Below are 105,654 nucleotides of genomic sequence, written 5' to 3'. Positions count from 1 at the left end.
GACTGTAGACATTGGTCTGCTGCAGTAGAAGATAAGTAGGAAGAAAGAGCTGAGTGAACCTATGGTTGCTACCAGACGACTCCTGATTTGGGATGGCAGTATATTGGCGAATCTAAGACTGTTTGTTTATGGGTATCAGAATTGTTGCTCCTGCACGGAGAACCCCCCCTGTGCCGCTTCCATCCTTCCTTCCTTCCTTCCTTTCTCTCTCTCTCTCTCTCTGTCAACGATCTCTTGGCTAAGATCAGAGGACGATGCAGCCAGTATCTCTCGCTCACTCACTGGGGAGGAGGGGGGCCATTTGAACAATGCTGGCAAAGAGATTTTTTGCGTTGGTCCCTTCTCCCTGCCAAAGAGGTGGAAGCGAGATGTGAGTTGCAGCTGGAAATACCGAAGTGGGAACGGAACGTTCTGAGGGGGTTACGGGCAAAGGAGGACTTCTTCAAGTGGAAAGAGAGGAAGCTCAGGGAGAAGGAGGAGGTTGAGGGAATCTAATCCCCAGGCAGCTCCTGGGTTTTCAAAGCTGCTTATTCATTCTCTCTCTGGTGTCAGGAAAGGTAAGGCATCATTATTATTATTATTATTTCCAGTGTGATGTTAAGCTAGACCTCCTAAGGTTCCCTGGAATGGGATGCAAATTCATTTTAATTTGCGTCTTTTCCACTGTAAGCATCTTCTCTGTTGTGCAAAAGAATGTAGCAGCAGTTAATTCCTAAGAAGAGGCTAGGATCTGTCATCATCGTAGAACTAGACACCTTGGCTGGGGAACATAGTTGCTCATAGGACGGGCAGAGGTGCTCACCACACCCGTGATGGACATTCACTCCATGCCTCCTTTGTACATATATAGGTTTTTCGCTGGATTTCCCCCCCCCAAGTTTCCTTATATGAAAGCTGAGAGAACCCCTGCAGAATAGCCCGACGGTGTATTTCATTCCCACATCCTGCAATGTTTGTCTGACCAGAGCAGTCTCCTTTTTAATTGTCTCCCCCACCAAAAAAGAGACACGGAAAAGCAGGACGGTGGCCGAATTCTCCCTAGACTGGAATGCGCAAGTTGACTCTAGGCCCCTCCTAGACGGAAGTGGGACAAGGGAGGCCCTGCAAAGTTTCAGTGGGACATGTGGGGCCTGGTTGTTTTCACCTCGGCATTTCGTGGTTCCTGTCTATGCGCTTAGCTTGTTCTTGTCGATGGGGGAGAAGTGCTGCTCAGCCAGAGGTGGGCTCCCCTGACCAAGCCTGAAAAGCTGCACAAGGCATAATTATTCCTCATAACTTTGGCAGATTAGAGGCGGGATGATGGTGGGAAATATTCTCACAGTCTGCAACTTGGACCTCTCTCTGGAGGGCTGGTCTTTCAGCACACATCCAAGGCTGCAGTTCCTTTCCTGATCCAGCAACACATCTTATGGCACCTTCCCTGATGTGGGCTGAATGGGGTGAGAGCTTTTGCCCATCGCACGTGGAGGGCAGCAAGCCCACGAGAGCGGCGTTCCTGAACAACCACTTTCCAAAGTTGTTCTGCAGCCAGGCTGGACTTCATAACACTGCAAATTAAGTAGTTGGATTTCAATAACGCTTGGAAACACACCCTTCCTTCCAGGGAGGCGGGGGGAAAGATACTGTTTGTTGGGTGACTTTGTCCTAGCTCACTGTTAAAGACGTGCACCGAAGGAGAGCCCGTCCAGATCCCTGCCTTTCCAGCCACGTTTGTGAATGCCCCTGGGGGAACAGAGAGTCCTCTGGGCAGGGCCAACCCTGGAACGATAGGTTTAAAGTCCCAGTCGACAAAACTCACGAAGGGCTCCTTTGTGAAATAAGCAGAGGCGAAGCACCAGACCTGGAAACCGCCAGGTAACTTGGGAGCAGATGAGGAGAAGGGGCAGGGGATCTGAATCGGGGAGAAAAGGTGCCAGGAGCATAGCTCTTAAGGGGACGTTGGCACCCTTCTGCTGCTTTTTGGAAAGGGCCGGATGGGTTGTTCGCCTCCAAGGACGGTATTTTGGGACAATCGCGAGGAAACAGAGGCTTAAGGACAGAGAGCTGTAAACCTCTGTGGTAGTTATGAGAAGGGGTTGGAAAGCCAAAAACGCTTCAAGGCTGAGCGTAGAATGTGCTGCCCTAAAACTGGTGGCTTAAACAAAGACCGTGTCCTCCGTTGGCACGTCACGCGGAACCTCCTCCTCCCCCAAATCCCCCAAGCAGTCCAGCGGCTGGGCTTGGGGCGCAAACCGGAGCCAGCCGAGTCGGATGGTGGCCGAGCCCTTTCCACAAGCGCAAGTCCAAACCAGCCTAGTTTGGTATCAAGAAACGGCGAGCCAGAATGTGACCCTTACCTACCCTAGGAAACCAGGAGAGCTAAGATCTACTTCTGCCTCGGGCAGGCCACTGTAGCCGGGCCAGGCTTCAGCCAATGTCCGCTAGGTTATGCCGGTGGCGCTGGGTCTCCTCGGAGTGTCTCGATATTCGTCTTGGACGTCAGTTAGAATGAATGGCAGCGTAGTTCTATGATTGCAGCTGGCATTGTGTATCCAGCGTGCATGAAAACATTGCAACAGAATCTCTTGGCTTAAAAGAAGAAGCCCCTACTCGATGTATCCACAGAGAGACTGTCATATATTTTGCTCCCTTGTTTTTGCAAAGTTACTAGATGTGCCAACTTTGCTACAGTTATTAGAATGATCACTCTCCAATCCTGCAGCCTGGGAAACGTTGTAATACATTCCCGCGCATAGTCTGCAAAGGCTTCTGGAAGCTACTGAAAAAGAAAAATGTTTGCAGTTTTGTCGGTCAGGAAAACACTAGCATTTTAAGATAGCCGCAACATCCCTTACATGAATTTTCACAAGACCAGAAAGAGAGCACGCCCAGACTGCAAGTGGAAGGCTCGTCTCAGTCCTTATTAGACAGAAAAACTCTGACCTAACCCCTAATTAGGTTATTTTCTTCCGGCCTTACAGAAGGAAACGGTGTGGAAGAAGCCCCACCCGCTGAACATGGAAGGGGCTCTGATAGCCCGGGACAGAGTTGGAGTCCAAGATTTTGTCCTCCTCGACGCTCACACGAGTGAATCTGCTTTCTTGGACAACCTACGGAAACGATACCGGGAGAACCTCATTTACGTAATTAAAAATTAAGCCACCGGTCCATTTGGAACAGTGCTGCCATTTGTAATGGGAAAGAGGGTGGTAATATAATATTAGATCAGAAGTGCTAAACTGAATCGAATGGGCTGTCTCTTAAGGGTAAAGGAGACTTTAGAGCCAGAACCCAAATTCTGCAAGGAGGGCGAGGAGGTAGGAGGCCACTGTCCTCCCCAGGATGGACGGCCTGTGCATCCAACAAGAGCCGCTTTGTTCTTTCCGTCGGAGCCCTGGGGTAGGAAGTGAGGGTGGCAGAGATGGGCACCTTTGTCCCGGAGCAACAAGTGAGGCCGGCATCCTCAAACCTCTGCCCTCCCTTCCTTGCTGCCGCTCACCATCTCTCAGTATCACCCCCCTGAGCGGTGGCCTCACTCTTCCTGGTCCTGAGGGACATCCCTTGGTAGTCCTCGCCCCTCCAGATAGGTCCTCGGGAGTGAGGAGTACCAAGATGGGTTTGGGTTTGATGTTGAGAATGCCACCTCTTCTGTTTTGATGATCTCACGGCCCCCGAATCAGAAACAGTGATCTGGTAGCCGGCCCTTTAGGTTGGCTGGCAATAAGAATTCTTCTTGCCTTTTCCTTTCAGACCTACATCGGCACTCTTTTGGTGTCTGTGAATCCGTACAAAGAGTTGGACATCTATACGGTTAAGCAGATGGAGCAATACAAAGGCGTAAACTTCTTTGAGCTGCCCCCACACATGTGAGCACACACGCAGCGCTGTTCCCTGCTGGCTGGCCTTCCATGTATCCAGATGGGACCCTCAACTCACATCCATCCATCCATCCAAACTTAAGGGGATTTAAAGTACAACCCCCGCAAAAAATAATTATACACAGGAGATGGTCCCAATGCTGGCTGGGGATTAAGGGTGTTGAAGCCCCACCTGGAAAATACTCTGTTGGGTAAGGCAGATTTTATATAATCCAGGGAAGTTGTCACCGGGTCCCTTCTTGCATCTTCTCCAGTTACGCCATTGCTGACAACGCCTACCGTGTCATGTGCACCGAATATAATAACCACTTCATCTTGATCTCTGGAGAAAGTGGAGCCGGGAAGACTGAGGCCTCCAAGAAGATCCTTCAGTTCTTTGCAGTGACCTGCCCTACCACAGAGCAGCTGCAGATTGTCCGGGATCGCTTGCTTCTCTCCAATCCTGTCCTGGAGGTACTAGAAGAAACGGGCGGCTTTCACGCTGGGGCCCTTCAGAGCTGGCAGCGGGCGGCTCTTCCAAAATCCCATGGAAGTGGTGGATTAAAACAAGGGTGGTGTCTAGCATGGACCTTTTGTAATACTGGTCCTAACCAGGGTCCATTCAGCTGAGCAGATATGTTGTCTGTTAGTGTAGGTTCAGTTTGTCTTATTAATTTTTTCCTATTGATCTGAGCAGGTCTTCAATAACCTCTGATCTGTGATTTGAGTATCTTCTGTATCTTGCTCCCAAATTATTTTCTCTTCTGCAAGTGGTGGAGAGATGCTTTGATTTCTGGAATGGCAAACTTTGTTTTTACCATGAGATGTGGGGCTGGCTGGCTTCAAAAATGGGTTGGACCAATGCATGGAAGTCCTGGAGACCTATTAGTCTCGGGGGGGGGGGGCTGCCACTGCAGGCCATCTGCAGGGAGACACGTGGGGCTTCCTTGGGCAGTTGGTTGGCCAGTGGGACAACAGGCTGCTGGACTAGATGGGCCAGGGTCTAGTCCAGCAGAACATGGCTTATGTTCTTACATTTTTATGTAGTTTTCCTTTTTAAAATCTTCACTAAATAATGCTGTTTTTAATGAAAGAAAAAGAAATAAGAGAAAAAACAAAACCAAGTGTTTCCTACAAAAGGAGTCACAGGCGGTAACAGAGACACATAAAGTACGTGGCATTAAATGATCAGCAGGATTACTGGAATGGGCAATAGGCATCTGTGAGAGGAAAGAAAGCCCAGCCCACTGAATTCCCCAAATGTGTTTGCCCGACAGGCTTTTGGAAATGCAAAAACTTTACGGAATGACAATTCAAGCAGGTTTGGAAAGTACATGGACATCCAGTTTGATTTTAAGGTAAAACAAATATCTTGTATAATCTTTAAGGTGGAACAAATCTCTTGCGTTTTTTAAAGTGTAACTCTTTAATCTGGAATAATGAAACGGAGCCACTTCGTAGAATCTTCTGTTTATTTTTATACTGTAGGTTGTGTTTTTTTTCTTTTTGTCAGAGAAAGAGGGTGATAGGCCAGGCTGAGACTGAGAAGAGCAGTCAGGGTCGCCCAGCAGTGGGAAATGCATCTCTTTCCGTCAGTCCCAGTCTGACAGTCGAAGCTCTGGATTTCGGTTTTAGGTGTTTCCTCACATGACAACATCTCACCAGAATCTTGAGAAATGGTGTTTCCCAGCCTTGGTGTCTGACCCTGAATAGCTAGATGCACAGTGTGTCCTGTGCGCAAGGAGCGACTTGGGTGTGTAATGTGCCTGCTTGCTTTGCCTTGCTTGCTCTTGCAAGGTGTGTCTGCCTGTTTGTCTTTGCCGTTTTCAGGGAGCTCCCGTTGGTGGGCACATCCTGAGCTATCTGATTGAGAAATCCCGCGTGGTTCACCAAAACCCCGGGGAGCGCAACTTCCACATCTTCTACCAGCTGCTGGAGGGCGGAGAGGAGGACCTGCTTCAAGGGCTGGGCCTGGAACGCAGCCCTCAGAAGTACACGTATCTCGTGCAGGTTGGGTGGTGCAGCTCCCACGTCCCTCCTTTGGCACAGTTCTGTTCCACAGACAGTAATCTCCGGGTGTCACATGCACTTTTAAATTAAAACTTGAAGTCACACTGTTTTCTGATTTTGAATTGGCCCCAGACCTTGTCCTTTAGTTGGGCCATGTCTTTTTCTCTTTGTGGCCAAAGTGCAACAGACCTTGCTGACTTGTCTCTTACATCTCTCAGTGGATTGGATTCTTGGCCTTCAAAGGACCACTCCAACCTTTGAGGGTTCTGCAAGATCTTGGAACATGATCTGAGCAGAGCGCTCAGGTGAGGCAGCGTCTTGCCGCTGAACCTCCATCGCTAGGGAATGTGAGCTGTGACCTCGCATCTTCCATGGCACTTGCAAAAAACATCTGGCGATAATGATGGAAAGCAGGATGCCAGTCTCAGTGGGTGTTTGTTTGATCCAGCCTCATCCTAAGGGTTCTGTATTAATGACATATGAATTTAATCTCTCGTCCAAAGAGCTTCAGAAACTCTTGTCATCCTTCCCCATTCTGATGTCCTCCATATGTGTGGGAGGATGCAACCCCATCATCCTTCACCAGCATAGGAGTGACAGAAGTTGTATTCAGGCTGTGGATGATAGGCTGGTGAGGTCCATCCTTGCCCTTCTTTGATCACTGTTCATTGCACTTCGTGGCAGAATGGGAATTTAGACCCAGCCCTCCTTCCTCAAAGGCCTGGAGTCCACCTCCAGCATCACCCTGACAAAGCTCCCATCCTGTTTCTGTCTCCCACAATAGGGGGGCTGTGCCAAAGTATCTTCCATTAATGACCAAAGCGATTGGAGAACAGTCCAGAAGGCCTTCATCGTCATTGACTTTGCAGCAAGAGATATTGAGGTACAAACCTTATGAGGGAGGCAGAGAAGAAAGGAGAGTTGGGTTGAGTGGAAGTTGGTCCCTGCTTGACTGCGTAGAAATGAGTAAACTCTTGCTTGTGAGAAATAAGCAACTGTATTCCACTGCATTGGAAAAACACCTGATTTGCATACTGCCGGAGGTATCTTCTGTGATGGCTCTAGGTCTGGAAACCTACAGAGGTCTCTCAGGAGCCTTTAACGGTCTTCCAGTACAGCGCATGCCCTTGAGAAAAGAACCCCAGTCTTCTCTAATATTTATGGCTGGGAATAAATGACTAAAGCTGAGATCCCATAGATGCTTATTTGGAGAACTGAATTCAGCAATTTACTTGTTCTGAATAAACTACAAGGTCTAAATGAGAAGGAGATGTTAGAACCGTTGTCTCTTCATTTCACACATGAAATGTCTGGGATAAAACATGCCAGTTTCTAGTCCTTAATGGCTGTAGATAAGTTTAGTGCAGTGAATGAACTCTTGTTCCTGTTCCAGAAAGTAAGTTTTGGAAAGGCACGATGTTTCCTTGTCCAGACGGACTAGCGTTGCTGATACAGGATATTTATGGGGTGTATAATTTGTACAAGTTGAGATAATTCCTACAGTAGCCTCTAAAGAGGCAGCTGATTAAAACAACCCTTTTACGGTAGTGATTACAGTGAATTATACTTGATTTTACAACATCCTTTCTTTATTCTCAGAATCTCTTAGGGATAATTGCAAGTGTCTTGCATCTGGGCAACATTCAGTTTGAAGAAGACAGCAATGGCCATGCCATCATCACCAATGGCACTCAAATCAAGTGGATCTCCAAGGTGCCAGCTGGGGGTGTCAGTGAATTAATTTTGATGAAGCCAGCCCAGGGTGCAAAGTGAATGGTATTATTAAGACATTGTCCTCTACCATCCTGGCCACTTGCATATAGCATTGACTGGGAAAAGTTTTGCCATAATCAGATTCTACTACAATTCCACGCAGCCTGAACTACTTCCACATACTTTGGTGTAGATGCACCATTGTAGGAGTAGTTTTGAGCATGTAGTACTAGCCTAATCACATATGGAAGTTTCCCCTCTCTGCCAGACGTTTTGAACTATCGCACCAATAAGAGGTTGAGCATATATCTCTAGTGTTGCCTGCTGTCATGGGCCTGACGGTTTCTTTTGCATCCTCTTTCTAGCTTTTGGGCGTCCATCTATCCATTCTTCAAGAATCTCTAACCCACAGGAAAATTGAGGCCCGGTCTGAAGAGGTACCACTCAGTCGCCCTGCTCCTTGGCAGTAATGTAATATGGTGCATCTGCCACCATGTGTAGACACCATGATTCTTTCCTCCCTAAAGGTTTTAAGCCCATTGGATGTAGACCTGGCATTTTATGCCCGGGACGCAGTAGCAAAAGCAATATATGGACGGATGTTTACTTGGCTGGTCAACAAGATCAACAGTTCTCTAGCAAACAAGGTTGGTCCCTTGTTGCCTTTTATAATAATTGCTTGTATTAACAGTGCATCCTTTCAACTCCCATGCAGTGGAGAAGGTAGACTGGCCTCCTTCACTGGGGCTGCTCGGTCGCTGCACGCATCCTGTCCGATTTGTGCTCAGGTGTTCCAAGGATCTTCCCGGCATGACCCACATTGTCTGTGCTTTGTTTGGTAGGACCTCAGCAGGAAAACAGTGATTGGGCTACTTGATATTTATGGCTTTGAAGTCTTTGAGACGAACAGGTACATCTCCACGCTTGAGCAAATCCCATTTCAAAATGGTTTACCTGTTAAAAAATAAGATAAACGTGATCTATCTGGCTGATCGCGGCTTTGTTTTCCCCCTTGAATAAAAATGAATGAGAAGGCAGTGTTCAGAACATTTAAATTGGATGTTTTGAGAATGAAGTCTAAGCGTGCTCAGAGTAGCACTTCATTTTCCGCATGTGAGCCAAAATCTTTGCCCCCAACATGCTAGTTTTCCAAGAACACGGAATTTGGAGGAGGAAGAGGAGTGGGAGGAGGCGGTGGTTGTACAACTTCCCTTCTTTCACTTGGGGTGGTTAAAATGGTTTCATCCAGAAACACTTCTAGGACATTACTGTTTTAAAATGACTTTCTGCTGTTTGTTTGCTTGTTTTTGCAAGTTTTGAACAGTTCTGTATCAACTATTGCAATGAGAAGCTCCACCAGCTGCTGATCGAGATGACCTTGAAGGCAGAGCAAGAGGAATATGAGCTGGAAGGCATTGAGGTAATTCTTGCTCTGCTTCCCTTCTTCTCCTTAGCCCCCCTCCCCGCAAGCAAGACCTTAGCTGGGCTTGGCAGCCAAGAGCAGAAGAGAAGCGCAGAGGAGCCGGGAAAGGAAGAGGTTAAGTGTAAGCTGCAGTTGGCAAAGCCTTCCTGGAGACTACCTGGGTGGCGGGCTCCTGTTTCTCTCTTGACAGAAACGTAGGAAAGAAAACGCTCTTGTAAGAGTCAAGAGATGCTCCAGGGTCTGGAGACTGACAGTGGACTTTTGTAGAGCAGAAATGGTTGGAGGGAAGCTTTCTTCCACATGATGCCTACATTTACACATTTTATCCACCATTGATTCTGGTCAAACAGGTTTTATGGCATGTTTAAAGGAATACAAAATCCTGCTGAATTTTACCAGGCCAGAGATCCTTCTTTGAAACACTGCTGTGAATAAAGTGTATTCTGAGCCCAACCCATGGAAAAGTATGCCTTTTCCCAAACACTTTTAAGGCTTCTTCCCAGACTTGGTCTAAATTCTGTCTCCAGAGGCTAGTGAAGATGGGCTTTCTGATTTAACTAGAATTTTACTTGCCCAAATATGCCCTTGCTGTGCCTTGACAGACCATCCTCCTATGTTTTGCTTCTAATTGTAGTGGGAACCAGTCCCATATTTTAATAACAAGATCATATGTGACCTTGTGGAGGAGAAACACAAAGGCATCATTTCCATACTGGTAAGAAAACATTGATTTTTGAGTATGTCTACCCATGGCAAATGTAAGCTAGTCTCAACCAAATATAATGGGTGAGGGCTGCCATCCAAAGGAATTTTGGGGACTGAAATGTTTTAAAACAGCTAGGGAATTCTATCAAAGAGTTATTCACGTTCTCACAGAACTACAGTTCTCAGTAGCAGAGAAGAGAAAACGGAGCACAGGGTGACTTCACAGGACCTGGGCCTGAGTTCCTTTGAGGAATGAGGAATGCTTTGAAATAATTTTTCTTTGAAAGCTGATGTTTGAAGATGCTCCCAGTGTCAACCTTTCTTGATCAGGAGTCCTCCAGATGTGCTGGCTGGCTGTTTGTTGTGAATGTAGACCCAACACATCTGGTTTAGATTCAAGAACCAGTCCCATTGGCTGTGCCCCATGCATAACCATAAACCAGGATTTTTAAGCATGATTCACTGAACAAGCTATAATGGCCTGGTTCACACATAGCTTAAATCAAAGCCAAATCACGTTATTTATTGCTCATGTGCTAGAGCCGGTGATGGTCTTTTGTCTTCCTTTTTTTAAGGATGAAGAATGCTTGCGACCCGGTGAAGCAACTGACTTGAGTTTCTTGGAAAAGCTGGAGGAAAAAGTAGGAGATCACGCCCATTTTGTGACGTAAGCACCGTACCCTTTACGCTAGAGGAGATGGAATTGTTTTGCAAGTCGTTCAGCTTGGGCCCTCTTGGAGCAGACCGTAGTTCAGAGCAGTTCCCCCAGCCCCGTAATTGTGGCTTCTGGATTTGGTCCTGACCAAGTTGTGAATGGAATCATCTCTGAATCTGAGAAATTTTCTTTGTGTTGTTTCCTCTCTGCAGTCGAAAGCTTGCAGACCAGAAAACACGGAAGTCCATTGACTGGGTGGACTTCCGCTTGCTTCACTACGCTGGTGAAGTGACTTATTGCACAGTAGGTAAGAAAGGGGGGAACTGGCTTGGAAGTGACTAAGTCTAGGCTGGTCGATGGAGCTCATGCCACCCAGCCATCTCCCTCCTTGCTTTAAGCTCACAAGAACGATTTCTGCTTCAGAAAAAAAGCAGGGAGGCATCAGGCGGATGGCGAGCTCCTCGTTCCTAGATTTCAAGATCAGGAACTTCTTTGTTTGGAAACCAACCTATCTTGGCCACAGTTCTCTTCCAACTCCCAATGAACACGATGTTTTGGATATTCTGTTTGTGGCGATCTCACTTCATAGCCTTTTGGGCCCCAGTTACAACTCCCAGCTTCCCATTGCGTCCTTCAATTTAACACATCTCAGACAGATTGAATTATAGCCCCTCATTCCCACAAGCGCACTCCCCATTGGTTGTGCAGTGTAGCTGGCACCAGGTTGGAGAAGGCTGGAGAAGCCTCTCTCTCTCTCTCTCTCTCCTCAAAACAAATCAAAAACCTATTGGCAAGGGGGAATAGCACTGATGGCACTGTAGTCCCAGGATTTTCGTTGTTTAGACCAACAGTTGCTTCCTAGGGTCATCCTTGCTTCATGTACAAGGAGTTTTTCTCTCCCACTTCCCGAATTTTATTAGCATTGCTTTAATTTTATTTCCTGCTGTCTTTAGGATTTTTGGAGAAAAATAATGATCTGCTTTACCGGAACCTCAAAGAGGTAAAAACGTGGTATTAATTGAGGTGGGCTTCTGTCTTGCCTTGTAGTTAAGGACTGAAAATAGAATAGGAAAGGCCCACGTAAAGGAAGAGTTGGGGAATTATTAGAGTGGGTGGCCAGCCTTTAGAAATTGAGAGGTTTGAGTAAATTTAAAAATGGAATGGCATGGGTGTTATGAATTCTGTGACCTGATGCTTTAACCTCTTTCAAGGTGCTGTGCAATTCCAAAAATGGTATCTTGAGAGAATGTTTCCGCCCATCAGAGTTGCACAACCGGAGGAGGCCCGAGACGGTGAGTGGTCTCCTCTGCTTATGAGCTGAGCTCTTGAAATATCTTGCCCCACTCCCAGGAGCCGAGCTATACAGTACATTGGCATTTTATAGAAAGCTGGGAAACGTCTTTTAATGAAGGAGAGTTTTCTTCAGCTGGAAATTGTATTCCTTGCTCACGATTTGCAATCTGGGACAGTGTGCCTGTGGAAACAGGGCTCACTGCAGTCTTTAGCACACTGTGCAGAGCGCACACACACACGCTGATTTTCACACACAGCTGTTGCCACGCATGAGCTTTGCAAAACTTTCCCATTGGTGCTACACAAGGGATGGTTTTCTGGGAGAAGACTGGCTTGGGATGAGGATTTAACTCTTTCTGAGACAATAATCAGGGTTGGGAAGAAGCACCCCACTGGGGCAATTGAGGACCCCTTTTCAGACTTAATTGCTTTGGGGTAAGCTTGTACCTGCAGAGCAGGCATCCCATCCCTTTCATGCTTGTAACTGTAGTCTCCTGGTGTGCGCAGGTTGCAACTCAATTCAAGACAAGCCTGTCCAGTTTGATAGACATCCTGATGTCCAAGGAGCCATCCTACATCCGGTGCATTAAACCAAATGCTGACAAAGAACCTGGTAAGGAGTCCTCTGGGCTCGAAATGGAGGGTGCACAACTTTCCGTATGTGTTTCGTTTATTTGTCCCTGGCCCCAAAGGCATTTTGGAGGCAACCTCTGCAATCCTTAAAATCTAGGCTTCCTTAAAAATGACAGCTAACGTTTCTCATCCCCCTGGAGAAATTAGAACTCATGGCAGTTAAAACCTATGCAAGTGGCGGTGAGGCCAGGGGCTTCCTGTCTCGGGCAACAGGGAGGAGAAGTCCTCGGGTGGTCATGGACGCTGACATTGATGCACCTCTGTGCTCTCGTGCAGCCAAACCTGTGCGTGTGTTTGGGCACTAGAATGTAGATCCCAGGAAGCCTGTGCGTTTTACTTGAGGGGCGGGGGAAGAAAAGGAGGAGGTATGGGATGGAGAATTTTGCTAGTGTTAGTGCCCTGAACGGGATACACTTCTGTCGTGCAGACAAATTCGATGACTCCTTGATAAGGCACCAGGTGAAATACTTGGGGCTAATGGAGCACCTACGGGTGAGGCGAGCAGGCTTTGCTTACCGTCGGAAGTATGAGGACTTCCTGCAAAGGTGAGATTCCAGCTCCCCTCCAGCCATTGCTGTTGCTTCCATAGTAACTGAGAACATGAGAGAGAAGGCCATCTAGTCTTCCCCCAGTCCTAAAACATTTGGGTGGAGATTGGAGGGTCTGGGATAATTCATTTATTAACGTGTTAGATCTTGGGAAGACATAGGTCACCTATTGAGCAGTGCTGTTGTACAGCACATCCCTCCGCCGTGGAGCTTATGGATAGGAATTGGATTTAGCACCCTATAAACCAGCTTTCCCATCATCATGAATCCTGGAGAGACACCAGGAGCGAGAAGGCGGAGGTTAGCTCATGCTTTGCGCCGGACAGAAATGATTGTGGTCCTCCATGGTCACTTCCGCTGTGTGAAATCCATTTATTCCGCCCTGTTTCTCTTGATTTGTTTTAGATACAAGTTGCTCTGCCCTGATACCTGGCCCCAGTGGCGAGGTCCCGCTGCCAAGGGAGTGGAGAGGCTCATCCATCACGTCGGCTATAAGCCCGAAGAGTACAAAATGGGAAGGTAAAGGACGGCGGCTGCCGGCGTTTGTGACTGATTCACGCAGCCCCTCTCAAAAACTAACCATTAAAATGTAGCTGTCGACTTTTCTCTCATTTAGGACCAAACTGTTCATTCGTTTCCCAAGAACCCTTTTTGCCACTGAAGATGCCTTCGAATATAGAAAACACCTCCTAAGTATGTACTTGGGCTGCTTCGGATCACGCCAGCCCAGAAACATCATTTTCTACCTGAACATTTTGACAGGTCCTTTCTCTGCAAGTCGCTTCTGAGAATGCAGTGGAAATTGTGGAATTTGTTTGGCTTGTAGGTCCCTTTTTCTTAGAATTGCTAGAAGCAGATGGATTTGGCAGCTCCCTCTTTATAGTAATCTGAGGACCCTGGATTACCTTCTCATAAACATGACTTCTTGGTCCTAACATGATAAAGCTGCACAATATCCCTGTAGGCCCACTTAGTCCAGCATTATCTTCCTTCCCAACTTTGGCCAAACAGATGTCTCCAGGTTTTGGCATTGCAAGCAAAAACCCAGGTCTACTTATGAGTAATCTTTGGGGTGATAAGCTTGGCATCTGTAGGATGGCCTTTTTTGCATTAAGAAGGTCCTACGTTCACTAAAGACACCAGGTACCATTGATGAGAAAGATATCTAAGGGCCACTTCCAGTGACAGTAGGAAATAATAATACTGTTGATGAATCAAGATTCTTGACTCAGTTTCAAAAAGTATCTAGGCTAGAAGGTCCCAGGTTCTGTTCTTGGAATTTGCAGTTAAAAGTGATGTCAGGTGGCACAGTTGGCAAAGAAAATGATCTGTCAGTTGGTCAGAGCCTGTATAAGTCTGGCTTAGAAGAGCCTTCTTGTCACACCAGAGGTCTCCAAAGGCTCCCCAAAGAAATGGAAGTGGTTGCAAGAGGCTTTGCAACCTGCGAGGGCTAAATTATCAGGGCAGTATGCTTGTTTGTCTTTTAGTTTCCAGAATACAAGCCAAATACAGAGGTTGCCTCGGGAAGCGAGAATTCCAGAAGATGAAAGAAGCTGGTAAGGAACCGTTGGTTGGAACCAAAAACAGTCTTGACCAAAGAACTGCAGAAGTGCTAAGATGCAATGCTTCCTCTTCCTCTTCCTCTTCCTCTTCCTCTTCCTTTCGCATTCAACTCATTTTACCAAAGGGCAGGCTTCTTTGCTGTTTATCCCCCAACCCCACCCCATGTGCTCTTTGTCTGCAAATAAGGAGACAGTCCTGGGTCCGCTGGGTCATCGGAGGGATCCTTTCTTTCTGTCTTGCAGCCATCAAGCTAGAGGCTGCCTGGAGGGGGGTCCTGGCACGCAGACTGGCCAAGAAGAGAATGTGGGCGGTGCAGACGATCCACAAGTAGGTCCCCTGCCGCTGCCGCCGCCGCCACTCTCCTCCTGGGACCACCCCTCCCTTTCCGTTGCCTCTCAGCTCTGGGAGGAAATAAGAGAAGTCCCTGTTCTCTTGGTTACTCCCGGTCTTGCGTGGATGTGTATAGACGCGCACACCCACACGTACACGCTCGGGAAGGTTCCTGGAGATCATAGAAATACGGTCATGAATGTTGCCTTTTTCCCTTCTGAAGGTACTTAAAAGGCTTTATTCACCGGAAACAGCCCCTGAACACTGAGAACGTGGACTTCGTGAGGTTTGTGCAGTACGCCTACCTCATGAAACTCAGGGATCACGTTCCAAAGACCGTCTTGGACAAAAGCTGGCTTAAGCCTCCAGAGATCATGGAACAAGTGAGAACTGCCTTGGGGGAAGCCTCCGTGTTCAGGGGCAGCCTGCCGCAGAACACACAGGGAACAGGCCTCTGGGCTTCCTGTGGGAACAGGCTGTGGGTTCTCTGCATGCTGCTGGTGGGCACTGTGGGGATGCTGGATCTCCCCAGCTCTTCCAGTGCTAGCTGAGGGAGAGTCAGATGAGAAGTAACTGATTGGAGCTCTTTCCACATCTCTTGTCCACCTTCTCCCCTTCTACCGCACAGACCTCTGATCTTCTGAAGAAGATCTGCACAAGGAATCTGGTCCGGAAGTACTGCCGTGGCATCACTGCAGAGAAGAAGGCCCAGGTAACAGGACAGGGCTCTGAGCATCTTCAGATGCAGAAGCCTGGAACTTCAACCTGATCTGGGGGTGCTCCTGATGTCCTGAAGGGTATCAAGGAGGGCATAATTTCTTATTTTACTCCAAAACAGATGGAGCAAAAAGCAGTTGCCAGTGCCATCTTTTCCGGGAAGAAGGTTGGCTATGCTGAAAGCCTGAATGAACCCTTTGTGGACAGCAGGCTAAGTGAGTAACTGAGCGATGGTAGGTGCTACAAGAGCTCGGCTTGAGTCAAGTGAAAAGTTCTCTCTTTCTGAGTATCGGGTTATAATTCGGGGAGAATTTCACGGAAGTATAGAATTGTGGAGTTGGAAGGGATCCCAAGGATCATCTGGTCCTGCAGGAAAAGTAAGTACTTGTTAACCAGCTCACTTTAAAGCTGATCTGTAGCTTTCAAAAACTTGCATACTGATCTTGAATGGTATGTCTTATGTTATAAGCCACTTTGGAAGAATCGTTAAATGAAATAATGAAGTGAAAAAATGTTTCTGGTGTGCCAGAGGCTTCTTAGAAGAGCTCAGAAGAGGCCACTGCTTTCTGCCCCGTTCATTCCTAGGTGAGAGTGACCTGTGCCCCAAAGTCCTGCAGATGATCCGCCACGAGAAGGTGCAGGTAAGGCAGATGATGCGTCCCGCAGGTAAGGGGGAGCAGCGCTCCGAATGGCGGCTTTCTCATCACCTCTGACGCTGCAGAACAAGCACGACTGCAGTTCCCAAGCTCTCGGTCAGACTCCCCAGCTAAAGCCCCTCTTGTGCTGCTTTCCAGTATGTCACCCCAGTGGTGAAGTATGACCGGAACGGCTTCAAGCCCCGAGAGCGGCTGCTTGTTCTGACCCGTGTGGCGGCTTACGTGGTGGAGACAGCAAAGATCAAGCAAAAGATTGAGTATGCAACGCTCAGAGGTAACCTTTGGAATCACACCTCCTCGGCAGATGGATTTGTACGGGCCTTGTCCTGGAAACCTGCTTTCTAGTCTCCTGGCGGCAAAGCTTTCTGGCACACAAACGATTGGAGGGAGAATTTCGAACTCGGCCTTTACTGTGCCGTCACGCAGGCTGCCGCCGGTCTAGAAGAGCTGGTGCAGAAACGAGCATTTTTCACCAAATGAATTAGGAAATTTGCCCTAGGTAGAGAGGACCCTCATACATATCCAGAAGGGAACAAGGGCGAGGAAGCCAGGTGTTTTTCCGTACAGAGAAAAAGGAATGGCCAACTGCAAAAAACTATCCTAGGTTGCAGAAAGAGATTACCGGGGGAAGGGGCTGGAAAGGGAAGACTTGGGAGCAGGAAGGGGCTTCAGTATGTTGGGAGGAGGTGGAAACCAGAGAAGCTGCGAGGGGGTCTATGGTGGGAAAGTAATGTATAGCTCCATCTCTGCAACGTCACCAAAGGCATGTCAGAAAAGAATCGGGGCAGGGATCCCGAAGCCCCGGAACGTATTAGCTGGGTTTAATAGACTTTTTTTTAAAAAGAAACAGTTGAAACTTGGTCCTGCTGCAGCCACATTTCCATGAAATTTACACTGTGGGACAGAAGAAATGCAGCTTCCTGTGAGTCACGTGGTTCTACCTTCTTTCTGCAAGGCATTTCCACCAGCAGTCTCAGCGACGGTATCTTAGTCCTTCATGTTCCAGAAGACAACAAACAAGAAAAGGTAACAGAAGTTTTCTGGGATTACCTATGTACCTAGGTACACGCTCGCTTGCTCGCTCGCTCTCTTTGTAAAATCAACTATCTTAAACAGGGAAATTTGGAGAGAAGCAATCAAGAAATGTGTTCCCCACTCACACTGAGCATCAAAGAACTTCTAACAGAGTAGTTGCATAAATTTAAAAGTGTTAGTCAGTTAAATCTGCATAAAAGTATCCAGGTATAAAAACAAGAGTCGAGAGAGGATATTAAGGCCGCTTGATCTTACTGGACTTTTCAGGTGTAACCGAGGCAGTAGATTCAGAAAACAAATGAATAAAGCTCCAGTAATACGGTGGTTTCTAGGCAACTTGAAGTTCAGATTCTATAGTAAGTTATTAATTCTTTGCAATTACTAATTAGAAGGCATACCAGGAGTTTCCAAGTTGCTGTTAGAAGCCCAGTGTCTGGAGGTAAAGGAGCCCCAGTGCTGCCTCCTCCAGGCTGTGCTCAAAAAGGGGCATCTTGATTTGCGAGCAGCCTGCCCTGTTCCTTTTACGTCCCCTTCCTCCATCTCACCCTCCTGCTTCAGGACTTGATTGGAAATAACCAGTCCTCCTCCGATCTTGCTTCCAGGGAGATGCTATTCTGCGGTGTGAGCATGTTTTTGAGACCGTCACCAAGCTCTGCATGTTGGCCAATAAGCAGGACATGGTCGCTGTGGTCCAGGGAAGGTAATTTCCCAGTCTTTGGCTGTCTTCGCTTCTGCAGAGGGAGATGGTCTTGTGGGGCTTTCTTTTTTAATACCATCTGAATACTTACCCGCCAAAGAAACTGCAACTAATTTAAGGCTTCAGTTTCACATTGCGCAGCAATTAAAATCCGGGCGACTGCTCTTAAGTCCTTAAACCTTCTGAATGTTTGTTTTCTCACCCAGACCTGTTCTGACTCTTGGTCACAGCGGTGCGGGTCTCCTGCTGAAAGATCCCTTTGTCCATTGCCTGGTGCTGCAGGCTGAACCCCTGGGCCTCCTTCGGCAGCGGGGCTCCACGACTAAGCACTGGTCCTTGGCAGAGGCAGCTAAGGCAACTAGCCTCTGGAGCACTGGTATAATTTCTGTAGTTTTTCTCTGTTTTATAATAGCCTCCAGTTTCAGATCAGTCCAGGGAAAGAAGGAACCATGGTTTTCACCACCGGGCAGGAGCCTCAGATCTACAAAGCCAAGAATGGACAACTGACAGTGGTAAGTCCTGGAGCGTACAACATCCAGGCTGCTTTGCTGCATCCGGCCACGTCTGAATATTGTTTCCCGCACTGGCCAATCTGTTTTTCCTCAAAACCGAAGGAGATTCTATTGAGGCAGTCTACCTCTGTTAATTCATTTAGCTAATTTAATTTTTTCAAAAAGAAAACGTCTTTTAACAGCTACCATCTCCTCATGCGGGTGTTCTTTTGCCGTAGAAGCTTTCTGGCTGGCTTCAGGTCCTAAATATGCAGGGAAGCTGTCTAGAAATGACTCTTTTATGTTTAAACCCCAAAGGTATCCACCAAAATAAAGTCCTGATGGGGAAAACCCAAGATCGAGCGCTGTTACTTTGTCTGCTTGAAAAGAAAGTCACTGAAATCACCACCTCCATGGAGAATTGCTGCGGTCTTTGCAAACCTACTCAAATTTTGATGCCATAGGACGGTTGGAGTCAAGGTCATTTGCATCTTTTTTAAAAGCAACATCGTGAACGAACAAAATGCAAACGGTTCACCTATTAATCCTAGACCCCATAATATCCTCAATGAACACCCCAATAACTGATGCATAGAGCAAGGCTGTGTTTTCGTGATAACTTGCTTCAAAATCCCAGCGGGCAATAATTTAACCATGAACTGCACTGAACAGCCCCAAGCCTTTGTTTTAAAATGAAGAACTTCAGAAAAGGGTCCCAGTCATGAGTTCTAAGCAGGACTGGAAGAGAAGCAGTAAGGCAAGCTGTGAAACTCCACCAAATTCTCTGCAAAGTGAACAGGGGCTAGTGAGCATCATCCCCATTTTTGAAGTGCGAACTGAAGTTCTTACTTCTTGGACAAGCTCTGAAGCATGGGAAGAAGGTACTTCTGTTCCCGGAGTTACGACCCCATGTTACTCTCTGTATTAGCAACCTGTGATGTATTTATGAAAAATTAAAAAGATGAAAGGAAAATTATCTTCTGCTGGCCTGGCCTCTCCTCTCTGTGTTTGCTAGCCACCTCCAGAGGCACTTTGTAAAAAGCCAGCCCAGTGTTTAAAAAAGGTTCACGCCATACTCCTGGTTTTCCAGTGGTGTTCTAGGGTGCTCCGAGGGCTGAGTGGGGGTTCACCTCCTTGGGGGGAAATGCATGGCAAGTTTGATCCTTGGAGAGGGACCGTGCCATTCCCAGAACAGGCCTGCGCGTGCAACCTCGGAAACAGAGGCTTCTTGGCAGCCGAGTCCGTGTCCAGAGTAACGCTGAAATCAAGAGGAAGCGGCTTCTAGCCTCCACGAGCTAGTGGCAATGCCGTGTGTCCTCCCCCACCACTAATCCCGTTTCACACCTTTGTAGTTCCTCTTCTGAGGAGACTCGTATCCACACTGATTCCTCAGTTAAGCATAGCTGGGTATCTGCTAGTGATTCAATAGCATGTGTGAACCAGCCTGATGTTGGAGCTGGCTGCTGGTACTTACTTCTGTCAAAGAAATTAAGGATCTGCTTGAGTCTGCCATTCATTGCTCTTGTGATGGTGCATTTACTTCCTGCTAGAACTGTGATTAAACTCTCCGTCTTCTTTCAAAAAAGTACTGGCAAAAGACAGTAAGTGAGGACACCAAGAGAAGCTGGAAATGGGAAACATGTCTAATTTATTTTCCATATTTAAAATCTGTGTCAAATGCATACCAGCTACATAAACAGAAGAAAGAAAGAAAAGGTCAGTGGGAAGGAGGCGGTAACGCTGCCCAGACAAGACACCCACACGGCTGGAGCAGGGCCCCTTCAAGATGGCCATGAACAGGCCAGGCTTGACTTTAAGCCGCAGGTAGCGTTGGAGCAGGTGGGCCTGGGAGGGGTTGGCGCTTGTTCTTCAACCTGTCTGCGGTTCACGAGACTTTCCGCCGCCTTGCAGCCAGAAAGCCAAGGCACTGCCGAGTTGGGGCAACCTTTTTCTTTGGCCAAAATCGTTTTGCGACTTGCCTCCCAGGAATGCACGAGGACAGTCTCGAAACAAGAGGCAGGCACGCGTGTCCGTTCTTGCACTTCACTGGGGGGCTGGTCAAGAGGAGTTAAAAATGAGCCTAATGCGAAAGCCTCCCCAGCAGGTTAAAGAAATGGAAGTTTGCAGCTGCTCTTTCTTGGGGTTGGGCTCCTGGTCATTCCCCCCAACATTTCCATCCTGGTCCCCTTTCCTCCCTGACCGTTTCAGGGCTCAGCAGCAAGGCGGCTCCCTTCCTTTTAAGCTATTCAGCCTGGGCCAAGAGCCCCTCCCTCTCTCGAAGAGCATTTCGAAGCAGCCAGAAAGAGGAAGCCAGTGGCGCCCCACCCCTTCCTCTGGGCCTGGCTCCGCAGCTTTCTGAGACGGCAGCCAAAACGCAGGAGGCAGCCAAGTTAGTGGAAGAGCCCACGAGGTTTGGGTGGGCAACATGAGAACTGCATCCCTGCCCAGGTCACAGGGTGGCGTTTGCTGAGAAAGAGCAGCAAGGCGAACGGGGGCTTCCCAGGAGTGGCCCACTAGTTTTCCCTTGTGCTAAGTCCCCAAAGCGTTCCTCCTCGTCTCTGAAACACTGATTTTAGTACTATGATAAAAAAGGGTATATATTGTATAGCTGTTACTGTCCGACATAAGAGACATTAACCGTGTATTAATGATTTTCTTAAGGTTTTTGAGACGCAAAACTCAGAACCAAATGGAATTGTAATAGATTAAGGTTGCCAAATTACTGAACACGTTTCCCTATCAGGCCACTGAGGATCAGAGTTCAAGTGCAACTTTGGAAAATAAATATCTCAGGGAGGGTGCAATAGGCGGAAAAGGATCCACCCAACTACCAACACGATACCGTTTTGGCTTGCAGCTTCTCTCAACAGTTGCTTTTTGGCTACTCTGGTTTATCCCGCTAAACTCTGAAACGCACGGAATAAAACCAAACACCCTTTTTCCTAAATGGAAATGGGAATAAGCTAATCTGGACTTTGGTCTGCAGCCTGTGAACACTTTGCAGAACATCTTAACTCACTGATTTCCACCACCAGTCACAACTTGATCTTTGGGCATCTTGCTACTTACACTCCAAATGACACATAAGATTTCTGCTAGGAAAGAAATGATAGGAGAGATACTGCAGAAGTAGATTAAAGAAAGGAGGAAAAAGGGCCTTCTCATCCCAACCGATGCATCAAGATTGATTCTGTAGATTCCTACAACCCAAGCACCTTCTCATCTGCACAGGGCCTTCGTGGGGAGATGGACTACGGGGTCCCTAGGTGGGAGGCCGGGAATGGCATATTGTATTGAACCCCTGCAGTTCCTAGGCACCGTTCCCAAACCAAGGCACCTTAGGGCCTCTTCTGAACTACAAGGGACAAAGAGAAGATGCCTATGGAGTCTCACTACCTGTTCATAATCACCCCAGGGCCTCAGAACTTTAGAGAACCACCTATCTGCAAAACAGCTTCTAAATTACCCGGTACAGCTCGAGCGAGCATGCTGGTCCCAGAATGTGTGCCTCGAATGGAGACCTAATCAGATGCGGACACCACAAAAGGGTAATTGCTTGCAAGGGGAAGGCTCTGGTCTTGGATCAGAAGATAGGACTCGTGAACGGGGAGGTGGGGAAGGAGAAAGAAAGGCCACATGGTGGCCTTTGCAGCATCTACATTTCTCTGGACACTGAAGCAAAGATGAGAACAGCACCCTTGGGGAAAAAAGAGAAGCAAGCTTGGTGGGTTCACTGAATGTTCTGGCCTGGTCCTACAGCTATTTTCCTCCTACAACACAAGATGTAACACGTCACCTGGCAGGCACCTTTCCCATCCCCTCCCTTGGTGGCAAAGAGGATCTGCCACAGCTTTCATCCCCACGAATGAAGCAGCAGCCCCTCCGAACTTCTGAGAGGAGAAATCTCCCCTGCCTGAACGACTGGACTCAGCTGAGAGGGTAAACCCAAGCAGAGGTTGCACATTTACCAAAAGAGGTGTTTTCTCTAAGCTCAAAACAGGAATTCAGAAGTGCTGGAAAGTCAAGACCTTGACCCCAAATGGTCACTGGCAGCCTTGGTCTCAGTGGACAACCTATTAGAGTACAATTTGCTACATTGTTAAATACCAAAAATACTCTAATTAAGTATAAAATGAGAGTTCTGTGGAATATCCAATGCCTGGTAACAAGCCAGACCCTGGTGGAAATAGAAGGAGATGGGGCGCATCTGTGGCACCCGCTCACTGGTGCAGGTGAGTGCGATCATCGGGGCGCTTGATATGGATCCGGCGGACCCTCTCAATGCGCTCTCGCTCCTCATCCTCATCCAGGTGGTGGGAGCGGCCTGCTGCCCCTCCGGTAGCCTCCAGCAGTGCGTTATCCGGGCCCCGGCCATCCTGGGCTTCGTAAAGCAGGATGTTCAAGGTTTCCTCGTAGATTCGGGCTTCTGGGAATTCAACCTGGAGATGCCAAACGCAGGGCCATTAGAAAGAGTCCCTGGCGACTGTTTCCGAGCAGGGGAGCCGAAACGTCAGCCCAAGGGAAAGCCACTCACTTTGGTCTGCTTCTTCTCAGTAGCGTACACAATCGAGGTGCAGCACACTTCCGCGATCTTGCGGCCCTGCCCGTAAAACGACCAGCAGCAGATCTCGTCCCCGAGGACGTCTTTGATGAAAAGGACTCTCCCGTTGAAGCGCAGAGAGAGCTTGTCGAACAGCTCAATGTTTTTCAGCATGTTGTCATCGGAATTGCTGGGAGGGATGGTGCGGAGGCTTTTAGTTAGGCAGCCGCCCCTCTGGCCCTCTCACTCCCCTGCCTTCTGCCTAACGGGGCAACTGCCCCCTTCCCCACTCTCAAAACTCTCCACTTCTTGGTACAGAAGGCAAAATACTTTACCTGGTATAGGAATATTTGTTGTTGCTTCTGTTATATAGCAATTTAACCGCTGGCTGCAGAAAAACACAGAAATGGAGAGATGCCTTTCAGTTCAACAGGTCAAGCAAGCAGAGCCCAAAGACAAGGGAGCAAACCAGCTGGAGACCTGCTGGTTGAGAGAGGGCTGCCCTGAGAGAGAGCAAAGGTGGGCCACTGTGAAGATCTGGCGGGGCTAGTGGAAGGTGAGGAATACCTTGGGGGGCAGCTCCTCTCCCAGCCCCAGCCCCACCCCCAGCCCCAAGCTGAGACGGAGTCACTAAGAACGACTGGAGAACACGCAGCTTTGGAGCCCACCTTAACACAGGGCCTGCTTACCTTGTTAGAAGTGGCTATAAGTTTCTGTTCTTCCTTGGAGGAAGTGATAATGGGCACTTTGCAGAAAGGCTCATAGACATCTTTGTTCTGTGGAAAGAAGGGAAGGCGCTGAAAGGATCGGGGTGGAAACAAGCCATCGCTTACAGCTGACAAGCTCCCCTCTCTTGCTAAGCTCGGGAATCCTGGCAGATTGCGGAGCTTTCAGAGGCCTTCCCTGAGAAGCACCAAAGGCATTTCCGCACGTGAGTCCACCCCACAAGGCTGCACTTCCTCCTGCCTTTCTCCACCCGAAGGCCTTCCAGGTGTGAACTTTATCAACCCCCCCCTCGCTCAGAATGGTCCATGGGAGGTAGCAGGAGCGGGGAAGGCGGCTCCAGAGCACGCACAGCAGATTTACCTGGAGGGCAGCCTGGCACTCGTCCACCAGGCCCTGGACCAGGTAGTACTTGGCCTCGGCCAGCAGCTCCTCAATCTCCCGCCGGCTCTCCGGAAGGGGCACAGCACCGTCGCGGAGGTAGTTTAAGATGGTTCCAAAATGCTTGCCGCACCGATCTATCAAAATCCAGCCTAGGGATGGGCACAAGGGCAGCCGAGATGGGAAGGAATGCACAAAGAGGCAGAGCTAACCCTAACCCTAACCCTGGCTTAGTGGGCACCATGGTTTAGCTTTTCTGATGTCCTCCCACAGCTTCGTCATGTGGCCGGGCAGCCTAACAACCAGCCAGCTCTGAAGCAGCCAGCATCTTGCACAACAGGGAGCAGGGCCCAAGTTTCCATGACCTCAACCGAAGGCCGGTCTGTGGGCAGAGACACAAGAATGTACTGCAGGGGAGGGGGGAAGAAAAGCTTGTGGAGGGAGGACTCTGGTCTTTGACAAATAAGGGCAACTCCAGCTAAAGAATGCAGGGGCTGTCTTAAATTAACCAACTTACAGCAAAAATCTGACCATGCAATCCGTGAATCTCATTCGGTTGGCTTCAGATGGAACCAGAAGTCAATCTTTTGAGTCAATCTACAGTTCCTTTATGATATTTGAACACGATCGTTTTCCTTAGCTTAAAATCCTCAGATGTGAACGGTTGAAAAATCTGTGGAACTGTGATTCTTTGTCCCAGTTCCCCCCACCAATTTTCAAATGTTTATAGCAAACCGGGCATTTTCCCTCACCACCAGATTGCATACATGTATGATGCATAGTGATGTCATCATACACATATGATGACACACCCTACTGGCTGGCTTACAACAAGGGCCATGTAACACCGTTGCTCTGTGAGCGGCATTGGGTTCCAGTTTGCTTCCGGGTCCAATTCAAGGTGTTAGTAATCACCTTTAAAGCCCTACATGGCATGGGACCAGGTTACCTAAGGGACCGCCTGTTCCCCATGACTTCAACCCGTCCCACCTGATCACATAAGGAGGGCGTGCTTCGGACCCCCTTGGTAAAAGAGCTCTGATTAGTGGGGTCCAGAAGGTGCCCTTCTCTGCTGTAGCCCCCGCCCTTTCTTGCCCCTGGAGGTGGGATTGGCCCTTTCACTCCTGGCCTTCTGGAGAGATCTAAAGACCTGGCTCTGCCACTTGGCCTGGAGTGAGGAGGGAAGACATCAAGTGTGGGGATGGCTAGCTCCTTAGAGGCCTGTCATCTGCAGCTCTGGTAACCATCAGCCTCTTGGACTTTTTCTTTTCTTTTGGTAATGCTTTGTATAGTTTTCATATTTTATGTAATTTTGGATATAATTATTGTTTTAGCGGATTTTGTAAGCCACCCAGAGTCCCCCATTGGGGAGATGGGAGGAGATAAATCTAATAAACAAGCAAAGAAACAAACAAAGCACAGGACGAACACCAGTGCAATGTTCATCCTGTTCCTCATTGCTGCCAGTGAGTGGGAAGCCCACCAAGCCGCCAGCTGTGCCACTCAAGAGACAGGCTCTAGTTTGCAAAAAGAAGCAGCCGCGCTGTCTCTAAGCAGGCCCTCAAAATCACATCGATCGTATGTCAAAAAACTCAGGACCCCCTTTGGAAGGTCTTCCTTCTGGCCAACTGCTATCCAGGCAAAGTTGCTGGGGCTGGCCACAAGAGCCAGGCAGGAAGCTTTTCCTGAAAGAGTTCTCGGGATATGCCAGGTGTCCATGGCAGACCTTCCTGCTGGAAACCCCATGGTGTGAACTGCCTCCCCACCAAACGACTGTGTCTCGGCACACAAAACTCAACGCGGCAAGAAAACGGGCAGAAAAGGTATCACGGGATTGGCTCGCACGCTTCTGTCTCTGGTGGGGCTCCTCCTGGAGAGCCCAGGGCGCACAGAAGGATGACCTACACGGAACAGCGCGGATGCTCAAAGCGATTCTGAAGCCGGGAAAGACCGTTTGGAGGGCCGCCAGAAGGCCACTCGATCCCAAAGCGTCTCTGCCCTGCAGAGGGGACTCTGGGACCCGTGTTTCTCCCCGCCGGAGCGTTACCTTCGCTGTCCGTGAGGACCTCCATCCGGCCGCTGAACATGGCCTTCAGCATGGTGTCCTGCTTGGTCAGCGTCTGCATCGTGGTGTAGTACAGAGCCCCGCCGATGTTCAGCTTCACATACTTGGAGCTCGGACTGCCGCTTTTGAAGGAGGTGGTGCGAGTTGTGGCTGCTGGCACTGCGGTGCTCACCACTGTCTCTCCGGACATCTCTTCCTGGAAGAGCAGGGCCCCTTCCGTGAGGACGCACCGTGTTCCGGAGGGCGCCCGCCCCGCGTCCCGCCAGCGCATCCAGGACGCCCGGGAGCCCCGAGGCCGCCGCCCTCCTCCCGCTCGGCAGGCGGCCGGGAGAGGCCCGGGCGCGGGGGCCCCGCCGGTCCCGGAGTCCCCCGTTCCAGGGGCGGCTTCCGCACCGCGCGCCTGGCGCCCAAGGCCTCGCGGAAGGCCCGCCGCCGGCCGAGGGGCGTCCAGCGGCCCCCGCAGCCGCCTCCCGCCCCAGCCGCCAAAGGCGCCTCTGTGCCGGGCCAGGCGGGCTCGATTCCTTCCCGAGCGAAGCGGAGGGGCCCGGAGGACGGGAGCGTCGGCCCGGCGAAGCCTCAGCTCTGCGGGCGCCGGAGCCGGGCCGGGCCGGGCCCATCGCCCTCCGGCTCGCTCGGCCGCCGCGCCCTCTCCCACGACACGGGAGCGCCCGCCCGGAGTCTGCCGGGAGCGCCCCGGCCCGAACGGACGCCCGGCGCCGGCGCAGACCCGCCCCCGTCCTCCGGTCCCTCGGCCTCCGCGCGACGCTCCCCGGGCCGGGCCTCGCTCCGGCCGGGCGGAAACTGCCGGGGCCGCCGCGGCCCCGCGCGAGCGCCCACCCCGCCCCTCCGCGGGGCCGAGCAGGCGCCCCCCGCGCCCCGGCTTTGACCGGCCGCTTCCCGCGGGGGGGAGAACTCCGAAGGGGAGGGGAAGGGGCGTCAAGGAGCCGGGACGCCCGGGGCCCCCACGTGAGGGCGCGGCGCCTCCCCCCGCCGGGCGCCCCCTCCTCACCATGAACAGCCCCGCGCGAGGCTCCCTCCTCCCCTCGGCGAGACGGTCCTGCGGGGCGGGGCAAGGAGCGGCGGGCGCAGCGCGCGGGTCGGGGCCCCTCCCCGTCCGCCCGCCCGCCCGCCTCCACAGGGCGGAACCTTGGTCTAGCGGGCCTGGTTTCCGGGCGGGCCGCGGCCCTAGAGCGCTTCCGCTCCAACGGCCGGAAGCGGCTCTGTCGGCTCGGCTCTATGGTCCTTGGAGTTCCGCGGGTGCGCGGCTAGGCTCGGCGGGGGCACGCCGAGGGATGGGGGGGCGAGCCGTCGAGGGCGACGACCCGTAGCAGCCACGCAGCGCGGCCGGAGCCCCCTCGCCCTTCCCTGAGGTCGGCCGCCAACGCGCGCCCTGCAAGGTAGGACAGGGAGTCGCGTGGGCGGGCGGGGCTGAGGGGCCGCTGTCCTGCCTCGGCGCCCCGGAGGCCTCGGCTCGCTCTGGCCGCCACCTTGCTCCCCCGGGCCCCCGCCGGCCGGCGGACCGCGGCAGAATTTCTCCGGGGCTCCCCCAGGCCGGCTGGCGGGTGAATTCGCGGCCCCTGCGCGGGGGCGGGGCGGGGGCGCCGCCAGAGGCCCCGGCTCGGGGGCCGCTCAGACTCCGGAGGACCGGTGGGGTCTCCCCCGCCCGCCTGACGTCGGCTTCTCTCTTCCCCTCCGCCGCCCCCTTTGCAGCCTGGCGCGGAGGAGAGCAGCGCCGGGAAGCCGTTGAGAGGCGGATCCGAAGCCGCCCGGATGAGCCCCGCGAGGGCGAGGAGAAGCTGCGGTCCAGGGCGAGCCTGAGCCATGTTCGTCTACGGGTGATCCCCGGGCGCTCTGCAGAAGACACCCCGTGGGGTGAGCCCGGCGCCGGCGTCTTCCGTCGGGCGTTTCCGAGCAGGTCGCCTCCCCCCCGCCCCCGCGTCAGCGGAGCGGCGAAGGTGGCTGGTCTGCGTCCTTAAGCCAGTTCCATCTCTCAGGCCGCTGCCCACCCGCTCGGAGCGCCTCACCGGACGCGGCGATGTGGTCGCCACGTCTCTGCGGGATAAGTTGCGCGGATTGGGGGTGGGCTGGAGTTTGCAGACGAAAAGGGCCGCTTGTGCCTTGTCAGGAGCAGAACAGGCCGGCTTGTGCCAACCGGCTCAAGCGGGGGACGTTCCGATTCCTTTCTCGAAGCCGCGGGCAAAGGTCTCGGCGCTCCTGCTTCAGCCCTCCCCTTCCTTGACTTTTGTCCGCAGAGGCCAAGATGTTCAGCGCAGCCCAGTCATCCAAGGCCGAGTTCCTGGACAAGGCCCGGCAGGCCCGGGAGGAGCGCCGGGAGCTGAAGGAGCGTGAGCACGCTGCCGTGCAGATCCAAGCCCTCGTCCGAAGGTTTCTGTGCCGCTGCCAGCTGCAGCGGGAAATCAGGTGCGTGCAGCTGTGGGTACAATGGATGGGCTGGAACTCTTTGCCCACGGCTGGTATCTGGGCCAGAGGGAGGGGTGCGCACGGAAGAATTGTCCCTTGCCGTCCGTGAGATCCTCCAGTCCCAGAACGAGAAGCCGGGGAGGTAGTCTGAGCCGAGAGGGAGCGCCTGAGCCCCCACGCAGCTTCCTGGGTTTCCGTATCCAAATTCAGTGCCTGGCCTGCTGCACTGCGGGCGCCTCTTGCTGGGACTTCCGTGTTTCTTCTCCTCCCCTGCCCAGAAACGAAGTGGATACCTTCTTTGAGACAAGCGGTCCCGCCAAGAAGACGGCCCTTCCGCTGTTTAGAATCTCCCAAAAGCTGCTCTTTGTTTTCAGACTCCCTCAGGACAAAGAGGTACAGCGCCTCTGCCGCGGAGACTGGCTCTTCTCGGTATTTACAGGGGGGGGGGCATCTGTGGGGGGTCGGTCCCTTGGTCTCCCAGGCCTGGAACAGAGGGGCCTCTCGCTGTTGCACTTGGGCAAGGGAGGGAAGCAGCAGCATCAGAAGCGTTCCATGGGTTTAAGCGCCTGAGGCGTCTCCAGACATAGGGACACTCTCCTTCGCCTCAGTCACTGGGGCCAGTGGGATGTCAGAGAGTCCAGGAGGCAGAGAATGCCTGACCTGAAGTGGCTTTTCCCAACTTAAACCCGGGTTGCCCCTGAATTCCCAGCATCTGCTCAAAGAGAGATCTGCTGCCTCCAGTTTGAAGAAGCATTCAGTTCCTGTGCTCTAATGAGCGATTGGAGAAAGCAACTGACACAAAGCAGATCTGCTGTCTTTAGAGGGCGGCCTGGGTTCCTGGCTTTCCAGTCAGAGGCATCTTCGGATCAGCATCCGCAGAAGTTTAACTTCTGGGGAATCCGAATTAATTGTGGGTGCTGGCAGTTTGGTAGAGGCTGTTGTCATCCCATCTGGGACCCATTTCTTGCTCTTTTTCTCTCTGCAGAGGTTTGAAAAGTTGTGCCGCTGCATCCTCAGCAGCATGGATGCTGAGAACGACCCTAAGGTACTTAGGTTCGCTTTTCTTGAGACGAGAGCGAAACCGCGAGAGCGTTTGGCTGCTTATTTTGCCAAAAGATAAGCGAGGAATTATTTCAGTGGCGTAACCCACAGATACAGCCTTTCCTGAGACCTACTTGTGGGTATTCTGAGGCGTTTCTTTGTCTCACCCTAGTAGCAGCAGCTTCGCAAATGAGAAAGTTCCTCTGAATTACAGGACTGCAACATTTTGCACTCTGACCTCTCAATCCGGTGAAAGGAGGGAGGCTTTTCCCCGCTGGCCAAATCACTCTTGTGGCCCTTTCGTTCTGCAGGCGTGGTACGTGTCTCTTGCGCTCTCGAAGGAGCTCACCCTCTTATGGATCCAGCAAGTTAAGGACGTGCTGTGGGTTTGCTGTGAATTCCTGAAGCTGCTCAAGGTATGGACTGATCCCATTTCCGTGGTGCAGTTTTTTAGGGGGGGGTTGTTTTTGTTTTTGCTGCTCTGTAGCTTTGCAGTATGCCTCCTTTTCAACTTTCTGGTGGTTCATTCTTCCAGCCAGACATCTTGCAAGATTCAAAACTGGTAAATTTACACCTCACAATGCTGGTGACTTTTACGGACACCTCCACGTGGAAAATCCTGCAGGGAAAAGGTGCGTTGGCAGAGTTCTGCCTTTAGATGCTTCTTCATTTGCCAAAAAAATCCCGGGCATTTCTTCTTGTCTAATGGTTTTGTCATGTTGGCACTGCCAGGGGTGATTTCCTGCAGAGAGTGGCTGTTTGGCATCTTTTCCTTATATAAATTATGCAGCATTTGAGCCACAAATCTTTTCTCTGAGCGTGATGGTTAAGCTAAGGCCTTTTTGCTTATGCTTGGTGCTTTCATATCGATGGCTCACTTTGCATAATGTTTGACCTTTGATGGGCTGAATTCTCTTAAAAGATATTTTTAAAAACATTTAGCCTAATCATCTCTCTTAAAATGTTCATCAAAATACAAGTCCTAGAGGAAAAAATCCAAGTAGACCCCAACAATCAGTTTGTTCTAGCTGCTGCAGCTGAGTCCCCCACAGCTTTTTCAGTCCTTGCCCTTTGAGGCCACAATCCAAAATGCACTTAATGGGGAATGATGTGGGGGAATGATGCGAGGCCATGTTGCCCTGCCATGAAGGGAATAGTTGATAGCTGAGTCCTTCTGTGGGGCCTTTTGCAGGAGAAGCCCTGCGCCATGCCATGAGTCACATCTGTGCAAATATCATGGGACATCTCAACCAGAAAGGATTTTACTCTGTGCTCCAGGTTTGTTGGTTGTCATTGCTGTAAGTTGCTGCATTTGAATCTGCTCCCTGGAAAAAGATGGAAATAGATGAGAAAACTATCTGCCCATTTCTGTCGGTAGCACCTAGCTGTGATTTATTCATTCTTTCAGTCATTCTTTCAGTCATTCATTCATTTAGAAAGCCGCACAACCCCCAAATGACTCTGGGAGGCGTCAATAACTAAAAAAAAAAGCGGGGGGGGAAACAAATAAAGAAGAAAAGAACTTGTGCGTTTCCTTACACAAAGCCTGCTGGGGCTTACCAAACCCCAGGCCTAGGAGTGCAGCCATGTTTTTAAAGACCGGTGGAGCCCTTGCAGGGTAAGAATCCTACAAATCTCCATATGGCTCCTTTTGGAGCAGGTCTGTTCTTAGCTCCTCGCCTCTGGCAAGCTGCCTCAGAGGCCAGCAGACTGTCTTGCCCCTTTCACACTTGTTTGATCCATGAGAGATGTATGTCTTGTGTACATCGTTAACACCATCTCTTTTGAGACCTGTTGGCAAGACTGGCCAGTGCTGTTATTATCAAAGCATGCTTTGCCCTGGGCTCCTGGAAGCAGCTGTCCCCAGCATGGGCATGCATGTCCCTGATCCTGGGGCAATCTCTCAGGGCAGCACCATCCCTTTAGGAAAGATGCCATTGTGCCCCCTCCCCTCCCCTCCCCCACCCCCTTGGTGCATCTTCTTGACTCTTAAACGGGCTTCCAACATCTTTTTCAGATTTTGCTGACAAATGGTTTGGCAAGATCTCAACCTTCCTTTTCCAAAGGCACCTTAACAGCGGCCTTTTCTCTTGCGCTGCGGTAAGACTAATCGTTGAAGCTACAACTCTGGTTCAGGAAGCCTTTAAGGAGACCCGTTGTAGCGCTCTGAGGTTCCCAAAATCCTTCCATTATTTTTCTCTCCCCAGCCCGGTGGTTGCAGCTCAGTTTTCTGACAATCTGTTGCGATCCTTCTTGATCCACATCATGTCCGTGCCAGCGATCACGACCCATCTTGCAACACTTACACCAGAGGTAGGCAGTTCCTGTCGAGGCAGGAAAAGGGGAGGCAATCTGTTTGAAGCGTCCTCTTTCTAGTATTCCACAAAGCTTTTGGTTGTCTTGCATCCTCAACAGAGCGACCCGGGTTCATGTGCTTTATTCCAGCAGGGGCTGGAATATGATTGGTGTGGGGGGGGTTCAGTTGTTCAAGCCATCTCCTTTTTGCTGTATGGATAATCAGGGTGTTAACATTACCTCTGTTAATCAAGGCTGGGTGTTTTTCAGGAGGCGCTAAGAATGGGGGTTGGGAGAAAAGGGGTTAGTTGCTTGGACACTGCTGCAGAGAAAACCTGGTACTCTCCTTACTGTAAGCCAATTTGTCACTGAATTCAAGGACGTGGTTGTTTTCCTTTCCTGGCCGGAGCAAAACAAACATTGTGGACTTTAATTCTAAAAGAACTGGGGAGCGAAGCTTGCTCAGTAAATCTCCTGTGAGGCTCCTCGGGTGAAAGTCTGCCTTCTTTTCAGCGCCTGGCAGTGATGGAATCCCATGACCTCCTGCGCAGGTTCATGTTGTTCTTGAGCCGGGAAGAACAATGTCGAGATGTCTGCGTGTGTCTGGAAGGAAGCCATACGCTCTGCCTTCTGGGTAAGATCCAGGAACAAGCGACCCGGATGGCAGACTTCAGAATTTGCACAGTGCCCCACAGAGTAGGGAGAGGGTTTGGGAGCAAGGGGACTCTAGGAATTCCAGAAAGGGAGACCAGGCTGCCCTCAAAAGAGAGCTTTCTCTCCCCTCCTAAAATCCAAGCAGCAGCTGTGTACAAATACCCCTTCGCAGCCATAACGTGCGCCATATTTGTGATACTCAGTCACTGCCTTCTGCACAAACGACATCCGTGCAGTTGGGTTAAAACGAATGGAAGACTCTCCCTTCTCCCAGTTCAGTCGTTGCAGGTCCCTGAATTTGGGGATCTAGGGGCCAGGGATGGTAATTGGGGCAGAGCTCTGTCCTCCCCCATTGCCCCATATCTGATTTGAAGGCTGCCACTATTTTCCAGGCAACCTTGTCTACTTGGGGTCACTGAACGACAAGGTGCTGCAGGAAGAGACGGCACACTTCGTGAGCGTCCTCACCCAAATGCTCTGCTACTGCCAAAAGTACGTCTCGCAAAAAAAGTCCAACCTGACCCATTGGCACCCCGTCCTTGGTTGGTTCTCCCAGACAGTGGATTATGGGTAAGCACCACTAACGTGACCTGGGAGGGGGGACCACACCTTGTTCCTTGCATGCAGGAAGTCGTGGCTTCCATGCTGAAGATCTCCAGAGAATCTCGGGAACAAGCTAAATAACGCTCCAGCCGGAGAACCGTTGTTCAGACTCCTGATTCTTGTCAGTCTTCAGCGCTCCTCTGTATTGCTTGAGATGCAGACCGGCATTCTTCCCCCTGTGAGAAAGAGAAGAAAGTTGCTTGTTGTCTCTCAGCAACCATGGGAGGCCAGCGTAGCCGAGGTGGCCTTTCTGCTATGGCCGCATTTTGACCTGAGATCCCTCAGTGCTGTTGAGGGCCGGCTGTGGTTCAAGGACCTTAAAAGCGCTTTTCTGGTGTTGGGTTTTCCTCTGGAGCCATTAATATATCCTTGGGGTTGTAGGTTTTCTGTCATTTGAAATACGTTCGCTGGTACGTTGTGTCTTCACATCCCACCCTGTTTTGTGAATCTGAAAGGTGTAGGAGGTGCTCGGCTTGCCCCGCTTGATTTCCAGCCACAAGTGTTCCCTCGCTCCTCCTTGCCTCTCTCCTTCCAGCTTGAATGAGTCGATGCCCTTGCTCACCAAGCAGCTTCAGCACCTCTGGGGCGCTCACATGATCCGGATCCTCTTCAGCGACGTCCTCAGCAAAAAGCTGCTGGAGAGCCAAGAAGCTGCTCGCCTGCCCCCGCCAGCAACCTCCCCGCAGAACAGCTTGCCTGTAAAGAGTAAGTAGTGACGTAGCCCCCCCAGCACTCCCCTGTGGCGTAGTGACGCAGTCTGATGTAAAGGGAACCCCGTGTGGAGGTTCCCCTGACCCAGTGATTCTCAACCTCGGCGACCTTAAGACGTGTGGACTTCAACTCCCAGAATTCCCCAGCCATCATTCTGGAATTCTGGGAATTGAAGTCCACACATCTTAAAGTCACCGAGGTTGAGGAACACTGCCCTGACCCCCTTCCTCTTTGCGGGGTCCCAGCCTTTCTCAGGTGACGGGCCAGCTCTCTTCTTGGGTTGGGGCAAGCTACGGATCTGTAAGCAGCAGCTGGTCAGATTCACTCTTGGGGAAGCTTCGTTGCCTCTGGCCTTTGGGAAAGAGGCTGCCGCCCGGAGCATCTTCCCTCAAGCTCTTCCCAGGATCTGTTCCACCTTTGCCGCATCTCTGTCCCCCGCCAGGTCTCTTCAGGCGCGCCTTCCAGAAATCAGCCTCAGTTCGCAACATCCTGAAGCCCATCGGTGGCAAGAGGGTGGATTCGGCAGAGGTGCAGAAGGTGTGCAGCATCTGCGTCTTGTACCAGATGACGCTAACAACCCTAACGCAGATTCGGTTGCAGATCCTCACAGGTTGGTTTTGGGTGTTCGCCTGGGGAGGGTTTTAGGTGCCCGGAAGGCTGTCTGGTGAAGCAAAACTGATCGAAGCTGCCACCCCTGTTAAGACTGCCCTGGCATTGCTGTGGCCGTGTGCGTGGACAGCTCGTGCCTTTGTGATTTATTGAAGCAGGAAGGTGGCTCTTCCAAAAATTAGGGCATGTTTGAATAATCACTTTTCTACCCAGCTACCAGACGCTGGGCAGAACGAGAGGGCCAGATGACCCGGAGGAAAGCTCTTCCCTCCTTTCTTGCTCTTTGCTCTTCTCCCTTCCTAGGCCTCACTTACCTGGACGATCTTCTGCCTAAGCTCTGGGCACTCATCTGTGAGCTGGGCCCCCAGGGCGGGCTAAAAGTCTTCCTTGAGTGCTTGAATAACAACACTGAGGAATCCAAGCGGCTGCTGGCAATGCTGATGCTCTTCTGTGATTGCTCACGTCATCTGATCACGTAGGTGGTTGGAGAAGAAGGGTGGTGAGCATTCTCTGGGTTCCAGGAGCTGCTCAGAAGCTGGGGTTCTGCAGCCAGACTTAGAGGGCCTCCCTTTTTCAGCCAGCTTTGAAAGCTGTGGCCTGCTGGCAGAGAGAGAGAGAGAGAGAGAGAGAGAGATACCAGGGAGTGACAGGCTGGGGCGGCCATTTTCTTTGGCCCTGATGGTCTTCCCTTCTGGCAACTGATATCCCACCAGGTGTTGAAGGAAAGCATGTAGGGTATTGAGGAACTGAGGCCTAGCCTCCCCCCTCCCCCAATGCAAATAAAAAGGAAAACTTTTTCTCCCCCCACCCACCCCAGAATACTCGACGACATTGAAGTCTACGAAGAGCAGATCTCCTTCAAGCTGGAAGAGCTGGTGACTATCTCCTCTTTCCTGAACTCCTTTGTCTTTAAGATGATCTGGGATGGGATTTTGGGTAAGTCCCTTCAGGGCTTGAGGGGCAGCTGCCCTCTTCCCCCTCCTCTCTTTACTTGGTGTTGACGGTGGAGGCATCGCGCTTTGAGGAGAGGGAGGGGGAGTCTTCTCAGAGGCTGCCTTTCTCTCGGATGCAGAGAACGCCAAGGGAGAAACCCTGGAGCTTTTCCATTCGGTTCACAGCTGGCTGATGGTCCTCTACGAAAGAGACTGCCGGCGGCGTTTTGCTCCAGAAGACCACTGGCTACGCAAGTAAGAGCCATCCTCTTTCCTCCTTCGCTCATCTGGTGGTGCTTAAGCCAAGGTGGCCTGGTGCTTTCTGAAGGCCACACGCGTCTCTGAGCCTCCTGCTGATATTTCTGTGTGTTGTGTGCATGCCTGTGTCTCTGTGTGTGTTGTGTTGTTTAGGGACCTCAAGCCCAGCTTGCTCTTCCAGGAGCTCGACAAAGATCGGAAACGCGCCCAGCTGGTCCTGCAGTACATTCCCCATGTCGTCCCCCACAAAAATGTGAGTGGAAACTGAGCCTGGGGCAGGGGGTCGAGCGGTGAGAAGCTGCAGGAGGTGGCAGGCCAGGGGTGACTGGGCGGGAAGTGCTCTGGCCTTGAAGCAGGCGTGGCCACCCTCCATCCCAGAGGGCTAGCCTCAAATTTAACGGATTGCGAGGCAAAAAGCCTAAAGCCCCACACCAGCTCCACCCCAGCCTTGCGATGGCTTTGCGTGTTATTTCAACTTGGCAAACCCAGCAGGGCTAAACTGCATTCTTTTCCACGAAATGTAGCGGGTTCTTCTCTTCCGGAATATGGTAACCAAAGAAAAAGAGCAGCTGGGACTGGTAGAGACCAGCTCTGCATCACCTCATGTCACCCACATCACGATCCGCCGGTCACGCATGCTGGAGGTGAGAGGGGCTGGTGGGCGCATCTCTAGCGCTTCAGAGCTGGAGCTTCCCCTTCCTCCCCTGATCCCAGTGACCATCTCGACTCCCCCAGGATGGGTACGAGCAGCTGCGCCAGCTCTCTCAGAACGCCATGAAGGGCGTCATCCGGGTGAAGTTTGTGAACGACCTGGGCATGGATGAAGCTGGCATTGACCAGGACGGCGTCTTCAAAGAGTTCTTGGAGGAAATCATCAAGAAGGTCTTTGACCCAGCGCTCAACCTCTTCAAGGTACCAATTCCGTAGGCCAGAATTTGGCGGAGACCTGGGGGGGCCCTGGGTTCAGTTTCTCATCTCCTGCTCTGTTTTGGCACAGACCACCAGTGGGGATGAGAGGCTGTATCCGTCCCCAACTTCTTACATCCACGAGAACTACCTGCAGCTCTTTGAGTTTGTCGGGAAGATGCTTGGAAAAGCGGTTTATGAGGTAGGACAGGTTTCACACCACGCTGGATCGCTGCTGTAGCGCTATTAACATCAACCAGATAGGGGAGGATGGGGCTGGTGCAAGGAGCAGGATGCCCCTTCCATGGGCACCCAGATTGCCTGGGGGGCAGATGCTGGCCACTGTGCGGTTCTCCCTAAACCCTTCCTTTCTCCCAACTCCTAGGGAATCGTGGTGGATGTTCCGTTTGCATCTTTCTTCCTGAGCCAGTTGCTCGGGCACCATCACAGCATCTTTTACAGCTCGGTGGATGAACTTCCCTCGCTGGATTCAGAGTTCTATAAGAATCTGACCTCCATCAAGGTTCAGTCCCAATTCTTTTGGCTTAGCTTACCTGGTGCAGCTTCTGCTGGAGTGGGAGAGGCTGCAGAGGGCAGGTTTTACCTAGCGAAGCCCCTTGTCCCTCATCACGTATGACAGGAGCACAGCGAGTGCCACGCAGGGGGTATTCAGCTGGGCTTAGGGTTTGTGTAAGCAGCAGAATTGGTCTTTCTCTGGGGCTGGGTTTCTGGATGTTTGAGCCTAAAACAGCCTGCATGTCAGGGAAGTTCTGGTGGACCATTTTCTGCTATTCTTTAGCTGCTTTCTCTTCCTTTCACAGCGCTATGAAGGAGATACCAGTGACTTGGGCCTAACCCTCTCTTACGATGAAGATGTGATGGGCCAGGTAGGGACGGCTCCCTGCTTTTCAAAGGTTAAAGGCTACTTTCTCGTCCCCCACCCCCGCTTTTCTGCAGTAAGAGCTAACTTCTTTCCTTCTTTTTCCTCCGCTCCAATTTTTGCTCTCCTAGCTTGTGTGCCACGAACTTGTTCCAGGAGGAAAGACTATCCCTGTTACCAATGAAAACAAGTAAGTCTGATTTTGCTGGCCCCAAAGCCCAGCATGTTCTGGTCACTCGCTTGGCTGCAGAATGTGTCTGGACATGTGATTTTAATTCATCACAGACATGCTGGAAGTATACCCCATGTGGCGAAGTGGCATTCAGAGTAAAAAAAAGGATTAGAAAACTAGCATTTGCATAACCCATCACATCAAGAGGGTAGAGTTTGAAAACGGGAGCTTTTTACGGCTAACAGTGAAAACCTAACCCAAGTCTTCTTTGTAACCTGGAATGAAACACAGCACAAATAAACTAAAATTCCCAGTGAGATGGATTTTCTGGGTTTTGTCCCACCTGAGGATTTCAGCCCAGGGACAATTTGCTTTAACCTTCATCCCCAAAGACTTGATCTCATTGCTCCATACTGCAAATTGCTTTGGAAGTGGTCCTTGGCTTCGGAAGTGGCCTACTGGGGAGATGGGATCTGAGGCTGAAGATATCTTTTATATCAGCGTTTCTCAACCTTGGCCGCTTGAAGATATGTGGACTCCAACTCCCGGAATTCCTCAGTCAGCATGGCTGGCTGGGGAATTCTGGGAGTTGAAGTCCACATCTTCAAGCGGCCAAGGTAGAGAAACACTGTTTTATATCTCAGCAATCAGCTTTCTGCCAGTTTTGCCCAATGAATCTTTCTAAGGTAGCCCTTGTTTTTTTCCCATGGGGTCTTCTGGTTCTGCTTCCTCTCTCTGCTCAGGATCAGCTACATCCACCTGATGGCCCACTTCCGCATGCACACCCAGATCAAGAGCCAGACGGCTGCCTTCATCAGCGGATTCCGATCCATAATCAAACCCGAGTGGATCCGCGTCTTCTCTGCACCCGAGCTGCAGCGATTGATATCTGGCGACAATGCCGAGATCGACCTCGAGGACTTGAAGTAAGGCGGGGGCCAGGGTGGGTCTGCAGTGAAAGCATTGACTCCTGGTCCATTGTGGTCCCTTGTGTTTCCAGAGGTCTTTGCAGGCCAACACTGTAGGAGTACTCTTAAGCTTGTTTGAAGTGAGGATTAAGAGCATAAAGGCTAATGGCTTTGCAAAATGAAGTTTGGGAGAAGGCTGAGAGATTTGAAAATCTGGGAGACTCACGGGTACAAAGAGATCCGGTCATGCTATAAAGCATTTGGGAAAATAAGGCCACACAAGAGAACAGTTTAAGGGGGCGCCTTCTTTTCTTAAGGGGGGCATGAAAGAGTTAAGAAGTTCCATGTTTGGGGCGGGAAAAGGCCTGTCTGCCTGATTTTCTTAGCCTGAAAGCATCGTCTTCTGAGGCAGGCCAAGATCAGCATGAGGACCATATTGGGAAGCCATTGGGTCGTGTCCAGTCCCAGCAGGGGACCTGGGGAGGAGGGTTTTAAAAGGCGTCTCTGACACTTTCAAGAAGGAACAGAAAGGAAGGGACTGAGGGTCTTCTGATGACCTGGCAACAACTGCCGTATTTGGGTTCTCTCTCTATTGTCTTCTAGGAAACACACCGTCTATTATGGGGGGTTTCACGGCAGCCACAGGGTCATCATTTGGCTGTGGGACATCCTTGCCAATGATTTCAGCCCCGAGGAAAGAGCCATGTTTCTCAAGGTGAATGCAGCCTCATTGCATGGGTGTGTGCCTGGGTGCCCATGTGCACTGAGCAGGAAGAATTCAGATCCTGGGTGCCGTGTTTTAATAAAGGCCGAGGGAACTGCGCAAAGAGCTGCAATCTTACCCCCGGTGGGGACTCTGTGGGGCAACCCCCCCCCAACTACAGTGCTGCATCCCAGATCCAGATGCAGCCACAGGCCCTTTGGCAAAGCCCCTTCGGCCTCAGGGTGGTGGCTGGGCGCTTCCCTCTGCCCCTTGTCTTCTATTTCCCGTCTTCATTTCTCTCTCACCTCTCAGTTCGTTACCAGTTGCTCCCGGCCACCCCTCCTGGGCTTTGTCTACCTCAAGCCTCCCTTCTCCATCCGGTGCGTGGAAGTGTCGGACGACCAGGTGTGTGGCTTGTGGTGGGGCAGGGACGCTGCCTCCCGGGCCGGTGCTCTGGTTCGTAGCAAAAATGCAACAACCTGGTGTTGCATGGGAGCACACCCAGAGCACCTGGCCAGCCTTGGGCCTGTGGGAGGACACGCCGCTGGCAGGCCTGGAATCTCGTAGAGGAAACAGGTGCAGGAGCGGTGGGGAAGCCTGGCTGGCATGCCATGTTGCAGTCTGCTTGTGGGATTTGGGCTCAGAAGGGCCCACAGTCCCACCAACTTTGACTGGGGACATCGCTCCGCTCTCTCAGGACACGGGGGACACCCTCGGCAGCGTTCTGCGGGGATTCTTCACCATCCGGAAGAAGGAGCCAGGGGGACGCCTGCCCACGTCCTCCACCTGCTTCAATCTCCTGAAGCTGCCCAACTATAGCAAGAAGAGTGTCCTGCGGGAGAAGCTGCGCTATGCCATCAGCATGAACACGGGCTTTGAGCTGTCGTAGCCCAGGGCCTTCGGAGGGCTGGCAGGAGAGAAGGGCCCGGGGCCAGCTGGCCAGACAGGCAGCGCCCTCCTGGAGCCTCGGCGAACAAGGCGGGCCTGGAGCCGTTGGAATTCCAGTGCTGTGCCCAGGTAGAAAAAGGGCACCTTTCGGCACTGCTTAACTCCTCTGAGACCGCAGCTGGCCTGCCATTAAAGTAGCATTGCGTGCAAACCTTGTGAAGTTACCCATTGCGGGATGGGGGGTCACTGGAGGTTGTGCCGCGTGGAGGGCTGGGCAGGACTCCCTTGTTTTAAGAGCCACGCAGACCGCTGCAGAGGGGGTGAGCCACCTCTGTCCAGTTCCTGTCATCTTGGTCTCTTCCTTCGTATTGCTCCTCCCCTGTCCTGGCCCAACTTTGCAACCTGGCCTGAGCAGGTTCTCTTCCAGCACGCTGTTGTAAGACGCCACGTGGGGGCGAGTTGTGTCTGCTGCGTCTGCTTTGGAAAAGCACAAGGCCCAGGCTACTCAGAGGAAATGAGAGACTTTGGTTGGACTTGTTTCGACAACCAGAACGCCTTTTCCTCACTGATGCCATAAAGCAACACAACACTGGTTTTACCTCTTGACCCGAGAGAGAGGGAGTCCTTGTTTAGCCCAGTTTTGTTATATTAAACTGCTGGCCAAACTAGTTTTTGTTTTTTGTTTTTAAATCGGGGCAATGCGTGCTTTTCCGCAAATGCCCCAGGGTCCTCTCTACAGGAGGAACAGGTAACTTTTTCAGCTTGCAGAGGTTTCTCCTTTTGCAGGCAGACTCCACCTTTCTAGTTGTGGGACTGGAATCCACCAGTCATCTGTCGGTGACCCATGACATGCTGGGGCCAGGACACAGGGCAGGGCGTCTCTTAACGTGAACCAAGAGAGACTGCTTGGGTGCTCTCCTTTGGGCGCACGTAGGATTCCCAGAACGAATACAGGATCCCTTTGACAATCCTCCATGTTGAAAGGACTGGAACAGGAGCTCAGGAGCACTTTGGTTGACAGGGTGTTGGTGGTCAGCAGCATCCCTCTTCTTCTTCAAGCCCCAAGAACCAGCATGCCTGCAGACGTGCAGGTGACCCTCCTGTGTAGAGCAGGGCAGTCCCGTGTCAGTTCTCTCAGGGACTCTTATGCTGAAGTTTAGCTCGGCTGCTTGTTCAAGGAAACACTTGAGTACTAGTTGCAGATGGGTCTAGACTGAAGGTTGTATTTGCACCAACTGTCTCAGCTGCTCCAGTGCAAGTTGTTCTGTCCTCTTCTTGCGATCTCCCAAACCCCAAGGAATGACTCTGGAGAATGTGGGGCCTTCAGAGGTCTGTGGAATCTGGGTGCACTTCGACTGGTCTTCTCTGGAAGAGTTGCGCGTGTGCGGGCATGCTAGATGGAGTGCTCTGAACAAACACAACAGACTGATTAAGAAAGGCTGCCTGGCACTGCTATTTTTCTACCCATTACAATAAATTGGATGAATTAGTCCACAGGAGAGCATCTCCCACTCCTGTCCGAGCTATATTAACAGTAGCTTTCCACAGGGGTCTCTGCTCAGGACATCCAGGGCCTAAATAGGGTCCACTTGAGAAGTTTCCTGGGTCCCAAGTAGCTGCAGTGTTTGTGTGAATCTGCTTATTTTAGGAATATGCATTACAAATCTTGAGCGTGTCACTCTTTTGCACAAATGTGAAATATGAAGGAAGAGCTAGTTTGTAACAAACTAAACAGCACAAGATACTTTGAGAAAGTTACTTTTATTAAGCCCAATATTAATGCTTTATAATTTAAGAATATTGCTACTACTCTGAAATGCCCCCCAACCCCATTATGAGCTGTTGCGCTGTGGCAGCTGCTGCAGGCCTTCCAGAGAATTGCTCCAAATTGCCCTTGTGCCTTTTGGAGAAGGTCGTGCAGCCTCCCCACCTCCCAGTGCCCTCCAGCCACTGGCTTGCAATCCTGGGAGTTGCCGGCCCCGCCATGTCTGGCAGCGGGCTGCATGATGGTTTCACAGCCTTCAGCGTGTCAGCTGTGGCACTGCAGTACACAGACCCCACACTGGCTGTGTTCTCGCTCTGGTAGTGAGAGTTGGCTTCGCCTGGCGTTCCTTAAGTAGGAGCCTCAGAACCAGTTGGTTTTATTCTCTCCCCAGCACTGTCTTGCATGTGTTTTCGGAGATAGGAGGAGAAACTTTTGCCATAGCAGATTAATAAATTATTTTGCCCTTCTATACTTAATATTTTTTAGTTACGCCACATTCTTCATGCTGGAAATTCAGGAATACAGGAAATAAAGTTGAAAATCTGGTTGACTGTGGTCACTTTTGTTTCTTTTTAAAAATGTATGACTGGGAGAAAACAGAAGCCGCGTGTTTGTGACAGAGCTTACCGCAGGCTGGATCCTGGACCGTTTGCTGAGAGCGCCTGTCTCCCAAATGCTGCACTTTTCAAGATGATTGGCAGCATAGGATGTATTGACGGACTTGGCTGAGGGAAGAAACCCAGATCCACTCTAGTTTTAATCAAAGGAAACGGGCAAGCAGCACTATGCTAACCGGAGCCAGTGGGCCTGAACTAAGCTTTCTGCCAACAATCCCTTCCACGTTCCAAGAGGCAACGAAACACTCTTCTGGCATCGCAGTTGCTCTGAATTCCTGTACGCAAGCCAGGCTCCAACGAGGCGGCCAGGGGTCTCGATCTCTCTGAGCTTTTGGTGGTTTTTCAGGTAGGGATCTGATCATTTCAAATTGCCTGCATTTTATAGTTAATCTTATCCACTGCTCGCTAGCTCAAAAGTTGTACATTCCACATCTTGCATTGCTGAACTTAGTCTTGGGGCTCCATCCTCATGTAGATTTTCTCCTCCTTCCCTTCCTCCTTGGCAGCAAAACGGGCCAAGACAAACAGATAGTCGCTTAGCCTGGATGCGGGAGAGAAAAGAGTGTCACCCTGCATCTGTGGACTGCAGGACCGGAGAGAGATCCCCAGCCAGAGCTGGCAGTCACATCTAGGCATAGGAGAGAGAATTGCCAGGCCTGATCTTTACGATCACCTTGCCAAGGTCAGCAGAAAGGGCCCATGGGTGTACAGGTTCAGGAGTTATCGCTTCTGTCCAAATAACTCCCTTAAAGCGGCTGGGAATTTGAACACAGCGCTAGAGTAAAGGAGCAAAACATTTTGAGGCCAAGTATCCCATTCCAGCCTCTCTCTGGTGAGGTCAGTATGAGATGATCTGATTTCGCAACACTTTGTACGCCTCTCCATGGGAAGCTTCTGGCAAAGTTCCACCGTCTGCACCGCATATGGCTGCAAGCTAAATTGACCTTCCCTGCTCTTAGACCGCAGCTATGATTGGCTACATTTGTCTTACCTGTTTAAACACACAAATCCAAGTTACCTGTTTAAGTACTTGGCCACGTTTGCATCCACTTCTCCTATTTTTACCAAAGGAACGACACTACAATGGCATAAGGAGACAAAGGCTCAAACATTATGATATACAAGGCAATTGAAGTTTTCACAGAAGAAAACTTTGCCTACTGGCCACCCAGAGCAGGAATCCTTGCTGCAACAACTCTGTGCCCGCCCTACCTCAAACCTAAGTGCCTAATTTACGTGTTTTGCTTGTACAGAGGCCATTTAGGTGACAACTTCCCGTGACTCCCCCAGGACTGTATTAACAACTCCAAATCCACAAATCTAGCCAGGGGCTCTTGCGGCGCCTTTCAGATTCTTCCCACGCATGGGAAGAGTTACTCCAAAGCCCACCTCCGGGTTCTCGCTAACAGAAGAGCAGGCCAGCCCCTTACCGCCTCTCAGCTCTGCGACACACGGCTCGGGAGAGATGGAGCGCAGCGCTGCTTTTCCCACCAGACTGAAATGACACAAGCACAAGACATGCAAAGTCTGCCTTCTATCAGCCCAGTCCCAAATCGTTCGGCACAGGGGTTTAGCGGCTCACGGACAGAGAAGAGCCCTCCGGCTGCCCCTCCTTTTTTTCCGTGAATGCAAAGGATGCAAAGGCGTGAAATTGCGATCACGGGCAGGGAAAAACTCTTACGGGTTTCTAGAGGACTTCCATTCAACTAATGTAACCCTTTGGTATTTTTCCTCTGGAAGAAAGATGGAAGCTTCAAGAGCAATGTGCCACGAGGAGAATGAGGCCGAGAGAGAAAGGATTTATTAAAGCCTTTCGAGCGTCCCCGCCCTGAACAGCAGCATGGACGGGGGCTGCCAACTACTAAAGGAAGACCAGATAAATGAATGAAAAAAGGAAGTTCAGTGGGGAGGCACTAAGTCCAGCGGTTATATCCCAGCTCCAGGATTAAAGGCACCCAACATGAAAACACATGTAAAGAACCTACTGGTAAAATGAAGGAGGTGAGCGGTGGAAGCTGATCTGAGTATCTGTCTATCCAGGTTTCCAGCTCCAGCACGGGCTTCTCACTGAATGATGTGCGCTCTGAAGGGGAGAAAGAGGAGGCCAGTCACGCAAGATGGGCATGGAGGAAGGCGGTTTCCTGTTCCAGGCCACCGGCTGAAGGCAGAATAACGCTCTTGGCAAAGCCTCGAGCGCCTTGGAGCATGCCCAGAACATTTTCCCACTGAAGAGCCCTGATTTATCTTCTATGCACGACCCCAAGGTGCCAAATCAGAAACCAGTCTGGCCTCACTCGGGCCCTGCATGCCTGGCCTTGAATTCCAAAGAAAAAAAGAGGGCTGGCAATGCAATCGATGAACTATTCCACCAGAGAGGTTTTCTGGCTTTCAACTCTCAGCAGAAACCAATGGTAAGGCAACGCATTTGAAAGGCGCATTCCTTATAAACCTTCAGCTTCTTAAGGATGTCCTAATTACTTATGTGAGACTCCCTGGCTGAAGAGATGGGTGTTGCCACATTAGAGCCGGCATCCTGCAGCATACACTGGACCTACAGAGCGGAAATCAAAACAACATGTTTGGGGGCAAGAAAGGTAGTGCAGCTGGAAGGCAGCCAGCCCCGTGTCTGAATCTGCTTGTGTGCCTCCCAGAATAAGAGGAGCAACAGCTTGGCCCAAATAGCATCGATGACTTTTGAGGGGCTATGCAACCAACCAGAGCAGAGCCAATTTGTTTCTCACCTTGTGAAGTTCTTCCACAAACGTGTGGCCACTTTCTCTGCCAAACTCAGCACTTAAGCTGCAGCAAAAGAGAACAGACTCAGTCTCCAGATTAAGGCAGCTGTGACCTCCCCCACCTCTGGTAACACGCAACAACTTTAAGCCAGTCTGAAATCTGTGGAACCGCCACACTTTTTCTACATCTCTATAGAGCAGGCATGTTGTGAGAAGCCACCGTTGCATTTGTATGCTACGACTGCTTTGCAAGATCCACATTTCTAATTCAAAGCTAAACACTGCTGCCTTTTCCCTGGCTAAAGTCGCTGACAGGCAGCCATCAGGAACACTTGCTGGAATAGAAGGTGGCATCTCCTAGAACTGCTTCCTTCTGTATCTGAAATGTTTTGGCGACAAAGACGCAAAACGAACCATCTCGCAATTACCCTACAGCCGAGCTCAGTTCATCCAGCGTTCCCAAAGCATCGAAGATCTGGTCGTCCTTGGCCCTCCTCTCTCCGGTGAACGTGCTGGAAAACCCTTCAAATCCCACAAAAGACAAACGGTGAGAAAACGAGGAATCGGCCCACAAACTAAGGGCCGAAAGGTTACGGCCGGCAGGCCTCCGCTGGACAATCGCTGACTTCTACCTGGATTCGGGAACAGAGTCCGCCAATTACGGGCGCCTTGCAGTTGGGCAATGGTTAAGGGGAAATGCAGCTTTTACCGACGGAACAGTTTTACAGCTGATGAAATGCTTCGTCTGGTCAGAAGAACGTAAACCGCGAGACCTCTCTGTGGCAGCGGGGTATTGCACGTAAGCCCGCAGCAAGCCGGGCGAAGGGGATCGCGCTCGTCTAAAAAGCAGCCCGGGCGTTTTCCGCCCGCTCCCGCCGCGCCCCCCGGCCCCAGGAAGAGCGGCGCCAGCGGCTACCTTTGTCCCCCGTCTTGGTGTAGATCTTCGGGGCTCGGGCGGCTTTCCCGGGCTCGGAATCCGGGCTGCGGAAGAGGGAGGGGCGGGATGAAGGCGACGCAGCCCGCGCGGCCCGGGCAGGATCCCTTCCGCCGCCCCCCAGCCCACCGCAGCAACGGCGGGGACGCACGCTGCAACGGCTGCAGCCCCGCCACGGAGCCCCCGCGGCCTGTCCTCACCCGGGCGGGTCGCGGCCCGGCTCCCCGCCGACGGCCCGGCTCCCCGCCCCGCAGCGGGCGGTCGCCACCCGCCCCAGCAGGCCGCGCCAGCCCGCGCCAGCCATGTCCGGGGCGCGAGGGCGAAGTGGGCTCCGCCGCCGACCCGGTTTGTCCCTTCCCGGCGGCCGTCGCAGCCGCCGCCGGCTCCTGATTGGGCGCGGCGCCGCGGGAGGGCTCCTGCTGGGAGTGGCCAATCGGGGCAAGGGGGCCGGCGCTCACGTCGTCCGATTGGGCGGGGGCGGAGCGCCGGACACGCCCCTTCGGAAGACTGGCCTCACCTGGGACGGCGGCGGAGACAGGTGCGGGGCTCTCCGCCGGCCCAGCATCCCTTGCGCGGCCAGGGGCGCGGGAAAGGCCTCCCGGGCGGAGGGGTAGACTGCCGCGGCCCGAGGGGGTCGCGGGGCTGCGAGGGGGCCAGGTAGGCCGCCTCGTGGGCCGGCTGGGAGGGCTGAGAGCGGCCGGGGGGGCGCCTCGGCGGCGGCTGGCTGGCCAGCGCCTCTCCGGACGGACGTTTCTCTCTGCAGGGAGGAAATGCTGAGGCGGAGTTTGGTGGTTTCTGCCCCGGGCAAGGTGATCCTGCACGGCGAGCATGCCGTGGTGCACGGAAAGGTAGGCCTTCGCCCGCCTTGAGGGCCCCCAGCCGCCGGCCGGCTCGTGGCCTGCGCCCCTTGGGCTTCCCGGTGGGCAGAAACGGCGCTGCTCCGGCAGCCGGGCGGGAGCGGCGGCTTCGTGCGCTTTAAAAGGCTGCTTCAGTGAGCGGGTTGATCAGTTGCCCGGAAGCGTCAGCCGCTTCGGCTCTGGCCTGATTTTAATCCTGGGGTTTGATAAGTATCAGCAATTCCTTGTGAGCTGCGGTGCGTTCCTATCAAGGGCATATACAGGTTGCTATTTTTTAATAGGCTCAGTGTGCCCCCGTGCTAATTTTGAAGATTTTGTAAATCAGTTGTGTGGGAAAATGTTAACTGGGTAATCATTTGTAGCCGTGCTTTCTTAGTTTCAGATGAGCCTGAAATAATACCATAATATATTTAATAAGATAAGCAGAACATTTTTAAATATGTCCTTAATTTTATACTATAACCCTTGCCCACTAAAACATGGAACTGTTTTTTTTTCTTTTGCTCTCTGACGTTTTTAAAAAGATGTTTGCCTCTGCTGATGTGGTCCTAATTGTGAGAGGAATAGTTTGGGCATAATTTTTAAATTACAATGCAATCGGTAAGGATTTAACTTCCTGCTACGTTCCTCTGATGCTTCTGGGATGCAGGTAGCTCTGGCAACTGCTCTGAACTTGAGAACTTTCCTTCGGATGACTCCGCGACATGATGGGAAAATCTCACTGCAGTTGCCTAATCTTGGGAGCAGATTCAACTGGGAAGCTGCTGACCTCCAGCCCCTGCTAGCAGCATTTTCAGGTAGGCATGTTATGCAGAGTGCAGCTATAATCACAGTTCATGCCAAAAATACACACCAGCGTTAGAGAGATTTAAAGAATGCAATGTCCTTATCTTGTTCTCCAAAGAAATCCAGCCAGAAAGTATAAAATATCTGGTTGTTTATTGAGAAAGATAAAAACTACATAAAATACAAGTTTCTTGCAAAACATAGAAAAAATCACTTCTTCTCATATATGTGGCATCCAGGACTTATCCACTACACAAGTTTAACAAAGTCTCTAGCCAAAAACTCTCAGAGAAGAGGTACACTACTTGGTTATTAGTTACTACTACATAACCCATAAAACTGATTACATGATGGCTAAAATTCTACTGAGCAGTGAGACATGTAATCCTCACACTTTATTAACACTATGCACCACCCCTTGAGTAACTAGCATGTTGTTGTTGTTGTTGTTTAGTCGTTAAGTCGTGTCCAACTCTTCGTGACCCCATGAACCATATTGCGCCAGGCCTTCCGGTCCTTCACTGCCTCCCTGAGTTTGCTCAGTTTCATGCTCATTGCTTCAATGATGTTATCTAACCATCTCATCCTCTCCCGTCCTCTTCTCCTTTTGCCTTCAATCTTTCCCAGCATCAGGGTCTTCTCCAAAGAGATAACTAGCATACAAACGCCAATAGGTGGCGGTGAATGGCAGTATACGTGCACACTAACAAAATAACTGCAGCTGGCCTAACTTTTTAGCCACAACAATATGTTTGAAGATAGCGAGGTGCATTTCTTCCCATGAGAAAATCCTAACAAGGCACAGAGTGCCTTTGTGGAATTCCACTTTCCTGCCCTTTACCCTGATCCGCAGGGAGCCTCAGCTACTGGGGAAGTGGATGTGTTTCCAATCTAGCAGTTATTGGTGCATCGACAAAAGCAGCAATAGCCAGTCTGTCGTCCTCATCTCTTGCTGCCCTGGGTCTGTGATGTTGCCCTCACTTTGAGAGGGCTCCCAAAATCAGATTTATCTTAAAGTCTTTGTTTTGTGGCCCCAAGGAACATCGAACAGGGTTAGGTGTTTCAGTTTCTCCAGGGCATGATAACTGCCTGAGAGTTTCTTGACTGTTTCATGGGAGCATCTGATAGTCTGTTATATTGCAGGCAGGCCATGTGCATTCAAAATTGTATCAGTCGAATTTTGCCCCAAGGAAAACTGATTGGTGACTTGTTACTGACGTTACATCGATGCATCTGAAATAATTAGAAAGGGTTGTCCAAATGTATTGAAGGAAGGTCTCTTGCCTCTTTTTCTAGGAATAGGAAATGATGTCTCCTGCTGTTTGTTTTCTCCTCAGTTGAGCTGCCTGATGCTCAGCCACCCAGCACTGAGCAAGTGGAGAAGCTGAAAGAGTTTGCAGGGGATGATAACGGACATGAAGCAGTCCACCATGTGGCTACTGCAGCCTTTCTTTATTTGTACTTAAATGTTGCATCTAAATGTGGGTAAGACAGTGAATCTCACCTTTGCTACGTGGCTTTTTCGCTCCTGACAGTTGGGATTGCCAAGTCTGTCTTCCCAACCTCCGCATGATGAAGTTGGAGGCATTGATTCAGGGTGTGGAGCTAGCCTGCCCTACTCTGTGAATTTCAGGAGGGTTTGGTAAATGTGCAGATGACTGTTAACATGGACCCTAAAGCATGTGCATTACAAATAATAGAGAAAGCATGGGGTACAGCAAAGGAAGAGTGACTGAAAGACAGCAGAGGAAGAGTAAATGTTTTTATTATCATTACATGAATTTAAAATCAAGCTAGTGGGATTAAGGGATTATTTGCAGAAAATTATGACTCCTTCATGATTGGTGAAATAAAATCAGAGTGCAGGCTGTATCTGTTTTAAAAAATCAGGAAACTAGGAGTGAGCAATACTTATTACTTGTTTCTAAGGCACACTTCTGGAAAAACCAAAGGAGAAGATAAGCAAAGAAAAGCCAGTTTTGTGGCCTTACTTTTTCTGTAAGCCAGTTGTGACAGATCATGAAGGCGGAGACTGTTTAATTCTGCTCAGTCTGAGGAAAGTAATTGGTGAAATTGTGAAACTGAATTTTTGCAATGTTCTCATCTTTCAGGTTTCTGCCAACTGTTGACATCTTGGTGTGGTCTGAGCTGCCCACTGGCGCTGGGTTAGGCTCCAGCGCAGCGTACTCTGTCTGCCTGGCAGGGGCGTTGCTTTCTGGATGCGGAGCCATCAGTTTTCCTCTGCAGGAGGGCCAAGTTGTAGCTAGGTAGGAGTTAGGAAAGAGCGTAGTTGGGAAATAGGGCGCCAGGTGGTTTGTTTCCACCTGTCCAAGTAGAACCGGGGATGTGTTTTGGCAGCAAGGGGAGGAACGGAGGTGGCCTTTTGTCATCTTAAAGCCCTGCCTTGGGCTCTTGTTGCACAAGGAGAGGATTGTAGTTCTGGGGTTGTATGCAGAAAATCCCAGGTGGGCCAGAAGCAGCAGGTCAAAGGAGGACCCTGGAGGGCTGCTGAAAGTGTGTGGTGACAGGCTGATCCCGACTGAGGCCACTTCTGCTCTTCCAGGTGGACTGAGGAGGAGCTGGACACGATCAACAGGCTGGCTTTCCGAGGAGAGCAAGTGATCCATGGGAATCCTTCTGGGGTGGACAACGCTGTGAGCACATGGGGTGGGTGTTCTCTTCTTTTGCATTTCTGAACTGGCTCAGGCGCAGCGAGGGGACTGTGTCCCCTCTCTTAGGTGCTGGACAGAGCTGCCTATGGGAACGACACTAAATGTTCCTTATGATTCCAAGAAAAGATTTCGACTACTGTAAATCCCAGGGCCTCCCTTTCTTTGGTTTATGACAAAGGAGTAAATAGCCAGATGTCTCCCTGTTGCTAGTTCCTGTGAATTTGAGTTATTTTGCAGAATATAGGAAGATAAAATGTCCCAGGAAACAGTTCTTTTTTTCCTTCTTCCCCAAATGTTTAGGTGGAGCCTTACGGTATTTTTCAGGAAAAATCTCCTCATTAAAAAGGTAAGGTTCATTTCAGCATTAATGTTTAGATAGTTTTAAAGAGAATTGGTTGATTTAATAAAGTCATTCTTTAAAGAATGAGTTGTATTGTTTAGCATGACCGTGTGTGAAAATATTTCGTTTGAGAAAAAATACTTTTCTCCAGGGTTTTGATTTACAGAATGATCAATGGGTTAAAATGTTTTGATTTTAAAAAAATGAATAGCCTTGATAGGCTGATTAATTTATTTAAGCAGAAGAGAAAAGTCTTGCTTTTGAAGAACAGCGTTACCAGCCTTCCAGTGATCTCACTCTGTGTCTGAGGCATCATGTCATGAAGGTTGCCTTTTGCAAGCAGGCAGAACGTAAGGGAGTTTGCATGCTGAAAATTGCCAGAGTGGGTTTGGCAACGGCTCCCACCCCGTACCTTCTGCTGGCATGGCCTAATCGGACTTCATTAAAATCTTTCGCAGGGTGTGAAATTGCTCTATTAGCAGCTAATGTTAGACACCAGTTATTCTTGTTGGCAGTTATTAGAAAACAAAGTTATTTTGGCTTGCAAAATGTGGGCCTTGGTTGGGTCGTTAAAAGACCACTTGCGACACGGTAAGCTAATTCTAACGAAAACATGCCTCTAATTGATGATTAAGCTTAGCAGGCGAAGGTCCCTTACTGGCACGACACTGCGGCTGTCTAGCATTCGCAGGAACAGAAGTGAAGGGCATGAGATGCTTCAATCCTTCTATGCGGGGGGGAACAATGGGCTTGTAATTTCACCTACTTGGAGTGGAGATGCTTGTAGAAAACTACAAGAGGGAAATTCTCGCCCCTCTCCCAGGCTGCAAACTTCTGGTTCCTTTGGGGGGAAATAAAAACAATATCTTCCTCCTGTAGCTATGCCCGGTGGGTCTGCATTCTTGGTTATTGGGATAGCAACTCCCAGACTGTTGACTTGATTTTTAAGAGTCTGTTTCTCCCCAGTGTGCCTACCCTGCGGATTTTACTGACCAACACTAAAGTTCCACGGAGCACCAAGATCTTGGTTGCGAGGGTTAAAGACAGGCTCCTGAAGGTATGTATTCTCACTCCTCTTCCAAGGAATTGTGACTGCCTGGGATTTATAGTTGATGACATGCCAAAATATTTTAACGTATAGAGAGGATGATTTGGGGAGAGTCTGCATAAGAAACACAGCTGTGTCAGGAAGCAGGAGGTGGCTGCCTCAGACCCCGCTGCTTCAGGGTGTTTTGGCAGAATGGCCAAGAGTTCTTTAAGCAGCACTCCCAGGGTCTCTGTCCCCTGACTGTTCGGCATCATTTTAGCAGAATATTCTTTGCAGCTCTGTGCTCAAATACACCATTCAAGCATGTTCCTTTTCTGTTTCTCATTTCCTGCTGACGTTTAATAGAAGCAGGTGGTTTTTAAAAAGTAAAGCCTATAACCATTCCAAGTTAGGCTGGATGCTAAGAAGACTCTTTTTTGATTTTTTACGTCTTTCCTTTTTTTCTTTTTGCTCTTCCTCTCCACCCCCACCGGCCACCATTTTCCCTCCTGCAGTTTCCTACTATAATGGAGCCAGTGCTCACTTCAATAGACGCAATTTCTCGGGAATGCGAAGGTATTCTTGAGGCAATGGCTCACGATCCATCACAGGAACACTACTCCATGCTGGAGGTAAGCCCTTATCTCGATTCCTTCCTTTGCTCTCATACCATGAGGACTAGGACCCTGCTCTTAAAGCAGAAAAACAAGCTAGGTTTTTTTCCACACTCAATTCTGCCTGAAGCGTGTTCCATCTGTACCTGCGATTCTTCTGTTAAACCTCAGCCCAAATTTGGAAGATCAGCAGCTTTTCCTTGCACTCCGTATGCTGCCTCCCGCCCAGATGGCCTCTTTGGAGGCCCTGATGCTCTGAGGCACGGAAGTTGCAGAGCTGTGCTCCCCCTTCCCTCTCCCGACAGCGACAGCGTCTCTGCCTTTCCAACAGGAGCTGGTGGACATCAACCAGCATCTTCTGAACGGGATCGGAGTCGGCCACCCTCTGCTGGACCGCGTCTGCCAGGTCGCTTCCTCCCACGGGCTCCATAGCAAACTGACAGGTGCGGGGGGAGGCGGCTGCGCCATCACTCTACTACCACCAGGTGAGGCATCCTCGTCTAGCCTTTCCCTTCGCTCGCACCGGTTTTGTTCCTGCTCTTGAGTTCTCTGCCGGCTGTGAGCAGGTTGAGCGTCATAGCCAAATGCTGAGCAAAAGAGCCAGTTGGCCCACAAAGGTCGCTCAGGACGAGTAACAGTAAAACCAGTTAGATAAGTACGCTGCTGTAGCTTTCCCTGAACCACAGCCCTCCACGTGTGTTGCAATGCAGCTGCTGGGGACGTACTGGCTTTCAGCTGTACACACGTACTTTCAGCTGCTTACCCCATCCATAACATGGGCGTGCTTTAGGGGGTAAACAGTTGGTGTTTTGATGAATCAGTAAATGTCACACTTAAGGTAAATGAAACCATTCTGAAATCCTACTTAAATTCTGCTGAAGTTGCTCGTTGAAAGTGCCTGTCTGGATGGCCATGCTTGCCATCTGTGCGTGATCCAAGACCGGCATTTGTGGTTTGCGCACGTCCCCGTCCTCCTCTGCCTGTGCATGTGGCTCTTTTTTAAGCGTTCCAATTCCTTTTGCTGCAGTTTTGAGTGCAAGTAATTCTAAATTGCTTTGGGCTCTGACTGGGGGCGGGTGGCTCTGTACCCAACCGTGATATTTTGAGAGTCTAACTCGGAAGTGACCTCTCTTGGCAGACACTGCTCCTTCGGTGGTGGAAGGTGCCATCCGAGACCTTGGCAGCTGTGGGTTTGAGTGCTGGGAGACGGATATTGGGGCGCTCGGAATAAGCGCACACTCCCTGCCCTCCCTGAAAACAGAAGTGCAGAAGGTTTTGAAGGGGAGCTAATGGTGGCAGTGAAGACTGACTCCCCCGCCTGGGAACTGCCCTAACTTGGAGTGGACCCCCCAGGCATCTTCCGAGGCAGCCTGGCGGTACTCTGTCGGTTTGGGATGGGTGCATGCTCAGCGGGACTGGGGGCTGCTGAAGTACAAGGGGGCCGAGGGGCTGGTAGCTGCAGTCTTCCTAACCGCTCCCCTGCCATTGCCTTGGCTGCACCTGATAACAGAGTGGTCTTTGGCCATGCTAATGTGAGCTAAGACCTGTTGCCCACTGCCGGGTCACAGACTCTAAGAAAGCCAGGCAGGAGGGGGAATCCCTCCCCCACCTGTCACGCCCCACCTCCCCAAATCATTCCTTGGTGATTTTCTCACAATGCTACTGGACAGTAAAGCTCCCCTTAACCTCCCCACCAATGCTTTTTCCTTTGCTGTCTGCAGTGATTCAGAAGCTCCCCACCCAACCCCAAAAAAACCTGTCCAGTTGCGCTCTGCTGCTGAACAGGAACAAGGCCTGGCAAGTTTGCTCTGGGAGATCAAGTTGTTAACTGTCTCTCTTCTGACTTGTCCCTATTTTTTAATGCTTCCTGGGGAATATTCCAACACGAGCATTACTGCAACTGCACGGGGGGGGGGGGGGGGCAGGCTCCCTTGTTAATGAAAGCTAAGTGGCTTGAAATGGAATGACAAATGGGACCTGCTGAATACCCTCGAAGAAAGCGCGTTTCTGCCGGGGCTCAAGTTTGTTTTGTTGCATTTGGCCAGTTAATCAACTCAAGCTTTCTGTTGCCGGTGGATAGCCTGCTGAGTCAAAAGCTTGCAGGTTGAGGGGATGCACTTTATGGGGTTCTGAATAAAGGCTGGGTATTAAAGGTGCCTCTTCTGATTGTGGCTGGCAGCTTTTGTTTAAGGACTTCCCTCGGTCCTTGGCTGGGCGTTTTCCCAGCAGCCACCGGGCAGGCCCTGCTGGAGCCAGTGGGGTGCTTGGCCTGGATCTGGTATTTCGCTGCGTGGTTTGAGCAAGGTTTTTCGGCAGCCTCGGACACTTTGCTGAACACCAGAGGGCATCAGAAACCCACTTACGGAGAAGCCCTCACAAAGCTATTAGAGGTGCAGCGTTTCTGGCAGCCGGAAGGCTCTCTTAATCTTGCAAACGTGGGAAAGGACGTCTCCTCTCCGTGGCCCAGATCACCATCTCCTGAGAGAGAGACCGGCTTGCTGGGGGCCAGCCCCATCGCTCCCCTTGGAACGTCTGCGCTGCTGGGGCCGGTTCTGTGCCGGCCTGGGAAGATGGCGGAGCAGGGGAGGCCGGGTGTGCTGTCCCCTCCTTGTAAGTGGCGGAGCAGGCCAGTTGAGGGGGCGATTTCTTTGAGCATAGAGACCCCCTCGTATCGGCAAAGGGGGAGGGAAGCCTGTTGCCTGCAGAGGCCTCAAAACCGTTCTGGGAATTCTTGCAGCAGCGGCTGCCACACTTATTCCTCTTCACACATTCCTCTTCATCCTGATTATTCTTAAATTTCGTCCTTTGCCAGAATCCCAGCAGGGCATGAAGGTAGGCCAGAGACCCTTATCGACCCCCAGCCAAGAGAGTGGCCCCTGCCCCAAGGAACATCCAGTCTGAATCACCAGGTCTACAGTCCCCCCAGTACTCCTTGGCTGAGGTTTAGTGCCCCCCCGGGCCAGTAACAGCAAGCGGCTTGAGGCGGCCTCCTGACCTTCCTGCTGCTCGGGCAGCCCCGGTGCTTTACGTGGGGAGATGACTAGGGCAGAGAGGAGGGGCACCTGCTTGGCAGATGGAAGTCCTGGGATTTCCCCTGGAGGCTGCTGGGCAAAGTGCTCACGGTTAAGATGATCTCTCTCCAGGTTGTGGGCAGGGTCCCGGAGTTGACCGGGAAACTTGTGGAGGTCGGACCCCCCCTTCCCTCTCCTCCGCCTCCACTGGCCTCCTGGTGGGCCTGGGTAAATGCGGCCTGTGAGCATTGAGAATCCTGGTTTAGCTCTTGCTTCTTCATCCTAAATTAGTTTAACGCTTAGCATGTTGCAGGAACGACAGCACTGTGGCTTGTTCAACAAACGGTAGTTAAAAGAAACCATGGCTTGGTAGGATGTACAAACTCAGCCACATTGGAGCAGGAATTTAAAATGGGTTGTGTTGTTCTGCTGGACAGTGCAATCCCACCCAAGGCGAAAAGGGAAATCTTGCATCACACGCCCTCTTTCTGGCCCTGATTTGAGAAATGGGGATAATTGCACGTGGAGCAACTGTGTACGGATTGTGGGGCTGAGAATTGCAAAAGACGGCAGAAGCTGCTGCTCGGTAGCGGAACGAAAAAAATCATTAGTGAGGGAAACAATTAAGACCTATACAGAAGAATTGAATTTAATAGACCCTTGGCGCATGATGTATCCAACTAAAAGAGAATATACATTCTACTCAAGTGTACACCAGAGCTTCTTTTTAGGCTTGATTATTTTTTAATATCAGGCACTTGCCTCTTGCCCACAGCCCGCTTCTGCCCTCAAAGGAGATGCCTGTCCAGCTCATCCCCCATTTGGCCTTCGCATCCAGACCTCTCCTGTCAGATGTGTGTTACGGGTTGCTGAAGGATTGGGCTGGTAATTTGGCTAATTTTTCTCAAGCTTCATTTTTCACCTGGTGAGCATTGCACAGAGAAGACTGATCATTCTCCCCGCTGCCTCTTAATGACCGGAGCAGCCCAGGAAGGCGGAAGAGAAACGAGCTCGCGATGCCACAGCAGAGATCCTGCCTCACCTCGGGAAGCAAAAACGATGCAGCAGCCAGGCTGGGTGGGAGGATTTGGCAGTCCCTGGCAGAGATCAATTGCACACGGGCGCAGGAATGCGAGCCGGCTAGACGGAGCCAGGATGACCATCTGCTCCAGAAAGCTGTTCAATTTTAGAAGAGGGACCGAACTGAGTCCGGGTGCATGGTGGCGTTTGGCCTCCTGAGGCACGAGAGTCCAGGGTTCCAGAAAAATACAGGCTGGTGGCCTCTGGGGGTCCTGGTTATCTAGGTCAAATGTTGGACTTTGTCTGCATCCTGGCTTGATTACGGCTTTAGGCAAAACGTCCTGAAAAATAGAGCTATACCTGAGCAGATTAGCCCCAAAGGCTGAAAATCCTCAACTCTTGGTAAGTGTCACTGAAATCGGTGGTTCTCCTGAATCAGGCTGCAGAGAGTTCGCCTGCCAGCGGCGTTCCCGGCCTGTTTGTGAGCTCGCTGTCGCTCCTGTGAATGGTGACTATGACGAGGCAATTCAGCAACGTGAAAGAGAAACTAAACGGTTGCCATTGATCATGAGGCTACTTACACCCTTTCAGATTATTTGCTTAGCTATTTTAAAAATGCATGACCTGCCTTTCGGTTTAAATCTAGTTTGCAGCAACTTGCCAGTAAAAGCATCAAAATCATAAAAACAGTTGAGCACATAGCATTGAATAATTGAGCAATAGGCTAGTAATTAGAGCTTACTAAAATCAGCCTAACCCCTTATTAACAGCCAGTAAAATTGTTTTAACATAACCCCTGAAACCATGCTCCACAGCCAAAAGCCCCACTCTGTCTGAAAGGTGGGGAGCAATCTGCCCCCTCCCCTGCACAAGCTTGCCTTTGGCCACGCTCGCTGGAAGTGATGGGAGGGCAGCCCGGAACGTCTGCTGGACCCCCGTCTGAGCCGTTTTCTCCTTCCTGGGTGGGATTCAGCCCACCCCTCTCTACCAGCAGCCCGGCTTGGGGCCCTCCCCCATCTCGGCTTGGGCGCCCTTTCTGCCCTGGGCCCACGGCAGCGCCCCCTCTGCCCCGTTAACCTTGGCGGGGACTCCTCTGCCTTCCCGTGGAATGGCAGGTGCGGGAGAGATGGGCTGCGAGGCGCAGATGGTTTTTTTCATAATCATCGTCAACAGCGGCTGCTTTCCGCTCTGATGGATAGATTCTAGGGAGACAATGGCGTTACGCGAGATAAGAGGAGAGAGAAGGGTCAGGGATAGAAGCAGGGAGCTGAAAGAATGGGACTCCCTGGGCTGTTTGGGGTGGGGAGGGAGACCTCATCCTCATCCTCCCCCCACCACCACCCCCCTGGCCTTGAAGAGTTAGCAGTCCAAGTAGAGTGGATCTGAGGGAGGGTGACAGAGATTGTGTGGCTCAAAGCCCCCTCCCCAAACGTTGCAGCGCTGATGTCGCTTTGCACTCCACTTTCTTAATCCTGAAGAAAACTGACCCCATCAGTGAGAAACTGTGTCTGGGTTGACACTTTGTGGCAAGCCATAATTGCCTGAGTTTGTACACACACTAAGCCATGATTTACAAGCCGCAGCGGCTGGTTCCCTGTACGCACTAAGCCAAAACCAAGCTACTTAGGGCTTAGCTTTGAGAATCGGTCAGATTTTCCATCATGGAGCGAGACGGAAATGGGCCACCCCCAGTGCTCGGGAAGCCATCAGCCTCAGCACGTCCCCTTTCAAGGCCGAGCCGCTTCTGGAGCCCTCCAAGTGGGTCAGATCAGCCTGTTCCCAGGGTGGAAGGACTTGCAACTCTTAAGGGTGTTAAATTCTGGTCAGAGCCAGGTTGATGAAGATCAGATCTAGAACAGCGTGCCCTCCAAAGCGGTGGGGCACGGTCCTAGAGCAAGCCTTGCTGTTTCCTTCCTGGAAGTATCAGAGAAGGTCCTTCATCCTACTTCAAGAAGTTATCCGCTTCCATGGTCTCCCTGATCAGACCATTGCACATCTTGAGGAAACGCCATGTTGCCCACGCTGCCACTTTCTGCGTACATGTGTCTTGACGGCTCTCTCGAGACTGCCCCTCAGGAGCCACTGGTTCTGGGGAAGCCCACCCTTGGCTCCAGAGCCACCAAGGGTATCTCAAAGCTCTCCGCGGGGAGGAGGCCACGTTGCTCACATGTTGTCCATCAGGGTCCTGCCAACCTGTCCGGAATTAGCTGTACTGCACTGGGGCCTAGGAAGAGCAGACGTGGGTGTCATTAGCCAGCATGGCTGACCGTTGAAGGTGTCGAAATCTCCGCTGTGGGCCAGGTGAATTTCTGCATCTTCTTGACTTGACAAGAAGGCCGCTTCAGACAGACCCTCACCCCTCATTTGGGAGGCAAGATAGTGCAGACGGGCCCTTGGCTTCCTTCACCAAGCCAGGGAAGGGGACCAGTGGCAGCCTGTTACTCTGATGGATTTAAGGCATGAATCCTCCCCCCGCCCCCCCCCCATGGTGCAGTGAAGGTTTTGAAAGTTAAGTATTACTGTCGGCTTTGTTGTTGCCGAACTACGACAGACAAATTGAGAACTAGTTGTCAAAATGTCAGTGCACAACAAATCAACATTCAAAATGAGTCTCGGTGCAATGTGGTGTATAATTAAAAAAAAATCCTTTTTAGAAATTTCGGCAAGCATTGGCTTGGCTTTATATTTGTCTGTGTGATTAATAAAGGCAGCTAATTTTCAGACTTTAAAAACAGCTAGAAAATAGCTCCTAATTACATATTAGGCTCCGAACAGCCCCCGCTGTGCTCGGCTGGTATTGGTGGGCCAGGAATTTTGGCAGGGGCTTAATTACATTCTGAGAGCTTCATCTAATTTTAGTTAAATGTAATGTAATCAGCAGCAGATGTCTTGAAATAAAATATGAATTATGAATATGAAGAAATTTCTTTAAATAATTTTTTAAAAAATAATTTGCCATTGAGTTTTCCCTAAAGCAGCGCAGAACTCGGTAGGAACAGGCTGGAGCCTCGGGGAACTGGGATTGAATTGCTGGGTGGTGGGGAGCCGAGGCGGGGGCTGTGGAGGAGGCACGGGAGCGCAGGCCAGCAGGCACCCCAGACAGATGTTTTCAGGTGGGGGCATCCAGCGGAGGTTAAATGTCGTTGTGCCGCTGGGTCGGCTGGGTCAGATTTCCCTCCGCAAAACGCGGTTGCTGAGTTAGCATTCTGTGACATCCATCCTCAGCTTTATTGAGTTTTCCAGGCAATTTGGGGGCCCTGCTGCTCCTGAGGGACCAGCTCTTCCTCCTCCTCCTCCAACACCCTGAGATCAGCTTAAATCACAGCTTATATTGCATTTTTGTGCTGACGCTGCCGGGATTGTGTTTGCATCCCTGTTTTTTGCTGTCTCGGAAACCCAATGCGGTAAGTGGAGTTTGGAAAGGAGAGGCGTTGCGCTGTCCAGGGTCAAACAATAATGTTAAGGCGTCACTTTAAAAAAGAGAGAGAGAAGCAATCTATTTGTAAATGTGTTTGGGGGTCCTTTGGGTTTGTATAACGATGAGAGATTCCCCAAAAAGCATCATACATGAGAATAAGTGAATGGTGCACGCCCAGCCCGTTTTCATGTTGGTACAACTGCCCCGTGAGGGTGGCGAGGGAACTTCCAGGGTGAGCCAGCCTTGGGACCCAGGCTTCCCGCTGTGCAAAGGGCCCTCTTTGCAGCTCATCCTGCCCGTCCTTCCCAGAAGGCCTCGTGGGCATCTGGATCTCCTGGGAGTCGCGAGCAAGAGCAGGCCAAGGCCTCCAGCTGATGATGCGCCGCCGCTTTTCAATCTGGTTTCGCCTGGGCTCCCCCTTCCCCGCCTGGGTTAGCAGCCCTGGCTATTCAATTCATCAAGGGAGTGACAGCTAAAATTCATTTGAAGATGAAGAAAGTGCAGGCTAATCCTTTCTGGGAGACATTGATAGACTAGCGGCCGGGGAAGAATTGCACAGCAGTAATGAAATTAGGCTAAAACTACTGGTGGATAGCAGATAATTGCCCTTGTCTGTCATCAGGAATAACATCTCCCCAAATCCAACACAATGATGAGGGAAGTTGAAGAAATTGTATTTATTTATTTTGTTCCCTTTCCGCCTCCTCCATGAAGGCAGGAACTCGCTCCCCCGCCCTTTGCGGATGCAACAGGATTAGCAGTGCGCTCCTCTCAGTTTTCGGCTGCATGCGGATCTTTCGCTGTCACGTTGCTGATCCCGTCAAAAAGGAGGAATTGGGATGGATGTTAATCAAGTGCTTTGCAAGGTGAATCGAGGAGGGGAGACGCTTATGACCCCGAATGGCTGGAGGAAGGGGCTGTCGCTGCAGGGGAAGCAGATGGCCCTGGCTTCAAGCTCCGGTTTTGTGGTTGGGGGTAATGGGCTGGGAGACCTGAGGTCTCCTGCTAGGGAAAGGAAGCGGCGCTGTTCCTACACGTGTGCAAGTATCCTTCAGCCGTGATCTGGACTAGGGCAGGTGATCTAGCAGCGAAAGCGACCCAGCAGTTCTCTGGACCGAAGAGCACCCAAGGTCCCTTCTGCAAGGAAGGGGAGTGTCTGCAAGGAAGGGGAGTGTCTGCCACGGCATCCTGGGGCTGGCTCTGAAGCTACCCAGGCCCAGATTTACGCCTCTCCAAAGGGCCCCTCTGGAGCCCCGAGTGCTTGCTCAGGACCGTAAATTCCCCCGTAGTCACCGAGGGTCTCCGGCAGCCGCGGCTGTGACTCCCGGGCGTGCGGAGCCGCCTTTTGAGCTGACCAACAGCCGTTTGCTCTGTGATTTATCGCAAGAGGGAGACAGCCTGGTGAGGGAGTGTGCTGGCCAGCCGCAGAAATGGTTTATGTGTCCCGGCCAGCGTGCGTAATTTACTGTGGACAGTGGAAGAATATTTCACTTCCTGTCGTGCCGATGAAGATTACTTGTGTTTGAAATCGCCCGAGTACACAGTCGATTCCACTTAAACGGTTACACTCGGCTGAGCTCAGATAATGCCCCTCTCGTGCCTGGCTCTCGTGCACATCAGGCGAGGCAGCGGGGCGAGCCAAGGAGCTGTCCTCCGGCCTTCGGTGCCCTCCTCCGACCCTCTTGCGAGAACCGGCATGTAGCCGCAGCTCTGCAGTCACAACAGGAGGCAGCCTGACTGAGTCCCGTGTCAGCTGAACGCCAGAGGATGACTGGAGAGAACCTCCAGTTTCAGAGACAGTATGTCTGCATTCCAGGGGAAAGTCCATACCTTCTTTTGTGGGGGTTCACCCTGCTCTGAAGCACCTTGATAGAGCTTTCCTCTGATACGTAAAGGGCCCTGAAAAGCAGGAGCAGGGAGGACTCCGTCTGGATAGAGTCAGACGCAGGAGCCGAATCATAGCCAGAGAGCCCTAAACGGATGGGCACAGCGTAACTCAAAAGCAGCTCCTCCTCTGGATACCGTTCCTGTTTCTATCCATTTCACGTGAACGGGATGAGCAACATGTCGGTTTATTTTTTATACTTCATCCTTCAGCGTCCCGCACAGTTTCATTGCCCAGCTCACTGTAGATGGCGTAGCCACGTTGAAAATCAGAGTCATTTTTCTACCCTCTTGCTTTCCCCACGTGTAACAGGGTAGATTCCTAGGCCCTGGGGCCCCCCACCTCCTTGGCTTTGTACAGCCAGCCTGCAGGGAGGCTCTGGGTCCCTGTTTGCCCACCTTGGAACCCGCCAGGCAGGGCGGGGAGTGAGGCTGGCTCTGCTCTTCAAGCCGTTGGACCCCGAGAGGTCAAAGGGCACAAGAGGCCGAGGGAGGGTGGGCTGGACGGAGAGCCGCACGGCTCCTGCTGCTCCCTCCGCGCGTCTTCCCCGAAGAGCCTCTGAAAGCTCTCGGAACGGCTGGTGCATTAGCAGCTCTGCTGGGCGCCCGGCGTCCTGCGACAACGTGCCTTAATAACCAGCTGGTCTTTCAGCTCTGAAAGCTCCCTCCGGCTGCCATAATGATCAAGCCCCACTCGTAGGTTTCAGTGAGAGCAGCACTGAAAAGCGGTTTATTCCAGGAGACGGGGCCGGTCGTTCTGGCTTAAGCTTAGCCTCCCCTGGCTGTAAAGGTTTCTGGATAATCCGTGGCAGGCCCATTCCTTGCGCAGAGGTCTGCTCTGCCCGCCATCTTGTTCTCTGCGCTCTCATCCAGAGGTCGGTGAAGAGTTCGGTTGCCGCGTAAGTTCTGGAAAGGGGAACTGGGTGACTCTCGGTCAGGGAGGGCCGTGGCTGGTTTAAGCCGTCTGGTTCCCTCATCTCGGAATCTGGGGACGAGGCAGAGCCACGCTGGGAGCGCAGCGGCCGCTCCTGCTGGCCCCGGTGGCCGCCGTGCCGCCGGGAGCCTCGAGGGAGGCAGGGAGGGGCGGCCCGGCTGCTGCGTGCTCTCAGAGATAAAGCTGGGTCTGTATCTGGGCCTGTCACGTTGCTTTTCGAGACAAATGACAAGGCAGGCGCCGCCACCGTGGAGCGTGTCCTTCCAAAGCCAGCAGATTGGATTTTTCATAAGCGAGTTTATTTTTTGCTGCACAAAGCCAAGCAGAGCAGATTAGCCAGCAGGTGCTTCCTAAAGTTCCCTGAGTTGGCTTGCCAGGAGGCTTGGCATGTCCCCAGCAGGTCCTGAGCTGTGCCAGCTTGGCTGGGGCCCGGCTCCAGCCCCCTGGGCTCCTGGCCGGGAACTCCCCTCTCTTGTGACGTCTGCAGGAGCATCTTCCCTCTGAAACGGGAGCTTAAAGAAGGCCTGAGAGGGCACGGTGCCCTTGGCCCGCGTTCTCTTTGAGGGAGAGTGCCAACGGGCTCAGCATCGATAGATGCGCCCAGCCCGGGGGCGTGCGAATGCAGGGATGGGGCTGCTCTTGCAGCTGGCAGATGCGACTTCCGTGCAGCAGCAGAGCCCCCTCCCCAGGGCCGCCGAATGGCGGAGGACCTTCCACTGGACCTGCGTCTGGTTTGAACTCTGGCCAGCCGGTTTGAAAAACCCAGAAACGGGACGGAAGAGCTGTGGCCCCCTTCCCCGGTCTCCGGCGTTCAAAGTACTCTCTTGACCTGGAAGGTCCCTCTTGGCTACTGGGGGCTAGTGGCCGTGGACAGACCGGTCCTCTGTGGCAGGAGCAGCAGCCCATTCCCGTTTTAGGTTGCCTCTCCAATCACAGACCCGATTGCTTCGTCCCCAGCTTCTGAATGTGCAGGTCCGTTGGGTCTGACCATGGAGGCTCCATCTAGCTCTTTGGAGCAGGACCGGGGAAGGTTCCCCAGGAGGATGGGGGTAGAAAAAGAGCAACTTCACCACCTGCTTGGAAATCACTGGAAAGCCCACGCAGCCTCCTTCCCTTGCTAGGCTGTTTCCCGGCTCCGTGGCTCTTCCCGCAGCCTTTCCTTGACATCCATCCGTGATTTTTATGGCAGCTGATTATATAATGGAAAACTCCTGTTAACACTCCACCAAATGGCAAACACGAGTGAACATTATAAAGTAGCTGACAACCGCGCAGAGGAGGTGTGAAATATAATGCCCCTAATGTTGCAATTAGACAAGAACAACTCTTTTCTGTCTCTTTCATCCGATGCCTTTTTTAATTAGCAGTAATAATAACATCCAGACACAAAAGTGGAGGGAAGCTGCCTGGGGCCGGGGCGGGGGGCGCACGATAAACGGGAAGCAGCCTCGAGGCCGGCCGTGAAAGACCCCGGGCTGCTCCGGGGCCTTTCAGGACAGAGAAGACAGGGACAGGCAATGCCACCGCTGTCTTTGCGGGGGACGAACAGGGAAGGAGAATGCGCCGCAGCCGGGAGGTGAGCGGCTCTTCTCAGAAAGATGAAGCGTTCCTTGAACAAGCTGTTCTTTTTTTAAAAAAATAACATCCTGTTGCTGAAGAGCAAATTGACGCAGAAGAGGGAAAGGGCCAGCCTGCTTCCAACCCTGGTCTTCCCACAGAGAAGAGGAGCCCTTTCTCAGCGGGATGCTGGAGTGCTGGGGCAGGGCCTGGCCGGAGGCTTCTCTGGGCCCAGCTGCCCCATCTCTGCGAGGGAACGTGCGGCTGCTCTGCCTTGGCGGGTCGCACCAAGAGTCCCCGAGAGCTCAGGGGCAGGAGGGAGCTGCGTGCGTGGGCACAGTTGGCATCTTGGGGTGAGGGCAAGGGCCGGTGTTTCAAGGGTGCAGCGTCCTGGATGCCGAAGGAGCTGGAAAGGAGCGAGGAGATGGCCGGGTGCCTTTCTGGCCGGCCCGCTGCCTGCCTGTCTGCCTTCTGATGCCCACTGAGCCACAGACCTCACTCAGGGGTGTTGTCGTGGCCAGGCAAGCTTTCTGCCCCCAAATTCCCCAGTTGGCATTTTTGGGGACCAGGGAAGGACGGAGCTGTTCAGGATTTCAGGTGAGGGTATCCAAGGAACCCCCTCCAGATCGCCTCTGTAGGCGTCTGCTTCTGCACACGGTCCCGCTCCATCGATCCACCTGGCAGCAGGATTGGTGCAAACCCCTTGTTTTTATCCCAGCAGCCACTTTGCAGTAATCATGTTTTCTGAGGTGGAAAGAAGCACTTAAGTAAAATTAATACCTCCATTAATATTGATGCCTACCACTGGGATCCTGATGCCTTGCTAGGATATTAAGAGCAAATTATTCTGACAGAAGGTGGTTTATAGAGACTGTGCTTCTGCTTTCAACAAGGGTTGCCGAGGCTGGAGCTTCCCAGCTGCATTTCATGCCTGGGGAGGCTTTTCAAACTGCATCCGGGCACCGTGGAGCCGCTTTGGCTGAAGAAGGCGCTCTGGCTTTCTGTCCAGGGAGGGTCCAGAGGGCGAATGGAGGCCTCAGAGGGGCCAGAGGGAGGGAACAGCACATCACCATCCACACAGCGAAAAAGCCAATTGCTCCTTGAAGAAGATTCCTTCTCTTCTTTCCCCCCAACCCAACCCAACCCCCTGCCGTCAGAAAAGCATGGGTGCGTGGAGCTGGGGAGATTTCTGCCACCAGGAGATGTTTCCAAACTTGGGGCCCTCAAGAGGAACTCCTCTGCCCCAGGCTCCCCGTCGTACCCCAGATCTCGGCACCTGAGGACCTTCACAAGAGAGCAAGTCCTCGTTCGGGGAGACCTTGGGGGCTAAGGATGGGAAGCTGGATCTAAACCAGGGCCAGATTCCAGGTGTGAACAGGTCCCGAGGGCCGCATTTCGTGGGGTCCAACTCGCATGGGCATCCCTGGCGTTGGATCTCAGAGCGGCCCAGGAGGAAGAGGCAGCAGTTTGAAAGAGTGAACAGAACCCAAGACCCTTGAAGATACAAGTCAACAGCCAAAGGAGTTGCTGCACACAGAGATCCTTGGATTTACTCTCTCCAGTTAGGCATCTGGCGGCTTATTACATGCTTACAGGGAGGACAAAAACAAAATAATTAAAACTCAGGCAAAGGCAATGAAATCATTCAAAGCAAGAGCAACTTAGTCATATGCTACTTAAATAGATAAGTGGGACTTAAGATTTTTTTTGGATAAAAGAGGATGATCAATTAAATGAATATCAGCTGGAAATGGATTCTAAAAATAAGCCTTAAGTAGATGCGTATAAAAATGCCAGACGGAAAGGAGGAGAAAAAAATGGAATGGTTAATGAGGAGAAGAGACACGGAATAGTGCAAAGAGGGAAGGAGCGTGTGGGAAACAAGGGTGGAAGAGAAGAGGGAGTTACAACGAGGGCTACCCTAAGTGTAAGTCACCCAAAACTGAGCATGAAATGGACCAGGGAGTCCAAGGTTCATCTTTGCCTGCAAACTTAAAAATTGAATGTCACTCTCCCCCGAGGCGGTTTCATTAGGAGGTGCACTTGAAGAACAAAAACGGCCCCCTCCTTTTCTCAGTGTTATTGGTATTCAGTTACATCAGCAATTGACAGATCTTAAAGCTCTTCCATCAGCAAGATTGTGAGGTCTGGGAGACAGTATTTAAAACAAAGGCAAGGTTTGAAAGAACTCTCCCAAAGATGGATGTTCTTAATTTAAAAAAAAAAAAAAAAGTATCAGTGGACTTTTTCCACAAAAAAAAATGAGAGCAGGAACACGTGTTTGAATTCTCACTTAGTTTGCTGCTTGATATCAAGGATGTGCATGTTTGGGGCAGGGGGTACGTCAAGAAGAACGTCTCAGCGATTCCAGGCCAGCCAAGAGAACTGTGCTGTCTCCTCTTCGCCTTTCCTGACGCTTATGGCCTGGGCTTCAGGGCAGGATTCGCCAACCTGGTATCTGTCAGCCATTTCGGCGAGGCTTGGCTGCTTGGGGACAGTGGAAGTGGGAGTCCAGCGTGTTGCAAGAGGGGGCTACGTTGTGTCCTTGCAGTAGGAACCCCTTTTCCTTCTGCAAATCTGACAAGGAGACAACCCAGTAGGCTCACTTGGCTGCTGTTCCTGGAGCTTCTTTCAAAGCCCACCTCCGGTTTGGAGCACCAGGAGTTAATGAGTGTCTCTGCACCTTCCTGAATTATTTAGTGCTCTGTTTTGATGTGCTTTCCTGCTAATTAGCCTTTATTAATGAAAGGTGACCTCCTCCCATTTGGGGTCACCTGCCTCTTGTGCCACAATCTGTCATTTGCTCGCTCGGCTTCATGCCACAGAGAGTGCCAGGTGTGTGTGCGCTGAGCGGGCAGTCAGGACAGAGACTGGGCTGTGGAGGGGAACCATCTTTGCACCCACCCATGACCAACACTTGGTCTCCCCCTCTCCTTTTAAGTGCATCATCTGGTTTGAAAACAGATACCCCAAAATATTGACCATTTTCTAAGTGTTTCTGTGGAACCGTTGACTCAGCTGGATTTCTCAGAGCTAGAAAAGGTGCCGCCCAAAGCCAACGAACTGTGAAGAAAGGGGATAACAGTGTGGCACACACACACCTTTACTTTGCATGGCACCCTGGAGAAAACAGTGCAAATTTCCCTCTTTTTCTCCTAAAGAGAAAAATTAGGGATTATCCGATGCGTCTGGACTCCTTCCCGCTCTGTACAGGTACACTGTGGAACTCCCTGCCGCCCAGATACTGTGACGGTCACTGTTTGGAGCAGACGCAGGAAGACAGGAATGGCGGGCCCGGCAGCCTCAATGGCTGCATATTCCTTCTCCATCCTCGTCGCTGGACGGGCAAGGATGGGAAAGGCTGGCAGTGGCTGTGACGGGCCGTACAGGGAAGCAGGACCCCCAAGGCCTCTGACCTGCTCGAGGGCGGACCTTTGGGGGGAGCGTTGCCTGTCAACCCCCAGCAAGTCATGATGTCAGCATGAAAGCGAAGAAGCTGTCGACCTGTGCATCTGCTCTTGACAAGGGGCAGCGGCCTGCGGCACTCACAGGCCACTCTTCCTGCACGTGTTGCAGGATGGACCTGACCTTGGGAACTGGGCTGCACCAGGCTGGCCTTGAGGCCGAGCTTCTGGAGGACGTGGAGGGTCTGCCCAAGCTTGCCTTTTTGCATGTGGGAATGGAGTTGTTTCCCTGCTTCTCGCCCGTGTCAGTGTGGTACAGTGGTTAGAGCAGCTTCCTTGACACCCCCCCCCCCCGAGAATTCTGTGCCGTGTGCCAAGGGCGGGCTGGAGGTGCTCCCGGGCAAAGTTCTGCTGCCTGACTGTGAGGCTTGGTTGCAAATCACGGCACAGACACCCTCTCCTTCTTGCCAGACCTCAGCTGGGCTTCCCTCCTCCTGGATTAGGGCCATGTGCCTTGAATTGCAATTGCAGTAAATAAATCCTATTAAGGAGGACTTTTTCCTCTGCCGTGCACACTCATTACCATGTGCCAGAACCCCTGGCTCCTGGGATCTCGACTCTAATGAGGCCAGGATGTATGTGTAGCCGGAAAATTAATGCTTATGCAAGTTAATTTGTTTTTATTAACTACATCACATGAGCAGCGGGGCTGCCTCGAAGGAAGGGAAGATGCCACTGGGCGCACCTTTTCTTAGAGGGGAGACTGGCAGGGGGTCCTCAGCAGGGGCTCTGGGGTTGACTGCCAGCCGCCCAGTCCTGGGTTCCCCTTTTGCTTGGTTCCCTGAGCTGGCAGTCGGCGTCTTCTGTCCTTTGCCCCTTCTTCCGTGAGCGGAGGAGCCTGGCTGCATCTCTGCCCCCCATGGCCTGCCCGGGTGCTGCCCAGGCTGAGGGTGGCCTGCTTGGTGTGGGGTTTGGGTCCCTGTGGCAGGAGTGAACATCGGGGTCTTGTGAAGTTGATGGCGGGCTGGTAGGAAGCTCCCTCTGGTTTTCTCGCCAGACGGGCTGTTCCGTAGCTTGCCTGTCCGGGAAGGTGCGGCTGTGGCAAGCGAGTGGAGAAGCGAGAGGGCGGTTGAGGGCCTCACCCGGGCTTCCCCGAGGGCGGAAGACTAGCAGAAGTTACTGCGCTGCTTTTGAAAGTATGTCCCAGAAAACAGAGTGTGAAATGGAAAAGTTAGCCAGTATAAGGACATCAGAAGTTCATCTTTGTGTGCAAAATTAAAAGAAAACATTTCAAATTCAGTTTCAGTACTCTGGGTTCGACTCAGGGCGAGCGGACTTTCACCTGAGGCGGGTTCTGGGCTGGGGGGGACACTGACGGCACGGTGCCATTGCAGCGGGGGGGGGTTGCTGGCTTCTCCTCCAAGTGAGTCTTGAACACGGGTCTGAAAATGTAGGCGTGTGACAAGGGGCGCTGCCCTCTCTACCTGCGAGGTGGCCTCTTTTTCCCAGCTTCCCAGTAAAGCGGTGCCATTTCAGGCTATCGGCGTGGCATCCCCAATCCAACCTGCTTCGATTTGCCCGAGTCAGTCTGTGTTTGGCCCTGGTTGAATTCCCTCCGCCGAAGGGCAGCTAGAGGTGGGCTTTCATCTTCCAAGCCAGGACTTTCCAGGAAGGTTGCAAGAGGCGGTGTGGAAGATTCTGCTCCGTCAGCAGAGGATCTACCGCTGCGGGTGCTAAACCTGGTGCCATCCTTCGTTTAAATCAATTGAGGTGCCTGATAGCAGACTGTACGTGAAGGGTCTTCCTTGATAGATTCATCTTCTGTTGCAGTAATAGTTCGTAAATGGGAGGGCCCAACTGTATTGCTATGAAGCACCAAACTGGGCACGACCGGTTGTGGGGTGGGAGACTGGGAGATTTTGGGCTGGGGGGGACACAGCCAGCCTCGGCCTCTGCTTGCAGAGGCAAACCATCCTCCAGGGTGGCCGGTTTGGACCAAGTGCTGCTTTCTGATCAGCCTCCTGTTTTTCGCATTTGGACCCACCCGGCACGCCACTACTTCGGAGCAAGTGCGGCAGGGCGGGGGGCTGCCGATACTGGCCCAGCCTCCATTTCAGGGTCTGGCCCCAGTGTCCGCCTGACCTGCCGGAGCTCCCACCACAGTGCTCCTTGTTACCATGGCTGGCCAGACTGCCCAAGGAGCCCCTCTCGGCTTCTCTTCTCCGGGAGGCGGAAGGCGACATCTGCACCGGCCCAGCGTGGTCCCACCCCCCGCCCAAATGCCCACTTGCCTCTCCTCTGAGCGGGCTGAGCTGCCAAATTAATTCTGCTCTCAGTCTCGCTCACCTGTGATTTCATTAAGGGAGAGGCGAAAAGGGGGAGAAACAATTCCAAGAAGATAATTAAAAAAAAACTCCAATTAGCAATTACCCACTGAACCGTGGCCTTGATCCTGCTGCTGTGGCACCCCTTCCACCCTGAAAAGCCCAGGCCGGTCCACGTGGGGGGAGGCTGGGAAGTTGTCGAGGTCACCCGAGAGGAGGGGAAGGCAGGTGCAACGCCCGTCCTCCCAGGGGTCAGCAGGGACGGACGTTGCATCAGCCGCCATGTCGGGCCATCCGTTCCGTGTGATTAAATGGCCTTTTATTAGAGGAGGGTGGTGCAGACACCTGTTGCCGGGGAATAATTGCAGCCTCGCCTCTGCTCTCCCACCCCTGGACATCTGGCGGGAGAGATATGGGAAGCCGATTCGTGCTGCACAAGAGTTTCTCACAGCCGGAAAGTTTGCGCGGTCTTCCTCCTCTGTTCCTGATGGGCAGGCAAGCGCCCCGCTGACCTTTTGTGGCCATTTCTGCCCGACGGGCCAAGGATGGTCCCCCCAAGACCCAGCAAATATGCAGGGGAGGAACCAAGCAGAAGAGACGCAAGGAGGAGGCTAACACCAGCCGGGCCAACGTTCTCCAAAAGTAGAAGAGCTGCAATAGGAAAAGCTCAGCCAGGATGGACGGATGGATGGCTCTTTCGGGGTCTCGGATCCCACCAGCCCCCCCCAATAATTCATGGAAGAAGTCCCCAATTGCAGACCCTCCGTTCTGAGGCTAACGGCCGGGAGTCGACAGGGATACTGCCTCGGTCTGACCCGTCGCGGTGCACCTTTTGGGCCACGGGCAACGTGCCACGCTGGTGGGGAGCCGTGGAAGTTGTGGCCGAGCAACAGCTGAAGAGCCAGGGGTTCCCCGCTGGCCGATCCGAAACCCTTTCCATGTCCCCGTCCCACCAGTGTTGAACAGCGTTGCAGCCCTTCGCTAACTCCAAGAAAGGAAAAGCGGAGGAGAAGAAGGGGCGAAAAAGATATTTTTGTCCTTGCCAACTTCAGCTTTGCTTTGGCTCTCCCCCCCCCCCCCCTTACTTGCATTGTTCTTCTCCTCCACCAAGGGAGACTCCACATCCTCCTCTCTCTTCTTTTTCCTGCTGAAAAGGCTAAATGATATACTGACACCTTAATTACACCCCATTGTCACAATGTAGCTTGGAAATTGCATTACTGATATGAGAAGAAAGGGCTGTGGCGTGTGCGTGTCAGAGCGTTTGATTCACGGTGGCAGGTGGGGAGTGACACAAATAGGAGCTTAGAGGAGTCACACCCTGCTTTGTCGACAAAAAGAGAGGAGGAGGAGGGTGGAAAAGAAGCAGCCGCTTGTTTGCCCGGGTCTGCGGGCTGTAAAGGATGGCGCAGGCCTGGAGATGCCCTTGTCTGCAGGCGATGCCATCCAGCGGGCGAACGTAGCTCACAGAGCAGATTTATTTCTCTTCTTACCTGCCTTATGTGATGGTCAACAGTAGGTAAGGTAGTCCCATTCTCAGGCTTTCAATCCAAAAGATATGACATAAAAGGAAGAAGCGGTGGGAAGGAAAGAGGAAAACTCAAGCACCAGTTCTTAAAGTTGCTCAGCTGTTGTTGCAAGGACCACGCAAAACCAGTTTGGTGGAGCCGGTCTTTCAGCAGCGTGTCAGACGGCCTTCCAGCTCATCTCCTCGTAGCTGGTGGGGAGAGTTTTGAGGGAGGAAATGGATGGACTTGGGACCTAGTTACTAGTAGCTGCGCTCGGTACATTCTGCTTTGGCGCAGGTTGCTCTTGGCTGAGTGCTGTGTCTGAACGCCCATCATTGTGGTTTCTGAATCGTAGCTTAGCGTGAGCAGCGAACCTCACTGACTAGGATTTATCAAACAGAAAATGGTATATCGTGTCAGCGTATGACCTGACACAATTCTGATCTCAGAAAATATTTCTAAACGCATTTTAAAAATGCCGCTTGTGAGGGGGAAAAACGTCCGAAAATAAATATTTAAATGAGAACGCTTAGGCAGGTTTTTCTAAAAAGAGGAACCCACGAATTAATTGGCAAAGGGGACGCGGTGGAGCCGCACACACGTGCCCTATGGACAGCCAGGAAGGCACTGAAAGCAGATTTTAAGACTCGCAGGTTTTAACTCGCGCATTGTGTTCCTCAAGTGAATACAGCTCTGCGAAGATGAGGGTGGGTGTGCACAACTGCGCGTCCGAAATAACCTCGTCGCGGCCTGGGCTCAGCGGCCTCCTCCTGTCACAACTCTCAGGGGGCTTCGCGTCTTCCGCACTGCAGGTTCGCAGGGACGATCGGCGGGCTGAGGGGACCCCGCGGGTGGGAGGGAGAACCGGACGCGCTCCCCGTGCAGGCTGCGGCAGGATTGGAGACGCGCGGAGGCCGGGGGCGGTTTGGGCTTACGGGCACGGGACGTTTGCTCTCCGGAGTGCGGAGACAATGGGGGTGATGGGGGCACCGCAGGAGAGGTTTCTCAAAGAGCCGGATCTGAAACGTTGACAGCAGCCTCCCTTGGCCAGGTACCGAGTGGCCGGCGGGCTGGCCCCGGGCGAGCGGGCAGAGAGATGACTACAGTACTGCGTTACGCTCGGGCGTCCCCCACAATGAACGGCAATGAAAGGGTTGTCGACAGAATGGCCAGTTATCATATAGGATAGTTCAGATGGCCCACTAACAAAGTATTTCCAACCAGAATTGGTGGTTTAATGGGTCCCCTTCAGCATGCGCGATGGTGTCCACCGCTTCCTGTCCTCATGGGTCTGTTTTAAACCCGGCTCTGGGGGAAGAGCGTGTTGAGGGGGGTCTCCTACTCCTTCCTGGTGGGCTCCTTGACTGCCCTCCGAATCTGAGAAAGGGACAGAGCCTTTGGAGGTGCCCGAAGTCAGGCGTCTTGGCTGAAAAGTGTCCCTTGAAGGTTAATTGGCTGTTAACATTTCATTGATTCGGGGCCTGGCCCCGGCCCTGGCCCCGGCTCTGGCTGCAGCTGCTTTTGGGGGGGGCTCCAAAGAGGAGCCAGTGCAGAGGATGGAGTGGGGGTCACAGCATGCCCCCCCCGGGTCAGAGCTGGGCTAGACTCTCCATTAGCCCTTTTCAAAACCCAGTGCTCAGCAATGCGCAGCTAGGAATGCAGTCGCATAACACTTCGCCTTCAGGGTGTGCCTCAACCGGGAAAATTCCCATCCAGGTTTGTGTCCTCTGCCAAGCCCTCTCCGTTTGTAATTCAGGGACCTTGTCAGCGCATGAGCTCCGGGTCGCTCGCTGGCTGTCCCAGCGCTTTGCTCTGCGAGGGACCCCTTGGCAGTCAACGTCGCGGAGATGCACCCCGTCATTCCCTCCCTGAAGTTCTCCTACTCTGTTTGGCCAGCCGCGCGAAACACTTGTTTGCGCAGCACGGCCTTGGTAACCGATCTTCCGGCTTCCCCTAAAAAGACACCAGGGGTTAATAAGAAGGTGCCTCCGAGGGGGGTCAGCCTGTTCCATTTCAGGAAAATCTTTCAGGAAGAATTTCTCAAGCACCAAGATGGATGGCATTTTTACGGCGCGCGCAGATCTCTGCCCCAAAGGACTTGCAATCTGCAACTCAGTGCTCAAAAAAGGGGAGGAAAAAATAGAAGCAAAGGTAATATTTTGGGAAAGATCACGGAGGTGGTGTGTGGAGGACGAACGCTGAGGATTTCCTCTTTCAGCTATGTTTGGAACTCCGTTCCTGAGTGTTCAACTTTCTTTGAAACAACAACAGCACGAAGCTTCAAACCAAGTCTTTATTATGATCAAAGACCAGCATACACAAAGCTTCAGTTTTGTGACCAGTGGGGGTGGCAGCTTCCCCAGTAATACTTCTCCATCCCCCCCCCCCCATGGGGTTTAATTCCTCCACCATCGAATTGCTTCTGCAGCTTTGGAAGCAGGTGGTTTTTGCAAAAGCAGCTGCTGGAACGTGGGACAGACACCAGTCCCACCACCCAGAATGGACGCGAATTGACAGCAGTATTAAGACCACTCTGGAGTTGTTGGAGCACAATTCCTTCCCCCCATCAAGCCCCCCAATGCTATGTTGTTCCCTCCAGAGAACATTTGCTACCAGAAATGCATTTACTGAACCCTGGGAGAGGAGGCTGCCGCCCTTGCGACCTCGTGCCATTTCCACGTTGCACCTTTCTAAGAGGCAGCATTTGCTTAATGGAAAATGGTTTGCAGGGGGGTCTCCCTCCCCTTCTCTCTGGCTCCCCCCCCCCACTCAAGAAAGAAGCCGCCCCGTTTCCGCCACTCGAGGAGGAGCAAAATGCGTTTCGGCACCAAGAGCCAATTCCCACCATCAGCGGCCCCGTCCGCTGGGAGAGTCCCTCGTGGCCTCTTGACGGGCAGGAGCCGTGCAAGCCATTTTGAGGGCCCCGGCGTGGGGCGGTGATGTGTGCAAAGGACCCTGTTCCCACAGGGGGACGGATCAGGAGCGCACAGTGGCAGGGCCGCCGCAGGCGTGGTCAGAAAAGTCGGCAGCCGTGACGGTGCAATTGAAGCTCCCCTGTTTTCTCTGCTGCTGGCAAGGGGGGCTCAGTGTGACCGTGGAGGGGAGATCCCTCCTCCCTTTCCCTCTCTGGGGAAGCCTTTCCGGTCCCCTGAGCTGCCTGTCGTTGCACTGGGCCACCGCGTGGTCGGGTTTGGGGTTAATGTGAGCCCAGCCAATGATGGTTTATTTGAGCAAACCTAGTTAAGCAAGCACGAAGGATGAGCTCAGTCCGAAGCCTCCAGTCCAGTTCAGCTGCTAACCCAGGCGCTGCTGAAGGGGCATTGGGTGCCGCAGGGCTCCCCTGTGGGTGCTCCAGCTCACACGCACAAACACGCCCCCCCCACGCTGCCCAAGGCGGCTGGCCCAGCGGCGGGACGGAGGAAGAGGCCGAGGCACCCTCAGGCCACACCAGAAGCTGCGGATCTGCTGCTCGCAGAACTCTTTTACTGAGGCAGCCCTGCCAAGGATTTTGAGGGGAAAGCCAGAGCCGCTTGGGGCAGCGAGAAAGGGTCCGGGAGGGGTGGGAAGGAGAGGCTGGCACTGCCGAGGCTGGCGAGGCTGGCGCTTCCGCCTGGGCAAGATCCGCCTCTGACTGGAAGGAAGCAGGAAAGGTGGCGGCTCTTGCTGAGGCTGCGCAGCTTGGAGACCTTTTCTCCGTTCCCAGTAAATCTTTCTCGGGGCATTTATTGTAATGGATCAAGCGTGAGAACCCCATGCATCATGTCTGCCGCTGGGTGCGTCAGGTGGGGCAGGCACAGTCCATTACCCTGACAACCGGCGGCATTTAGCGCAGGCCGCGCTCTGAGGAGGAAACGCCGAAGCCCTGCCTGGCCCTGGCGGCCACTGAGCCGGGCCTGGCGGGGCCGGGGCCAGAGCCAGAGGGACGCTTCCCACTGGCAGGAGGCGAATGCCCGCGTGAGGCCGTGGTGGCTTGAGTTGAACCCCTCAGGGCCGAAGCAGGTCTCCTGGCCCCAAGAGGTTGCCCGGTGCAGCCCCGAAGCCCGGCTTGGCAGGCCAGCCTCTCTGGTTCAGCCTCCGGCAAAGAGTGGCATAGTCAGAAAGCCCGGGGAGCCGGGCTGCTAGAGCAGGCTGCCTTTCCTCGCCCTGGGCACCTTCGGCCGGGTGGCGGTGGGGACTTCCACCCACCCAGCTGGCGTGGCTGGAGGGCAGCAGTTGGAAGGAACCGCCTTCCCTCATTCTGGAGGATCCAGGCTGGGAAGACCAGAATGGAGGATCACACCTGGGGCAAGGACAGGAAAGCCCCCATGGGACCGTCCCAGAAGGAACCTCCTCCTCGCGTTGGGAAGGGGTGGCTCAGAGGCCAAGAAGGCATCAGTGCCCTAGGAGTCTTGAGCCCAGTTCTTAGAGGGCCTGGCGGACAGTGGTTGGGTTGGGGAGGTCAGCTGACCAGATGCCAGGCTGGCTGGGCCAACCGCTCCATTTCTGGACTGCTTCCAGCGTGTGGGAAAGGGCAGCGTGGCGTGAGGACGTACCAACACCCTGGACCTCTGGCTGCTATTTTTGCTCAGTCCTTTTCTCAGCTTCCTACCAGCTTTGTGGGTACAACTTCCCTGGTGGCGCTGTTCCCGGAGGGGCCTTGGGCAGCCCCAGAGCCACAGCAACGGGTGCCGCTCTTTGCCCTCTGGAGAAGTGGCCGGGCAGAAGTTGGAGGCCTGGAAAAGAAGGAACCAGGCTTTGAAACGCATCCTAGAAAAGAGATTTGTTCTGTAGAAACCAATCCCATCAAGCAACTATGGTAATGATTTAGTTAACAAAGCAGTTAAGGACAGAATAGCTTTAAGCAAAGCCAACAGCCCTTTCATGTGCTAATCGCTCGGCAAAATAACCTTTGTGATCAGAGAAGAGCAACAGCGAAAGGAGCAACATTCGCTGCCTGCTGAAGACCTGGGCAGAACCAGGAGCCGGCTTCTCAGCTTCTCGGCTTCTCGCTGTCATTAGAGGAACAGCATCTGCTTATTCATGGAGCCCCCTCCCTCCCTCCCTCCCTCCCGCACAGATGGGGCTGGCCAAGGAGGAGGGCAGCGGGCATGGGAGGCATTTTCTGGAAAGCCAGCCGCTCTGAAACGCTTCCCTTGGGGGAGGGCCCTTTGGAGGCACCTCGAGACCACCGGCCACACTGGCCCACGGAGGACGGAGCAGGGGCCTTCTTCCGAGACTCCTCCCTGGCTCCAGCTTCTGGGGCAACGCAGGGAGTTTCCTCTGGGTGACCTCTGGTCTTGGACGTCCTGCTGAAAGGGTGGCTGCTTTGTGGGCGTTGGAGCCTTTGGGGCTGGGCACTCGGAGCCAGCAAGACAGGGCAGTGCCAGGGTCCTGCGCTTCACCTTTTCTTGGTCTTTGCTTCTTGCTGCCTCCCACCCCCTGGACCTTGGGCCCCGCAGCCTGAGGCAGCCTGGCCACTAAGATCCAGAGGTCCCTCAGGAGGCCCCCCTCCCCTTGGGGCATCCAGGAGGAAGCCCCTCTCTCTGGGCTTGTGGAGAGGCTCCCTTCGAAGAGATCTGGCACCAGAGGCCTGCCTGCCCCCCACCCTGTTCCCCCAGGGAGAAAAGTCATGGGGGAGGGATGGGGGAGAGGAGGAGGCACTGCTTGTGTGCAGAGGCGGGATGCTTGCTTGCCCACCAAATGTGGGGAAGGCCTTCCGGAGATAGTGTCATAAATCACGACGACACCTTCTCTTTGCAGGACTGGGGACGGTTGACAGTGGCCATTCATCTGAGTGTCACTGGCAGTAAACTAGGCAGGGGGGCCCAAGCACAAATAAGCCACGGGCAGGGAGGGGGGCCTTTGCAACATCTTGGCCCAAAAATCTTGTCCCTGCTTCTCCATGGAAGCGACACGCGATCCTCTCTGGCAGGCTGCAGGCCGAAGGTCTCTCCCGGAGGGCAGGCAGCCCATAATAAACCAGAGGGAGAGGGCCACAGCCCTTCTCTTGCAGCAGCAAGGGCAAGAGACGCCCCGTGCGAAACAAGGGGGCACTGAGGGGAGAGCTCTCTTTGAATGGGGGGTGCTACTTAATTGTTGGCTAACAGACAAGGGGCTCAGCTGAAGGCCCTCTGGAACAAGGTGGAGAACTGTTCGGTGGCCCTGGCAGAGGAGTTTCTTTAGTGGCTGGAGGCGGCTGGTGGCTACGAACTAGGAGTTGGACAGGAATCACGTGGAGCTGCAACCAGCCGCCCTTGTTTTGGGCCTTTTGTTTGATTGTGGTGGTTCTTTGTGGTTTTTCCTGCTTTGAAAAGCAAGCGTGAGCCCGTTCAACATTTATGTCCCGCTAAGTGGATGTTGCACAATGGTGGGCTCCTAAATTGCGCCAAGCCATAATACGGTTCGCTTGGTTTTAACTGAGCCACGCATGTAAACTCAGCCGTTTTGGCTTATGAACTGTGGTTCATGGCTTAGAGTGTGGTTTGAAGCCGGTCCCTTGTGGCTGATTCAGCAAACCATGATGGAGCAAACCCTGAGTCAAAGGAGGAGACCCTTGAGAGGAGCTCTTGTGTGTTTCGCGCTGAATGTTGCACTAATACGGACGTTTGCACACAGAGCGAATGGAAGCTTCCGTCATCTCCATCTGCAAATCGCCCCTGGAAATGGAGCGGAGGTTGTGCGATTCCGCTCACCAGCTGCCCGCCTGGGCCAGGCTTGCATCCAGAAGCCCGGCGCAAGCGTGGATGGACCCGGGGGTTCCCTCGAGGCTGGAAAATCTGGTCGGAAAGGGTGAGAGTGAGTCATCAGGGAAGGGTGCAGGATCCCTCTGGTGAAAGTTAAATAATTGACGCTGGGGATATTGAAATGCCCAAGAAGAAGGGAGTGCAATCAGCAGCAATCACAAGCCCCCCCCCCCCCGCCCCAGCAATCCGTGTTGCAAGAAGCGGTGCCGTTTGGAAGACGAGCCGGAGAAGCACTTACGGTGGAAGAAACCAGTGGGATGAGCGAGCGGGAGCCCGTCTCCATAAATAAGAGGCCAGGAGTTTCACTCGACTCAGCAGAAGCTGCGGATTTGGAGAGCGGGCAATGATTGAAACGTAACAATCATTACATGACCAAATCGTTTCTGAGGAAATTAATTCCTTTGGAGGGCTGTTCGATGGTGAAAGCGGAGAGGAGGCGTGGGGCCAGCCTTGCTTACAGAGAGGTCAGCTGCTCATTCTGGGGATTGAGGAGCCTCTCCAGAAGCCACCAGGCTATCTGGGTGATCGATTTACCTGTTTTCTGAATCTCTGCGATCCTGGGAATCCTAGCCAGCCTCAGCATGCTGTGCAAATGCAGCCATTTAAGCCCCCGGTGGCTTGGCCTGGCAGGTTAAGCCAACCCAACCAGGGTTCTGTCGGTGACAGGAAGAAGGGGGAGCCCCACAGCTGCTGCAGAGGTCCTGAAGTGCAGTATGGGGGTCAGTTGAAACTTTTCCGGCTGAAATTACAGCCGTGAACTTCTGAGAGCCCAGAGTCATGGGGAGGGTGGTAAAGAAGACGTAGGTGATGGATGTTGGAGGCCCCCGTTCAAACAGCTACTTCACACAACCTACAGCTACTCGGTTTTGGCTCACTCAGATGAAAAGTAACGAGACCTGGAGTTTCAGGAAAATTGGCAGATTCAGGACAGCAGAACCATGGAGAGCTCCTAAGGAGCTCTTTGCCTGCAACAAAGCTCTGGATCCAAGGAGCATTGTAGCCATGTCTGCCAGAAACAAGCCCTTTTCCATCCTAGTTGGGAGCTGAGACTAGTCTGAAGTTTGCCTGGCATGAACGGGAAAGTTCTCAGTGGGGTCAAGCGAGGAAGTGAAATTGGCAGGAAGCCGTGTGGAAGGTTTATAAAGTAAGTGGATGCTGTAGCATTGCTGTGTGCAGATGCGCACGTGCTGCCACCAAGTTTCTGTCAACCGTGCAAGTTTCTGGTAAGGAGAGCCGTCCCGACCTTTTAACTCTGCATGGAGTTAAACACTCTGCATCAAACACTTAAGCTTGTCTCACACAGCTCCCCAAAAGAAATCCTTAATTTGTGACAACTCTGGCTTTGCTCTCTCATCTGTATTCAGTTGCTCTTTCATTGGCATGAATAATCCATATGTTCCTGATTTCTCTGGGAAATTTTGGGAGCTATCAATGCCAAAGGTTTATCCAGATAGTGTTTCTAGGGTGCTGGCATGTTTTTGGCAAGAGAGGGAGAAGCTGGACTCGTCTCAACAGGCTCCCGTTGGACGTTGCTTCTAGTAATCCACTTCCTTTAATACTTTAAGAAAAGCCTTTGTGCTAAAGGAGAAGAGGCCAAAGCATGGTGAAAAAGCTTCTATCTGGTGGTGGATGCCAGCTGGTCATTTTCTTAGCAACAGGTGCCCAGTTCTGCCTGACCAAAGTGGGCCTTCTCAGCCACATTCCAAAATGAGCTGGAGTGTGCAGGAAGAGTTAACGGTCACCCCCTCCACCCCATTGGGGGAAGTATGGAGGCAAGCCAGCTGTCTGGAAATCCCACCGTGTTGGTTGCAATCCTGTTCTCCAACAGCTGGCGCAAAGAATCAGGTAGTTCTCCCAGGGCTGCCATCCTCCTAGCAGTGTTGGGAACGCCAGCCCCTTTCTCTTCTGGTCTTGACTGTCAGGTTCAGTCAGCACGAGGCTTCAGGGAAGCACGGGGCTGCAGGGAAGCTCGCAGCCAGACCACGCGGAATCCACCGGCGGCAGCTAGCGGGGAAAAGAGGAACCGGAAGCGCCGCTAATTAACGGGCCACCTGCGCCCAGCCAAACAGGAAAACCGCAGCGGAAGTTTTTAACTATAAACTGATAACGGCGCGAGCCAGCAAGGAACGGGGCCGCAGGCAGCGAAACAAGATCGCAACGCAGCACCGTACCCGCGGGCTTGCACGTAGCGGGGAGGAACCAACCCAGCCGGAGGGGGACTGGAGATCAAGGACAATGGACTCTGACCGATCCTGCCATCAGGAACAATCAAGGGGGATTATTGGGGGGCCAATAATCCGCAGCTGCAACGTGATCGCGGGGCGGGAAAAAGCGCGGGAAGGGGGGAATATAACAAGTGATGCAATTGTACCAAGCCAGTCCTGGCTTTGCTTGTGACTACTACGTTACGCATGAGTAAACCTTCTTTGTGAACCACACGTGTCACGAGAGTTTCTCTGTCGAACGGGGCAAACCTCACATAAAGCCAGGACTCACCGTTAGCGCTACCCGGTACCACCGAGGAGCGTTTCTTTTCTCAATACAGGCATGACCAGCGACGAGGAATCCGGGGGTCAGCTGGAGCGCGAGGAACCCAGGCTCGAGGAGGGGCGGTCAGAGCCACCCGGGAGCGACGGAGCAGCGACCAGGGCCGGGCGCCCTCCATCCGAGCGGTGGTCGATGGGCGTGAACCAAGGGCCAGACGGTTCAGGTGTCACGATGACCCGAGGTTCCGGGTTCCGGAACCGCGAGTGGAGTGAGAAGTTCGCCCGACTAGAGGAGAGAGTCGAGCGGCGCCTAGACGCCATGGAAGCGATGCTCCAGACCCTGCTACAGAGAGTGGGACCACCGACGGTGAGCGATGGGGCGAGCAACAGGGGTGGCGGTCCGGCACCCCCGCCGGCACCACCCACGGCGCCCCGGTCGGAGGACCAACGGGCGGCAGACGCCCTGAGACTTCGAGGTATCACGGGGAAGTTCTCAGGGGACCCCGAACAGCTGCCGCACTTTCTGACGCACGTCAGGGTTCATGCAGAGGGGTGGTCACCTATTCACTAGAGACGAGGACAGAGTATCCTACGTGGCCGAGCTGCTAGATGGCCAAGCAGCTAGCTGGGTGATCGGACTGTACGATGCCAACGCGGCGGAGCTACGGAGTTTCCCGGACTTCATGCAGGCGCTCCGGGACAGATTCGAGGACACATTGAGCGCCAAGCGGGCGGAGGACGACATCCTGCAGTTCAGACAGCGGGGCAAATCAGTATCGGAGTATGCCCTGGAGTTCCGGAGATTGGCAGAGAAGCTCACGGACTGGCCGGAGTCCCTGAAGGTGAAGTATTTTAAGAGGGGCCTCAACCCAGAGATCCTGGAGCGGGCACTGGGACGGGACGACCCGCCCACAGTGAAGGATTGGATCTGGCTGGCCGGAACGGCGGAATCGGCATGGCGGCAGATCCAACAGAGCGCGAGACGACGGGACCAGACGAGGGACCAGCCGAGGGAGAGAACCCCCGAGGAGAGGCAGAGCAGTCGGCGGCAGTCCACCAGGGGACGAGAGGCGACCAGAGCCCAAACCTGTGCTTCCGGTGCGGAGGCAGAGGCCACCGAGCGGCGCAGTGCCCGACGGAGCGGGAAGGAGCCCCACCACGGCCCGAAGTCAAGCCCCCGCGTGCGACCGGGAAAAGGACCGGCGACCGACCGCGGAAGGGGGCAGTGGCGGCGGTGACCGAGAAAGGACGCAGGGGGTGGTCGACCCCGGAGACGGCGTCCTCCGGAGAGGACTCGGAGCCGGCGGGAAATGAGGCGCGCTCGCACTGAACGGCGTCCCAGTGCGAGCAGGGGAGTCGAGACGCGCGGACCCAATAGGAGATGAGGACTGCCCACCGTTCCGGGTGAGAATACACATCCGGGGGGTGAGATCCGGAGGGGAGGCACAGCTGCGGGCGCTACTGGATTCAGGCTGCACCCACTGCTTGATGCACCCAGCGGTGGTCTCGGGGCTCAGACTACAGCTGAGGCGCCTCCGGGACCCCATTTCATTCAGCCAGCTAGATGGCACGCTGGCGGGGGGGGGGCCAGCTCAGTATTACACCGAGCCGGTCCAGATGACGATCGGGAGCCACCGGGAAGAACTGAGATTTGTGGTGGTCCCGGTGGCCGACTACGCGGTGGTACTCGGCTTGGCGTGGCTGCAGCGGCGGAACCCACGAGTCGACTGGACGGCGGAGGCAGTGCGGTTCGGGGTCGACAGACCGGCGAGGTGCGAGAGCAGAGGGGACCGAGCCGTGGAGACAGAGGTGGCCGCAACCACCGGCGAGCAAGTGGAGGGTCCGGTACACCAGGAGACGGGGCGAGAGCAGATGGAGCCTGAGACCCGGGCGGCAACGGCAGCAGCGGCAGCGCCGGGACCCCGGAGACCCGCCACGATCCCGAGGCGTGGGGAGGCGGCGGCGACTGACGAGACGACCGCAAAGCGAGAGGCCGGGCCCGGGGAACCCACGACGGGCGGCGGAATCCCGAGGCAGTATCGAGACCTGGCGGCAGCGTTCGGGGAGAAGGAGTCCGACCAGCTCCCACCACACCGGCCCAGTGATTGCGCCATCGAGTTAGAGCCAGGAGCGACCCTGCCTAAGCCGAAAATGTACTCCCTGTCAAGGAGGGAGATGGGGGCCTTGCGGGAGTTCATAGACAAGAACCTAGCGCGGGGATTCATCCAACCCGCGAAGTCACCATTAGCGGCCCCGGTGCTATTCCGGGAGAAGAAGGATGGCTCGCTCCGAATGTGCGTGGACTACCGGGGGCTGAACGCAATCAGCACGGAATACAAATACCCCCTCCCCCTGATGAAGGACTTGATGTCGCATCTATCTAAGGGGAGGGTGTTCACAAAACTGGACTTGTGCGAAGCTTACTTCAGAGTCAGGATCCGCGCAAAAGATGAGTGGAAGACGGCGTTCAACACGCCGCTCGGAAGCTACCAGTTTTCCGTGATGCCGTTCGGATTAAAAGGGGCCCCGGGGGTATTCATGCAGCTAATAAATGAGGTGCTGCACGGCCTACTCTACCGGGGCGTCCTGGTCTACCTGGACGACATCCTCATCTACACCGAAACCCTAGCGGAGCACGTGAGCCTGGTGCGCACGGTGCTCCAGAGATTGCTGAAGGCACAGCTGTACGCAAAGCTATCGAAATGCGAGTTCCATCGAGAGCAACTAGACTACCTCGGCTACCGAATATCCAGCCGGGGAATCGAGATGGACCCGGCGAAAGTAAGGGATGTCCTGGGCTGGGAAGCGCCGCGAACCCGGAGGCAACTCCAAAGCTTCCTAGGGTTTGCGAACTTCTATAGACAGTTTATCCCGAACTTCGCCCAAATCGCCCTTCCCCTAACCGACCTGCTAAAAACCAAGGGCACTGGGAAACCCCCCAAGCCCAGCATGGCACTTGCGTGGACTGCAGAATGCCAGGGGGCGTTTGAGGAGCTAAAACGGCGGTTCACAGCGGAGCCGATCCTGCGCCATCCCGACCCGGACCGGCAGTTTATAATCCAAGTAGATGCGTCAGACGTGGCAACGGGGGCAGTCCTGCTCCAGCCCAGCCCGGAGGGGCCCATCCACCCATGTGCCTACGCCTCCCGCAAATTCACCGAGACGGAGAGGAGGTGGATGGTGTGGGAGAAAGAGGCGTACGCGGTCAAGTGGGCACTGGCCACGTGGAGGCATCTACTGGAGGGGGCAGCTGAACCGTTCGAGGTGTGGACGGACCATAAGAACCTCGAGGCCCTGAAGACCCCGCGTAAGCTATCCCCCAAACAGGCGCGGTGGTCCCAATTCTTCGGGAGGTTCAGGTTCACCCTAAAACACATCCCCGGGAAGCGCAACTTCCTAGCAGATGGACTGTCTCGCATGCCCCAGCACGCCAGCCTACGGGAGGAGATCGTGGACTCCATCATCCCGGCCAGCAGACTGGCTGCAAAGGCAGTGACCCGAAGCCAGACCAAGGGGAGCGACGGGACGCGGCGCCTGAAGTAAGGCAAGGGTTCGCGGAGGCGGCGGAGCGGGACGCTTGGCTCAAGCAGAACCGAGAGGCGCTAACCAGCCAAGAGGGGTTGTGGTGGTACGAAGGAAAGCTGTACGTGCCCGAGGGTTGCCGGCGGGAGGTCATGGAAAGAGCCCACGACAGTCGGAGCGCGGGGCATTACGGCTTCGTGAAGACGCTCCACTTAATCCGGCGGCAGTTTTGGTGGCCCACGCTCCGGAAGGACGTGGAGGCGTACTCGGGGGGTTGCCCGGTGTGCGCGACGGCGAAAGGGGCTAAAGGCAAACCTAGAGGGCTACTCCAGTCGGTAGCGGAACCCGACGGCCCATGGCAAGAGGTCGCCATGGACTTCATAGTGGAGCTCCCGGAGAGTAAGGGGAAGACCGCCATTTGGGTGGTTACGGACTTATTCTCCAAACAAGCGCACTTTGTAGCGTGCCGGCGAGTCCCCACGGCCGAGGGGTTGGCGAGACTGTTCGTGCAACATGTTTACCGACTACACGGCGCGCCCCGACGGATCGTCAGCGATCGGGGCGGCAACTTCATTGCGCGGTTCTGGAGGGAGTTCCTGAAGCGGGTGGGGACGAAACAAGCCCTTTCTTCCGCGGCGCATCCGCAGACGGACGGAGCCACGGAACGCCTGAATGGGGGGCTCGAACAGTACCTGCGCTGCTACATGGGGCACCAACAGGACGATTGGGCGGAGCTACTACCATTCGCGGAAGTGGCATACAACAACGCCGTCCACAAGAGTACCGGGTTCTCTCCGTTCAAAGTAGCCACCGGGAGAGACTTCGTCCCCATGCCGGAGTTGCCTCAGCCGGAATCCCAGATCAACTCCCTGGACGCCTGGTTCGCCCAAATCGACGCGACCCGGCGAGCGGCGCACGCGGCATTGCAAAGAGCCAAAGCCGACTACAAGAAACACGCGGACCGCAAGAGGCTCCCCGAGGAGAAATGGAAAGTGGGGGACCAGGTGTATCTGTCAACCAAAAACCTAAAGACGCACCAGGCATCGAAAAAACTCAGCCCGAGGTTTGTGGGGCCGTTCCCCATTGCAGAGATCATCAATCCGGTGACCGTCAGGCTGACACTCCCGAAAAGCCTCGGGAAGATCCACCCGGTGTTCCATTGCAGCCTGCTAAAGCTGCACCAGCCGGGGAACGCCTGGCACAAGGCAGAGGGAGTGCCACCACCCATCATGGTCGGGGGGGAGCAGCACTTCGAGATCAACCAGATACTGGACGCCCGGAGGCACAAGGGGCAGACCCAGCTCCTAGTGCAATGGAAACATTTCCCCAAGTCCCACAGCGAATGGGTGAGTAAAACCCACATAAGGGCGCCGGACCTAGTGCGGGACTTTTACAATAAACACCCCGGGAAGCCGAAGTAGAGCCGGGGGGGGGAGTTGTCTTCAGGGGGGCGGCATGTCAGGTTCGGTCAGCACGGGGCTGCAGGGAAGCTCGCAGCCAGACCACGCGGAATCCACCGGCGGTAGCTAGCGGGGAAAAGAGGAACCGGAAGCGCCGCTAATTAACGGGCCACCTGCGCCCAGCCAAACAGGAAAACCGCAGCGGAAGTTTTTAACTATAAACTGATAACGGCGCGAGCCAGCAAGGAACGGGGCCGCAGGCAGCGAAACAAGATCGCAACGCAGCACCGTACCCGCGGGCTTGCACGTAGCGGGGAGGAACCAACCCAGCCGGAGGGGGACTGGAGATCAAGGACAATGGACTCTGACCGATCCTGCCATCAGGAACAATCAAGGGGGATTATTGGGGGGGCCAATAATCCGCAGCTGCAACGTGATCGCGGGGCGGGAAAAAGCGCGGGAAGGGGGGAATATAACAAGTGATGCAATTGTACCAAGCCAGTCCTGGCTTTGCTTGTGACTACTACGTTACGCATGAGTAAACCTTCTTTGTGAACCACACGTGTCACGAGAGTTTCTCTGTCGAACGGGGCAAACCTCACATAAAGCCAGGACTCACCGTTAGCGCTACCCGGTACCACCGAGGAGCGTTTCTTTTCTCAATACAGGCATGACCAGCGACGAGGAATCCGGGGGTCAGCTGGAGCGCGAGGAACCCAGGCTCGAGGAGGGGCGGTCAGAGCCACCCGGGAGCGACGGAGCAGCGACCAGGGCCGGGCGCCCTCCATCCGAGCGGTGGTCGATGGGCGTGAACCAAGGGCCAGACGGTTCAGGTGTCACGATGACCCGAGGTTCCGGGTTCCGGAACCGCGAGTGGAGTGAGAAGTTCGCCCGACTAGAGGAGAGAGTCGAGCGGCGCCTAGACGCCATGGAAGCGATGCTCCAGACCCTGCTACAGAGAGTGGGACCACCGACGGTGAGCGATGGGGCGAGCAACAGGGGTGGCGGTCCGGCACCCCCGCCGGCACCACCCACGGCGCCCCGGTCGGAGGACCAACGGGCGGCAGACGCCCTGAGACTTCGAGGTATCACGGGGAAGTTCTCAGGGGACCCCGAACAGCTGCCGCACTTTCTGACGCACGTCAGGGGGTTCATGCAGAGGGGTGGTCACCTATTCACTAGAGACGAGGACAGAGTATCCTACGTGGCCGAGCTGCTAGATGGCCAAGCAGCTAGCTGGGTGATCGGACTGTACGATGCCAACGCGGCGGAGCTACGGAGTTTCCCGGACTTCATGCAGGCGCTCCGGGACAGATTCGAGGACACATTGAGCGCCAAGCGGGCGGAGGACGACATCCTGCAGTTCAGACAGCGGGGCAAATCAGTATCGGAGTATGCCCTGGAGTTCCGGAGATTGGCAGAGAAGCTCACGGACTGGCCGGAGTCCCTGAAGGTGAAGTATTTTAAGAGGGGCCTCAACCCAGAGATCCTGGAGCGGGCACTGGGACGGGACGACCCGCCCACAGTGAAGGATTGGATCTGGCTGGCCGGAACGGCGGAATCGGCATGGCGGCAGATCCAACAGAGCGCGAGACGACGGGACCAGACGAGGGACCAGCCGAGGGAGAGAACCCCCGAGGAGAGGCAGAGCAGTCGGCGGCAGTCCACCAGGGGACGAGAGGCGACCAGAGCCCAAACCTGTGCTTCCGGTGCGGAGGCAGAGGCCACCGAGCGGCGCAGTGCCCGACGGAGCGGGAAGGAGCCCCACCACGGCCCGAAGTCAAGCCCCCGCGTGCGACCGGGAAAAGGACCGGCGACCGACCGCGGAAGGGGGCAGTGGCGGCGGTGACCGAGAAAGGACGCAGGGGGTGGTCGACCCCGGAGACGGCGTCCTCCGGAGAGGACTCGGAGCCGGCGGGAAATGAGGCGCGCTCGCACTGAACGGCGTCCCAGTGCGAGCAGGGGAGTCGAGACGCGCGGACCCAATAGGAGATGAGGACTGCCCACCGTTCCGGGTGAGAATACACATCCGGGGGTGAGATCCGGAGGGGAGGCACAGCTGCGGGCGCTACTGGATTCAGGCTGCACCCACTGCTTGATGCACCCAGCGGTGGTCTCGGGGCTCAGACTACAGCTGAGGCGCCTCCGGGACCCCATTTCATTCAGCCAGCTAGATGGCACGCTGGCGGGGGGGGGGCCAGCTCAGTATTACACCGAGCCGGTCCAGATGACGATCGGGAGCCACCGGGAAGAACTGAGATTTGTGGTGGTCCCGGTGGCCGACTACGCGGTGGTACTCGGCTTGGCGTGGCTGCAGCGGCGGAACCCACGAGTCGACTGGACGGCGGAGGCAGTGCGGTTCGGGGTCGACAGACCGGCGAGGTGCGAGAGCAGAGGGGACCGAGCCGTGGAGACAGAGGTGGCCGCAACCACCGGCGAGCAAGTGGAGGGTCCGGTACACCAGGAGACGGGGCGAGAGCAGATGGAGCCTGAGACCCGGGCGGCAACGGCAGCAGCGGCAGCGCCGGGACCCCGGAGACCCGCCACGATCCCGAGGCGTGGGGAGGCGGCGGCGACTGACGAGACGACCGCAAAGCGAGAGGCCGGGCCCGGGGAACCCACGACGGGCGGCGGAATCCCGAGGCAGTATCGAGACCTGGCGGCAGCGTTCGGGGAGAAGGAGTCCGACCAGCTCCCACCACACCGGCCCAGTGATTGCGCCATCGAGTTAGAGCCAGGAGCGACCCTGCCTAAGCCGAAAATGTACTCCCTGTCAAGGAGGGAGATGGGGGCCTTGCGGGAGTTCATAGACAAGAACCTAGCGCGGGGATTCATCCAACCCGCGAAGTCACCATTAGCGGCCCCGGTGCTATTCCGGGAGAAGAAGGATGGCTCGCTCCGAATGTGCGTGGACTACCGGGGGCTGAACGCAATCAGCACGGAATACAAATACCCCCTCCCCCTGATGAAGGACTTGATGTCGCATCTATCTAAGGGGAGGGTGTTCACAAAACTGGACTTGTGCGAAGCTTACTTCAGAGTCAGGATCCGCGCAAAAGATGAGTGGAAGACGGCGTTCAACACGCCGCTCGGAAGCTACCAGTTTTCCGTGATGCCGTTCGGATTAAAAGGGGCCCCGGGGTATTCATGCAGCTAATAAATGAGGTGCTGCACGGCCTACTCTACCGGGGCGTCCTGGTCTACCTGGACGACATCCTCATCTACACCGAAACCCTGGCGGAGCACGTGAGCCTGGTGCGCACGGTGCTCCAGAGATTGCTGAAGGCACAGCTGTACGCAAAGCTATCGAAATGCGAGTTCCATCGAGAGCAACTAGACTACCTCGGCTACCGAATATCCAGCCGGGGAATCGAGATGGACCCGGCGAAAGTAAGGGATGTCCTGGGCTGGGAAGCGCCGCGAACCCGGAGGCAACTCCAAAGCTTCCTAGGGTTTGCGAACTTCTATAGACAGTTTATCCCGAACTTCGCCCAAATCGCCCTTCCCCTAACCGACCTGCTAAAAACCAAGGGCACTGGGAAACCCCCCAAGCCCAGCATGGCACTTGCGTGGACTGCAGAATGCCAGGGGGCGTTTGAGGAGCTAAAACGGCGGTTCACAGCGGAGCCGATCCTGCGCCATCCCGACCCGGACCGGCAGTTTATAATCCAAGTAGATGCGTCAGACGTGGCAACGGGGGCAGTCCTGCTCCAGCCCAGCCCGGAGGGGCCCATCCACCCATGTGCCTACGCCTCCCGCAAATTCACCGAGACGGAGAGGAGGTGGATGGTGTGGGAGAAAGAGGCGTACGCGGTCAAGTGGGCACTGGCCACGTGGAGGCATCTACTGGAGGGGGCAGCTGAACCGTTCGAGGTGTGGACGGACCATAAGAACCTCGAGGCCCTGAAGACCCCGCGTAAGCTATCCCCCAAACAGGCGCGGTGGTCCCAATTCTTCGGGAGGTTCAGGTTCACCCTAAAACACATCCCCGGGAAGCGCAACTTCCTAGCAGATGGACTGTCTCGCATGCCCCAGCACGCCAGCCTACGGGAGGAGATCGTGGACTCCATCATCCCGGCCAGCAGACTGGCTGCAAAGGCAGTGACCCGAAGCCAGACCAAGGGGGAGCGACGGGACGCGGCGCCTGAAGTAAGGCAAGGGTTCGCGGAGGCGGCGGAGCGGGACGCTTGGCTCAAGCAGAACCGAGAGGCGCTAACCAGCCAAGAGGGGTTGTGGTGGTACGAAGGAAAGCTGTACGTGCCCGAGGGTTGCCGGCGGGAGGTCATGGAAAGAGCCCACGACAGTCGGAGCGCGGGGCATTACGGCTTCGTGAAGACGCTCCACTTAATCCGGCGGCAGTTTTGGTGGCCCACGCTCCGGAAGGACGTGGAGGCGTACTCGGGGGGTTGCCCGGTGTGCGCGACGGCGAAAGGGGCTAAAGGCAAACCTAGAGGGCTACTCCAGTCGGTAGCGGAACCCGACGGCCCATGGCAAGAGGTCGCCATGGACTTCATAGTGGAGCTCCCGGAGAGTAAGGGGAAGACCGCCATTTGGGTGGTTACGGACTTATTCTCCAAACAAGCGCACTTTGTAGCGTGCCGGCGAGTCCCCACGGCCGAGGGGTTGGCGAGACTGTTCGTGCAACATGTTTACCGACTACACGGCGCGCCCCGACGGATCGTCAGCGATCGGGGCGGCAACTTCATTGCGCGGTTCTGGAGGGAGTTCCTGAAGCGGGTGGGGACGAAACAAGCCCTTTCTTCCGCGGCGCATCCGCAGACGGACGGAGCCACGGAACGCCTGAATGGGGGGCTCGAACAGTACCTGCGCTGCTACATGGGGCACCAACAGGACGATTGGGCGGAGCTACTACCATTCGCGGAAGTGGCATACAACAACGCCGTCCACAAGAGTACCGGGTTCTCTCCGTTCAAAGTAGCCACCGGGAGAGACTTCGTCCCCATGCCGGAGTTGCCTCAGCCGGAATACCAGATCAACTCCCTGGACGCCTGGTTCGCCCAAATCGACGCGACCCGGCGAGCGGCGCACGCGGCATTGCAAAGAGCCAAAGCCGACTACAAGAAACACGCGGACCGCAAGAGGCTCCCCGAGGAGAAATGGAAAGTGGGGGACCAGGTGTATCTGTCAACCAAAAACCTAAAGACGCACCAGGCATCGAAAAAACTCAGCCCGAGGTTTGTGGGGCCGTTCCCCATTGCAGAGATCATCAATCCGGTGACCGTCAGGCTGACGCTCCCGAAAAGCCTCGGGAAGATCCACCCGGTGTTCCATTGCAGCCTGCTAAAGCTGCACCAGCCGGGGAACGCCTGGCACAAGGCAGAGGGAGTGCCACCACCCATCATGGTCGGGGGGGAGCAGCACTTCGAGATCAACCAGATACTGGACGCCCGGAGGCACAAGGGGCAGACCCAGCTCCTAGTGCAATGGAAACATTTCCCCAAGTCCCACAGCGAATGGGTGAGTAAAACCCACATAAGGGCGCCGGACCTAGTGCGGGACTTTTACAATAAACACCCCGGGAAGCCGAAGTAGAGCCGGGGGGGGGAGTTGTCTTCAGGGGGGCGGCATGTCAGGTTCGGTCAGCACGGGGCTGCAGGGAAGCTCGCAGCCAGACCACGCGGAATCCACCGGCGGTAGCTAGCGGGGAAAAGAGGAACCGGAAGCGCCGCTAATTAACGGGCCACCTGCGCCCAGCCAAACAGGAAAACCGCAGCGGAAGTTTTTAACTATAAACTGATAATGGCGCGAGCCAGCAAGGAACGGGGCCGCAGGCAGCGAAACAAGATCGCAACGCAGCACCGTACCCGCGGGCTTGCACGTAGCGGGGAGGAACCAACCCAGCCGGAGGGGGACTGGAGATCAAGGACAATGGACTCTGACCGATCCTGCCATCAGGAACAATCAAGGGGGATTATTGGGGGGCCAATAATCCGCAGCTGCAACGTGATCGCGGGGCGGGAAAAAGCGCGGGAAGGGGGGAATATAACAAGTGATGCAATTGTACCAAGCCAGTCCTGGCTTTGCTTGTGACTACTACGTTATGCATGAGTAAACCTTCTTTGTGAACCACACGTGTCACGAGAGTTTCTCTGTCGAACGGGGCAAACCTCACATTGACAGGGAGAGCAAAGCGAGGAGTGGTTTAGAGGGGGGGTGGATCATGGGCATCTGAAGAGCCAGGTCCCTGCCCCGGCCTGGAGAACCCACCGAGGTGGTGGGTGCATCATGGGCCATGCTGGCCTTGCAGGCATCCCGCTTACGTAAGAGAGCTGCCAGCATAGGGTGCATGCTTTGCCCGAGATGCTCCTAAGAGGAGAAGAATATGCCCTTCAGTCTGAAACCCTGGAAAATCTCCTTTGTAAATCTTTGGGTAACTTTTCCTGCCCCTTGGTAACTTCCTTTTTTGCTCCAAGGGAAAGCTCTAAGGGTGGCAAGAGTTGTGCAAGCAAAGGAGGCTCCTTTATTATCAGAGGGGACTCCCAAAGGTTGGTCTTTTGTTTTTCCCCCAACCTTTTTTTCCTGCAATGCTGCCTGGAGACGTTTTCCTGTTCAGGACTGAATTAAAATACAGAGCAACACCCAGGCCTTCGCTTGCTTTCAAATGCTGGAAACATCCGATGCTACAAACAAAGAGGCTGCCCCATGGTTTTGCAGCAAGGATGACTTTTAGAGGAATTATATGGGGGGGGGACAAGAAAAGAGGGAAGCAGTGGCTACGTTTGCCCAAGAAGGAGAGCCTGGGTTCAAATGGCCCTCACCTGGTTAGTGGGAGCTCAGAACAGTATATGCACTGCTGGGACCTTTGGGGGAAAGTGGAATAAAAGTAATGCAGTGATGCAGTTGGGGCAGAGGGCTGGAAAAACAACAGGGCTAAAATCACCCTTGGATTCGAACCCTGACCCTGACCCTAACCCTGGGGCTTGGCCTTAAACCAAATTCAATGAGCGAAGAAGGGGTCTTTTGGAGTTCTTATTAACAATCGCTCCTGTCCTTAGTAATTATAGTAATACAGGGTTACGTTACAACCTTTAATTTTTTTTCTGAAGCCCAGCTGTCTTACCACTCTGTAATGGCTCCTTGTTTGTCAAAATCACTCTGTGGTCAGAGAAAGAAGATTTGGATTGTTCTCTTAGTTTTCTTTTTCGTCCTGTTTTGAATAGTAAAGTCGCCTTAATATCCAGAGAACAACGTTGGCTTTCACACTACGGGTGGGACAGTTCTCTCACCTCTGTCCAGCAGAGCCCGTGAATTATCTTCCTGGTTGTTAAGTGCCTGGGACTGGTGCTCTGGAATGGGGCAAGGGAGGAATTACCTTGTGGTGGTGTTTCCATCAAATAAGGGGTGGTGTGAGCCTCAGGCTGAAAGGTTGTAGATAGATAAATAACTACAACTGGCTTCTAGTGAGATGTGGTGTGTGTGTGTGTGTGTGAGTGAACGCCCACTCCCTGTCTCAGATGGGAAGCCTTACATGTTACTGTGAAGGGTTTCCCCAGACAGAAGCTGCACTCCAGGCGCTGTTTGCAAATATCGGTTATTAAATTGATTTTTGCCATGGTGCTTCCATGCTCAATGAACATTAAAATTAAAGTTCTGCTTAGTTTCTCACTAGGTTAAGGGTGAGGGAGCCAGAGGCTGGCGTGCGGGGGAGGGAAGCAGGAATTGATGTGGGTACCCAGGAGCATAAATGCAAAGCATCCGTTTCCTAAAAGTGGGCATGTGGCACCTGAAGAGGGAGAGGCCCCCTCTTTAGAAGAAACGCACCTTCTCCAGAATGGTCCCCAGGCGAAAATCCTGGTGGGGGGCATCCCCCACGGTGCCCTAAACTGCAAAGGGTTTGCTTGGCATAGCTGTAGCATCACATGGCCCGCATTGGCCCCGTTAAGGTCATTTGGCAGCCTAGTGAAGAAATAGACACGGGGTGATGTGTGACCCTCGTCCATGGGCGGTTTCGCCTACAGCAGCTGGGAAAAGATGCAGCTTTTCCAACGGCTTACTTTTCTCCTTAACGCAATGGCCCATCTCCAGCAGCGTCTGTGTGAGAGCTGTGAAAAAGTTCAGGGCTCGGCCAGGCTACATGTTAAACAGCTTCTTAAAAACGGAAGGACTTTTCAGGCTTCGCAGACACACACGGGAGCCCTGGAAAGGTCCTGCTTCCAAGGCCACCCTCCCAGGAGCACCGGCTCAATGCTGGGCCAGCCCTGCAGGCGATGCCCTGCGGTGGATGGGCTTGGGTGCCCAGAGGGCTTGCAGGGTTCCCTTTCGCTGGCTCCTCCTCCAGGTGGCTCTGGGCCCAGCCAAGGGCCCACCAGGCAGCCATGCCCAGCTGCTCTCTTCCTGGCTGCGGGTTGCACTTGTGGAGCCGCCCACAATAGCAAGACAGGAGACCCTCCCCAAAGTTCTGAAGGCTGCGTTCCACCAAGCAGCCCCCAGCAGGGTACGCAGAGGCAGGTTATGAAATTGATTTTCTCCCTCCCTTCCATTTTACATGCTCAATGAACATTTAAATTAAAGTTTGGCTGCCTCTCCTGGAGGCGAGGAGGGGCCGCATGTCGGTGCGTGCTCTGAAGGGAAGGACCTTTCCTTTTGCCCTTCGCTCTGCCGGAGATGGTCGAACAAGTCCAGATGGGGGAGAATTTGTTCCTGTACCTCCATTGGTGCTGAAAGGAACAGGGACAAAGCTGGGGGCCAGGCAGAAAACCAGAGGAGGCAGAACCCATAGCTCAGTAGAAGAGAGCTTGCTCTGTGCGCAGAAGATTTCAGGTTTCCTAAAGGTGCATCAGATGGGGGAGAGGCCTGTTCCCTGCTGGCGGTCAAGGAGGCTCCAAGCTGGGACCAGCTCCTGGGCTTCTCCTGCCCTGAGAAGGCAACCTGCAGGGGGGCTGAGAGGGAAGCGGGAAAGAAAAGCCCTTTGGGGTGCTGATGCACCCCAAGGGGATGAGGCAAGAGGCCCTTTGGAACGGGGGGGACTCTGATCGCTGGATCTCAGGGCTTGCTGCGCTCTTAGTGGAAGTCACGAATCAGCAACATGTGTTGCCCGTTTGGGTGCAGGCAGGAGTGCCTGGCTCCATCCCCCACCCCCCCACAGACACACGCAGTCTCTTCAGCAATGCTGTCGAGGGCCATTCATGCTGCACCGGTTCTTTTCATTGGTTTTCATCACTTCAGACATTGCCAACAGCGGGCCTTGAAGTAAATTTTCAGAAGCGATGTGCCGTCATTTTTCCAAATTAGGCTATGATTTCCAGCCTGCATAGGAGGAGGGTGGCAAAGACAGCTGGGGGGAGGGCCAGAGATGGGGCAGGAATTATTCTTCCCAGCTTAACTGCAATGGAGGGTAGCAGGGAGGAGGAGAGATCACTTCTCCCAAGGCGGCTTGCAAGAACTTTGGGCTGCCCAAAGGGGACCCAGTCCTAAAGTCACATCAGCCCCGCAAACCAAGCATTGGCAGAAGAGGGGTTCCCCCTCCCCGAGTTCTGCTCCCATTGGCGACTTCATGCCTCCTTTTGCTCCCTCCTCCTCGAACCGATTTGCTCCCTTTCCGTTTGGAGCCCCTCTCAAAGCAGCCCTGGAAACACCCTGCTGCTCTTTGCCCGCCTTCCCTCTCCTGGTTGCTGGGATGTTCCCACCACACGTCAAAGCTGAGCTGATCTCCTCGTCCTTGGTGGAAACCGCCAACTGAACTTGCTGTTGCTTTGCTTCGCTTCGCTTTGCTTCACTGTGGCCCCCAAAAGGGGGTGGGTTTTTTGGCTTCACGTGAGGCCCCATCAGTTTTCAAAGACTCAGCGGGAGCATCAGGTGTTGTTGGAGGCGAGAATGCAGAAAAGATACCTTGGAAAGAAAGATGGGAAGGGGGGGCAGGGAGCTTTCCCACACTCAGCCCCCCACATGCATTGTGAGTGCAGCGCCCAGGTTTCGGGCCTGCCGGGTCTATCCGGGCACCTGATCAGTGAGGGCCCCCGCTGTATCACAGGAGGCTTCAGAAAGACTGACCCTCTGCAAAGGTGTCTTCTCTACTTTTAAAGCCACTGTCGCCAAGCCCTCATGTGCCAGGTAGTCCCATAAGTCACTTGTGTATTGGGGGAGTGCATCCTTCCTTCTTCCTTTCCAAGGATGCCGCACGTGAGCTGAATTGTGCGCAAAGCAGCACGGGTCATTCGCAAGTGGCGCGCTGGCTGTGTTGCCGCCAACCTGGGAAGAGCCCTGGTTCCCCTGCCCTCTTTCCTTCTCTCCCACCAGCTCTTGCTCCAGAGCGGGGCAAGGCAGAGCCGGAGTGGGGAGGGCGCTGAGGGCTGGGGCTCGGAGGAGGTCCCTCCCTCCCATTTTCTTTGCCTCCCTGAGGGCAGGTTTGTCATAATCTGGAGAAGCAGAATCTGGGCAATATTGAAGGAGGAGACGCAAAATCGATGCTGGCTGAGTTCAGGGGCCGAGTACGCCGACCTGTGATGGAATCAAGAGCTTTTGCCTTTCTCTCCCCCCCCCCCGCCGATATTTCTTCCCCCAGTGAAGAGGCAGGGAGGTGAGAGAGAGAAAAGCACAGGGGCCTCTTGCCTTAATTTGCTGCTAGAGAGCCAGCTCACTAAAAATAGGGATTCCCAGGGTTGGCGAGCCACAGCCCTCGGTCGCGTTTTTCCCCTCTGCTTCGTGGCAGAGCCAGCAGTGCTAGTTTTGCCTGTATTCAAAATGCGGCATTTCAGACTGTACCTTGAGGGGAGGGGGCAGCCAATTAAGAGGGCGAACGGTCTGCAGGGACTCTTCCTGGGGGCTCTAGCTCGCTTCTTCACTGGTGGGGTCCGGAGCTGCAAATTTCTTCGGTCTCCAGTCGCTTGGCAGGCTGTCTTGTTCCTGGGCGGGCTGGTTCTGGTTTGGGGTTGCATGCTGCAGACTCCGGTCTTGACCCAAATTGCTCCAACGGCTGGCACTGGAGGGCGAGCAGTGGCATTTCCTTCTGGAAGCAGACCCTGGAGCAGCGTCCCTCAAAGTGGGGCTCTTTGGGTCAGATCCAAAGGTGTCCCCCACTACCCGTCAGTGAATGTGGTCTCCGAAAGCAGAAGTGATGGAAATCAGACTCATTCCTTATTTATGAGAAAACACAAAATCGAATTTGCATAATCAACAGAGATTCCCCCTGTGAGGTTTGGGGCTTTAATCTTGGTGGGTGAGCGAGTCTTGGGAAAAGCGGGATGCGATTTTAAAACATCTTCATTAAGTGGCTGTTGGGCTTCAAATCTGATTTTCCGTTCCTGATATTAAAATGTGTCACATGTAACAAAGATCAAACCACACCAAATCAGTTTCCAGGAAAAGCGGGGGCTGCTCCAGCTAATAAGAGCAGGGGTGGGTGGGGGTGGGGGGAAACAGCCCCTGGAAAACAATGACACGAAGCAATAATCAATTGTGTAAATAGAGGTGTCCCTGGGCACGTACAAAGTGCCTTTCCCTCTCTACTGACCATGTTTTCTAAGAAAGGAGGTCTCTAAAACCACCCGGAGTCCCTGGGAGTTGGGTGGCATGTAAACTTAATGTGTTGTTGTTGTTAAAGCTTTGTGTCACCTTCCCAGCCTGTTGCTGTCAGAAGTGTTGCACTTCAGCCCCCATAATCCCCAGCCAGCACAGCTTTGGGGCTGGGCCCGGCGCGTCTCCAAAGCCAAACGCTGCCTTACCCTCCCTTTGCCAGGCTCCGTGTGGCAGCCTAGCAAGATTTCCTTTGGGGTATCCAGGGGGGCATGCACGGGGGTCCTCCTGCATCTGCTTCAAGTGAAACCTGTCCTGGCTGGGGTGGGGGGGAGGAAGAAGGAAGACAAGCTTGGGGGGCCCAGCTTGTCCTCCCCGCTCTCTTCCATAGACTTGCATTACGTCCCGTTGATTTGGCTTGGAGAACAGCGCCCAACCATCAGGCAGGTTGAGGATGTCGAATCCAGCAGCAGCAGCAGCAGCTTCCCAGGGCAGGCTGGCAAAGGCCTGTGCTTGAGCGGAGAAGCAGCCCCTCCCCATGCCTCGGGGTGGCGGGGGCCCAGCTGGAAGGGGCCCTGCAGTGCTGGGAGGGCCTGGACCGAAGACGTCTGACCTGGTGGTCCCTGGTCCCAACCTGCCTTCTCCTCTCTTGCTTCCGTGGGGCGACTGTCCCGCTCGGGGACGCCGGGTGGCCCCAGGGTCTCCTCCTGCCTGGCAGCACATCGTCGGCTGCCCCCTTCCAGAAGAGGACGCCAGGATGAATTGCCTGGGGGTTCCAGACAGGGATTCCAGGGGATGTGTGCCAGTGAATACACTGAGAGATCACAGAGAGAGGAGCGTTCCCAGATGACACGATTCATTTGAATGTCAGAGCTCAGTTGCCAGAAGGGCAAATGTATTTCATGGAGGAGCCCATCATTCACTGCGAAGAAAGCAAGGAGGGACAGCTGAACCTCCAGGAAAGGGTGTTTTATGGACCTTCCAGGTGAGCAAGATTCACAGCACTGAAGATCCTTTTATCTCCTGGCTTTTATTAAATTTACTGCCACTGTCATAAAGTTGTTGGCAAAAAGAGTGGCTGGGTGGGATGGAGCCAGGGTGGCACTGGAGGTGGACTTTCCTTCTCCCCATCAGCTTCCCAGGCAGAGAAATATTGCAGCAGGAATGGGACCCAAAGAAAAGGAGGAAAGGGCATTAGCTGCCCCCCAACCCGGCAATCCTCTGATGTTCAAAGACGGTCACTCCCAGCCAACCTTCGGTTGCTGCGTTCCACCCCCTTAAAATGTCTTTATTCTTTAGAGGAGATGGGCAAATGCGTGAAGGGCGGAGGATGGTGCAAAAACAGGAGAATTTCCCTGAGGGATAAGCAAGGATGCCACCCGGGGAAGAACGGACCCAGACGTTCACTCCCCCCACAGCACAACGTCAAGCGAAAGAAGATGGCGGGGAGGGCGCCAAGCCGGGATCAAGCCCAGGGCTCGTCCGATCCATCATTCAGGGTTACTCCCAAAGGGAGCCAGACCCATGCTGGACTCTCGCTTTCTTCTGCTCTGGCATCTGCAGCTGGGCTTGGAGGAGTGGTCTGCAGCACGAGTGGACCCCTGCCCGGCGAGGTGGCCCACTTCTCTGCGGCCACCTCAGAGGCCACCGTCTAAGCCTCTGACTTCTCTCCGCTTTGAAAGTGTGTTCAAGGCCTGGCCGCGTCTCCCTCTCTGCCCCCCTCCTATGGAAGCCGCATCCCGCAGCTGCACAGGATCCGGTGCAGGATGCCCCGAGACTGACCCCCAGCCCTCAGCTCCCCTGGATGCGAGACCCTCCGTGCTCCCCCACAGGCCCCAGCCAGACGTAAAATTTATCTCCTGAATCATCTTCCCATTTTTACTGACGTGGACAGTTTTTTAATGCACAATCAATCCCGGATGCCTTTTTATGGTCTGTTAATGCACGGACGGCGGGCTCCCCAGGCCGGAGGACCAACTGTCATTAAAACCTGATCTCTCTCGCAGCTGATGTTTCGAGCCCAGAACGCTGGCCCCTTGGCAGATATCAAGTATCGCGTCTCCGTGCTCTCGCTCGCTCGGTGGAGGACGACTCCTCTTCCTCCCACGGCGGCCCCACTCTCCATTATGCCCAGAATGATAACGTTTCTGTCCGCCGGCCTCCTCTCCTCTCCTCTCCTCTCCTCTCCTCTCCTCTCCCCGCCCCAACTTAATGGTTGCCATGTCTCCTAATCTTCTTCGATTCTCAGCGAGGCCAGCTCGGATTTGACTCCCGGCTGGGGGCATCTCTGTCATGGGAACTGCAGCAAAGAGGATGGGCGAGTTTGATAGGAGTTTGCCCCATCCCTTCAGACGAAGCTTGAAAGAGAACGGCCTTGGCTGCGCCTGCCCATTAAAAAGGTCTGCGTGGTATGAACATCAGAGGGTTTATCTCCTAGAGGCACCCATTCCCATCTGGGTAAATAAACAATAGTTTTCGGGTGACCCAGAGTGATCTTCAGGACATGCTACATGCCAGGATTCTTTCTGGGAAAGGGAAAGGGAAGGCAGGGGCAGGCTCTTTCCCTGAAGGGGAGAAATGAGGTCCAGCCCCAAGGATCTCATTTTCGAGGCTTACGGTTCCGACCCATAACTGGTGGAATGTAGGGAACGGGTAGGAAGGAGTGAGCCGAGCATCTCGGGCACCCCAGATCCCCCCAGCTTCTCCCAGCCGGGCTTCCAGGGGGGCTGGACTACAGTTCCCCTCCTCGCTGGCTGGGGACAAAGGGGGCTACAGTCCCACGGACCGGGAGCGCTGGCTTGTCAGAAATCATAGATGTTCCGGGGTGTTTTTTCCATCCTGCGTCTCAGAGTCCTCCAAAAGGGATAACTTGGGAGGTTTTTTGGAGACCTGCTCCTCCGCTTCTTGTCCAGAAAACAGGGCTGAAATTGCTGCGGCGCTTTTCGCATCTCTCTGGCTGTCCCGGAAAGTCCCGCTCAGTGTTTCAGGGAGAGCCGAGGGGCATCGGATGTGAGCGAACACCTTGAACTGTGATACAAGTTTGCAGTGAGGGCCCCACAATGAACGGCTGTGATCATTTGGGTTGGGATAAGGAAAGAGACTGCCCTTGGAGGCGTTACAGGTTATTTTTGCCTGCCTTTTTACAGAAATTGGGGTCGACAGGAGAGAACTAGCACTTCGCTTTTGGAGGAAGCCTCCTTGATCTGGGTCAGCCCAGCGGAATCCGCTCTGCTTCTCGTGGGGCGACCTCTCGCAAGGGGCCCCGGGCCAAAAGGCAGGGTCGCAGCACATCCTCATCTGCCGGGGCTGGCCGTGCATTTCTCAGCCATCCGGAGCTGCACCCTATTTGTGTGCGCGGATGCACGATGCGTGGCTTCCAGAGGTCCCGAAGGAAAAGAAAACCAAGGCCGTCCCTCAGCCCAAACCCATGACGGACTAAGGATCCGGAACTCCTTGGTGCGCTGAGAATGTCCTTGCCCGCCAGCAGGGGGCGCTGCTGCCCTTTCTTCGGCAGAGCTCTGGTGCCCCCCCTGGGCAGGGGCGGAAGTGCGCCCCGGTCCCATCATGGGGATCTTCTAACTGGGGCGGCCTAGACGGGGGCTAGTGGTGGGGGCTGGGGAGGCAGGATGGCTGCGCTTCGACTCCTTCCCTCTTTTCCGTCCTGGAGCCATGCCGGCTGGGAATTCTGAGAGTTGTAGTCCTGCAGTCTCGGGCCCCCCTTGTTGCCGTCTCTTTTTAGCATGCGGATCCTCTAAATTTGGTCGGCATGGCAACGCTGCAGGTGAGTCTCATTAAGCGCAAGCCTGGAATTGCTCCCCCTTCAATCCTCGGTAATTACTTGGGGACGCCGGTCCCCCTCCTCAGGAGCCACTTTCTGACTTGGGGGCTCCCCCTCCCTCTCTCCCTCACCCCAGCCCCCCCCCCCGCCTCTTGCGCCTCCGCAGGGCTGGCTTTTGTCTTCTGCTCCGGCTCATCCCCATCATTAAGCCGGAGGTTGGTTGCCATGGCAATTAATCACTCAATCCTTCATCAGCAACTTTTGCCAAATGTCACCCTGCTCTTGATCAAATGAGGAGAGCAAATTAAGCCCTGCGCCCACCCAGCACCCTCCTTCCCAGGTGCCTTCCTGAATAACTGGCAAAGCGACTGCAGATGGCTGAGATGTGGGCCCTGTGGTCTGGAGCTGGGGGGCGTCCGAGGGGTTTGGCCCCCGTGGCCCCCTTCGACCCTTCTCACGAGGGCTGGCTGGGAGCCTCCGGTCCCAACCCTGCCTGAGGACAGCTCGGCAAGATGCAGGGCCTGGCGGGCACCCAGGTGGGCTGCAGCTCGGTGGGTGGGGCGGGCATGCCCGGTGAGTTCCCCGAGGCCCAATCCCGAACTGGCTCCCGGCCTTGTGGCCGCATCCTGCAACTGATGGACGGCCCGGGCCCCGGCCCCTCGGCTGGTGCTGCTGCTTGGAGCTGAAGAGCCCAAGGAGTTAACCCCGCAGGTGCCGCGCTGAACGTAAGGCTTTCCCTTCTTTCCTTGGCAGCTTGACTCTTGCAAACAATTCTATCTAAAATCATTTCCCTTTTCAACCTGTAATTAGCCAGAGTCATGTGCCGCATGAAAATGCCAGTCCTTAATTGCCAGCTCTAACCTTGAGAAAAGCCGTGCCCCCCACACCGCCCACGTCGGCTTCCACTGACCTTGGCCAAGGACGGCAGGCCCTGCGCAAGGTCCCTCCGAGGACCCCCCTGCTTCCTGGCAGGCGTGGCGCTGAGCCGGGGCAAAGGCCAAGGGCTTCCGAAAGGTTTGGGATGGTAAGACTGTCTGGCGGTTTGGGGGGAGCAAGGACGCAAGGGGACGTTTTCGACGGTTGGATTAGTAAATCCATCGGCGCCCCCCATGAAAGGCTGCGTGGCTGGACTCCAAGCTCTGCATTCTCCGTGTCCTCCAAGGACGGTGGACGTTGCAGCCTTAAACCCGCAGAGCCCTGTTGCGGCTGCTGAGCATTTCCAACTCCTGTGGGATGGGCCAGGCCAAGGAGAAACCATTTGGTCCCAGAAATGTCCAGGCCGAACGGAGATGCCAGCCTGGGCCCTGAATTCTCCGGCGGAAGGGTCTGCCAGCACCCCTCAGTTCCGCCTCCAGTGAGCTGGTCACCAATCCAGTCCCCCACCCGGGACGTGGGATAACCCCTCCTCAGAGTTTGGGGCCGTGGCGGGCGGACATTTGCTCCTGTAAGATCGTTCCCCCACTGTTTGGGTTTTCCCTTTGGCATAGCTCCCCCCATCTGTGAGAAGAGCAGCTGGGCGTGCGGTTCCTGGGCTGCGGTAGATGCCACTTGGCACGAGGGCGTTGTGATGCTTTTGCCTCAACCCTGGCTCGCCAGTGGCACTTCTGCCAGGACACCCCTGCCAGAATACCGTTTAGGTCCCGTTTTGTTACGCTGGGAGCCATCTGCCCTTCCCAAAGCAACAGGCAAACTGGGACCCAGCCACTCTCTCCTGCCCTCTGCCTTTTGTGGTGGGATGCTTCAGTGAAAGGTGGCCTGCGAAAAGCTCTTAACTTCAGGGGCAGAGGCATTTGCGGGGACTGAAAAAAATCTGCTGGTTTTGCCAGCATATGCCGAACTTGAAAAGCTAAGCACGATTGGAGCCGGTTGGTCTTCGGATGGGGGACCACCAGGAGATCCCATGTCTGTGGGCTAGACTGAGAGGCCAGCAGAACCTGTTGGAGGAAGGCAGCGGCACATCGCCTCCGTTCACGACCAGGGACTCCTCAGGAGCTGAGTTTGCCTGCAAGGAGTTGCCACTTCTCTTCGGCTGCCCTGATTAGATGTTAGGACAAGCAACGAGAAGAAATGATTTGGCCGCTCATCGCAAGCAGCGTCCTATCTGTTTGGCCTGTCGACCGATCAGGAAGATACGCTGGACCAGCGAGGCTGGAACCGTGCATCCCCTCCATCGGCCGCAGACCAGCGGGGCCTCCCCTCGCGGCCCAGATGGTTGTGCACGTGAACGAGAGGGTTGCGGGGGCGAGTGGCCCCCCGGCAGCAGGGGTTTCACGGGGGCAAATCCGGTGCCCCACTAGGAGGCTCGGGGAGAGGGGAGGCCGCTGTGTTCTCCTCTGTTCCCTGGCAGCAGCTTGAAGCCGACACTGAACACAGTTGACCCAGTTCCAGGTAATAACCAGGGAGAAAGTGAGGAAAGTTATACGGCAACTCAGTTATAGGAAATTGTAAAATTGCATTAGGGAAGGTGGTGTCTAACGGCTGATGCATTTGGACAATTTGTCTCTTTCTGACTCTGGGAAATTGATTAGCCATCAACGGCCTTTCAGGACGGGCTCACTCCCCCTTCCCTCGCGTGCCTCAGAGAAGGCAAAGCCGCAGAACGGACTGGAATCGGGGGCCGGGGGCACCAGCCCCAGGAGGTTTCTTGCCCTGACCGGGACGTGGGTGTCCGGCCTCCCCACCGTTCAGTTGGGCTTATCGACCTGGCCGTCGGACCTCGCGAGAAAGCTGGCCCATCGGTCGACACCCAGATGCAAAGTTCGGGGACATGGATGGAGCGCTAACCAGTCCAGAACAACCACCCCCACCCACGGAAGCTGCCTTTAGCTTATGGCCTCCCTGTTCTCAGCCACCGATGTAGCTGCCGTTGGGGTGACAAGTGAATCTTCCCCGCCTGCCTCTTCTCCCTCGACCCACAGCGAGGAACGGCTCCTGCCGGTTCGCCCTGGGCCCCCAGTGGGGACCTGGCGCTGGATGCCAGCCTTCTTCTCTTGCAGAGTTGCTGCTTCATCCCAGGGCAGTGGCAGGGTGTCCTTATGGAAGTGGCCTCCGCCAAGGGTGGGGATCGGTGTTGATCAGGGAGGGGATGCCTGGAAGATCTTGCCAAGCCACTGCCTCCCCGTGCCCAAGAGTTGGGCTGGCTCCCTCTTCACCGTCCAGGATGAAGAAGGCAGGCAGGCAGGCAGGCAGGCAGGCAGGCAGGGAGACAAGGATTTCCCACCTCGCCTCCACTGAGAAGGGCGATCTGCAGAAACGGAGCCCTCCACCCCAGCTGTTCTGGGACAGCCCAGCCATTGATGACCCCCACCAGCCCACGGCGGCTGAGATTAATTCCCAGAAGTTTGGGGAGAGAAGATGAGTAATCATAGCAGCTAATGCTAATTGGGGAACTGCATGCTGACACATTGATTTACAGGAGCGATTTAGAGGCGGTGGCGCCGCGGCGGCAGCTTGTGTGTGCACTCAGGGCCCTTTTAGGCACGCCCGCGGAAGAATCAAGACCTTCCAGCTTGGTGCTCGGGGACAGCAAACCTGGCGTTTGGGCATTTGTCCCTGTTGCCTGAATGTAAGCAAGGGCTGGTTGCCCAGCACTCAACACCGGCCCAGGGTGGGTAGAACAGCCATCCGGGTGTCTTCGCCTTGCAGAGAGACTGGCATACAGAAGAGGAAATCTCTCCCAGCACCCCAGATTGGGCTTGGAAAATCTGGTTGGTAGTCGGTGTGAAAAATATCGGCCGGATGCATCCAAAGTCTCATTCCTAGTGTCCCTGTGATTCCTCCTTCAGACTCTTTCAGTGGTATTTGATCATGGGGCAGCCCCCAGCTGACTCTGGCTAATCCCTGAACGCCAATCAAGGTCATCAGACTTGGATAATGCTTGGATGGGAGACCACTTGGACACTGCAGAGCTGGAGACTGGACTGGGTAGTCAAAAATAATCCCAGAAAAAGTTTCAGATGTCCCACTTCCATCTACTCATTCCTGATCCTCTGCAGAGGACTCTGAGTCTGTAGTCCCCCAGGGTGAGCAAGGGGGAAGCTTCTTCGCCCCAGCCGAATTCCCCACATTTCTTTGGCAGGCAGTGGGGGTAATTAAGCAAAAATGGACATCCTCCTCCTGTTTTGTTTTCAGTCCTTATGTAGGGACTACTCATTCAGCGACAGTTCGAACTTACAACGGTGCTGAATGAGTAGTAGTTACAACCGGTCCTAGTGCTTATGTTGGTCGCAGCATCCCCGTAGTCATGTGATTGTGATCTGGGTACTTGGGGCCCGGCTTGCAGTTATGACGGTTGCGGCATCCCGTGGTCACGTGGTTCCCATTTGTGACCTTCTTTGCTGGCTTCCTACAAGCAAAGTCAATGGGATACCTGGCAGGAGGTCGCAAATGGGAACCATGTGACATCCTCGCTTAACGACCCACGGCGATTCACTTAACAACAGCAACCAGAAGTGTGGAATTTCTGTCGCTAGGCGGCGCAGTCACGTGACGTTGCACTTTACGACCGCATTGCTTAGCGATGGACTTTCTCAAGACCCCTGAGTTTTGGAAGCGGAGACTTAGCATGTGAAAGTAACATCTGCCTGAAGACTTAGTAGGTGGAATGAAGAGGTGAAGGAGCTGCACCAATGCTGGGTCCCTGTTCCCGTTGCAGGGGAAACGGAACCGCGACGCAGGGGGCTGGGGACACAACTGCAGGACGCGCCGTTGAGCAGTCTGAGCGGGGAGCAGTCACAGCCTGTCGTGGCTGGAATTGGGGATCGAGGCTAGAAAGAGCCAGATGGAAAGCCCCAGTTAGCCCCCCATCTCGCCTCCTCTAATGCACTAGTTGCGCTGCGTGTTCAGAGGAGGGGCGCAACGCCGTGTGTCCGG

The 105,654-nt window shown here is 53.8% G+C and overlaps 5 protein-coding genes across 13 annotated transcripts; 3 read left to right on the top strand and 2 right to left on the bottom strand.

Annotated features, from left to right (window-relative positions):
- The first annotated feature begins 563 nt into the window (after positions 1-563).
- Positions 564-19,268, top strand: MYO1H (myosin IH). Of its 4 annotated transcripts, none has more exons than XM_025174001.2 (32): positions 564-1,854; positions 2,961-3,122; positions 3,730-3,845; positions 4,112-4,310; positions 5,114-5,194; positions 5,667-5,846; positions 6,631-6,729; positions 7,446-7,559; positions 7,925-7,996; positions 8,087-8,206; positions 8,402-8,469; positions 8,874-8,979; positions 9,617-9,697; positions 10,263-10,354; positions 10,555-10,649; positions 11,296-11,342; positions 11,554-11,634; positions 12,143-12,248; positions 12,696-12,813; positions 13,222-13,335; positions 13,433-13,509; positions 14,304-14,372; positions 14,622-14,706; positions 14,933-15,092; positions 15,338-15,421; positions 15,548-15,641; positions 16,012-16,067; positions 16,221-16,356; positions 17,038-17,108; positions 17,720-17,817; positions 18,227-18,326; positions 18,624-19,268. In XM_025174001.2, the coding sequence occupies exons 2-32, from the start codon at positions 2,997-2,999 to the stop codon at positions 18,645-18,647; spliced, it is 3,069 nt and encodes a 1,022-aa protein (XP_025029769.1). In that variant the 5' UTR covers positions 564-1,854; positions 2,961-2,996; the 3' UTR covers positions 18,648-19,268. The 4 variants fall into 4 exon arrangements, 3 of the variants coding, with proteins under 3 accessions (XP_025029769.1, XP_087991217.1, XP_087991218.1); XM_088135091.1 differs by having other exon boundaries at positions 16,927-17,108; XR_015795131.1 differs by lacking the exons at positions 17,038-17,108; positions 17,720-17,817; positions 18,227-18,326; positions 18,624-19,268 and having other exon boundaries at positions 15,548-15,659; positions 16,221-16,300.
- A 668-nt stretch (positions 19,269-19,936) lies between these two features.
- Positions 19,937-27,159, bottom strand: KCTD10 (potassium channel tetramerization domain containing 10). 2 transcript variants are annotated; one of them, XM_088135076.1, is made up of 7 exons: positions 27,024-27,159; positions 25,997-26,210; positions 23,932-24,101; positions 23,535-23,621; positions 23,181-23,233; positions 22,840-23,035; positions 19,937-22,744 (listed from the first exon to the last, which is right to left on the bottom strand). In XM_088135076.1, the coding sequence occupies exons 1-7, from the start codon at positions 27,024-27,026 to the stop codon at positions 22,526-22,528; spliced, it is 942 nt and encodes a 313-aa protein (XP_087991202.1). In that variant the 5' UTR covers positions 27,027-27,159; the 3' UTR covers positions 19,937-22,525. The 2 variants fall into 2 exon arrangements, with proteins under 2 accessions (XP_087991202.1, XP_007439616.2); XM_007439554.3 differs by lacking the exon at positions 27,024-27,159 and having other exon boundaries at positions 25,997-26,868.
- UBE3B (ubiquitin protein ligase E3B) lies at positions 27,135-42,216 on the top strand. Of its 2 annotated transcripts, XM_088135075.1 has the most exons (28): positions 27,135-27,411; positions 27,725-27,886; positions 28,267-28,435; positions 28,714-28,828; positions 29,421-29,480; positions 29,788-29,892; positions 30,012-30,108; positions 30,669-30,754; positions 31,494-31,576; positions 31,684-31,789; positions 32,285-32,405; positions 32,818-32,995; positions 33,564-33,733; positions 34,182-34,349; positions 34,652-34,823; positions 35,166-35,284; positions 35,421-35,535; positions 35,692-35,791; positions 36,063-36,182; positions 36,274-36,450; positions 36,536-36,646; positions 36,830-36,967; positions 37,266-37,331; positions 37,456-37,514; positions 38,240-38,422; positions 39,008-39,119; positions 39,420-39,512; positions 39,805-42,216. In XM_088135075.1, exons 3-28 carry the CDS (start codon positions 28,275-28,277, stop codon positions 39,994-39,996), a joined length of 3,207 nt encoding a protein of 1,068 aa, XP_087991201.1. In that variant the 5' UTR covers positions 27,135-27,411; positions 27,725-27,886; positions 28,267-28,274; the 3' UTR covers positions 39,997-42,216. The 2 variants fall into 2 exon arrangements, with proteins under 2 accessions (XP_087991201.1, XP_087991200.1); XM_088135074.1 differs by lacking the exons at positions 27,135-27,411; positions 27,725-27,886 and having other exon boundaries at positions 28,293-28,828.
- Positions 42,103-46,444, bottom strand: MMAB (metabolism of cobalamin associated B). 3 transcript variants are annotated; one of them, XM_088135078.1, is made up of 9 exons: positions 46,247-46,442; positions 46,029-46,093; positions 45,541-45,634; positions 45,119-45,176; positions 44,856-44,928; positions 44,363-44,460; positions 43,808-43,872; positions 43,396-43,455; positions 42,103-42,918 (listed from the first exon to the last, which is right to left on the bottom strand). In XM_088135078.1, the coding sequence occupies exons 1-9, from the start codon at positions 46,348-46,350 to the stop codon at positions 42,825-42,827; spliced, it is 711 nt and encodes a 236-aa protein (XP_087991204.1). In that variant the 5' UTR covers positions 46,351-46,442; the 3' UTR covers positions 42,103-42,824. The 3 variants fall into 3 exon arrangements, with proteins under 3 accessions (XP_087991204.1, XP_087991205.1, XP_087991206.1); XM_088135079.1 differs by lacking the exon at positions 43,396-43,455 and having other exon boundaries at positions 46,247-46,443; XM_088135080.1 differs by lacking the exons at positions 43,396-43,455; positions 43,808-43,872 and having other exon boundaries at positions 46,247-46,444.
- A 50-nt stretch (positions 46,445-46,494) lies between these two features.
- Positions 46,495-54,498, top strand: MVK (mevalonate kinase). Of its 2 annotated transcripts, none has more exons than XM_007439551.4 (11): positions 46,495-46,584; positions 46,810-46,894; positions 47,553-47,700; positions 49,027-49,174; positions 49,801-49,956; positions 50,253-50,356; positions 50,662-50,707; positions 51,668-51,758; positions 52,244-52,360; positions 52,674-52,827; positions 53,481-54,498. In XM_007439551.4, exons 2-11 carry the CDS (start codon positions 46,817-46,819, stop codon positions 53,630-53,632), a joined length of 1,194 nt encoding a protein of 397 aa, XP_007439613.1. In that variant the 5' UTR covers positions 46,495-46,584; positions 46,810-46,816; the 3' UTR covers positions 53,633-54,498. The 2 variants fall into 2 exon arrangements, with proteins under 2 accessions (XP_007439613.1, XP_025029768.1); XM_025174000.2 differs by having other exon boundaries at positions 46,533-46,703.
- Positions 54,499-105,654: the final 51,156 nt, after the last annotated feature.

Source organism: Python bivittatus, unplaced genomic scaffold (genome assembly GCF_059951505.1).
Source record: "Python bivittatus isolate LINGU-HERP-01145 unplaced genomic scaffold, Pbiv_v1 ctg000100_np1212, whole genome shotgun sequence".
Lineage (NCBI taxonomy): Eukaryota > Metazoa > Chordata > Lepidosauria > Squamata > Pythonidae > Python > Python bivittatus.
The sequence above is the reverse complement of the archived record's forward strand: the minus strand, read 5'-3'. Positions and strand labels throughout refer to the sequence as shown.

Excerpts from the sequence above, each read along its gene's own strand:
- MYO1H (XM_088135091.1), top strand. The coding sequence starts at position 2,997 with ATGGAAGGGGCTCTGATAGCCCGGGACAGAGTTGGAGTCCAAGATTTT. Across the intron at positions 12,249-12,695 it reads AAATGCTGACAAAGAACCTG|ACAAATTCGATGACTCCTTG; the intron begins GTAAGGAGTCCT and ends TCTGTCGTGCAG. Across the intron at positions 14,707-14,932 it reads GCGGTGCAGACGATCCACAA|GTACTTAAAAGGCTTTATTC; the intron begins GTAGGTCCCCTG and ends TCCCTTCTGAAG.
- KCTD10 (XM_007439554.3), bottom strand. The coding sequence starts at position 26,285 with ATGCGCTGGCGGGACGCGGGGCGGGCGCCCTCCGGAACACGGTGCGTC. Across the intron at positions 23,234-23,534 it reads TTATAGCCACTTCTAACAAG|CCAGCGGTTAAATTGCTATA; the intron begins GTAAGCAGGCCC and ends GTTTTTCTGCAG. Across the intron at positions 22,745-22,839 it reads CTGAGAAGAAGCAGACCAAA|GTTGAATTCCCAGAAGCCCG; the intron begins GTGAGTGGCTTT and ends TGGCATCTCCAG.
- UBE3B (XM_088135074.1), top strand. The coding sequence starts at position 28,457 with ATGGATGGGCTGGAACTCTTTGCCCACGGCTGGTATCTGGGCCAGAGG. Across the intron at positions 35,792-36,062 it reads ATGTCGTCCCCCACAAAAAT|CGGGTTCTTCTCTTCCGGAA; the intron begins GTGAGTGGAAAC and ends CACGAAATGTAG. Across the intron at positions 37,332-37,455 it reads ATGAAGATGTGATGGGCCAG|CTTGTGTGCCACGAACTTGT; the intron begins GTAGGGACGGCT and ends TTGCTCTCCTAG.
- MMAB (XM_088135078.1), bottom strand. The coding sequence starts at position 46,350 with ATGGCTGGCGCGGGCTGGCGCGGCCTGCTGGGGCGGGTGGCGACCGCC. Across the intron at positions 44,929-45,118 it reads TTGTGGAAGAACTTCACAAG|GTCCAGTGTATGCTGCAGGA; the intron begins GTGAGAAACAAA and ends TCCGCTCTGTAG. Across the intron at positions 43,873-44,362 it reads TCACCTCCTTCATTTTACCA|TCTGGTGGGAAAAGCAGCGC; the intron begins GTAGGTTCTTTA and ends GTGTCATTTCAG.
- MVK (XM_007439551.4), top strand. The coding sequence starts at position 46,817 with ATGCTGAGGCGGAGTTTGGTGGTTTCTGCCCCGGGCAAGGTGATCCTG. Across the intron at positions 51,759-52,243 it reads TTAAAGACAGGCTCCTGAAG|TTTCCTACTATAATGGAGCC; the intron begins GTATGTATTCTC and ends TCCCTCCTGCAG. Across the intron at positions 52,828-53,480 it reads CATCACTCTACTACCACCAG|ACACTGCTCCTTCGGTGGTG; the intron begins GTGAGGCATCCT and ends CTCTCTTGGCAG.